Source organism: Tachyglossus aculeatus, chromosome 21, assembly GCF_015852505.1.
Source record: "Tachyglossus aculeatus isolate mTacAcu1 chromosome 21, mTacAcu1.pri, whole genome shotgun sequence".
NCBI lineage: Eukaryota > Metazoa > Chordata > Mammalia > Monotremata > Tachyglossidae > Tachyglossus > Tachyglossus aculeatus.
This window is the reverse complement of record NC_052086.1, coordinates 68,916,213-69,060,391: the sequence shown is the minus strand read 5'-3', so window position 1 is coordinate 69,060,391 and position 144,179 is coordinate 68,916,213. Positions and strand designations below refer to the sequence as shown.

The following is a 144,179-nucleotide window of genomic DNA, read 5'->3' as shown; positions in this document are numbered from 1 at the left end:
TTGTGCATTATGCTATCATGGGCATTAGCCAAAAATATTACAATTAAGTATGATTAAGATAGGTATTCAGAAGCCCCATCTGAATTACACACTATCATAAGGAATCCCTACCTCCTTAAGATGTTTATCCAGAGGAAGTAGAACCATCCTAGTGATGCCTATGATAATTGGCTTTCCTTTGCTTTTTTTCACTCTGTTTCATTCATTCAACTGTATTTATTGAGCTCTTACTGTGTTCAGAGCACTGGACTAAGCACTTAGGAAGTACAAGTTGGCAACGTATAGAGACGGTCCCTACCCAACAACGGGCTCACAGTCTAGAAGGGGGAGACAGACAACAAAACAAAACATGTAGACAGGTGTCAAAATTGTCAGAACAAATAGAATTATAGCTATATGCACATCACTAACAAAATGAATAGAATAGTATTCTATTCATCTATTCTATTCATCTCTTCTCTCAGTGCCTCATATTTATATTCTTTTGTTGTATTTATGGAACAATTCTATTTAGGGTGACAGTGACATTGATAATAATAATATTTGTTAAGCACTTTGTGTCAAATATTGTCTAAGAACTGGAGTAGATACAAGATAATCAGGTTGGACACAATCCCTGTTCCATTTGGAGTTCTCAGGCTTAGGGGGAGTGAGACAGGTATTTAATCCCCACTTTACAGATGAAAAAACTGAGGCACAGAGAAACTGAAGTGAATTGCCAAAAGTCACACAGCAAATAAAGAGCAGAGCTGGAATTAGAATTCAGGTCTTCTAACTGCCAGGCCTGTGCCCTTTTCACTTTGCTTTATGACTTTGGACGTGTCACAACTTCTTTGTTCCACAGTTTCCTCATCTGTAAAATGGAGAATCAATATCTGTTTTCCCTGCCCCTTATAATATGAGCCATATGTAGGATAAGTACTGTGTCCCACTTGATTATCTTGTATTGACCCCAGTGCTTAGTACAAGGCTTGGTACTTATTTGTGGTATTTGTTAAGCACTTACTGTGTGCCAAGCATTAAGGGGTGGAGTAGAAACAAGTTAATCAGGGTGGACACAGTCTCTGTCCCACCTGAAACTCACAGTCTAAGTAGGGGGGAGAACATAATTTGTAATATATATACATAATATATATATATATATTATTGTGCCAAGCATTGCATTAGGCTGTGGAGTAGAAATAAGTTAGTCAGGGTGGACACAGTCTCTGTCCCACCTGAAACTCACAGTCTAAGTAGGGGGGAGAACACAATTTGTAATATATTTATTTATTTATATATATAAATATATAATATTTATTACATATATATATATATATATATATATATATATTATTGCCTGTCTCCCCCTCTCAACTGAGCTCGTTGTGGGCAGGGAATGTGTCTGTTGTTGTATTGTTCTCTCCCAAGCTCTTAGTACACCGCTTTGCACACAGCAAGTGCTCAGTAAATAGGATTGAATAAATGAACGAACAAGTACTGAGTCCCCATTTTACAGATGAGGAAACTGAGGCACAGAGAAGTTAAGCGACTTGCCCAAGGTCACACATAGCAGACAAGTGGCAAAACCGGGATTAGAATCCAGGTCCTCTGACACCCAGGCCTGTGCTCTTTCTAGTAGGCCACACTGCTTCCCTATTAGTAAGCGCTTAACAATTACCATAATTATGAAGAACTGGCACTCTTGCTCCAGATACAAGAGAGGTTTTCTGTCTCTGACAATATCTGTCTCCTTAGTTGGCCACACAGCTTTTGGAGACTGGCAAATCTCAGACTGAAAGTACCACAGGAGAGCCAACTGCCCTTAAGCCAGGCTGGCATTTCATTCATTGATCCATTCAGTCGTATTTATTGAGCGCTTACTGTGTGCAGAGCACTGTACTAAGCGCTTGGGAAGTACAAGTTGGCAACATATAGAGACGGTCCCTACCCAACAGCGGGCTCACCGTCTAGAAGGGGGAGACAGACAACAAAACAAAACATAATAACAAAATAAAATAAATAGAATATGTACAAGTAAAATAGAGTAATAAATCTGTACAAACATATATACAGGTGCTGTGGGGAGGGGAAGGCGGTAAGGCAGGGGGTGGGGAGGAGGGGGAGAGGAAGGAGGGGGCTCAGTCTGGGAAGGAAGGGGCTCAGAAAGGGTGCTGAGGGAACAGGGAGGGCATCCGAAGACCCAGCAGAACCAACTCATCACCCAATGCTCCTTGAAGCAGATGATTCCATACCAGGCCAAGGACCAGAGCCCCGCACGTAGCATATTACTGTTATTAAGAATAACTCTGGTGAGCCACCACCTGCCAACATTTGATAATACTAATAGTGATGATATCTGTTAAGCGCTTACTATGTGCCAGACGAATTATGTTTGGTGAATGCTTTTTCCAGTGAACAGGCAGATTTTTTGATTTTTTACGCTTATAGCCCTCAACATATTGCAAGCCTGCCTCCTCCTTTTCCCTTCTATTCCAGCCCTGCCTTTCCCTCAGGCACCAAGAGAATAATAATAATGATGGCATTTATTAAGCTCTTACTATGTGCAAAGCACTGTTCTAAGTGCTGGGGAGGTTACAAGGTGATCAGGTTGTCCCACGGGGGGCTCACAGTCTTAACCCCCATTTTACAGATGAGGGAACTGAGGCCCAGAGAAGTTAAGTGACTTGCCCCAAATCACATAGCTGACAAGTGGCAGAGCCAGGATTTGAACCCATGACCTCCGACTCCAAAGCCCGTGCTCCTTCCACTGAGCCACGCTGTGTGGCTTAAAAGATAGATCACAGGGCTGGGACTCGGAAGAACCTGGGCTCTAATCCTGATTCTACCACTTGTCTGCTGTGTGACTTTGGGCAAGTTGCTTAGCTTCTCTGGGCCTCATTTACCTCAGCTGTAAAATTGAGATATAAGGGTGTGAGCCCCATTTAAAACAGGGACTGTGTCCAACCTGATTAACTTGTGCCTCGAACAGTGCTTGGTACCTAGTAAGTGCTTAACAAGTACCATAGTTACTATTATTATTGTTTAAGAATGACTCTGGTGAGCCACCGCTTGCCAACACTTGATAATGGTAATAGTGATGACATTTCTTATGCGGTTACTATGTGCCAGGCACTGTACCAAGTGCTAGGGTGGCTACAAGCAAATCAAGCTGGACACAGTCCCTGTCTCATGTGGGGCTCACAGTCTCAGTCCCCATTTTACAGATGAAGTACCTGAGGTAGAGAGAAGTGAAGTGACTGGCCCAAGGTCACAGGTCACACAGCAGACAAGTGGCAGATCCGGGAGTAGAATCCATGACCTTCTGACTCCTGAGCCCATGCTCTTTCCACTAGGACACTTGCCAACATTTCTTGGTCCTCCCTCTTCAGACATCATTAGGGTGGGTTGGTTTAGAATTGCTACAGCAAAGGTATTTTCTGGGCCAAGATCCCTCACCCTCATTAGTATTAATAGGCCCTAATAAAACCTTATCTGGCAGCCCCAGCCAGGGTAAAAGTGCTGAGATCATCTAGTTCCCACTGTGGGTTGAGTTTGTTATCCCAGGTCCCCTTTGGAAGCTCATTGCTCGCAGTCAGATTAATACAGAAACTATGTGATTCTCCCTTGAGTGAGCCAGAGGGATGGGAGGGAGGGAGGGAGGGGGGTGGAAACACAGCAGGGAATGTCTGAGCCTGTTCAGTCCCTGCTGGGTTCCTGGGAATGCTGGAGTAGGATTTCCTAGTCATCCTGAAGCCTTCTGGACCAGGCAGAAACAAACCTACGGGACATACATCCGATCAGAGACTGTTAGAGCTGGAAGAGATGTTGAGAGGTCATCTGGGTCAGCCCCCTGCTTCCAGACAGGTGAATGCTGACAGCTGTCTGGTGTTTTGTAGAAAGCTCCAGGGATGGAAATGCCACAAGCTGCCTCAGTGGCCCATTTCAGAGAATTAAAAGAAAAAATCAGCTTCCCCAGCCAATGGCCAGATAATTGGGGCATCAAATGTTCCAATCCAGCTATCTTGTTACTGATTAGGGATTTCTCTCAGGTGGACGTAGGCTCAAAGAATCCAGGAGTTTCCAGTACAATTGAAAATGGAACCAAGAAAGCATAGCCTAGTGCATAGATCACATACGTGGGAGTTAGAAAGACCTGGATTCTGATCCCAGCTCTGCCACTTGTCTGCTGTGTGACCTGGGCAAGTTGCTTCACTTCTCTGAGCCTTGGTTACTTCATCTGTAAACTGGGAATTAAGATTGTGAACCCCATGTGGGGCAAAATAATAATTGCAGTATTTATTAAGCACTTATGTGCCGGGCACTTTGCTCAGCGCTGGGGCAGATAAAAGCAAAATGGGTTGGACCCACTCTCTGTCCCGCATGGGGCTCAAAGTCTCAATCCCCATTTTACAGGTGAGGTAACGAGGCACAGAGAAGTGAAGTGACTTGCCCAAGATCACACAACAGACAAGTGGAGGAGGTGGGATACTGAGAGCTCAGCTTTTCCAGGAGGCCTTCCCAGACTGAGCCCCCTCCTTCCTCCCCCCCCCTCCTCCCCCTCCTCATCCCCCCTGCCTTACCTCCTTCCCCTCCCCACAGCACCTGTATATATGCATATGTTTGTACGTATTTATTACTCTATTTATTTTATTTGTACATATTTATTCTATTTATTTTATTTAGTTATATGTTTTGTTTTGTTCTCTGTCCCCCCCTTCTAGACTGTGAGCCCACTGTTGGGTAGGGACCGTCTCTAGATGTTGCCAACTTGTACTTCTCAAGTGCTTAGCACAGTGCTCCGCACACAGTAAGTGCTCAATAAATATGATTGAATGAATGAATGAACCAATGACCTTCTGTAATACTATAAATAATTTATAATATTTAAATTAGCACCCCAAACTCCCTCACCCTGAGCCTAAAGACAGTGACTGTCAATATCCATTCTTGGGTGATTCAGACCCACTGAAACAGGACTGGCTCAGACAATGGCCTCTTTCCATCAGTTATACCTGGAGGCTCCCAGCTCAATAAACCGATATCACTGCTGCACATGACCATGAAGATCTCTTTTCATGTCGAAAAGATGTTCTTTTTTTTTTTGAAGTGGAGATTAAATTATCCACTTTCAGGAACCGAAGAGCCCAGTGCTCCGTGAGCTGCAACTTTCGGCATGACGAACTCTGAGGGAACAAAAGAAATTGGGAGCACAAGGAGTAAGAGGCCAACTTCATGAGAATGAGAATGTCACTCCCATCACTGGAAATCAAGGTCAAAAGTGAAAGAGAAGAAGCCATAGCCTACCTCCCAGAAAAACACTTTGGCCATTTGTCACCCATTTTTGTAGCCAAAGCGAAACCCAGGGCCATGGTGAAAGAGAAGCAGCATGGCCTCACGGATACAGCATGGCCTTGGGAGTCAGAAGGACCTGGGTTCTAATTCCGGCTACACCACTTGTCTGTTGTGGGACCTTGAGCAAGTCACTTCACTCTGTGCCTCAGTTGCCTCATCTTTAAAATGGAGATTAAGACTGTGAGCCCTTTGTTGGACATGGAATATGTCCAACCTGATTAGCTTGTATCTATGCCAGTACTTAATATATTACCTGCTTATCATTCAAAAAAAGGCTTCCATTTCTTCTCACAGCAAGCTCTGAATTAAAAGGAATTTCTCTCTCCCCATCCCCCATTCCCTTCCCTCCACCAAGCCCTCCTCCCCCACTCAAATGATCCACACTGACCCTGGATTTTGCTTTGGATGTAAAAACTTTCCATTACAATGTAAAAGCGTGGCTAGAGAAGCAGCGTGGCTCAGTGGAAAGAGCATGGGCTTGGGAGTCAGAGGTCATGGGTTCTAATCCTGACTCCCCCATATGTCTGCTGTGTGACTTTGGGCAAGTCACTTAACTTCTCTGAGCCTGTTACCTCATCTGCAAAATGGGGATTAAGATTGTGAGCTCCACGTGGGACAATGTGATCACCTTGTATCCTCCCCCAGTGCTTAGAACAGTGCTTTGTACATAGTAAGCGCTTAACAAATGCCATCATTATTGTTATCCTTGAGGGCAGAGAACTTATGGCTCAGTGGAAAGAGCATGGGCTTTGGAGTCAGAGGTCATGGGTTCGAATCCTGGCTCCACCACATGTCTGCTGTGTGACCTTGGGCAAGTCACTTAACTACTCTGTGCCTCAGTTACCTCATCTGTAAAATGGGGATTATGACTGTGAGCCCCACGCAGGACAACCTGATCACCTTGTATCCCCCCCAGCGCTTAGAACAGTGCTTTGCAAATTGTAAGGGCTTAACAAATGCCATTATTATTATTATTATTATTATTATCTCCTGTTTCTGTCGTACTTCCGGAGTACTTAGTACAGTGCACTGTGTCCAGTAGGGGCTTGATAAAGTCCTTTAATAATAATGATGATATGTTAAGTGTTTACTATGTGTCAAACACTGTTCTAGACACAAACTAATCAGGTTCATTCATTCATTCAGTCGTATTTATTAAGAAGTGCTTACTGCATGCAAAGCACTGTACTAAGCCCTTGGGAAAGTACAATACAACAAAAACCAGTCACATTCCCTGCCCACAACGAGCTTACAGTCTAGAGTGGGGGAGACAGACATCAATACAAATAAACAGACATGAATATACATAAATAAAATTACAGATATATACATAAGTGCTGCAGGGCTGGAATTTGGGGGGAAGAGCAAAGGGAGCAAGTTAGGACGATGCCAAAGGGAGTGGGAGATGAGGAAAAGTGGGGTTTAGTCTGGAAAGGCCTCTTGGAAGAGGCGTGCCTTCAGTAAGGCTTTGAAGGAGGGGGAGAGTAATTGTCTGACGGATTTGACGAGGGAGTGGGCTAGGGGTTGGGGCGAGCAAGATCGAGGCAGAACCAGAAGGTTAGCACCAGAGGAGCAAAGTGTGCAGGCTGGATGTAGAAGGAGAGAAGCAAGGTGAGTTAGGAGGGAGCAAGGTCATGGCTTAGTGGAAACAGCATGGGCTTGGGAATCAGAAGTCGTGGGTTCTAATTCCAGCTCCACCACTTGGTAGCTGTGTAACTTGGAGCAAGTCACTTAATTTCTCTGTGCCTCAGTTACCTCATCTGTAAAATGGGGATTAAAACTGTGAGCCCCCACGTGGGACAACCTGATTACCTTGTATGTACTCCAGAGCTTAGAACAGAGCTTGGCACCTGGTGTTTAACAAATCCCATTATTGTTATTATTAAGTGCTTTAAAGCCAATGGTGAGGAGTTTGTCTAATATGGAGGTGGATAGGTAAGGAGAATGAGGAGAGTGGGGTGACATATCCTGAACGTTTCTGTAGAAAGATGATCTGGGCAGCAGAGTGAAATATGAACTAGATTGGGAAGAGGCAGGAGTTTAGGTGGTTAGCAAGGTGGCTGATGCAGTGATCTAGGTGGGATAGGATAAGTGATTGTATTAACGTGGCAGCAGTTTGGATGGAAAGAAGAGGGTGGATTTTGGCAAGGTTAGACCAAGTCCAAATCCCACATGGGGCTCTCAGTCTTAACCCCCATCTTAACGATGAGGTAACTGAGGCCCAGAGAAGTCAAGTGATTTGCCCAAGGTCACACAGCAGACAAGTGCTGGAGTTGGGATTAGAACCCAGGTCCTCTGATTCCCAAACCCTTGAGCTACCCACTAGACCATGCTGCTTCTCATCCACTAGTCCACACTACTTCTTTTTACTAGTCCTTTTACTAGGACTACTGCAAAGCTCAGGTACCAGGTGGGGACAGGCTTTATATTTCATTATCTCAGTTAAATCTTTATGGGAAAGCTCCTGATCAAACCCTGGTTTGACTCTTTTCTAAGTCCTTTATCTGACCTCCCGCTGTGAAAGTCTGAGCCAGAAATAGCTGGGAGAAAGGGTTCCCTGATAGGAGGCTCAGAGTGGGCTCTTTCTTTAATCAGAGAATGTTAAGCTCACTGACTTGATTGACTCAAGTATTTCCTCTCCCAATCACCCCCCATCCAATATCCTAATCTCCAGATGAAAGCAAATGCCAGACCCCACCCTTGGAGAGCCAAATAAAGTCCTAATGTTTCCTGAACTCTTGCAGCTCAAAGCTCTAGGAAATTACTAACACATGATGGGTCAAAGCATTCAGAATCTCCTACAGTCCAGAAACCTGACAGCTTCCTTCAAGGGAGCCTTTTGTCATTCCCGGGATTAAGAGCCACCTCTTGGGATTTTTTTTTTTTGGAATTCTCAGGACAGATTACCTCAGAGGGTGGATAAGGCAGGGGAAGAGGAGGGGCAGGGTGAAGGGACAGGGTAGGAGCAGGTGATCTCTGCCTAGTGGAAAGTTGTTTCCCTTGATGCCAGGTCGTTTAAGCAGAAAGTTGAAGGCTTCTGAGCACTAGCAAACTCCAGTGTGATGCCACCAGGAAGCGGATCTAGGTGATGATGATGGTATTTGTTAAGTGCTTACTATGTGCAAAGCACTGTTCTAAGCAATGGGGAGGTTAAAAGGTGATCAGGTTGTCCCCCGGGGGCTCACATTTTAATCCCCATTTTACAGATGAGGTAACTGAGCCCACTGTTGGGTAGGGACTGTCTCTATATGTTGCCAATTTGTACTTCCCAAGCGCTTAGTACAGTGCTCTGCACATAATAAGCGCTCAATAAATACGATTGATGATAGAGAAGTTAAGTGACTTGCCCAAAGGAACATGACAGTTGGCGGAGCTGGGATTTGAACCCATGACCACTGACTCCAAAGCCCATGCTCTTTCCGCTGAGCCACACTGCTTCTCTAGGTGCTCGACAAGTGGCAGTTGCTGGTTCCCTTGCCCAGGAAAAACATTTGTCTCACATCCACAACAAAGCCAAGATCCACCCTTCCCTCTCCATCCAAACCACTACCTTGCTGGTTCAATCTCTCATCCTATCCCAACTGGATTATGCATCACCCTCCTTTCTGATCTCCCATCCTCCTGTCTCTCCCTGCTTCAGTCTATACTTCACTCTGCTGTGCAGATTATCTTTCTACAGAAACTCTCTGGACATGTCACTCCCCTCCTCAAAAATCTCCAGTGGTTCCCTATCAACCTTCGAATTGAGCAAAAACTCCTCACTCTCAGCTTCAAAGCTCCGCATCACCTCACCCCCTTCTACCTCACCCCACTTCTCTCCTTCTACAGCCCAGCCCCCGCCCCCCTCTTCTACAGCCCTGTCACTAACTTCCTCACTGTGCCTCATTCTCACCTGTGCTGCCCTCGACCCCTGGCCCACATCCTCCCCCTGGCCTGGAATACCCTCCCTCCCTCCATCCACCAAGCTAGCTCTCTTCCTCCCTTCAAAGCCCTACTGAGAGCTCACCTCCTCCAGGAGGCCTTCCCAGACTGAGCCCCCCCCTTTTCCTCTGCTCCTCCTCCCCTCTGTCGCCCCTCTACCCTACCCTCTTCCCCTCCCCACAGCACTTGTGCATATTTGTACATATGTAGTATTCTATTTTATTAACGATGTGCATATAGCTATAATTCTATTTATTTTGATGGTATTGACACTGTACTTGATTTGTTCTGTTACCTGTCTCCCCCTTCTAGACTGTGAGCCCGTTGTTGGGTAGGGACTGTCTCTATGTTGCCAATTTGTACTTCCCAAGCACTTAGTACAGTGCTCTGCACACAGTAAGTGCTTAGTGCTTATTTATTCTATTTATTTTATCTTGTTAATATGTTTTGTTTTCTGTCTCCCCCTTCTAGACTGTGAGTCCGCTGTTGGGTAGGGACCGTCTCTTTATGTTGCCAACTTGTACTTCCCAAGCGCTTAGTATAGTGCTCTGCACACAGTAAGCGCGCAATACGATTGAATGAAGTAAATACGATTGAAAGAATGAATGAAAAGCATAGAGTAATAGTAATGATGATGGTATTTCTTAAGCACTTACTTTCTGCCAGGTAATGGGGTGGACATAAGCAAGTCGCATTGGACATGGTCCCTGTCCTACATGGGGCTCACAATCTTAATCCCCATTTTACAGATGAGGTAACAGGCCCAGAGAAGTGAAGTGGGTCAAGGTTACACAGCAGACACAAGACGGAGACAAAATTAGAACCCAGGTCTTTCTGACTCCCAGATTCATATGCTCGTCCACTAGGCTACACTCCTTAAAATGAACCTTCCCCAAGAAGCCGACACAGAAACTGGAAGAAGCAGAAGCAGTGTGGCCCATTGACTAGGGCACGGCCCTGGGGGTCAAGAGGACCTCATCTGTAAAATGGAAGCCCCACGTGGGACGCAGACTATGTACAACCTGATTAGCTTATATCTACTCCAGCGCTTAATATAGTGTGTACATAGGAAGCACTTAAATACCAATGAAAAACTAAACAAAAAAGTGTACCCCGGGCTTGGGCCTCATAGTCTCGTCTAAGGGATCCTCTGGGACCGATGCCTGAAATCCAGAAGCCTCTTCATTTAAGACAATTTCCAATCCCTCTGACCAGGCACGTTAATTTCTCTGACATATTAAAATGGTAAAGGACTAAATAAAGCCGACTGCTCTTGTTTTGACTTTCAAGTCAGCAAGCTTTCTTAGTCAGAGGCAGAGGGTCACTTCTCCAGCTAACCCAGCCGGAACACCCTTGGGTCCCTTATTTATTTAGTTAGGCAGAGTGAGTCATTCTCCTCGAAAAGAAAATGAAGGGAGGCCCTCTCAGCTGTAATCCCGGAGTTTGACGCTTGATCTTCAGGATTGTTTAGCTAATAATTGGGGTATTTGTAAAGTGCTCACAATGTGCCAAGCACTGGACTAAGAACTCAGGGAATACCAGATAATCAGGTGTCACGTGGCCTTCATCATCATCATCATCAATCGTATTTATTGAGCACTTACTATGTGCAGAGCACTGTACTAAGCGCTTGGGAAGTACAAATTGGCAACATATAGAGACAGTACCTACCCAACAGTGGGCTCACAGTCTTCACAGTCTGAGTAGGAGGGAGAACAGGTACTGAATCCCCATTTTGCAGATGACAGAACTGAGACCCAGAGAAGTGACTTGCCAAGGTCACACAGCAGGTGTGTGGTTGACCAGGGATTAGAACCCATTTTGTCTTGGCCTCTAAGTGGGCCTTGTAAAACATAGGAAGTGACGATACTGAGCCCATAGTAAGCACTTAAATACAATTATTATTATTATTACTAATAACAGAGGTGGCATCAAGGAAGCTCTGAGGACTACCCACTTCTGCCACTCTGTTTGGCCTCTGCCACATTAAGGTGGTCAGAAAGAGCTTAGGAGGTGACCAAGATGGCAGCATGGGACCTTTCAGAGACACCTCTCCAGGCAGCCAGTCAATATGCCCTGCTGGGGGTTCATGAATCACCAGGCTCCTCTCTTTCCTTTAATGCGGGTGAGAGAGGTTATATTACAGACTCCTGGGTACTCAGTAAATGTTTCTGCTGCAAGTACTACTGCTCCTACTTTACTACTACTATTCATGACAGTAATTTAAGGGCAATTTCCTTCCCTCTTTCTCCTTCACATCACCATAGCAAGTCAGGTCAGCCACAGACAGTCCCTGGATGTAAGGTCCTGAAACTTCAGGCTGCATGGTGATTTCCTCAGGTAGCCCTTCCTTCTGGAATTCCCTAATGGCTCTAAGGTTGGCGGAGACCCAGTGTTCAAACCTTCAATATATTTTAAGATTTAAAATTGCTTTTTTTATAGCCTCTCTATTTCATGGTCCGTAGCGTGCTTCCGCCACATCTTGCTGTATTTTAATCGCATTCTTCCTTTTATTCTTGCCCCTGAGGTGGTTCAAGGGAAGGGCAGAATTGAAAGAAATTCAATGAATGAGGAAATAAATAATAAGAACCTTCTCTAGGGAAGAGTCAAAACCAGAACTCGGTTCAGATTGCATCGAAGCAGCAAGATCTCTCTTCAGCTCGTCACACTCTGGGAGGCAGGAAATGGAGCTGACAAAGGAAGCCTGTGGCTTCCCCTCCCTGTATTAAGGCTAAAGGAGGAGAAGCCAAGAGCATCATCATCAATCGTATTTATTGAGCGCTCACTATGTGCAGAGCACTGTACTAAGCGCTTGGGAAGTACAAATTGGCAACATATAGAGACAGTCCCTACCCAACAGTGAGCTCACAGTCTAAAAGAGCAATTAAAAGAGCAGTGAGACAAGTATGGAGCAGAAAGCAGCGTAGCCTAGTACATAGAGCATGGGCCTGAAAATCAGAAGGACCTAGGCTCTAATCCTGGCTCTGCCACTTGCTTGCTGCATGACCTTGGGCAAGTCACTTAACTCCTCTGGGCCTCAGTTACCTCATCTGTAAAATGGAGAGTAAGACTGAGAGCCCCACAGGGGACAGGGACTGCATCCAACCTGATTAGCTTGTATCTATTCCAGGGCTTAGAACAGTCCCTGGTACATAATAAGCACTTAAATACGTAATAAAAAAAAGTGAGCCTCTGTCCTCTTGATTGAGTGGATTCAACAGAGGGGAGGGTCTATCGTAGACCCTGGAAGGAAAGCTACAGTGAGTCATCTGTGTCTGGGGTTTTTCCCCCAGCTCTAAGGGGGCACTTGTCAACAGCTTCAGAGCCTCACCATCACAGTGGGACACCAATAATAATAATAGTAATGATAATTGTGGTATTTATTAATAATAGTAAAAATCGTGGTATTTAAGTGCTTAATACGTGCCAAGCACAGTACTAAGTGCTGGAGTGGATACAAGCAAATCAGGTTGGACACAGTCCCTGTCCTACATGGGGCTCACAGTCTTAGACCCCATTTTACAGATGAGGTAACTGAGGCCCAGAGAAGCAAAGTGACTTGCCCAAGGTCACACAGCATCCCACAGTACATGTGTCTATCTGTAATTTATTTATTTATTTTTTAAAAAATCTACATTAATGTCTGTCTCTCCCTCTAGACTCTGAGCTCGTTGTGGGCAGGAATGTGTCTGTTCATTGTTATATTGTACTCTCCCAAGCACTTAGTACAGTGCTTTGCACACAGTACGTGCTCAACAAATAGGATTGAATCAATCAATGAACAGCGGATTTGAACCCACATCTTTCTGGCCGCCTGGGCCGTGCTCTATCCACTAGGCCCTACTGCTTCTCATCTTCTTGCGGGAGATCCAGCATTGGGATTTCCATAGTCTAGTGGTCTGCGCATAGTAAGTGCTTAGTCAAATACCAGTAATACCAGTAATTGATAGATCGATTGATTCCCTAGAGCAAGGGTATCAAACACTAATTTATTTTCTTGAAATTTCTGGGATCTGCCCCTTCCTCTTTGCTCCTCCCCTCACCTCCACCATACTGGTTCAAAGCACTTGTCATATTCTGCTTTATATTTTGTATTCTCCTTAGGAAGCAGGGAGACCTCCTCACTGGTCTCCCTGCTTCCACGCTCTCCCCTCTCCTAGTCCATACTGCACCCTACTGCCCGAATCATTTTTCTAAAATGTCCTTCTGCACACCTCTCCCCACTCTTCAAAAAACCCTAACTGTTTCTCCTTACTGTCCCTTCAAGCAGAAATTCCTAATCACTGGCGTTAAATGAGGCCAAAATTGCTTTAAAAGGAAGCCATTGGCTTTTAGAAGCAGCATGGCTTAGAAGATAGAACATGGGCCTGGCAGACCGAAGAACCTGAGCTCTAGTCCCGACTGTGTGACCTTGGACAAGTCACTTCACTTCTCTGTGCCTCAGTTACCCCATCTGTAAAATGGGGATTAAGACTGTGAGCCCCATGTGGGACAGGGACTGTGCCCAACCTGATTAGCTTGTATCTACCCCAGCGTTTAGTATGGTACTAAGGGCCTAACAAATACCATAAAAAAGGACTCAGTCAGCTCTCTCCTTTTTACGGTAGCCCTCTCTTCCCCTACTATTCCACAACATGCGCTCTTCTCTCCTACAATCGTCAGTATTTATTGAGTGCTTACCTTGGGCAGAACACAGTAATAAGTACTTGGGAGTTTGCAGGCACATTCCCTGCCCATGAAGAGCTTCATCTAGAGGGGGAGGCAGACATTACTATAAATAAATAATATATAATTTATTGATATTGTCATGAATTCCCAGCTCACACCATCCAAGACTTTCCTCCCCCTCCCCATCCCCCCGGCCTTACCTCCTTCCCCTCCCCACAGCACCTGTATATATGTTTGCATGTATTTATTACTCTATTTTATTTGTACATATTTGTTCTATTTATTTTATTTTGTTAATATGTTCTGTTTTGTTGTCTGTCTCCCCCCTTCTAGACTGTGAGCCCTCTGTTGGGTAGGGGCCGTCTCTATATGTTGCCAACTTGTACTTCCCAAGCACTTAGTACAGTGCTCTGCACAGAGTAAGCGCTCAATAAATACAACTGAATGAATGAATGACTTTCCTGAACTGGGTAGCCACTCCGTGACACATAACGGAGTCAAACTAAATCACCAACCATCAGATTAACAGTGGAATGTTTTTTACTCAGTTTTACCGACATGCAAAGGAGTGACACACACTCTCACTCACTCATTCCACTCCACCAAGGGTCCAATACCAGTCTGCTGGTCAAGGGAGCCTGTTCTGTCGATCCCACAGCAGAAGGATGGGAAAAGTTCCTGGTGACACAGACCGCTAATGCTGCAATTGTCTGGATGCCACTTCCCCCAAATGCTGCTTCCCTTCTGCTTCTCCTGCTTTCGAGTGCTTCTTGCTCTGCTTCTCTCCTCCTTCTCCTCCTTTTCCCTCCATGCTTCTGCTTGCTTCCTCACAATTCAAAATGACCGCCTTTTATCTGTGTATGTGTCACAGCTGTGGCTCTACATGGCAGTCATTGACTGGTCCAAGCCCGTTATTGGGCAGAGGAGGGAGAGAAGGCCTTATTTCCCTCCACCTGTCCTCAAGTAGACCACATCAATGCCTTCACAAATCTCTTCCCTGCTGTTGTTCACAGGATAACAATCAGTTGCTTGTAAAGCAACTTGTTAAGGGCTCAACCCAGATATGTACGTGAGTGCTGTGGGGTTGAAGGTGGAGTGAATATCAAATTCCCAAAGTTCACAGGTCCAAGTGCGTAGACGACACAGAAGGGAAACCGAGCTGGGAAAAAGAGGGCTTAATCTGGGAAGGCTTCTTGGAGGAGATGTGACCTGAATGAGGTTTCAAAGGTGGGGAGAGTGGTGGTCTGGCAAATAAGAAAAGGGAGGGAGTTCCAGGACAAAGAGAGGTTGGGGGAAAAGGGTAGGCAGTTAAATAGACAAGATTGGGGACTGCATGGCCTATTGGATACAGTACAGGTCTGGGCGTCAGAAGGACCTGGGTTCTAATCCCTGCTCCGCCACTTGTCTTCTGTGTGACACTTAACTTCACTGTACCTCTGTTACCTCATCTGTAAAATGGAGATTAAGACTGAGGCCAATGTGGGACAGGGTCTGTGACCAACACAATTACCTTGTATTTTCCCTAGTGGTTAGTACAGTGCCTCAAACATAGTAAGCACTTGCATACCACAATTACTGGAGTACAGTGAGTAAACTGGTGCTAGAGGAACAAGCTAAAAATGTATTGTTCTCATCTCTCCTGTCTCCAGCCTCATACTCAGGCTCTTTCTTTAGCCTGGAACCTCCCTCCCTTTACAAATCTGCCAGTCTAATACTCTCCTCATCTTCAAAGCTTTTTCTGATCAGTCTGTCATCTCCCCAGGACATATGCTCCTTTAACCACCTCAGCACTCCTGAGGTGCTGAGTAGCATACCCTACTATTTAAACCCTTACTTATCTGAAGATTCGATTTTTCTTTCAGTTCATTTTTCTGCATAATCACTTTGTGTCTATCTTCCCCAATAGATCTGCCTTCCCCAGTAGACTGTAAGCTTTTTGAGGTACTTTCCCAAGTGTTTAGTCCATTTCTCTGCACCCAGTAGGTGCTCAATAAACACTACAGCTTGACTGATAGAAAATACTGGGAGTCTGGAAAAGAAGGTGGGAAGAATTTGGGCCTAAGGCAGAGCCAGCTGTAGATGGTAACATGGTAATCAGGTTAGAGAAGCAGCATGGCTCAGTGGAAAGAGCCCGGGCTTGGGAGTAAGAGGTTTAGGGTTCTAATCCTGACTCTCCCACTTGTCTGCTGTGTGACGTTGGGCAAGTCATATAACTTCTCTGTGCCTCAGTTACCTCATCTGTAAAATGGGGATTAAGACTGTGAGCCCCCCGTGGGACAAACCTGATTACCTTGTATCCCCCTTAGTGCTTAGAAGAGTGCTTGGTGCAGAGTAAGCGCTTAACAAATGCCATCATTATTATTATTAAGAAAATCACTTCACTTCTCTGTGACTCGGTTACCTCATCTGTAAAATGGGGATGAAGACTGTGAGCCCCATGTGGGACAGGGACTGTGTCCAACTTGATTAGCTTGTATCTATCCCAGTGCTTAGTGCAGTGTCTGGCACATAATAAGGGTTTAGAATTGGCCTCATGGCAGCATGTGGCCGGTGTGGTGGTGGCGCAGACCTCCTGATCCTCCCAAGGTGATGGCCAACCCACACATGAGAAGCGGCATGGCCTAGTAGACAGAGCACAGGCTTGGAAGTCAGAGGGACCTGGGTTCTAATCCTGCCTCCTCCACATGTCTGCTTTGTGACTCGGGCAAGTCACTTCTCTTCTCTGTGCCTCAGTTACCTCATCTGTAAAATGCGGATTAAGACTGTGAGCCCTATATGGGACGGGGATCGTGCCCAACCCAATTACCTTGTATCTACCCCATGGCTTAGAATGGTGCTCGACTCATAGTAAGTGCTTAACAAATACCATCATTATTATGGTATCTACCCCAGTACTTAGATACCTTGTATCTACCCCAGTGCTTAGTATAGTGCCTGGCACAAAGTAAATGCTTAACAAATTCCACAGTTATTATTATTATTGTTCCCAAGATGGCATCCACTCATGTATAACATCATTCTCAACTCCTCTTCCAGCCTCAGTGTCTCCCTGATATGGTGGAGTAGTGGTCAGTTCTCACCAGGGAGTAACTCCAACCCGAAGTCTTTGTGACTTTAAATGAGAGTTTCAATTGCTTTGAAAGCCAAGGCAGCTCCATAAAATGGATTTGGAATAATAATAATAATAGTGGTATTTGTTGAGTGCTTACTATGTTCCAAGCACTGTACTAAGTGCTGGGATAGACACACTCCCTGTTCCACATAGGGCTCACAGTTTTAATCCCCATTTTCCAGATAAGGTAACAGGCCCAGAGAAGTGAAGTGACTTACCCAAGGTCACACAGCAGACAAGTGGCACAGCTGAGATTAAAACCCAGGTCCTTCTGTCTCCCAGGCCCTGCTCTATCCATTAAGCCACACTACTTAGAAGGGTGCTCACTAGTATTTTAGTGAGTAGTGGACATAACTTCATTAAAAAACCAGGTCTCTCCCTTTTCATGACACACAAATTCATGAAGAGTTCCATATTTTTCTTCAAAGCCCTACTGAGAGCTCACCTCCTCCAGGAGGCCTTCCCAGACTGAGCCCCCTTTTTCCTCTCCTCCTCCCCATCCTCCCAGCCCTACCTCCTTCCCCTCCACACAGCACCTGTATATATGTTTGTACAGATTTATTACTCTATTTATTTTACTTGTACATATTTACTATTCCATTTATTTTGTTAATGATGTGCATCTAGCTTTACTTCTATTTATTCTGATGACTTGACACCTCTCCACATGTTTTGCTTTGTTGTCTGTCTCCCCCTTCTAGACTGTGAGCCTGTTGTTGGGTATGTATATATATATGTTTGTACATATTTATTACTCTATTTTACTTGTACATATTTATTCTATTTATTTTATTTTGTTAATATGTTTTGTTTCGTTGTCTGTCTCCCCACTTCTAGACTGTGAGCCCGCTGTTGGGTAGGGACCGTCTCTATATGTTTCCAACTTGTACTTCTCAAGTGCTTAGTACAGTGCTCTGCACACAGTAAGTGCTCAATAAATACGATTGAATGAATGAATGAATAGGGACCATCTCTATATGTTGCCAACTTGTACTTCCCAAGTGCTTAGTACAGTGCTCTGCACACAGTAAGCGCTCAATAAATATGATTGAATGAATGAATGAATGAGCCAGGCTCATGTTATTTTATAATTCATCTTTTCCATGACTGTAATGTATGCATCCAGGGAGTACTTGCCAATTCCTTCCCACTCCGGGCATTGATCATTTCATCATGAATATTCTCCAGACTGAATCTCTGTCTGGCCAAATATCTCCTCTTGCTTGTGAGGGTCAACTGTACTGACCTGAACTTCCTGAGGGGTTCCAGGAATGTGTGGACCTTACTTTTTGAGGCTCCACACTGGCAACCTGAACCTCTGAGCTTCGTAAAATTTGGATAAAGTCCCTGTCCCCTTTTCATCTTCAAAGGGATACTATGACCAAAGTAATACCGGTGAGGATATTTCTAATCCCCTCAGAAAGGATGTGCAGCCTTGGATTGCTTCCATTGTCATCACCGTCGGTATCCTCATCTTTGAGAGCACTTACTGAGTGTGCCTACATTGTGCAGAATGCCATCCTAAACACTTGAGCAAACAAAGCAAAAGGCACAGAGGCTCTCAGCTGAATGGGGGAGATGGAAAAGAGAATCAAGTTACAACTAGAAATTGAAGCATTTGGAGAGATGAATAGGTGAATGAATAAGGGTAAAAGCAAATAATGCCAGCCACTCTATACAGAAGTGCTAGGGATTGCTTTATAAATGGAAACACTGAAGGTTGCCTTTGGACTGGCCCAGACTAGGGGGGTAGAAACAACTGGGACGAAGTCTGGGAAAGGAAGTGGGTTTTCCGAACGGCTTTGAAAATGAAGCAGTGGACTGGTGGATTTGAAGGGAGAGGGTGTCATTCATTCACTCATTCAATCATATGATAGAAGATGAGGAAAAGTGGGGCTTAGTCTGGGAAGGCCTCTTGGAGGAGGTGTGCCTTCAATAAGGCTTTGAAGGCGGGGAGAGTAATTATCTGGCAGATTTGAGGAGGGAGGGTGTTGCATGCCAGGGGCAAGATGTGGATTAGGGGTCCGTGGCGAGACAAGCGAGATGGAAGCACAGAGAGAAGATTAGCACTAGAGGAGTGAACTGTGCGGGCTGGGTTGTAGAAGGAGCGAAGCGGAGTGAGGTAAGAAGGGGCAAGGGGGTGGAGTGCTTTAAAGCCAATGGAGAGGAGTTTTTGTTTAATATGGAGGTGGATGGGCAACCACTGGAGTTTTCTGATGAGTGGGGTGACGTGTCAAGAACATTTTCATAGAAAAATGATCCAGGCAGCAGGGTGAAGTATGGACTGGGGTGGGGAGAAACAGGAGGCTGGGAGGTCAGCAAGGAGGCTGATGCAATAATCCAGGCGGGATAGGATGAATGATTGTATCAACATGGTAGCAGTTTGGATGAAGAAGAACGGGTGGATTTTAGCGATCTGAAGATGGGACCGACAGAATTTAGTGATGGATTGAATATTTGGGTTGAAGGACAGAGAGGTGTCAAGAATAATGCCAAGGTTATGGGCTTGGGAAACAGGAAGGATGGTGGTTCCATCCACAGTTATGGGAAAGGACTGAATCACCTTGCCCCCCTCCTTTCTTATGTCTCTATTCTCCTACTACAGCCCAGCCTACCCACTTGACTCCTCTAATGCCAACCTACTCACTGTACCTTAATCTCATCTATCTCACTGCCAACCTCTCACCCGCCTCCTGCGTCTGGCCTGGATTGCCCTTCCTCTTCTTACCTAACAGACAATCACTCTCCCCTCCTTCAAAACCTTATTAAAGACATGTCTCCTCCAAGAGGCCTTTCCCTGCTAATCCCTCAATTCCTCTTCTCACACTCTCTTCTGAGTCCCCCTTGCAATTGGATTTGCATCTTTTATTCCTCCCTCCCTCAGCCCCAGAGCACTTACATACATATCTGTAATTTATTTATTATATTAATGTCTGTTTCCTCCTCTAGACTGTAAGCTTGTTATGCGTAAGGAATGTATCTACCAACTATGTAGTACAGTGTGTCTGCACAGTAAGTGCTCAATAGATACGATTAATTGGTTGATTGATTGCTACTCTGCCGATAAAGGCTCTCACTAAGGAAGGAGTTCCTTGTTTGAAACGTGTGAGTGTGTACCAGGGCAGGAAGAGGAGAAGGATCAGGATGAACTAATGCAGCAGATACAGACTAATGCCAGGGAGCGAGTTTCTTCACTTAGTCACCCAAACTCTTGGTTAGGAAAAAGAGTTGGTGGGGCAGGTGGAGAGGAAGTTCATTCATCTAATGCAGCAAATAAGAGAGTGCACCAGGAATAGGACATGCAGTCTCACTCAATCCATCGATAAATCAATCAATGCATTTACTGAGTACTTGCTATGTCCAGAGAACTGTATTAAGGGTTTGGGAGAATACCATACAACAGAGTTGGTAGACACGGTACTAGCCTTCAAGGAGCTTAGATTCTAGAAGAAGCTTATAAAGTGCCTTCTTACCATTCTCTTCCTTCTCCCGTCCCTTCCTCCTCCTGTATTTCTTCCTGCTTTTTTCTACTGCTCCCCTAATTGCGAGACTTAGTTCTTACGTGACCCCACGTAACAGCCCCACCCTTGATTTGGGTTAGCAAAAATTATGCCCCAAAGTGGGGTAATTCCATAAGTAAATGCGACATTTGTTTTCCTCTTCATAAAGGGCTGTACTGTGATGGTGTTGATCTCTCTGCAACAATATCCTTTGGATTTCAGAATTAATTACAGTGTGTGGGTGATGGGAGCCAAGCAGCTCTAGGGGTTTGGACTGAACTGAAGGAGCAAGGTTTCTGGATGAGGTGTAATGAGCTGATTACTCTGATGGATGGCTGAAATGCTAATTTCCCAGACAGCACTGGGAGACGTCACTGCAAAAACCCCCACACCAAGAAAGCCAGAAAACACTGTCTTCCCTGAAGGCTTCCATGGCCATCCATCTTCTGTTTCTGTTCCTCCCTTCCCAGCTGGGAAAAGGCTGGTTTGGATGCATCCAATCATTACCAGGGAAGGACACTTCCAGCCTGCTGTGGGCTTGAAGGGCAGATGTTAGCTGGAGTGTCACTCTATTGGGAGGCAACTAGCAGAGTCACTCTAGTTAGTATTAGCAAAATTATGGGCCCTGCTGAAAAGGTGATTTACAAAATGGTTATGTTCCCCAGGTTAATATCAGTCACTTGGTTGAGAGGCAAGCCCAGACTTTTCAGGGCTAGAGGAGGCTACACATGCATTCTGCTCTGGGGATTGGGGGGAGGGAGGGATCTCCCCTGGAAACATAAGGCAGAGCATGCTGGCAGAATTTAATAATAATAATGATGATATTTCTTAGCACTTATTACGTGCCAGGCACTGTTCTAAGCACTGGGGTAGATACAAATGAATCAATTGGAATAAAGTCCATATTCCACATGGGGCTCACAGTCTTCATCCCCATTTTACAGATGAGGTAACTGAGGCCCAGAGAAGTCAAGTGACTTGCACATGGTCACCCAGCAGACATGTGCCAGAGCTGGAATTAGAACCCAGATCCTTTTGACACCCAGGTACATGTTCTATCCACTAGGCCTCATTGAGGTCTGACAAAGAAGGTAGAGGAAGTTTTTTTGAAAGACACTTTTTGCCGACTCACCTTGCAAATGAGGAGTCCGTTCACTAGTCAAGTTAACATTACCTACCTTCAGTGTTGGATTGGAATCATTCTCCCTGATTTGTCTCCCTTTGCCCTCACAGGTCACAGAAAAAGACAATATGAAGTACAGACAATAACAAAAAGTTACTAAGACAGAGTGGACTTATTTCAAAATATGTTGCTCCTGGGTTTAAGGTCTGTCAGTGAGCCCGGGTGATCCAATTCAAAAAGCCCTAGCATTAGATAGACTTTAAAGAAATCACAAAACCTTTCGAACAGCACAAGAAAGTCTGGAAATATTGACCGTGGCATATCTCAAGAGCTAACAGAGCTCAACCGGTGAGGATTTTCCAGCAAAATTGCAGGAAGCACAGCAAAAGCAGAAGGGAAGTTGTGAATGGCAGGAATGGAAGCTGAGGAGCTTCCTAAGAGCTTGGGAGAGTGCAATGCAAAAATAAACAGTAACACTCCCTGTCCACAACAAGCTTTAGAGTCTTCTCCCTGTGACCTTGGATGCCACCCCGGTAGACTGTAGACTGTAAAATGCTCCTTGAGGGCAGGGGGTATGTCAGCCAATTGTATCATACTCTCCCAAGTTCTTGAGAGAGTGCAATACAGTGCTCTTCACATAGTATGTCCTCAATAAATCCCATCGATTGATTAACTGATTGTTTCTAAGCCTATTCTTTCCCAGGCCCTTCCTAGTTATTTACGGTCTGTGAGAAAGCAAATAAGCAAGCGGCTTTCCAGGGTTTAACTCAGTATTTCTGGGTATTTTGATTTTTTTAAATACTGAGATTTATTTATTTATATTAATGTCTGTCTCTCCCTTTAGACTGTAAGCTTGCTGCGGGCAGGGAATTTGTCTTTATATTGTACTCTCCCAAGTGCTTAGTACAGTGCTCTGCGCACAGTAAGTGCTCAATAAATATGATTGCCTGACTGACTACTCAAAACCAAATACAAACTTGGGTCTGATCACCAGATTGCTGCACACCTCTTTCAAACAAATGGCAATCTTAGAATTTCAACGAATGTTATCATCATCAACAGGGCAGAGAAATCTCCCCCAGAAAGCCCTAATGTCAACCAGAGAAATTATACTGAGTTTCCCCGGCCCTTTCTAACCCTCATTTAATAAAATCACTTCCCCCAAGTGTTGGCTTTCAGTGAGTTCTCATTAATGAACTCCGGAAGAATGATCTTTAGGAAGAAAAAGCACTTTTACTTGGAAATCAAACTTAAGCATGAATTAGATGGCTGGAGATGATTAGGTGAAATATACAAAGTAATGGTTCACAGAAAGAAAACAGAGCAGTGAGCTCCAGTGTCTGAATCTATTTCATTTCTAGATGAAGAACTGGTAGCCTCAGGTTCCAGAGGAGGCCTGTCATTTGTTGCTTGTCAAGTCAGCAGGTTGCCAGCCCCCTAAAGCCTTCTGACCAATTGATCATCAAGGCACACTGAGATTCTCTCAGAGCCTTTTTTTCTTTTCTGTGAACATCTTTCTGGCACCACTTACTCTTTCCACTGGGCCGGGCAGCTCCCAAGAAGGGTTTGGAGGATCAAAGGAAGCTGTTGAGAAATGTTCCATGGCAGCAATTTAATTTTGATACGGTCATCCTGGATTGATGACAGCAAAAGTCTGATTTTGTTTAAGCAGCTTGGTAGAAGGAAATCTCTTCTTGATTTTTGGCCAGAGGCTCTAAAGTTTTTAAGCTCCTGAGGGGCCAGGGCTGTGGCATACTTTTCTTTGTATGTTCCCAAGGCCCCAGTCCAGGGTTATGTACAGGGTAGGGGGCACAATCGATGTTGAAGATGGAGTATCTGACCGACTTACTGAAGGAAAATTTCTAAAGACCCTCATATCTTTCCTCTCATGTTCCTCAAGAACCATTTCCCCTTTTCCTGGTACCTCTCTTTAAAGTTTCGAGCAATTGCACGAGCCTAGAAATCACTGTTGACAACAAATCCCAGGGAACTGGGGTATGTAGTTATGTGTAGATTTTGTCTGTGGCTAGCCTGCATCAGACCTTCATGAATTTGCCTGAAGGATAAAGCTTTTCCATCTGGAAAATGGTTCTCCCTTTATTTATGGACTTCACTCCTCCCAGACCCAGTCCTTTAGGGGTTTGCCATTTGACAATCACCTTCTCTTCAGAAGTGCTAGGGAGCAGAAAGGATTGAAATAGATGAACTCTATGAGTAGCTAAGAGAGTAGAGAAGCTGCCAGCACCTGAACAAATCCCTGCCCTTTGCCAATTCAGGCGATTGAAATGATGCATGGATCCGGGAGAGATGACTGCTAGCGGTCTATTTGCTTTAGTTGTGCCAAATAGCTTGATGGAATTCAATACACTGCACATAGTATTTGGCACCTAACTATTTGGATGACGAGCAATTTTCTACTTGCCCTGTTCAATTACCCCCTATCACTCCCATGGTGTCTATGGTTCAAGGTCTCCACTGACAACTACTGAAAAGTAAGCAATCAATGAATGGTATTTAATAAGTGTTTACTGTGTGCAGAACACTGTACTAAGTGCTTGGGAGAGTACAACACAATACAGTAGGCATGATTCCTGCCCTCAAGGGGTTTATGACCTAGTAGGGGAAACCCATTAAAGGAGGAAGCTAGAGGAAGGAACAGACTATAAGTGCTGTGGGGATTTAGGGGGAGTAAAGAAGTGATTTGAGAGTTCAGACCCAGGTGCATATGTGATGTACAAGGTAGGAGTCAAGGGGAGGAGTCAGACATTAATATAAATTCGTTCATTCATTCATTCAGTCATAGTTATTGAGCGCTTACTGTGTGCAGAGCACTGTACTAAGCGCTTGAGAAGTACAAGTTGGAGACATATAGAGATGGTCCCTACCCAATAGCGGGCTCAGAGTCATAGATAATCAGGTCAGACACTGTCCCTGTGCCATGTAGGGCTCACAATTTATGAGGGAGGGAGAACAGGGATTAAATTCCCACTTCACAGATGAGGAAACTGAGGCACAGAGATGTTAGAGACTTGCCCAAGGTCACAGAGTACCTAAATGGCAGTTTCAGGATTAGAACCCAGGTCCTCTGACCCCTCCCAAGACTGGTACCCCTCCCACCATGCCATGCTGCAATCCTGTGGGTCTTTTATGGTGAATACTGTCCTGGCCACCTGACCTCCCAATTTGTATAAACTGCGAAAAACTGTGAACTTCAGAAGCTGCACATCTCTCCGTAACTTGATTGAGGCTGCTCCCATTAAGCCTTTAAGAAACATGAGGGTTTGGAATTGTTTTTTTCCTAATGAGACTTAGTTTTGCCATTGTACTTTTCTCCTCTGGATTCAAAATGGCTGGGAACTCTTTGCCAATAGATTTCTCTGAAGTTAGATAGAGGCAAAAGTCCCTCAACTCTTCTCTCACTCCCGATGAGCCAGCACAGCTGTGTCTGGTCTGAGCAGCAGTAGTCTGAAGAAATTCAGTTCCTGTGTTAGTTATATTCTCAGTTTTACTCCCCACTTAACCATAAATGTCCTAAACATACAGGGCCTCAGCAAAACATTTTGCGGCGCTTCCAAATTCAGCAAGTTGATGGCACAGGTGTCTCATCACAGTAGGCATAGTGAAAATTCATTGCTCTACTCTTTTGTTGAGAGGATGGGGTGCAGTTTCTCAGAAAGGTTGGAAAATTTGAAACTTTTCACTTGTGCATCAAAGCTGCGTTTTTCAAGTGGCCATGTTTTGAAAATGTATGCAATATGTTCTGACAACATTTGTTTTTCCACTATATGGTTTAGAGATATTATTTTTTCTTCTCGATGCCAGGGAAAATAAAAATTAACTCACTCCTCAATTCACTCCTCAAATGCATGAGGCAATCCATTAACTAAGAGGTATTTTTTGGTTATTTTCCTCCAACCAAAATGCTTCTCAGGCAAACATGAGTAATTTCTAATCTGCATTTTTAATCTAAAGAATTTACAATCATTATTAAACAAATCACTTTCCAAAAATCAGAAAAATCTCTCATTAGAAATGCTTCAAATTCTATCACATTCAATAGTATCATGGAAGATAGTGCTAAATTAATGATTTTTAATGCTTAACATCCTCTTTGCTTAATGCATGGTGTCCTTTGGCAGAACAGGATTTATATGCCTTTTTAGTCCATTTCTAAAAATAAAAAAACATGGTCTTTATTCTAGTTCAGTCTCGGGTTGAAATACAGTGCAATTCCAAAAGTGTGATCCATATAGGGCCCTTTTGGAATAAATGTTCAAATATTTTCATCCTTTCAGCCTAGTTTCTCTAGGTCCTCCCTAATTTGTATGGCTTGGTAAAACAGTATACTGGACTGAATAAGTTTTGCTTGAGGTTCGGAGCCTGGGCAGTTCTTCAGATATGAATCCTGCCCCATTCCCCCAGTAGAAATCATGCTGCTCACCCTTGCCTTGGAAAAACGAGCCCTTCTCAAGTAAGAGAACACAAAAATTGTCAATTCCTGGGAGTGTCCCATTTGGAAGGTCAAGCAAATCCATCCATTCCCTTTGGGACTCTTGAGTAAGCTATTTGGGAAGGAGGAGGAGGAGAAAGAGAAGGAGGAGCAGAAGGGGGAGGAGGAGGAGAAAGAGGTAGATGATGGATGCCCAATGAATGTGCTCAATAAACAGTACTGGTCACAGGATGAGTCCATAGAACAGCCCCCAAGGTGACAAATAACACCAAATGTCAGAAATCAGGGCAGAATGGACACTGAAGTCTGGCTGGGAAGCAGGACTAGTAAACCCAGTAGTGAAGTTTAAATGAATCCCCCAAGCTTGAGTAACTACCAGGTACACATTGGGTCTGGGTTGCTGGTTCCCTCAATCCCATGGCTCCATACTTTCCCTAGAGATTGCTGTTTCTTTTGAACTGGGAATTTCCCAAGGTTTCTTGAGTTTTCTAGGCTTTGGGGCTTCGGAGAGTGTACAGTGACCCCACTGGGTAGACCACCTCAATTAAGCAGATTTCTTCCCCAGAAGCCCAATCTAGAGAAGCCATTTCAGGCCAATCAATAATTAGGCCAGAGCAGCAGAAAATGACAGCTAATGAATTGCATTTCTTTCCTGGGGTCTCCAAGACCTGATCTGAGCTATTGTTTCACATGAAAGGAAGCAGCTGAGAGATTTCCAAGAGGGTTTGGAAGGCACCCAGGTTAATAACACTAATACTACTACTACTAATACTACTAATAATAATTGCTATATTAGTTAAGCTCTGACTATGGGGCAGATATTGAACTAAGCACTGGGGTAGGTACAAGGTAATCGGGTTAAATAAATGGCCTGTATGGAGATCGAACCCATGCCCTAGGCATTATTAGCACCATGCTCAAACCAACTTTATTCTAGGACTGACATTCTAGGACTGTCATTTCTTCTTTTCCTTTTATTTAAAGACACCCACACTTCTTCCTTTACTACTTTGCTTTGGGTCTCCACCTTTCTGAAGAAAAGACCATGGCAGAGATTCTGCACTCTGGAGGAACCTAGGCCTCAGGTAATCCATTATATTTGGACTGATGAGTCACTAAAATGAATTATACTGAGCTACTGAAGATTGCACACATGAAATATTTGGTGCTCACAATACCTAGCAACAAAAATGGTAGGGTGTTTATCGAATTGTTTGTGGACAAATTAAAAAACTTATAAACATGCTACTAAGAAATGTACAGGGACTCTCATGGTGGGTCCGGGGAGCCAGGGGCAAGGGGTGGAAAAAAAATAACTGAACAAGGCCTTGAAGCAGGGGTGGGAAAAATCCAGTCTACTGATCTGGCCTACCAATCTGGTGGTGGGGGTTGGGGGTTGGGGGGAGATTTCATTCATTCTTTCATTCATTCATTCAATCATATTTTTGAGTGCTCACTGTGTGCAAAACACTGTACTAATCTCTTGGGAGAGTACACTACAACAACAAACAGACACATTCCCTGCCCACAACGAGGGGGGCGGGGGAATAGGAGGGTGTCTAATGTAGTGGTCCTTTCCAATCAAACAGTGGTAACTATTGAGCAACTATTGTGTGCAGAGCACTGTACTAAGAACTTGAGGAGAGTACAACAGAGTAGGCAGACAAGATCCCTGCTCTCAAGAGAAGACCGTGACTGGATGGGCTCATGCCTATCGAGAATAATTCCATGAATGAGGCCCAAACGTGGTGCTAGGAGCCGGGAGCTAGAGATCTCGACCTGTCTCATTCCCGTGAGTGGAGTGCGGGCCGGGGAGGAGGAAGAGAAGAGGGAGAGAAGAATACTCGAGGCAAGGTGTCTCAGCAAACCAAACTCTTTAACTCTTGCCCCCTTCCATGAGATGGTTATGAGTGTTTAACTGACCCCTGAAATAGATCTGCACAGAGCTCTCCCGATATTCAAACCCTTATTTAAAAACATCACCTCTTCTGGGAAGACTTTCCTGATCAAGTGGCAACCTCCAAGTCATGACAGACAATACTAACAGCCAGCTTTAGTATTTACGTATTTCAGTCAGATCCTCAGCACAGAACTAGACTATAAGTAGGGAACAACAAATTGACCACCTCGGTTGTACTATTATATTGAACTCTCCTAAGAGCGTAGTACAGTGCTCTGCACACAGTAAGTGCTCAATAAATACCATTGACTGATTTGAGCGTTAAAGAACCGATTCTTTTGCACTGTCCACAGCAGGGACTGCGGCTTCCCTTAACCATTCAACTGAATAACAGCCATCCACCCAAATGCTTCCTAAATACTCACTTTATCCTACAGTGCATCTAGTTTTCCATGTTTGAACAGAAGAAAGAGGGCCCCAAGCCAGGAGCTAAATTGTAACCACAATAGGGCCTCATCACACGGCCTGTCTGATCACCCCTCTTCTCATGGTCACAGTGAGGCCTCCAGACCCTCAGGTTCCCACATGGGTTTTCCATTAAGGGGTGTAGGTCCCAACCCCTCTCCCAGGCTGGCCACCCACCCCCTGGGCAGTGTAGGCTGCTGATCCTGCCGGCCCAGAGACTACAGCTGGAGCAGAGGGTAACCCCATCACCATTAGCTGGGGTAGGGGGAGGTGGGGGTATAACACAGCAGCATCAGCTGTTGACGTGGGACAAGAAGTGACCAGTTCCATCTGCCAAACGTCAGCTTCTCAGAGGCTATCTGGGCACCTGGGACTCTTCCCAGGGACCTACTCAATATTTAGTGGTTGATTGATTGATTGATTGGAAGGGTCCTGCTCTAGATAATGGGTTCCCTTCTTTTTCCAAAAATGAACAGGCTGGAAGAGGTTGTCTAATAGCATTTCCAGCCAGTTTAATCAATTCTTCTCAATTGAAATAAGTATTTATTCAAGGAATTTGTTCAATGACAGCAATGCTAGAAAGAAGAAGTAGCATCCACAGGCCTTTTTGAGAATATTTTATTTGTGGAAAAAATAATTGGGCAAATTTAAAAAAAACAAACAAAACCTCCCGATTGCTTTGGAAAGGCTTACCTAATTGGGCTTCCTTTGAATTTTTGCATATAAATAATTGTTCCTACCCTATCCTGCTGGGTAGGGTATTCCTATGTTGCTAGTTGATGCCATTTACTTTCTCACTCTAAAGGAAAGTTTAGCTGTGCTTTCTACACTGATACACTGAAGGCCAGAAACGTCACAGAGTACAGAAACTTCCACGGTAAACTCCATTCAGGGGTCTTAGAATCTGATCCGGTCAGCTCCCCATTGCTAGATGGATCTCCCAGATCCTGTCAGCTCTACACCTTCTCGGCTGCTGCTTTAATTGGATTAAAAGGTCAACAAGTTCTCTTCCTCCGCTTTACAAACTCCAGATGGAGACTCAGAGTTGTTTTTAGCTTGGATCCTTCTCTGCCCGTTCCTCTTCCCCCACACATAGCCTAGTGGCTTTTTCTATCAGGAAATTACTGTTGATCAGGGACATCAGTGAGAACTATAACTTGTCTTGGTAGAGCAGTAGGCCTCAGAGAGAAAGAGAGAGCTATTATTTTCACCATTGAGTGGCTTTCTTAATACGAAGAGAGTTTTATATTTACAGAGCAGCAGCAACATCCTAGGGTGTTGCTAAGCTTTGGGTCCCAGATGAATCCCAGAGAGAAGGAGGTGTCAGTTGATCGCCAAAGATGGAATCTTGCAGACAAAGGGGAATTCCCGACTGCAGGTGTTATCATTCCACGACCTCAGAGCTGCAAGGGGGCAGAAATAAGTGATTGCGTCCAAGCTTACCTACCAAAATGTACTGCAGGATAAAAAGTCTTCCCAGCATGACTCCCTCTACACTAACAACCTCCCACTCCATTGATTTTGGAAATGTGCCCAGCCCAAACAGCTCTGCTGTTTTTAAAGTGTTTCATTACAGTGTCTCAGGCAATCTCTCCTGTCAGAAACATTTAAGAAGTCCTGATGCCACCCATATAAAATGCTCGTTAGGGAGTCACGTTTTATTCGGTTGGTGTTAAGTAAAATTCACCTATAGTGACTAGTCAAATCAGAAGGACAACTGATTATGTACATAAAATTTGGCAGGGTGGACCTTACTGGTCCAGGGAAGGTTGAAATGAATTATTGTCTGAACTTATTGTATTTGAGAGTCCTGCCACCCTTTGATTTGGCTTGGGGATTTCCTGGAGGAGAGCTAAGGGTGCTTTGTTCCCCTTGCCCTTATCTGTGAGGAATCCACTGCTGGTTCTCTGCAGCTCCCCTTTTCTGGCACCAGGCTAAATTGCACGGTTTTCTCATTCTTTAAAAATTTCCCCCAGCAAGCAAGTTTTTCTCTATAATAATATCTTCAGTTTCCTTCTCCCCTTTCCAATAACAGCCAACTTTTCCCTAAAGACGTTTCCATCCCTTCATTTCTCCTTAACATCATATATGGGGAGCCCCTGAGCCTTCCTCCAGCAGAAACAGTCTCTTCTTGGGAAAACTCAGTCCTCAGAGTCTCAGTGGCCGGTACCTACCGCTGTTATATCGGTACCAGATCTGCACGCAATCTTCCTCCTCTGGTACCGAGTGGATGCCATCATCTGGCTGGTTCCCATCCCAGTAATTATAGTCGTAGGATGTGCCATCCGTCCATTCAAAGTGGCCTTCCTGTTGAACATCGCCCAGTTATCAGGATGCAAAATGAAAAAGGGAGAGAGCAAAAATGTGTGCTTGATTCCCTGGTGCATTTCTGGCCCTTGAACAATCAATGAATGGTATTTACTGAGGGCTTATTGCATGCAGAGCACTGTGCTAAGCACTTGGGAGCGTACCATACAACAGAGCTAATAGGTATGTTCCCTACCCACATCAAGCTTATAGTCTACTTAGGCAGTTGTCATAGTGAATTTGTGCCTCAGTCTACCTGAGGTAAAGGATGACTCTAAAATGGTTTCCCTTTGGGGCCAAAGTCAGATATTCCCCTATTGCTGGAGTTCAAACTGGACAAACAAAGTACAGAGAAGAGCTGGGAAACTCCAGAAAGGAAGGGATGGAGGTGAACAGAGGGTGTAAATTAGATTCCCAGGGAGAGAAAAAAAGCTGCCATTCTGCCTCATTCTCTTGTAAAATGTGAAGACAGCTGAAATCAAATGATCAAGAAAAGTGTTATTTCCACTAGCAGTAAGTAGTAGGAGAAATGTGCATTTTAATAATAAAGTTCTGTAGTTTGTGGGAAGTAAAAATCAATCAATCAATTGTACTTATTGAGCGTTTACTGTGTGTCGAGCACTGTACTAAGCACTTGGGAGAGTACAACTGTTTTGGCAGACACATTCCCTGCCTGCAATGAGCTCACACTCTAGAGGGGGAGACAGATATTACTACAAATAAATAAATCACAGATATGAACGTGTGTTGTGGGGCTAAGGGAGGGGTGAATAAAGGGAGCAAGGCAGGTGGCACAGAAGGGAGTGGGAACAGAGGAAATGAGGGCTCAGTCAGGGAAGGCCTCTTGGAGGAGATGTGCTTTGATAAGACTTTGAAGGTGGGGAGAGTAATTATCTGTCAGATATGAAGAGGGAGGCCGTGCCAAGCTAGAGCAGCACATGGGAAGAGGTCAGTAGTGAATACATCCATTACCATTCCTTAAACTTCTATGTAACCTTGTTTAATAATGTGCCTCCAGATGGAAAAAACTTTCAGTTTTGGCAGGTGTGTCTCCGTGTTTCCGGATTAAATATTTAGCCGACTCCCTGGCTATTCTGTCAGAAACACCTGTCACAGGGACCAAAGTGTCTGAGGGTGTGGCTGAGCTTCCCAGAGAAAAGGGACACAGCCTGGGAGGTAAATAGTCACCAAAGAAATGCAGGGTTTGCAAAGGGAGTGAAGTGGGAGAAGTGGGGTGACTGATCAGCTTTTCAGCCTTCAATCACAAGCTCCTGGAGGGGGGTGGGGGTAGCGCTATCTCTCCCTTCCGGAAGGACAGGAACATGGATGAATAGTCAGAATGGTGGAGATAAACAAGACCCTGCCTATGGTCTATCCTTGTCCAGAGCAGACATAGCCACTGGGCCTTCCACCAATACCCTGGTTTCCAACCTGTTTCCACCCTTGTCTGGAAAAATCCAAGGCGGGAGATTAACCCTTCCCTGTCCCACCCCTCTACCCCCAACTTTAACAGGGTGGCTCCTAGGAAACCAGTTCTGGCCATGGGACTATGACCACCTGTCCCTCCTGAACTAAGGTCAATCTCACAACTCCATTCTCCCCTCACCACTCCCTCATGTCTCCCCCAGGAAGTAGATAACAAGCCATCTTTCCCTCGTTCCTCTGTTTGATTCAGATCCAAATTTAGACCCTATAATAATAATAATAATAATGGCATTTATTAAGCACTTACTATGTGCAGAGCACTGTTCTAAGCACTGGGGAGGTTACAAGGTGATCAGGTTGTCCCACAGGGGGCTCAAAGTCTTAATCCCCATTTTAAAGATGAGGTAACTGAGGCCCAGAGAAGTTAAGTGACTTGCCCAAAGTCACACAGCTGACAGTTGGTGGAGCTGGGATTTGAACCCATGACTTCTGACTCCAAAGCCCGTGCTCTTTCCACCAAGCTGCGTGACCTCTATATCCAGAGCTTCATTTGGATCCACCTCAATCCATCAATCAATCATATTGATTATTTAATGCGTGCAGATCGCTGTCCTAAGCACTTGGGAGAGTATAATACAATCAAATTGATAGACACATTTTCTGCTCACGAATTTTCAGTCTAGAGGGGGAGACAGACATTAATATACATAAATAGATTACTGATTTGTACATAAGTGTTATACATAAGCACCTCTGCTGCTGCTGCTGCTGTAGAGTACAGACCGTAAGCTCTGGACAGGGAACATGTTTACCAACTCTTTTACATTATACTCTCCCAAGCACTTACTACAGTGCTCTGCACACAGAAAGCACTCAATAAATTTGATGGATAGATTGTTGCTGCTGTATAACTTCTCCCTCCTATCAGAGGAAGCTGTAGAGACATACATTTGTCTCTTCAGAGTGTCCTGAGACACTTTAATGGTGAAGGAGAGGAAGAATGTGGTTTCTTATAGATCTTTAAACTGAGCATCTGACCATATTATGGATTGCAAGTCAAACTTTAAAGACAAACATACTTGAGGAAAAACCAAGAACTTGATAAGGATGAACTGAGGACAAATTATCCAACATTAATCAATCAGTGGTATTTAGTGAGTGCTTACTGTGTGCCCAGGACTGTATTAAGCACTTGGGAGAGTATGTTACAATAGAACTGGAAAGGGGGCAAGGGGAAATGAGCTGGGTTGCTTGGATGAATATGTTAACCGGTAGGTTGAGTAGGTTTACCAAGAAAAATGCCAAGTATAATATTTGGCATGAAACTTACTAGTCCATGGCACTGAATTAACGGCACTATAAATTGCCACGGTGCATGGAAAATTCTCAACAAGTTGTCCATCTTACCTGTCTCCGGTCATGGAGTCCCAACCAGATATCTGTAGGAATCCCAGGAACACAACTGTTTACTAGGTCATACACAAAGACATTTTCTTCCCAGCTGTGAAGGGAAAAGTGACGGTTACACAGGTATCTGTATCATACCTGCAGGGTAAGTGAACTGAATCAATCAGTGGTATTCATTGAGCGTTTACTATGCACAGAGCACACTACAATAGAATTAGCAGATAATAATAATGATGGCATTTGATAAGCACTTACTATGTGCAAAAGCACTGTTCTAAGCGCTGGAAAGGATACAAGGTGATCAGGTTGTCTCACGTGGGGCTCACAGTCTTAATCCCCATTTTACAGATGAGGTAACCGAGGCACAGAGAAGTTAAGTGACTTGCCCAAAGCCACACAGCTGACAAGTGGCAGAGCCGGGATTAGAATCCATGACCTCTGACTCCCAAGTCTGGGCTTTTTCCACTGAGCCATCCCTTCTCCACAGCACCTGTATATATGTTTGTACAGATTTATTACTCTATTTATTTTACTTCTACATATTTACTATTCTATTTATTTTGTTAATGATGTGCATCTAGCTTTAATTCTATTTGTTCTGACGACTTGACACCTATCCACATGTTTCATTTTGTTGTCTGTCTCCCCCTTCTAGACTGTGAGCCCATTGTTGGGTAGGGACCGTCTCTATATGTTGCCAACTTGTACTTCCCAAGCGCTTCGTACAGAGCTCGGCACAAAGTAAGCGCTCAATAAATACAATTGAATGAATCCCCTGCCCATAACGAGCTTACAGTCTAGAGGCCTCCTCCTCCCAAATAGACCAGCTGCATTGTCTGTGCTCACCTTGTCTGAGCAGTAATCAACATACTCATTTACTACCGGCCTAAATTGAGGATAATTTAGGCTCTGCCATTAATAGGAGATGTACCAACCTGCCTCATTTAAACAGTAGTTTTTCCACTGGTTCAGGGGGTCGCTCAGAGCACATTCATGTGGCTTCTTTCAGGCTGGAGGGTGGTATCTAACCACTCCAGAAAGCTCCCATCTGGCTACTGAGGGCAGGCAAACCCCAAGGAGAGTAATTACTTCGTTAGAAAATCCTGAGGGAGCTTCAAAGTGAATAGACAGTGGGCTCTTCTGGAGAGAATATGGAGCTGGGACTTTGGGCCAGCCTCCACACCCAGCTGTATGACCCCAAGCAAGCCACTTCAACTCTCTGCGCTTCTGTTTTCCATCGTTAAAATGGGGCTAATAAACCCCGTTTCCTACCCAAGGGGATTTTGTGATGACAAGTGAGAACTGGTGGGAATGGGCTGGGTTTGCTATGGAAGAACAAAATGTTATGAAAATTTGAGAAATTGAGGAAAGCTTTGGGAGGTACTTTTCCAACAGTATCTCAAATTGTACCCATTGTGAGGAAAAGGAGAATGGAGAGATTTAAGAGGACAACTGGGTTTGAAGATTTCCTCCAAAGAGTGAAAGAGGAAATTTAGCGAGTGTTCAGAATATTTGGGTGCTACCTCAGAGCCACTCATTTTTTTAGTAGTAGTAATAGTACTCTCCCAAGTACTCTTCCAGACTGTGAGCCCACTGTTGGGTAGGGACCGTCTCTATATGTTACCAACTTGTACTTCCCAAGCACTTAATACAGTGCTCTGCACACAGTAAGCGCTCAATAAATACGATTGATTGAATGAATGAATGAAGTGCTTAGAACAGTGCTCTGTACATAGTAAGCACTCAGTAAGTACTATTGATTGATTAAGCACTTTACTGTGCACCAGGCAAAATACTGAGCTTCGGGGTAGATACAAGCTAATCAGTGCTCTTTCCAATAGGCCATGTTGTCTTTTAAATGCTCTATCTGCTTTAGGAATGGCTCTGCTGGCATTTCCAGTCCATCCCAGTTCACACTCATTTACCATGGGAACACAGCTTAGTATTTGAATTTTTCAAAAAGCCTTCCCTGGCCCATCACTAAAGGTGAGAAACTGAGAGAACTGTCCTTCTGAAAATTGCCCACGCACAATTCCCAAAGGTCCAGACCATTCAGGAGTGCAAGGTCAATACGGTTAGAATTGGAAAGGATTTTCAGTCCGGACTCTTCTTCCCAATCTTAGGAAGTCACTTGGAGTAAGATCTGAGAAGCTTGGAGAAAGGCAGGGTAGATATTGAATCTTCAGTTGATTAATCGGTCAATAAATCAATGGTATTTATTGAGCGCTGTTTGCAGAGAACTGTGCTAAGCACTTGGGAAAGTACAATACAACAGAGTTGATAGACTCAATCCCTGCCCACCAGGAGTTTACAGTCTTAGTCTTAACTTTGGGCCCTAGGATGAAGGAGCCCCCTTTTTTCTCTCCTCCTCCCCATTCCCCCAGCCCTACCTCCTTCCCCTCCCCACAGCACATGTATATAAGTTTGTACAGATTTATGACTATTTATTCTACTTGTACATATTTACTATTCTATTTATTTTGGTAATGATGTGCATTTGGCTTTAATTCTATTTGTTCTGACGACTTGACACCTGTCCACATGGTTTTTTTTTGTTGTCTGTCTCCCCCTTCTAGACTGTGAACCCATTGTTGGGTAGGGACCGTCTCTATATGTTGCCGACTTGTACTTCCCAAGCACTTAGTACAGTGCTCTGCACATAGTAAGTGCTCAATAAATACGATTGAATGAGTGAATGAATGAAGGGTCTGTCCCTCTCCTGGATCAGGCAGAGGAAAACTGAGTGTTCCAGGTCTCAACAGGGCCTAGTGGCTAGAACACAGGCCTGTGAGTCAGAAGGTTGTGAGTTCGAATTCCAGCTCTGCCACCTGTCTGCTGTGTGACCTTGGCAAGTCACTTCACTTCTCTATGCCTCAGTTACTTCATCTCTAAAATGAGGACTGAGACTCTGAGCCTCACACGGGCCAGGGACTGTGTCCAATCCAATTAGCTTGTATCCACCCCAGTGTTTAGTACAGTGCCTGGCACATAGTAAGCACTAATCCCGGCTCCGCCACTTGTCAGCTGTGTGACTTTGGGCAAGTCGCTTTACTTCTCTGGGCGTCAGTTCCCTCATCTGTAAAATGGGGATGAAGACTGTGAGCCCCCCGTGGGACAACCTGATGACCTTGTAACCTCCCCAGTGCTTAGAACAGTGCTTTGCACATAGTAAGTGCTTAATAAATGCCATTATTATTAATTTGTCCCTTATTGGGGGGTCCCAAGAGAAGCAGCGTGGCTCAGGGGAAAGAGCCTGGGCTTTGGAGTCAGAGGTCATGGGTTCAAATCCCAGCTCCGCCAATTGTCAGCTGTGTGACTTGGGGCAATCAATCAATCAATCATATTTATTGACCGCTTACTGTGTGCAGAGCACTGTACTAAGTGCTTGGGAAGTACAAGTTGGCAACATATAGAGACAGTCCCTACCCAACAGTGGGCTCACAGTCTAGAAGGGGGAGACAGAGAACAAAACCAAACATATTAACAAAATAAAATAAATAGAATAGATATGTATAAAGCAAGTCACTTAACTTCTCTGTGGATGAAGACTGTGAGGCCCCCATGGGACAATCTGATCACCTTGTAACCTCCCCAGTGCTTAGAACAGTGCTTTGCACATAGTAAGCGCTTAATAAATGCCATTATGATGATGATGATGATTAAATAGCACTATTATTATTATTATTATGCTCACACACACCCTTACACAGCTGAAGGCAAGTTGGTTGAGCCAGTGGCTACCACCCTGCAGGGCTCCCAGCACTGTCCTATGCTTTCCTAGATAATGATAATGATGGTATTTGTTAAGTGCTTACTATGTGCAAAGCTCTGTTCTAAGCGCTGGGGGGAATCAAGGCGATCAGGTTGTCTCGTGTGGGGCTTGCAATCTTAATCCCCATTTTACAGATGAGGTAACCGAAGCCCAGAGATGTTAAGTGACTTACCCGAAGTCACATAGCTGACAATTGGCAGAGCTGGGATTTGAACCCCTGACCTCTGACTCCAAAGCCCGTGCTCTTTCCGCTGAGCCACGCTGCTTCTCTGAGGATCTTCTAGATCCTCCCCAAACTCCAGCTACAGGGAGGTGGAGGTTGCCATGGGTACTTCCCATGTTTCTGGAATTCTCCACCTGTTCAGGCCCAGCAAGAACCTCAATTTGTTGACTTTCAGGCCTCCCCAGACTTTTCACTCGGCTCTTCCACCTCACCATCCCCCCGGCCTTGAGGAAGTTGCCACTTTAATAACGGTTGCTTCAACTGCTACTTTGCTTGAGGGGTCTGAATTGGACATGTTTGTTTTGGGGCCTTTGCTTCCCAAGGAGATTCCATCAGGAAGGACGTACTTTTATCAGTCAAAGAAATAAATAAATGAGTAGAACACCCGGTCCCTCATTGACAGTCCACTGAGAGACCAAAGTCGGCTTGGACCCGAGTGACAGATCTCTCTGCTTGTCTGCCTGAGGGGGAGGCTAAGTAAAAATGGATGACCTCTGGGCAGCTCTTGGCCAAGAAAATGTGCCACTCATCAGGTTTCTCGGGGTGACAGAGCCTCTCAGCTTCTCTTCACATTTGTCTGGCCCCGTAAAGCTGGGAGAGAGCACTCTTGGGAAGCTCATGGCAGCACAGTAATGACCAGTGACATAACAGTGAGAACTCCTTAGCTTGGATGAGTTTGGAAACTGAATTTTTTGGAGTTTTGTGAAATAATAATAATAATTATGGCATTTGTTAAGCACTTACTATGTGCCAAGCACTGTTCCAAGCACCGGGGTAGCTACAAGGTAATCAGGTTGTCACACATGGGGCTCACAGTCTTAATCCCCGCTTTACAGATGAGGTAAATGAGGCACAGAGAAGTTAAGCAGCTTGCCCAAAGTCACACAGCAGACAAGTGGTGGAGCTGAGATTGGAACCCAAATACTCTGACTCACAGGCCTGTGTTCTTTCCACTAGGCCACACTGCTTCATCATCATCATCATCAATCGTATTTATTGAGCGCTTACTGTGTGCAGAGCACTGTACTAAGCGCTTGGTAAGTACAAGTTGGCTTCTCTGATTAATCTCATCCCACTCTTCCAGAGGGGGGTCAGGACAGCAACTCACAACTCCTCCTGGCCCTACAGACCACATGTGCATATGTATAGGGAGAACACATAATAATAATCAATTAATAAATCATATTTATTGAGTGCTTACTGTGTGCAGAGCGCTGTACTAAGCACTTGGGAGAGTACAATATAACAGACGCATTCCCTGCCCACAATGAGCTTACAGTCTATTGTGGTATTTGTTAAGCTTGTTTCCTTTATGGTATTCGTTAAGCACTTCTTATGTGTCAGATGCTGTACTAAGCTACTCAGATATAATTCATGGCCCATATGGGACTCACAGTCTCAATCCCCACTTCTCAGATTAGGTAACTGAGGCATAGAGAAATGAAGTGACTTGCCCAAGGTCACATTGCAGACAAGCGGCCGAGCTGGGATTAGAACCCAGGTCCTTCTGATTCCCAGGCCCAAGCTCTATCGGCTAGGTCAAACTGCTTCTATGCCAAGCACTGTACTAAGCTCTGAGGTAGATGTAGGATAATCAGGTCACACATGAGGCTCATAGAGTAAGTAGGAGGGAGAACAGATTGCCAACTTGTACTTCCCAAGCGCTTAGTACAGTGCTCTGCACACAGTAAGCGCTCAATAAATAATAATAATGGCATTTGTTAAGCACTTACTATGTGCAAAACACTGTTCTAAGCGCTGGGGGGATATAACATGATCAGGTTGTCCCACATGGGGCTCACAGTCAATCCCCATTTACAGATGAGGTAATTGAGGCTCAGAGAAGTTAAGTGACTTGCCCAAGGTCACACAGCAGACATGTGGCGGAGCTGGGATTTGAACCCATGACCTCTGACTCCAAAGCCCGGGCTCTTTCCACTGAGCCACGAATGAATGAATATCAAATACCCATTTTGCAAATGGGGGAGTTGAGGCACAGAGAACTTAAGTTACTTGCCCAAGATCACACAGCAGGTAAATGGCAGAGGCCGGATTAGAACCCAGGACCTCTGACTCCCAGGCTGGGCTCTTTGCAGGAGAAGGTCTAAGATAATAGAAATGGGATAAGCAAGAAGGGGTTTCATGGGCCAACCCAGAAGATTCACCCAATCAATCAATTAATCACTGGTATTTACTGAGTGCTTACTGTGTGCAGAGCACTGAACTAAGTGCTTGGGAGAGTACAGGGGAGTTATCAGACAGGGTCCCAGCCTTCCAGGAGTTTAAAGTTCAGCAGGGGAATTCCTATGGCTGTCTGTCTGTTTCAGTATTTATGCCAGAGTGTACTTCTGTTTACCTTGCCCCAGGCAGGCCACCTGTTTAAAGGGGAGTCAAAACCAAATGCCATTTGGAAAAGAAAGAAGACTTCATGCCGAGGAGAAAGTCTGGAGTGATGCCCAAGACACTAAATGGCAGCTGCAGCTCTCCCTCAGGTGATTGTAATAATACTTTAGGACTACTCTTGCACTTGGATTTGCATCCTTAATTCACCCCCTCCTTCAGCCCCACATAAGTTATGTTCCTATCTGTAATTGATGTATTTACATTAGTATATTTATAGTATACTTATATCAATATCTTTCTAACCCTCTAGACCGCAAACTCACTGAGGGCAAGGAACATGTCTACCAACTCTGTTATACTGCACTCTCCCAAGCGTTAGTACAGTGCTCTACACAAAGTAAGTGCTCGATAAATATGATTGACTGATGGATAATAATAATAATAATAATGGCATTTGTTAAGTATGGGCAAAGCACTGTTCTAAGCGCTGGGGTCGATACAAGGTGATCAGGTTGTCCCACGGGGGGCTCACAGTCTTAATCCCCATTTTACAGATGAGGTAACTGAGGCACAGAGAAGTTAAGTGACTTGCCCAAAGTCACACAACTGCCAAGCAGCGGAGCCAGGATTAGAACCCATGACCTCTGGCTCTCAAGCCCAGGCTCTTTCCACTGAGCCACGCTGCTTCTCTAAAGTGAAGTGGATTAAAGTGCTTCATTTCTGAGTTGTACCAGGCAGGGATGGGAACTTCTAGTGAGCTTTGTAAGGAGAGAACAAGCTTGTCTAAGGTGCTGGATCTAAAAACCAATCTCTTTATGAGGGAAAAAGTCTGAGAAGCCTGGGAAAATACCCTGGAGAAGTGGCTTGTCCAATTTCTGTTTGGTTTTTTTTTTTCCTCTTAACAATCGATTCAGTGGGAGTTAATGGGTTAGGGGCATCATGACTGACATTTGTCTACATATATTGCATATTATTGTCATGTCTACCACTTGCAGGATGCTTTACCCCATTGCCACTCATTGTTGTCCAGGTCTTCTATGCAGGTTCTTGGTCCAGAATCATTATCATCATCACTGTACTTTGTACTGTGTAGTTGCAAAAACACAAAGTCCTAAGTGGCTGAGACAGGGTGGGGAAATATGGCAGCATCAAGCCTTGGTAGAAACTAGGCCTGTGCACACAACTGCCACTTCTAACACTACATCAACCTGTGGATCCTATTATATGAGAAAAGACTTGTGTTGTGGGAAAATTATTCCTAAATTCTTCCATCTTATTATTTTTCTATGGTACCTGCCAAGTGTTTATTGTGTGCCAGGCACTTTACTAAGTGCTTGGGTGGATACAAGCTAATCAGGTTGGACACAGTCCATGTCCCATATGGGGCTCACAGCCTTAATCCCCACACAGATAAGGTAACTGAGGCTCAGAGACTGAAGTATTGCCCAAGGTCCACAGGAGACAAAGGGAAGAGCTGTGATTAGAACCAGGGCCTCTGACTCCGAGGCTCATATACTTTCCACTAGGCATTCCTGCTTCTCTGTGGGTGTGAGACTTCTCCATGGTTTTCAAAGAGAAGCAGTTTCAAATGAGAAGCAGCTTACTTCAAGAAAGTGTTCTGAAACAGCAAGAGAGTTGGTGTTGAGAACGGGAAGAACACTGGAAGGGAAATAGAGATTGTGAGCCCCAGGTGGGACAGAGACTGTGTCTAACCTGATTAGCTTGTATCTACTCCGGTGCTTAGAACAGTGCTTGACACATAGTAAGCGCTGAACCAATACCATCATCATTATTATTACTATTATTATAGACTGGCAAAAGAATTCTCTTGAAGTTAAAAGCAGAAGAGGGCCTGGACATCCTCTCTGAACCCCTCTCACCCCCCACCCTCCATCAGACTGTAAGCTTGTTGTGGGCAGAGAATGTGTCTGTCTATTGTGGTATCATACTCTCCCAATAACACTCATAATTTTAGTATTTATTAAGCGCTTACTATGTACCAAGCACTGTTCTAAGTGCCTGGGTAGACACAAGGTAATCGGGTTGTCCCGCATGGAGCTCACAGTCTTAGTCCCCATTTTATAGATGAGGTAACTGAGGCACAGAGAAGTTCAGTGGCTTGCCCAAGGTCACACAGCAGACAAGTGGTGGAGCCAGGATTAGAAGCCATGTCCTCTGACACTCAAGCCCGTGCTCTTGTCACTAGGCCATGCTGCTTCCCAGCCCTTCCCAAGGACTTAGTACAGTGCTCTGCACACAGTAAGCGTTCAGTAAATACAATTGAATGAACCACTGCTCTGCCATACGTATAAAGGGTGAGAAGCAGTGTGGCTCAGTGAAAAGAGCCCTGGCTTTGGAGTCAGAGGTCATGGGTTCAAATCCCGGCTCCCCCACTTGTCAGCTGTGTGACTTTGGACAAGTCACTTCACTTCTCTGGGCCTCAGTTCCCTCATCTGTAAAATGAGGATTAAGACTGTGAGCCCCTGTTTGACAACCTGATCACCTTGTAACCTCCCCAGCGCTTAGAACAGTTCTTTGCACATAGTAAGCGCTTAATAAATGCCATCATCATCATCATCATCTCAGTGAGTTGGAGATAACCCATTTTCATGACAAAAAAAGAAATTCCAGCAGAAATTCCATACCTGGGTTCAGGTAGAAGTTAGTCGGTACTGCGCTCACAAACCTGGAAGCCTTACCTGTGAATGGAGGCCAGTTTGGCAGATTTAATGCCTATGGAGAACTCCGCACAGTAAAGATCAGCTTCGGCCCAGGTTTTATTGAGAGGAAAGAATCTATAGCAGTAGCTGTCATACTCCATCCAGAACAGGGGGCACATGGAAGGCAGAATTGGCCCTGGCAAAGTTGGTGCACAAAGAAGGGGAGGGAGAGAAAACCAGAAGCAATTTAGAAGCACTTCAGCTGCTTAATAATGATCACTGTTGTGTCTATTAAGGGCTTTCTTCATGCTGAGTATCCTCCCAAGCGCTTCGTACAGTGCTGTGCACACAGTAAGCGCTCCATAAATATGACTGAATAATGAATGAATGAATAAAGGTAATCAGGTCAGACTCAGTCGTTGTTCCACATGGAGCTCACAATCTAAGTTAGGAGGGAGAACAGGGATTGAATCCCCATTTTGCAAATGAGGGAACTAAGGTCCAGAGAATCAGCCTTCTCCCTTCTCTCTGATCTCCCATCCTCGTGTCTCTCCCCACTTCAATCCATACTTCATGCTGCTGCCCGGATTTTCTTTGTCCAGAAACGCTCTGGGCATATTACTCCCCTTCTCAAAAATCTCCAGTGGCTACCAATCAATCTGCGCAACAGGCAGAAACTCCTCACCCTGGGCTTCAAGGCTGTCCATCACCTCACCCCCTCCTACCTCACCTCCCTTCTCTCCTTCTACAGCCCACCCCGCACCCTCCGCTCTTCCGCCGCTAATCTGCTCACCGTACCTCGCTCTCGCCTGTCCCGCCATCGACCCCCGGCCCACGTCATCCCCCGGGCCTGGAATGCCCTCCCTCTGCCCATCCGCCAAGCTAGCTCTCTTCCTCCCTTCAAGGCCCTGCTGAGAGCTCACCTCCTCCAGGAGGCCTTCCCAGGCTGAGCCCCTTCCTTCCTCTCCCCCTCGTCCCCCTCTCCATCCCCCCCATCTTACCTCCTTCCCTTCCCCACAGCACCTGTATATATGTATATATGTTTGTACAGATTTATTACTCTATTTATTTATTTATTTATTTTATTTGTACATATCTATGCTATTTATTTTATTTTTTTAGTATGTTTGGTTTTGTTCTCTGTCTCCCCCTTTTAGACTGTGAGCCCACTGTTGGGTAGGGACTGTCTCTATATGTTACCAATTTGTACTTCCCAAGCGCTTAGTACAGTGCTCTGCACATAGTAAGCGCTCAATAAATACGATTGATGATGATGATGTGACTTGGCCAAGGTCACAGAACAGACTATCGGCGGAGCTGGGATTAGAATCCAGATCCTCTGACTCTCAGGACCATTCTCCTTCCACTAGGCCATGCTGATTCTCTGCTTCTTTCCCTGCCAACCGCTTCACACGCTATACCCCAGCTTAAAGCTGGTAAGCGCAGCACCCCTGTGCCCAGGGGGAATCATTGACAGTGATAAAGCCCATGCTAAGTGTGGTGATGGTGGTGATTAACATTGGTTTGGAGGGCATCTACCATGCCAGATCTGTATTTTCCAATTCACAGTGACACATGGGAGCTGTTTATTCCCCAGAAAAGATAGTGGGCACTGCTGATTCTCTCCCCCAACTTTCTCCTATTCTGGCTTTTTCTAGCTTTTTCTAAACATTTCTAGCCTGTAGAATCTCGGTGGGATTAGGAAAAAGTGAGAGGAACAGGAAAGATGAAAATCAAGAAATGACAACCATGAGGGTAGGGGTCAGATCATTTAAATTTGAAAACCATAAAATGAGCAGGATTGTGTCTACCAACTCTGCTGCATCGTACTCTCCCAAGTGCTTAGTACAATGCTCTGCATACAGTAAGCACTCAGTACCTACCATTGATTGATTGATTCATGGATTAGCAGGCACATACTGGGGGCCAGCAAAGTGTACACAAAACTGAAGCAAATTGTATACATTGCCTTCCTATTTCAGACTTCTGGATGTGACTCTAAGAGAAAGAGCACTAAAGCAAAGTTCACACAGCAGGCAAACAGAGGATCCGGAATTAAAACCAGGTCTCCTGACTCCTATACTCCCAGATCCGTGCTCTTGCTATGCGACAACTGCCAACCCCTTTCTCACATCATTCCCCTAGTCTGGAACTTCCTCCCCCTTCATATATGCTAGATCACCACTTTTCCCACTTTCAAAGATTTATTAAGTTCACATCTCCTCCAAGAGGTCTCCCCAAATTTAGCTCTGTTTTCCCCAGTTCCCTCTCCCTTCAGTGATGTCTGTGTACCTGGATCCGTAACCTCTGTAAATTATATGTTATTTATATTAACACCTGTCTCCCCCTCTAGACTGTAACTTCTTGTGGGCGGGGATCACATCTGCCAACTCTGTTGCATTGTACCTTCCCAAGCGCTTAGTACAGTGCTCTGCATATATAGTAAGAGCTCAGTAAATACCACTGTTGATTGATAGGAGCTATAGTAGTAGTACTAGCATTTATTAGTTCTAGACTGTGAGCCCACCGTTGAATAGGGACTGTCTCTATATGTTGCCAACTTGTACTTCCCAAGCGCTTAGTACAGTGCTCTGCACACAGTAAGCACTCAATAAATACGATTGATTTATTAAGCGCTTACTCTGTGCAAAGCCCTGTACTTAGCACTGGGAAAGAAATAAATGGATGAGATAGAGACATGGTTCCTAACCCCCAAGAAGATTGCAATCTTAAAATGAGGGGTTGGGGGGATATGTGACAGACAGGCATGTAAGAAAAGGCAAATAAAAAACATGAAAGACATAGACAAAGACAACATGACAGGAGTCACAGGATTTCAGACTCCACACCGTTCAGACCGATAGTCACAGAAGTCACAGAGGCGGTGATGGCAGTCACCTTCTCAACAATCTAGAGGTGTAGAAGGACTCCCACCCCTATAGGACAAGCTATTCTTGTCATGGTGCGGGGGGATGGGATTCCCGCTGGCTGGCATGAAGGTGGGGCAGCATCCTTTCCACCTGGCATCCAGGTGTGCCAACCCAGGGGTTAAGGGATAGGATGCTTTGGCATTTTTACTGGCTTCTAAGACACTGTGGAAACAGTGAGAGCAGGGGAGGGGCTAGCTTTCCCAGATACCAGTCATATCCAGAGAAACAGACTCTGGGCCTCTAAGGATCAATATTAACAGTCAAAATAAGGTTCTAATAGCAGCACCCCATGACTTCAAGGGTCAGCCCCAGCGGGCAGGGGCTGGGTGACTCCTTCTCTGTCAAACAGTGGTGTGTGAAGATTGAGCAGGCGGTGGGAGTGGGGATGGCATTGTGGGTCTTCTCCTGTTTGGCCTGAGGATTGATTGATGCCTGCTGACTGGAACAGGGCCCCTGCCAACAGCAAGCGGAGGGCTTGCGAGCTGTTTAGAAGATCAATAAAGGGGAAGGAAATGATTTTCTCTTGGCTCCTGAGAAGTTTGGAAATGTGCAGCTGTTCCCAAATTTGTGGTCACAGAGTTGTTCCTATGCTCGTAGCTTCCGGAACCGGTCAGTCCCTGCCCCCCAACTCCCCTCCTCCTCGTCCTCATCCTCCTCTTCCTCGGCAGATGGTGTGACTAAGCACCTGGCCACTGATCCTGGGTCACTAAGAAGTCCCCCTGTCCAGAAGAGATTGTAGAACCGATCTGTGCTCTGTGCTTTCCCTGCTGGCCGGACTCATGCCTTGGGCTGAGCTCGTAGAGACTCCATCCTCCCTTGCCAGTCCCTACCCATGGCTGGTTTGGAGTTGGATCTTCTTCCAGTACATCGCCCGGCTCCCCTGCAGGTTGGCCAGAAGTGCTCAGTTCATTCATTCAATCGTATTTATTGAGCGCTTACTGTGTGCAGAGCACTGTACTAAGAGCTTGGGAAGTACAAGTTGGAAAATTCAACCAAGTTCCATTCCCCTCCCCTAGTCTCTGGGACAATAGACTCACAGGCCTGAAATCAATCAATCAATCATATGTATTGAGTGCTCACTGTGTGTGGAGCACTGTTCTAGAGAAGGAGCGTGGCTCAGTGGAAAGAGCACGGGCTTTGGAGTCAGAGGTCATGGGTTCAAATCCCGGCTCCACCAGTTGTCAGCTGTGTGACTTTGGGCAAGTCATTTAACTTCTCTGTGCCTCAGTTACCTCATCTGTAAAATGGGGTTAAGACTGTGAGCGCCCCCATGGGACAACCTGATCACCTTGCAACTTCCCCAGTGCTTAGAACAGTGCTTTGCACATAGTAAGTGCTTAATAAATGTCATTATCATTATTATTATTATTATTACTAAGCACTTGGGAAAGTACAATACAAATATGACAGAGCTGGTAGACAGATTCCCTGCCCTCAACAAGTTTACAGTCTAGAGGTAGAACATTCCCATAGCTCCTCTGGCCTGACTTCAGCCCATTGGGCCTGGGAGTCAGAAGGTCATGGGTTTTAATCCCAGATCTGCCACTTGTCTGCTGCGTGACCTTGGGCTAGTCATTTCACTTCCCTGCACCTCAGTTTCCTCATCTACAACATGGGGATTGAGGCTGTGATCTCCAAATGGGGCAGGGATTGTGTCCAACCTGAGTTACTTGTATCCACCCCAGTGCTTAGTACAATGCCTGGCAGATAGTAAGTGCCTAACAAATACCATAATTATTATTAATCATTATTATTTAAAAATCAACAGCGGAGAGGATTACTGACCTGCCTTCTTTGGGAGTCCTTCCCAGTGTGCCACATCCCTGACAGGAAGTTCTTCCTTGCATTTAATTTAAGACTCTCCTGCTACCTCATCAGCCCACTTCCCCTTGTTCCAAGACCAGTGAGAAGAGACTGTAGGTTTTTAGGCAAAGCACCTAATAATAGTAATAATTATGGTACTTGTTCAGTGCTTATTACATGCCCAGCACTGTTCTAAGCAGTGGAGTAGATACAAGTTAATCAGGTTGGACCCAATCCCTGCCCCACGTGGGATTTACACCCTTAATCCCCATTTTACAGATGATGAAACTGAGGCACAGAGAAGTTAAGGGAATTGCCCAAGGACACCTCAAAGCTGGGGTTAGAACCAAGGTCCTTCTGACTCCCAAGCTCATGCTCTATCCACTAAGCCATGCTGTTTTCACTCTCTAGATTCAGCAGCCAATCCTCCCTTCTCTCCAGGCCCCAGCCCAGAACCAGCTTTTCCCCCTCCTTCATCTGCGCCATCTGATCATCCCTTTCCTGCTGCCATGGAAGCAGCGGGCCAAAACCAAGCCAGGCTCATGCCAAGGGAGCTGCGAAGGGATGCCAGCCCAGTTTTTGGCGCGCTCAAGGCTTGAGTGGGCTGAAGTTGGTACAGAAACAGGCACAGGAGAGAAAGAGCAAAGTATGAAAGAAAACTGTCACCCGCCCACTCAATCCATCAGCTTGCTGCAGAGGAGCTAATTCAGACTTGGTCATGGGACTCCCATCCCACTGAGTGGCTGGAGGGAACAGAGACTGGAGGAAAAGGTAAACGAACCCCTGACATGATGATAATAATAATAGTAATGGTATTTGTTAAGCACTTACTATGTGCAAAGCACTATTCTAAGCGCTGGGGGGATACAAGGTGATCAGGTTGTCCCACGTGGGGCTCACAGTCTTAATCCCCATTTTACAGATGAGGGAACTGAGGCACAGAGAAGTTAAGTGACTTGCCCAAAGTCACATGGCTGACAATTGGCAGAGCCGGAATTTGAACCCATGACCCCTGACTCCAAAGCCCGGGTTCCTTCCACTGAGTCATGCTGCTTCTCTAATGCTTCTCTAGACATTGACCTGAACTAGCCAGCTCAGGAGTCAATCGATCAATCAATCATATTTATTGAGTGCTTACTTTGTTCAGAGCACTGTACTAAGCACTTGGGAAAGTGCAATACGACAGAGTTGGTAGAGCCAATCCAGTTGGCCCTGGGTGTTGGTCAACTTTAGCTTTAGCTTTAATTCTATTTGTTCTGATGATTTTGACACCTGTCTACGTGTTTTATTTTGTTGTCTGTCTCCCCCTTCTAGACTGTGAGCCCGTTGTTGGGTAGGGACCGTCTCTAGCTGTTGCCGACTTGTACTTCCCAAGCGCTTAGTACAGTGCTCTGCACACAGTAAGCGCTCAATAAATACGATTGAATGAATGAACCCATAAGGGAACCAATTAAGCATACGATCTTCAACTGCCATGCCATTTAGACTTCTGATCCGATGCCTCAGGGCTGGAAGGAAAGTTCAGGGGTCATTGAGCCCGTCCTGCTGCCTCCAGCCAGGACCCCACCTGTCCCTGATTCTGGAGACCGCCCCCACCCTCCCCCGCTGTCCATTTCAGGATATTTTTTAATGGTATCTGTTAAGTGCTTATTATGTGTCAAGCACCGTTCTAAGTGTGGGGGTAGATATAAGTTTATCAGGGTGGGTATAGTTCCTGTCCCACACGAGGTTCACAGTCTAAGTAGTAAGGAGTAGGATTTAACCCCCATTTTGCAGTTGAGGAGACTGAGGCACAGAGAAGTGAAGTGAGTTGCCCAAGGTCATTCAGCAAGCAATGGCACAGCTGGAATTAGAAACAAGTCCTCTGATTCCCAGGCCTATGCTCTTTCTACTTGGTCATGCTGCTTCTCATTCTTCTAACCCAGATCCTTCATGTTGCAGCTAAAATAATAATAGTAATGATGGCATTTATTAAGCACTTATTATGTGCAAAGCACTGTTCTAAGTGCTGGGGGGGTTATAAGATGATCAGGTTGTCTCATGGGGGCTCACGGTTTTAATCCCCATTTTACAGTTGAGGGAACTGAGGCACAGAGAAGTTAAGTGACTTGCCCAAAGTCACACAGCTGACAATTGGCGGAGCTGGGATTTGAACCCACGACCTCTGACTCCAAAGCCCGTGCTCTTTCCACTTAGCCATGCTGCTTAAACTCATTTCCCCCTCTAGACTGCAAGCTCATTGTGAGCAGGGACCTTGTCTACCAACCCTGTTGTACTGTGGTCTCCCAGGAGCTTAGTACAGTGCTCTGCGTACAGTAAGCACTCAATAAACATGATTGATCAATTGACAATTGATTTCCTCACATTCTAAGGCAATGGGCAATGGGCACGAGAGAGTCAGGGATGAGGCTATCAATGGCTTGGTTCCCCTGGCTTTCACAGGCCCTGGTCCCCCCCACAGAATTACAAGGAAGTTTAAGACCTTCCTCCGTCAACCTGAAAGCTCATCTGTAGACTGTATGTTCGCTGTGGGCAGGGAACATGCCCACCAACTCTTGTATTGTATTTTCCCAAGCATTAGTACAGTGCTCTGCACACAGAAAGCACTCAGTAAATACCATTGATTGATGCATGGACTGAAGGGACACCCAGAGGTGACCAGAGATCCTGTTTTGGATGGGACTGGCCCAAATTTCAGGGTCCTTTTCTACCTCCTGTAGCCCCCATGGCTGCCATTACCTCTGCCCATAGCTGCTGCAATGATGCAGACCCTGGGGGCCCTGAAGAGCAGCTGTTGGTGCATTTCTGTCTGGGGAGAGTGGCAAGTGGAGATAGGAAGTGGTGGCCAGAAGCAGCAGGAACACCATTTGACCCTGGCAAGGGCCAAGGAGGAGGTAGAGGCAAGCAGCAGTAGTCCAGTCCCCTTTCCCTCTCCCTCTTCCCCCCACTTCCCTCTCTCCCTTTTCCCTCTCACTTCTCGTCTCTCCCTTTCCATCCTTTCCTTCTTGCCCACCTTGTTTAAGTCCTGTCCATTCATTCATTCATTCAATCGTATTTATTGAGCGCTTACTGTGTGCAGAGCACTGTACTAAGCGCTTGGGAAGTACAAGTTGGCAACATATAGAGACGGTCCCTACCCAACAATGGGCTCACAGTCTAGAAGATACTAATGATGGCATTTGTTAAGCGCTTACTATGTGCAGATCACTGTTCTAAGCGCTGGGGGCGGGGGGAATACAAGGTGATCAAGTTGTCCCATGTGGGGCTCACAGTCTTAACCCCCATTTTACAGATGAGGTAACTGAGGCTCAGAGAAGTGAAGTGACTTGCCCAAGGTCACACAGCAGACATGTGGGGGAGTCGGAATTCGAACCCATGATCTCTGACTCCAAAGCCAGTGCTCTTTCCATTAAGCCACACTGCTTCCCTAATGCTTCCCTGAATGCTTCCCATTCAGACTTCTGCCCCATCCTACTTTGAGTCTCCCCAAGCCTGACCCCTTTAAGGCACCCCAAGAGGGACAAGAAAGCTTTTGGTGCCCCTTAACTTCAGGGTGCCCTAGATCAGGGACTGGAGCAAGGCCAGGGCCAGAAGGATGCCAATTGCTGTGCCCAGAGGGCCGCTCTATTACCTGGCTTATTAACTCCTAGAAGAAAGGTGCTCTTGGCATCATAGGCTTCTCAAGTAGCAGTGTGGACTAGTGGAAAGAGCACAGGCCTGGGACTCAGAGGAACTAGTTTCTAATCCTGGCTCCATTACTTGTCTCCTGGGTGATCTCAGTCAAGTCACATAACTTCAGTTTCCTCACCTGTAAAATGGGGATTAAGGGTGTGAGCCCAATGTGGGACAGGGACTGTGTCCAATCCGGTTTACTTGAATCTACCCCAGTGCTTTGTACAGTGCCTGGGACATAGTAAGTGCTTAACAAATACGATTAAAAAAATTAGGAGCCGAAACAATGTACACTCTAAGGACGCTGGGGTCAGGGTGCTGTGGGAGAGCCTGCTCTCCTGTGCCCTCCCATCTGTGACCCTACTGGCATCGTATTCCTCTCCTCACTTTCATCCAGTGGCAGAAACAGGACTTAGGGTCTGTGGGTCGTTGGGGTTTGTTGCCATCTACTCCTCCCAGGACTGGGATTCCCCAACCCCCGAGATGGGGCCTCTGCCACAGACGTGGAATTTTCCCCAACCCTGATTTCCCTCCCTAGGGAACCTTGTCAGCCTCTTCCCAGAGAGTAAAAAAAGGCCAGTGTGCCTCTCGGGGGCGGGGTGGCGGAGAGAGAAATGAGCTAGACAGGTTGAGTCATTAGACACCAAACATTGCCCACGGAGGCCCTGAGCATGTCAGCCATGGGGAAGCATGTCATCTGTCTGTGTTCAGATCTGCTCTCTGCCAGGGCGAGAGAGAAGGAGGGAGAGAAACCTGTCCATTGTGGTTGAACCACTATGACCAAATCCTTCCCGAAGGAAGGTTTTCTGTGTTGTTGGCCCCTGGGTGCGCCCCCACAAACCCCTTTGACAAAACTAGCAGGAACTTTTTCACCCGATTACTGGGTTGCTGGTTTGCTGACATTCGCATATGACTTTCAGGTACTGATTCCAAGGGGATAAATCAAACCATCAATCAATCGATTGCATTTATCAATCGCTTACTGTGTGCAGAGCACAGCACTAAGCGCTTGGGAGAGTACAATATAACAGAGTTGGTAGACACATTGTGGTCAGGGAATGTGTCTGTTATATCATTATATTGTACTCTCCCATGCTCTGAGTACAATGCTTTGCACGCAGTAAGCGCTCTGTAAATATGATTGACTGACTAGAGGAAGAGATGATTAGATGGAGATTCATTCATTCATTCATTCAATTGTATTTATTAAATGCTTACTGTGTGTAGAGCACTCTACTAAGCACTTGGTAAAGTACAATACAACAATAAGCAGTGGTATTCCCTGTCCACAACGAGCTCACAGTCTAGAGTGGGGGAGGCAGTCATCACTACAGAGAAATAAAATGACAGATGTATACATAAATACCTTGGGGTTGGGGGGAGGGCAAAGGGAGTAAGTCAGGGCAACGCAGAAGCGGGTGGGAGATGAGGAAAAGTGGGGCTTATTCTGGGAAGTCCTCTTGGAGGAGAAGTGCCTTCAATAAGGCTTTGAAGTAGGGGGAGAGTAATTGTCGGATTTGCCTCCTGACCCCAACTTCACACCTGTTTTGGGAGGTGGGGGGGGCGGTGGGCGCCTTCTTCCTCCTTCTCCCCCTGATCCTGGGAGGGTCCCAGAGGCCTGCCCGAACCTGGCTCCCACTTTGCAGCATGAAGCAGGGGTTTGTCCAGGGACCACCCTCACCCAGAATCAGGAGGAGAAAATTGCCAAGAGCCTCAGGAATCAAGGATTCAGGGGGCTTCATTCTTGGTGGGCAGCTCCCAGCCTGAGTGTCCCCAACAATGCACTGAGCAATGGAGGGAGGAGACCAGGTGGAGAGGAAGCACGGTCCACTGAGCATCAGAGGACCTGGGTTCTAATCCCAGCTCCCCCTCTGGCCTGCTGTGTGCCTTTGGGCAAGTCACTTCACTTCTCTGGTCTCAGTCTTCTCATCTGTAAAGTGGAGATTCGATACCTAGTCTCCCTCTTATTTAGACTGAGAGCCTCATGAAGGACGGGGACTAAGTCTGGCCTAGTTACCTTGTATTTATTCCAGTGCTTTGGACAGCATTTGGCACATAGTAAGCACTTAACACACATCACAGTTATTATTACAAGGAGATTGCCAAGCAAGAAGAATGGCTCACAACTTTAAGGGGAAACAAAGCAACAGCTAGGCTCCTTTTCGCTTGCCCAGGAAACTTTTCTGCTCTCTCTCAGGGTAACCTCTGTAACCTGAACCTCCATCTTCCTGCCTATACTAAAGCTGGTCTTGTTTGTCTGTTTCTCCTCACCCTTCCTGAGACCAGATGGCAGGGATACTGAGCTGCAGTGTTTATCTGGACTGAAAAGCCTCTAGGAGTCAGCTCTTCTTACTTGTTTCTGCTAGCACTGGCTTGGAACTCCCTCCCCCGACTCCAAGAGGCCACAGCTCTCCCCACATTCAAGGCCCTCCTACGATCCCCCCTTCCTCCAACAGGCCTTCCCTGATTCATTCCCACCCCCAAAGTTACATGAACCATCAGCCAATTCTAGCATTTAGGAACTGCTTTATTTTAACCCTCAGTGCTCCTGGATATATGTTAATTCAGTTATTTAGTTTGGCCACTCTGGTTGTAAGTATTTTTAAGCCTGTCTGCCCTGTTAGGGTAGGAGCTGCTTATGGGCAGGAAATATGTCACTTCTTTATTCTGTATTTCCCAAACACCTAGTATAGTGCATTGCACCAAGAGGGTGCTTAATACATGCTAATACTACCTCTACTACTATCACTGTGAGCCCACTGTTGGGTAGGGACCATCTCTATATCTTGACAACTTGTACTTCCCAAGCACTTAGTACAGTGCTCTGCACACAGTAAGTGCTCAGTAAATACAACTGAATGAATGAATTGAATGAATCACTATTACTACTAGTAGTAGTATGACTAGTACTACTATTACTAGTATTAGTGTTATAACTGGCACTATTACTACTACTACAAGCCTTCCTCATGTTGCTCAGCTGAAAGTAATAACAGACACAGCTAGAATGAGGAAAACTCCCACAATTCACACATTTAGATGGTTTCATTGTTTTTTCTTTTCTCTGCACACAGTAAGCACTCAATAAATACCATTGGTTGATCGAGAGATTCCTTCTAGACTGTGAGTCCACTGTTGGGTAGGGACCGTCTCTATATGTTCATTCATTCATTCATTCATTCAATCGTATTTATTGAGCGCTTACTGTGTGCACAGCACTGTACTAAGTGCTTGGGAAGTACAAGTTGGCAACATATAGAGGCGGTCCTCTGCACACAGTAAGCGCTCAATAAATATGATTGAATGAATGAATGAATGAATGAATGAATGAATGAATGAATGAAAAGGTGGCTCTGGTCAGAGGAGCAGTAAACCCCAGAAGCGTGGGAAGGCATTTAAGATTCATGCTCACCGTTCAGTCCAAACTGTAGAAAGCAAGACCAACTCCAGTGCCTCACTAGAGTCCAGTACCCACAGGGTCCTCCTTGCTGCTGCTCAGAGCAATATTGTCATAACCTAAACACAAAAACTATGCTCCTGGGCTCATGGCTGGCTTCAGACAGCCTTGAGCAAACAGCTGTCACTTTGTGTTCGAATATTTGATGGCAGGATTTGACCAAGTGGTCTCCAGAGCGGCACTGAGGAACTGTCTGGGGCCCGAAGAGAGCAAAAAGAGACCAAACATAGAGAGTTTGCCCAGCTCTACACAGACGTCTGGTCCCAGCCCAATGCAGGCACTTAACCAAGTAGCAGTATTAACATTAGTAGTAGTAATAGTAGTAGAAGTAGTAATAATAGTAGTATTCTGATGATGAGGCTGGGAGTCCCAAGTCCCCAGGGGAATTTGCTTGAATCTCATCTGGGGTCACGTGACCTCTGCAGGAACATCCAGAATCTCTGATTCACTAAGCCCTCACCCCCACACAAATACCAGCAGCTCCTCACTCACCTTGACTGATTTTAATGTTGGTGTGCGGGAACGCCTCGGCGGAGAGCGGAGTCAACGAGAGTAGGCCCCACAGAGCCCACCAGGGCATCTCGGCCAACTGCGGGCGACGGCTGACTTCCGGGGTCTGGGGCCGGCGGGCTGGGAGGAGGGACTCTGGGCAGGGTCCCCTCCCGGTGTGCACGGCGGAGATGGCCACGGCAGCTCTTAACGGATTGGTTGGACACGAGCTCTCTCCTCCTCCTCCTCCCCATGTATAACAAACTCTCAGCCTGGAGGTTGGCCTGGGCCCCAATCCTGCGACACCACTCAGCTTGACAACCCCCGACAGGGGAATAGCCCGGCCAGAGCAGCCCTGCAGAGGAGGCAACAGTGGGAGATACTTCTGGGGTCACTGCCTGGGACATACAGGACACGTGGAGATAATAATAATAATAATAATAATAATGATTATTACGGTACTTCTTAAGTGCTTACTATATGCCAAACACTGTTTTAAGTGTTGGGTTAATCAGGTTGGACACAGACGCTGTCCAGCGTGGGTACTCACAGTCTCAATCCCTACTTTTCAGATGAGGTAACTGAGGCCCACAGAGAAGTGAAGTGACTTGCTCAGCAGACAAGTGGCAGAGCCGGGATTAGAACTCATGACCTTTTGGCTCCCAGGCCTGTGCTCTTTCCACTAGGCCAGTGTTAGATGGGGAAGGGATTCTGAGGCCTTTCTTCAAACACTGAAAATCCTACTAAGCCCGGACACAGCTTCAAGATCCTGGCATCGTGGCTTCTGTCTCTCACCTTTTCCACCCAGCAGTCCTTCGTGTTCTCAGACCTCAGCAACCACCATGAACTAACCCCACTCCGCTATCCCCTCACAAGCAGACCAGGCCATGTTCCCATTTTACAATCAATCAATCATATTTGAGCGCTTACTGTGTGCAGAGCACTGTACTAAGCGCTTGGGAAGTACAAGTTGGCAACATATAGAGACAGTCCCTACCCAACAGTGGGCTCACGGTCTAGAAGGGGGAGACAGGGGCTGGAAGCCCTAGGCCAAGGCTTCTGAAACCACCAATGGTTTGTATTTATCTTTTTCATGCCCTTCTTGTCTTTCACAAGACCTAAACCCTCTCCCACACAGGAAGGGGCAGAAGGGTGGCACAGAGGATGACAACATTTGTGCCTTCCTCCCTGCCCTCTACAGACAGCCAATCCTTTTCTGCCACTGAAAACAGCACTCAGGCACATTTTTCTTTCTTTCTCTTTTTTAAATGATATTTATTAAGTGCTTATTATGTGCAAGGCAGTGTTCTAAGGGCTGGGGTAGTTACAAAGTAATCAGGTTGCCCTCAATCCATGTCCCAGAAGGGACTCACAGTCTTAATCTCCATTTAACAGATGAGGTATCCGAGGCACTGAGAAGTGAAGTGACTTGCCCGAGGTCACACAGCAGACAAGTGGTGGATCCAGGCTAGAACAAGGTCTTTCTGATTCGCCGACTTGTACTTCCCAAGCGCTTAGTACAGTGCTCTGCACACAGTTAAGTGTTCAATAAATACAATTGAATGAATGAATGAACCCCATGCTCTATCCACTAGGCTACTCTGCATTTCCTTCACCCTATTCTCTCCTCCCACCTCCCTGAGTACCCAAACAAGCCTGCTTCTTGCTGAGAGCCAACCTCCTGGCCTTCCATTGTGCAACTTTAAAACAGGTGATTGCAATGTGGGTAAATGTCACATACCTATTTCATCATCAATCGTATTTATTGAGCACTTACTGTGTGCAGAGCACTGTACTAAGCGCTTGGGAAGTACAAGGTGGCAACATATAGAGACGGTCCCTACCCAACAGTGGGCTCACAGTCTAAAAGGCTCACCTATTTCCAAGTGTAATACATTTTGAGAAGCATTGTGGCCTACCCAAAGGAGCACAGGCCAGTTTTTTCATCCTTTCTCTGTCACTTGCCAGCAGTATGATCTTGGGCAAGTGTCTTCACTTCTCTGGTCCTCAGTTTCTTCATCTGTAAAGGTGGCTTAAACTGGAGTCCTGTATGGGACAGAGGCTGTGTCTGACCTGATTATCTTGTATCTACCCCAGCACTTAGACTATAACAAATACCATAATTATTATTCCTGATGCCTCGGTTTCTTCATCAGTAAAATGGGGATTAAATACCCATTCTCCCTCCCCCCGAAGCATGAGCTGCATATTCATTCCTACAATCGTATTTATTGAGCGCTTACTGTGTGCAGAGCACTGTACTAAGCGCTTGGGAAGTACAAGTCGGCAACATCTAGAGACGGTCCCTACCGAACAACGGGCTCATAGTCTAGATGTGGGGAGACAGACAACAAACCAAAACATGTGCATGGGTGTCAAGTCGTCAGAACAAATAGAATTAAAGCTAAATCCACATCATTAACAAAATAAATAGACTAGTAAATATGTACAAATAGAGCAATAAATATGTACAAACATATATACAGGTGCCGTGGGGAGGGGAAGGAGGTAGACAGAGGCTGTGTCTGACCTGATTATCCTGTATCTAACCCAGCACTTAACTATAACAAATACCATAATTATTATTCCTGATGCCTTGGTTTCTCCATCAGTAAAATGGGGATTAAATACCCATTCTCCCTCCCCCTTGAACCGTGAGCTTCATAGAGGACAGGGACTGTTTCCAGTCTGTTTCCTCCTCTAAACTGTAAGTTTGTTGTGGGCAGGGAACATATCTACTAGCTCTGTTATATTGTTATATTACACTTTCCCAATGACTTAGTACGGTACTCTGCACTCAGTAAGCGCTCAATAAATACGATCGATTGATTTATATGGTTGTGTCTATCCCATCAATTAGCACAATGCTGGCACGGAGTATGGCACTCAAATACCACAATGATTATCATTGTTATTTAACGCAGCTGTATCCAGAGTCACTTAGGTCGATGTAACGTGTTTGAAAGGAAAACTCACTATGTTTAGCCTTCTTTTGCTGCTCCTCTTCCTCCGCTTCCTCACTGATCTGTTGTACCTCAGATCTACAGCAAGATAAGACTTACATGTTGCCTGGCGGGTTCTAAAAAAAAAAAGCTTACAGCACAGATGTGAAGAACCATAGATGGTAGTCAAAGTTTGCTTGCTTTGAAGGTGTTTAGCTTTTAGAGGGTATTAAATATTTACCTATCTCATTTGGTTGTAGGAATATTCAGGTCTTTCATACAATAGAAATGTCTCTTCACAGGAAATTACTTTTTTTTTCCTATTCATTCCCCTCATCCCTTTTCTCCCCTCACCCCACCTCCATCCGATGTTGAAACTCATCCTGGCAGACAAGTGGGTGTGTAGTTTCTGAGCAGCAATTTTAAAAAAACCAAACCCTGTTGCGATCACACTGCTTTTCCATTGCTTCTGGGGTGCTTGCCCAGTTCTAAAAAATCTATCTTCACCCTTGTGAGTCACCATGAGCAGCAACAGCAACTTCGAAAACAGATAGCCATTATACATGCAACGTGTGATACACATCTGTGTAGATCGAAGATCAGAGAGGACGTGAACAGTGAGGCGATTTTCAGAACTACTTGACTCAATCAGCAGGGGGAGCTAACACCAAAGGCCAAGCACACCCGACCTTCCAGTTCCCTCTTTTTCTTTCTTTTTCTTTCTTTCTTTCTTTCTTTCTTTCTTTCTTTCTTTTTCTTCCTTCCTTCCTTTCCTTTCCTTTCTTTCCTTCCTTCCTTTCCTTTCTTTCCTTCCTTCTTTTTCTCTCTTTCCTTCCTTCCTTCCTTTTCTCTCTTTCTCTCTCTTTCTCTCTCTTTTTCTATCTTTCTTTCTCTCTGTTTCTCTCTTTCTTTCTCTCTCTTTTTCTCTCTTTCTCTCTCTATCTCTTTCTTTCTCTCTCTCTTTCTCTCTTTCTTTCCTTCCTTCCTTCATTCCTTCCTTCTTTCTTTGTTTTCTCTCTTTCTCTCTTTCTCTTTCCTTCCTTCCTTCCTTTTCTTTCTTTTCTCTCTCTCTCTTTCTTTCTCTCTCTCTTTTTCTCTCTTTCTCTTTCTTTCTCTTTCTTTCGCTCTCTTTTTCTTTCTTTCTTTTTCTTTCTTTCTCTTTCTTTCTTCTTTCTTTTTCTTTCTCTCTTTTTCTCTTTCTTTTTCTTTCTTTCTCTCTCTCTCTCCCTCTTTCTTTCTCTTTTTTTCTTTCTTTCTCTCTTTCTTTTTCTTTCTTTCTCTCTCTCTTTCTTACTTTCTTTTCTTCCTCCCTTCCTTCCCTCCCTCCCTTCCCTCCCTTCCCTCCCTTCCCTCCCTCCCTTCCCTCCCTCCCTTCCTTCCTTCCCTCCTTCCCTCCCTTCCCTCCCTCCCTTCCCTCCCTTCCTTCCTTCCCTCCCTCCCTCTCTCTTCCCTCCCTCCCTCCCTTCCTTCCTTCTTTCCCTTCCTTTCCTTCTTTCTACAGTTTCTATGTGCAGGGCACTGTACTCTGCACTGGGGTACATATAGGTAGTCAGGATGGACGCAGGCCATGTCCCACATTGGGCTCACAGTCTTAATTCCATTTTACAGATGAGATCACTGAGGCACAGAGAAGTTGGGAAGCAGCATGGCATAGTGGATAGAGCACGGGCCTGGGAGTTGGGAGGTCATGGGTTCTAATTCTGGATTTGCAACGTATCAGCTGTGTGACTTTGGGGAAGTCACTTCATTTCTCTGTGCCTGTTACCTCATCTGCAAAATGGAGATTAAGACTATGAGCCCCACGTGGGACAACTTGATTACCTTGTACCTACCCCAGTGCTTAGAACAGTGCTTGGCACATAATAAGGGCTTAACAAATACCATCATTATAGAGAAGCAGTGTGGCTTAGTGGAAAGAGTATGGACTTGGGAGTCAGAGGTCATGGGTTCTAAACCCGGCCCTGCTGCTTATCAGCTGTGTGACTTTGGGCAAGTCACTTCACTTCTCTGTGCCTCCTCTGTAAAATGGTGATTGACTGTGAGCCCCATGTGGGATAACCTGATTACCTTGTATCTACCCAAGCACTTAGAACAGTGCTTGGCATAATAGTAAGCACTTAACAAATACCATCATTATTATAAATTGATCTGCCCAAGGTCACACAGCAGAGAAGTGGCAGAGATGGGATTAGAACCCAGGTCCTTCTGGCTCCCAGGCTAGTGCTCTATCCAGGAGGCCAGGTTGCTTCCTCTTTCCTAACCACAGATATAATCTCTTCCAGGTTGAACCCCTCAGCACCAGCTGGGAACAGGGGATGCTTTTTATGGCCCTCACCTTGAGCCCCCCATGAAACCTCAAGAGTTTGAAGGGGCCAATTTCACCTAGGGTGGCTATTTGTATGGTTTTCTGTCAGTCAGCCTGGGGTTCAGCAGGTCTGCCCCCAGGACCATAGCTACGGTCTTTATGTCCCCCATTTTGATTCCACTCCCATCCTCCCTCTGCCTGGAATCCCAGATATCTGGGTGGCTTTGAAGCGAGAACAGGGGGCTGCAGGTTCCCCAAGGGAATGCTTGAGGTCTGTGGATTTCCTCCAAATAGCCCATTATGATGTCAGCTACTTTCGGTCAGTAAAGTATGATGTCAGTAAAGGAATGTCCAGTATCCTTGAGTGTCATCAGTAGCACCAATGGCCAGTGGCCATTCTAGATCTAGGTTCAACTCCTGGCCGTATGCTAGATTAGTACAAATGCCACCAGGCCTGATTGAATTAATCAATACTATTTATTGAGCACTTCCTCTGTGCAGAGCACTTGGGGCCCAGATAACTGGCCCAGAGAATGTTCCCGAAGCCAGGGATGTCATACCAGGACAAGCTCCCCTTCCCTCAGCTAAGGGAAATGGGGAGATGAGAATTCAGCTAACTCTCTGAATCCAGGAAGGTTTCCACAACCTCCATCTTAATCTCCTGAGGGTTCTGCCATCAGTGAAACTGAACCCTCCCCCCACACAACTCAGGAGAACCCAGTTAGGGCTCTGCCTTGCTTCCCCACGTCTGTCTAGGTCACCACACTTACCTTACTTGAGAAGGCACTGAGCCTGGATTTCTAAAAATCTTCATGAAAGGAAGGTGGGCAGGGGAATGGCAGTGGGGGTAAGAGCCCCAGTCTCCATGTGTAGGTTGGGGAAAGAGGCTTGGAGGAGAGAGGGGAGCATAGGCAGCGGCAGCGGACCTCTTCTGACTTCCACCAGGATGCCAACAAGGATGTAGGGGGATAGAAGCCCCCTGAGCCCTTTTACTAAAAGCTGTGCTAAGGGCACAGCTTGTTTAAGGATCCCATCAAACCACAAATCACCCCCACTTAAATGGTGCACAAAAGAAAAAACATCCAGCCTGCCAGCCTACAGTAACTCACTGGGTGGGCTTAACCCTTTATATGCCTCATCACCCCAGCTTATATATTCTACTCCTCCTATCCTCCAGGAGTGATGTCAGGAATTCTGGGTTACCACACATCTTACAGTGAGCAGTCAAGTTTGAAACAGTGCTCTTTTCATTTTATGGCAACCTGGGGATGAATACCTGTTCTTCCTCCTTTAGTCCCCAATCATCTTGTATCTTCCCTTAGTACAGTTCCAGGCATATAGTAGGTGTTTAACAAAAAGAAGAATTTCTACTATTATTATTATTATCATCATCATCATCATCAATCATATTTATTGAGCGCTTACTATGTGCAGAGCACTGTACTAAGCGCTTGGGAAGTACAAATTGGCAACATCTAGAGACAGTCCCTACCCAACAGTGGGCTCACAGTCTAAAAGGGGGAGACAGAGAACAAAACCAAACATACTAACAAAATAAAATAAATAGAATAGATATATTATAGATTATTATCAATCTGCATGTCCGGCTAAAAAGCATAGTATACATTCTGGTTGTGTGGGTCCTCCCCTGGAAGAAAGAGTCGACTTCATGTGCGTGGCACAAATAAATAGATTTTTAATTTCAATAAATAGACACTCTCCATTGTACCACACCGAATGCCATGAAGATGCGCAGAAGCAGAAATCCAACAGAATAGACAGTTCTACTCTATCTACAATTTACTCTCTGTTGAAGGAGTCGGGGCGGGGGCGGTGGGGAGAGGGAGAACTAACTCGGTTCACACAAAGACACACGGAGACCCACAATGGCCTGCCTAGGAACTGGGGAAACCTGGGTGGGAGTTGGTGGGGAGGGAAAGGGGTTTGTTATCAATGGCGTCTCTCCCACAGGCTCCTTAGTGACTCTGAATGCTTATTTGCACGGCTTCTCTCGTTTACACTGGGACTCTACTGAAGATGGGTTATTTTGCTATATCCTACTCTAGATATTCACGCACAGACACATTAATATTAAGTGGCAGGGGTCTCTCAACCGGCGGGACATCGGATCTATTTTCAGGGTGAACTCATGTCCGGGTCTTTCTATGTCCCTGGCCGTTCACCCACGGGCCCGGCTCTCTCCATGTGCGCCCACACACACATTCGCATACACACGCAAACACAGGTACAAGGACACAGGCCCGCGCCCACATGGGGAGCTAATTTCAGAAGCTAGCACGAGGACAGAGCAGTTAAGTCCAAAGGGATTTTACCACAGGATTACACGTTGGTTTTTAAAAATAGTCTAGTCTAATTCGTCACATTCACCCGAGAGAACACACACAGACACTCATACCCCTTGGGGAAGAGGAAGAAGAGAATCGGGGTCAGAGGTTGCTGGGCTCTGGCCAGTTCCAAAGGTTTCCGGCAGGTCTGGTATCCCCTGAGCAGACCCAGACAAATCACGGTTACGGCAAACGGGTTGGCTGCTTCCTCGGGCCGCTCCTGAGGTCCAGTGGGCCCTGGCAGAGGTGACGCGGGACCGTGGGATTAGGGGAATGTTCTCTGAGGCACCGAGGCGAAGACTGAAATGGGTCCATTGCTCTTCGTACCACGGTGATGGGGTGTGTGTGTGTGTGTGTGTTGTGTGTGAGAGAATGTGCATGTGTGAGTGCGCCTTTTGCTTTCTCTTCCTTTTTCCACTTCTCCTTCCAAGCCAAGGCTCTCTCACGTCACCTCGAGCGAGGCGGGGGAGACGCGGTCGCACTCGTCCCGGGATCGCAGGCTGTGCCACTGCTCCACCGCCGTCCGGTGGGCGTTCAGCATCCGTCGCCAGTGGTTGGACTCGGAGGAGCCGGAGGAGTACTGGCCGATGACGATCCGCCCCACAAAGTCGTTGCTGCTCTTCACATTGTGGCCGTACACTGCAGAGACACAGCAAGGGCCGGAGGGGCCGCGCGTCAAGCCCCGAGATCTCCAGGAGGGGAGAGAGCGGGGGTGGCGTCGAGAGGCAAGGGACCGGTGGACCCCCCTCCCTAAAACCTCTCTGGCCTTGCTCTGAGAGGGGCAGCCAGTGATGGGGCTTTGGGGCTGGATGGCAAAAGCTGGAAAAGAGAGGCCCTAGAAAGGGAATTTAGGGAAGGCACCCTAGAGTCAGAGCCTGCCTCCAAACAGCCACAGAGCACTTAGCCAAAGAGAGAGAGAGAGTGAGGAGGAAAGAAATTGACTCAAAGGAGAGTGCAACAGAGATGAGCCTGAGGAGGGAGGTCTACAGTGAGACCTATGAAGCAGTGTGTTACAGTGGATAGAGCACGGGCCTGAGAGACAGAGGACCTGGCTTTTAAACCCGGCTCCACCACTTGTCTGCTGTGTGACCTTGGGTAAGTCACTTTCCATCTCTGGGCCTCAGTTACCTCGTCTGTAAAATGCAGATTACGACTGTATTCACCCCTACGCTTAGTACCGTGCCTGGAATTTAGTAAGTGTTTAACAAATACCATTATAAAAAAGGAAGAGAGATGGTTAGAGAATATGCTCCAATCCTCAACTTTCCCAAGTCCTCAGGACCAACAGCCCCCTTCGGCTCCTTCCCTCCCACCCGCTCTCCTGGTTTTCTTTTTCAGACTCACCAGGTTGGTGTTGGAGGAAGGGGCTAAGCGGGTGCCTGATTTTCAGCAGATTCCCACTAGCCGATTCAGGGAGGGATTAGCAGATTCAGGGACTAGCAGATTCAGGGACTAGCAGATTCAGGGAGGGAGGAAGGAAGGGGAAAGGCCAGTCGTTTGGAAGAATTAAAATCATGGCATAGTGGAAAGAGCACACGCCTGAGAGTCATAGGACCTGGATTCTAATCCCAGCCCCATCATGTACCTGCAGTGTGAACTCCAGTGAGTCTCTTATCTTCTCTGTGCCTCAATTCCCTCACCTGCAAAATGGGAATTCAATACCTCTTCTTCCTCCTACTTAGACTGTAAGCCCCATGTGGGACCTGATTATCTTGTATCTACCTTAATGCTTAGTATAATAAATCAATCATAATTATTGAGCATTCTCAGTGTGTAGAGCACTGTACTAAGTGCTTACCAGTATAGTGCTTGGCACGTAATAAGCACTTAACAAATACCACAATTATTATTAATTCCATGGAGGAGAAAGCAAACCCGCCATCCCCTGACATTTTCCCATGGGGCCATCATCCCCAAGAGCTCCAGGGGGTTGGTCTAGGGGGTGGCCCGATGCTCCTCTGCCAATGATGCCAGGACCATTTATGGCAGAAGTGTGATGCCAGCAAACTTTCACTAAGAAGCAATGCCAACCCATGGGCTCCCAGACAGTAGGTGGTGAAGCCTGCACCCAGTAACTAGGAAGCAATGCCAACCAATGGGCTCCCAGACAGTAGACAGAAACAAGGGGCTGGTAGTGAAGCCCAGCACCTAGTAAGGTGGTCCAACGTGGTGGCCACCAGACAGTCCAGTTTTTGGTCGTAAGTTTCCGATAATAATAATAATGCTATCTATTAAGTGCTTACTATATGCAAGGCACTGTACTAAGCACTGGGGTGAAAACAAGCAAATTGTGTTTGACACAGTCCCTGTCCCATGTGGGGCTCACGGTTTCAAGCCCCATTTTATAGATAAGGTAACTATCTATAAAGCAGTGAAGAGCAGTGAAGTGATTTGCCCAAAGTCACAGCAGACAAATGGCAGGCCCAGGGTTAGAACCCAGGAATTTTTGATTCCCAGGCCCATGCTCTATCCACTAGGAAGCATACTTTTCCACCTGGTCCGTTTCCCAGCTATATTGCAGGGAGACTCAAATACACAAGGCATTATCATCTTTCCCAGTGGAACTAAAAATCTTTAGCCAGAAGAAATAATTTTGCTGAGGCAATTTCACTTTTAAATGACACATTTTAATTTGTGTCTTTTAAATAATGTTGGTATTTGTTAAGTGCTTACTATGTGCCAAGCACTGTTCTAAGTGCTGGGATAGATACAAGGTGATTAGGTTGTCCCACTCTAAGCGCTGGGATAGATACAAGGTGATTAGGTCGTCCCACTTGGGGCTCACAGTCTTGATCCCCCTTTTCCAGATGAGGGAACTGAGACACAGAGAGGTGAAGTGATTTGCCCAAAGTCCCGGCCGGGGCCGGGATTAGAACCCATGACCTCTGACTCTCAAGCCCGGGCTCTTTCCACTTAGGCTGACTTATGCTTCAGTCAAGTTAGTCAGAAATAGCAGGTTCCCTCTAAGCACTGTGGCATTTCAGCTGAGCCATCTCTTTAAGTGGCATTCCAGCCCTGTCTGAAGAGCAATGTATCATACATTTATCTGGTGAGAATTTATCAGATGCAGAGTTTTTCCCAGGAGGCCTTCTTATGGTCAAATAGCATCAGCAAATACCACCGGCAAAATATCCAACAACAGACCTGGCTTGAATGGTAATGAGGCGCTCTTATTCCCCAGAAACCTCACACCTAATCCACCAAACAGTACAAACTGGAAAAATGAAAAGAGAAAACTAGAAATCAATAACAAAACAAAATCAAGCCAGACCTAAAAAAGCAAGCGGTGCAAGTATGAACTGTTTCTAAGTGTGACGTCTGGGAGGGAGGGAGGAAGAGAGAGAGAGAGAGAGAGTGTATATATGTAGGGGTAATGTGGGGGTAGGGAGGTGGCCAGACCCTGCTGCTCTCAACAGACAGGGTAGTGATGAGAAATAATAGTAATAATAATAATAATTGTGGTATTTGGCAAGCACTTGCTATACACGAAGCAGTTTTTTAAGTGCTGGGGTAAGAGATAGTCAGATCAAACACCAACCATATTCCCCATAGGACTCACAGTCTAAAGGGGAGGGAGAACAGATATTTCATCTCCATTTTACAGAGGAAAAGGTGAGGCCCAGACATGCCAAGTGAATGCCCAAGGTCAGCAGACAGATAGCAGGGCTGGAATTAAAACCCAAGTCTCCTGACTGCCAAGCTTGCGCTCTTTCCACTAGGCCAGGGTTTAGATTGTATAACAAGAAAGGGGAGTTGGGGTAGAATGTCCAAGCAGGGAGGGAGACGAGAGATTGTTGTCTGTCTCCCCCTTCTAGACTGTGAGCCCGTTGTTGGGTAGGGACCATCTCTATATGTTGCCAACTTGTACTTCCCAAGCACTTCGTACAGTGCTCTGCACACAGTAAGCGCTCAAATACGACTGAATGAATGAATGAATGGAGGTCTCCACGTAGAGAGCGAATAGTTTTGCAAGGGGAGGGTTTGTGGGAGAGAATGCTAGTCTGGAGGGTGAGGCCAAAAGAGTAATTTAGAGTTGATGGGGTTAGAAATGGTTCAGTGATGATGAGATGCAATGGTCGCCCAAGTTCGTGTGTAGCTGAGTTTGGGGACAGGAGGAAGAGGGCTGCAAAGTTGAGAAGTGGTTGGTTGTGAGGGGTCACCGGAATCATTGATGTGGACATTGATGTCCCCAAAGATCAGTGTATAGGAGGAGGAGAGGAGGAAGGTGAGAAAGGCATCGAAACTGCTTTGAAAATACAGAAGCAGCGTGGCTCGGTGGAAAGAGCACGGGCTTGGGAGTCAGAGGTCATGGGTTCTAATTCCGGGTCCCACACATGTCAGCTGGGTGATCTCGGGCAAGTTGCTTAACTTCTCTGGGCCTCAATTACCTTATCTGTAAAATGGGGATTAAGACTCTGAGCCTTACGTGGGACAGCCTTATCACCTCGTATCCCCCCAGCACTTAGAACAGTGCTTTACACATAGTGAGCACTTAACAAATGCCATGATTATTATTATTATTAAGTGAGGCCAGGAGGTCGGTCAAGGGTGCACACAGTGGGTGGTAGAGGACGGTGATGATATTCTGGTTTTCAAAGGAGCAAAAGGTGAGGAATGGAGGGGGGTGGGATGGTGGGAAGGAAGCATCGGGTAGTGAGGAACAAGCTGACTTCCCCTGTTCCCACCCCTGAGTCAGGAGGAGTGGGAGAAGGTGAGCTCAGTCCCTGTTCCACATGGGGCTCATAGTCTGCCCTCACAGTCTCTTCCTTCTAGACTGTAATCTCCCCCTTCTAGACTGTAAGCCCGCTTTTGGGTAGGGACCGTCTCTATATGTTTCCAACTTGTACTTCCTAAGTGCTTAGTACAGTGCTCTGCACACAGTAAGCACTCAATAAATACAATTGAATGAATGAATGAATGAATGGTGGGGGACAAGTATTTCAGGTAGGTCACCTCCATTTTACAGATGAAGAAACTGAGGTGCAGAAAAGTCAAGTGACTTTCTCAAAGTCACACAGCAAGCAAGTGGCAGAGTCGGGATTAGAACCCAGTTCTCCTGAGCCCCAGGCCCATGCTCTTTTCACTGGGCCGTCTCAAGGAATGGACAAGGAACCAAAAATAGAAAAAAGAAGGCTACCAAATCTGAATTCTGTAAATGCTATCCCATCACATCAACCAGTAGTATTTATTAAGTGCTTAACAAATACCATAATTATTATTAAGCACTTACTCTGCGGGGGAAGAAGGGCATGCAAATTAATGACTTCACGCAAATTGGCACCAATTCCGTGCGTGGGGGCGGGGGGGGGGGGGGGGCATCGTGAGAAGCGGCGTGGCTTAGTGGAAAGAACATGGGTTTGGGAGTCAGAGGACATGGGTTCTAATCCCAGCTCTGCCACTTGTCTAAAGTGTGACCTTAGTCCAGTCACTTCACTTCCCAGTGCCTCAGTTACCTCATCTATAATATGGGGATTAAGACTGTGGGCCCCACGTGGGACAACCTGATTACACTGTATCTACCTCAGCGCTTAGAACATTGCTTGGCACATAGTAAGCACTTAACAAATACCATAACAATTATTGTTATTGTTATTATGCAATAATTATTACTATTACTATTATCGCCCCCCTCATTCCTAGGGCAACTACAATCTCAAACCCTTTATGCAATTAGTCTTAATAATTTGATCTCTTCCCAAAGGCTCCAAGAAGTCCTCCCTTAACTGTACGGGCATAATTTCCCTCTGCTATCCATCATCACCTGCGTGTTTACTATACAGACTCCATATACTTCCCATCACCATTGAGGATGCTGTTTCCAAGGGAAAACACCTGTGTGTGAATATTTGGATGGGGGCCAAAAACCTAGTTTCTCTCCTCATCCCCTGAGCTGAAAGCCCGTTAAACAGATCAATCCTCTGGGCTGGAGGAAATGATTTGATATAGGTTTGCTACACAAATCCTGGGCAATTTTTTTAATGGTATTTGTTAAGTGTTTACTGCACACCAGGCACTGTACTAACTGCTCGGATAGATACAACCTGATCAGGTTGTTGACAGTCCCTGTCTCACACGGGGCTCACCATCTTAATCCTCGTTTTACAGATGAAGTAACTAAGGCACTGAGAAATGAAGTGACTTGTCCAAGGTCACACAACAGACAAGTGGCAGAGGTAGGATTAAAACTCAGGTCCTTCTGACTCCCATGCCCATGCTCTAACCACTAGGCCTTGCTGTTTCTCTTTGACATACAGTCCCAGGAAAAGAAAAAAAATCTAATCTGGGGCTCTTGCCCAATTGTCTCTGAAGAATTCTCTATCGACCCATCTATCTCTTTCTATTGCGCTCATGGCCTTTGGCATTTCAGAGCTCGGGGGAGCCCAGAAGGCATAACTAAGGACCCGAGAAAAATAAATGTCTCTCCAGAATCTTGATCTCTAAGGAGTCTCTTTTTGGATTGGACTCCCTAGAATCCCTGGGTAGAAACCAGGGAAAAGCTGAGACTTTCTCTGATTGTTATCTGCGAAGGAAACAAGCTCGGTTATCTTCAGTTCAAAAGCACATAGTAAACGATTAACCAATACCTCAATTATTAATATTTTCCCGTACCCTTCGGTTCTCGGAGAGCTCTTCCCACTCTCCATGTTAGCCATAGTTAGGAACTCGGCTGTACACTGCCCAAATTCAGGCTTAGGGGCCCCCTCAAAAGCCACTAAAGCCCACTACCCTGCTCCCTGTTTCCAGGATGACTTGCACCAAAAATACTGCCATTTTCCCAAGACCTCACCCAACCGTAGCACTGTGCGTCAGTCAATCATTTGTGTTTATTGAGTGCTTACTGTTCATTCAATTGCATTTTCTGAGCACTTACTCCGTGCAGAGTACTGTACTAAGCAATTGGAGACTGAAATATAACAATAATAACAGGCAGGCACGTTTCCTGCCCACAACGAACTTACAGTCTTGAGAGTGGAAGTTATTATTTTTTCCCGAAAACCTGGAGGTTCTAAAACTCTTATAATACAAAGTATTTTGGCTTGGCTGGTGGCATGTCTCTTTCTTTCCTCCAGAGGATGGTTTACCTCACCCTCATAAGGGGCTGACGGGAGCCCACTGAGGTTTGGAAAGCAGCTGAGGATGTTTCTCCATCTCTGTTCCATGCCTCCTTCACAAACATGGAATGGAGACTCTGGGAGCCCTGCCAGAGTCCTCCCTTTTCTACTTAGAACATCACTCTTCTAACTTGGGTCTCGAAGCGGGGAAAAATTCACACCACACATCTATCAACTCCGGGGCTACCTGGAGCCGAGGCAACCTATGTAAGGCAGCAGGTCCTCCAGTAGCTGGCCGGCCCATGGCTAGCCACAGAGGGCCCTGAGGTGAGACTGACCACCGAAGTGGGCATGGTGGATAAAGCATGGGCCTGGGAGTTGGAAGGAGTTGGGTTCTAGTCCTCCACTCACCAGGTATGTGACCTTGAGCAGGTCACTTCACTTCTCTGGGCCTGAGTTACCTCCACTGTGACACGGGGATTGGGACTGTGAGCCCCATGTGGGCCGTGGGCTGTGTCCAACACTACTTTGTATCTACCCCAGCACTGAGAACAGTGCCTGGCACATAGTAAGTGCTTAACAAAAATCATTAAAACAAAAAAAGTGGTCCTTCTCCAAGCTATTAGAATGTTCAGTCCCAGTTGGGAAATACAGGGAGAAGACGGGTTCTCTCCAAATGAGAAGCAGCGTGGCACAGTGGAAAGAGCATGGGCCTGCATTCTAATATTGGCTCTGACAAATGCTTGTTGTGTGATCTTGGCCAAATCACTTAACTTCTCTGTGCCCAATTCTCATTCACTCATTCATTCCTTCAATCATATTTACTGAGCAATTACTGTTCATTCATTCATTCATTCAATCATATTTACTGAGAACTTACTGCATGCAGAACACTGTATTAAGCGCTTGGGAAGTACAAGTTGGCAACACATAGAGACGGTCCCTACCCAACAACGGGCTCGCAGTCTAGAAGGGGGAGACAGACAACAAAACAAAACATGTGGACAGGTGTCAAGTCATCAGAATAAATAGAAATAAAGCTGGAGGCACACCATTAACAAAATAAATAGAATAGTAAATATGTACAAGTAAAATAAATAGAGTAATAAATCTGTACAAACATATATACAGGTGCTGTGGGGTGGGGAAGGAGGTAGGGCGGGGGGATGGGGAGGAGGAGAGGAAAAAGGGGGCTCAGTCTGGGAAGGCCTCCTGGAGGAGGTGAGCTCTCAGTAGGGCTTTGAAGGGAGGAAGAGAGCTAGCTTGGCAGATGTGCAGAGGGAGGGCATTCCAGGCCAGGGGGAGGACGTGGGATGGGGGTCAACAGCAGGACAGGTGAGAACAAGGTACAGTGAGGAGATTAGCGGCAGAGGAGCCGAGGGTGCAGGTTGGGCTGTAGAAGGAGAGAAAGGAGGTGAGGTAGGAGGGGGTGAGGTGATGGACAGCCTTGAAGCCAAGAGTGAGGAGTTTTTGCTTGAGTTCTCCTGTTCTCCGTCTTACTTGGACTGTGAGCCCCATGTGGAACAGGGACTGCATCCAACCTAAATATCCTGTATCTAACCCAGAGCTTAGAACAATGTTTGACACATAGTAAGGGTGTAACAAATACTATTAAAAAATGGAGGTGATGGTGGTGATGACCAGGGTAGATCCCCTTTGCCACCTCAGAATTCCCAGCGGTCACGGCGGTAGCCCAAACCTTCCTGAAAGACGGGCATCATTTGGCCATCCGCCGCAGAGACGAAGTCATCAACCACGAAGATTTTCTGGCCTGCTATGCGGTGGCCCTTGGCAAGCTAGGCTGCTTGGCATCACGCAGCCCCTCGAGGAAAACCTAAAGGCCTGCCATGGGCAGAGTCGCTTTCTCAGCGACCAGGCAGGCAAGTCCCGCTGGCCCTGCTCGGGTGGAAGTGACTCACTGCCCAATTGGCCTCCGGCCGCTCCAGGAGGAATTTGCCAGCTGCCACTTCCCAGCGAGGAGACTGAGGAAATCTGGACCCCATCAGAGACTGATGTGATCTAGGGACACTGTCCATACTTCCCCCGCTCCGTCTAAACTGAAAGCTCATTGTAGGCATGTGTCTGTTATATTGTCATACTGTACTCTCCCAACCACTTAGTACAGTGCTCTGCACGCAGTAAGCGCTCAATAAATATAATTGAGTGACTGACTCCCTAGGTCTGCCAGGCATCAGGCCCTGTGGACTGCAGAGGGTACTAAGAACTACAAAGTCCATCAATTAAGCCTGGGGAGAAAGCCCATTAGGGAAGCTTTGCAAGCAAGAAACCAAAAAACCAACCAAGCCACTGTTGTTTCCCTAGTTGCCCTCCCAAGAGGCACCCAAATAGTAAAAATTGATTGACCCTTTCTGTCTGGCTACCTAAATGGTTTCTTTGGCCATGGAGAGAAAACAAGTAGCTCTTTCTGAGGGAAGCCCTAGAGGCATTTACTCCCTAGGATGAGAAAACTTCCTTGGCCTTAACCTGCCTTCTGGGGGTCAGAAATAAAAACTTAAGAAGCAGTGTGGTCTACTGAATAGAGCAAAGGCCTAGGAGTCAAAAGAACCTGGGTTCGAATACTGGCTCTGCCATTTGGGCAAATCTAACTTTTCTGGGCCTCAGTTACCTCAAATTCCCATCAAAGTCCTACTGAGAGTTCACCTCCTCCAGAAGGCCTTCCCAGACTGAGCCCCCTTATTCCTCTCCCCCTCCCCATCCCCCCCACCCTACCTCCTTCCCCACCCCACAGCACCTGTATATATGCTTGTACAGATTTATTACTCTATTTATTTGACTTGTACATATTTACTATTCTATTTATTTTATTTTGTTAATATATTTTGTTTTGTTGTCTGTCTCCCCCTTCTAGACTGTGAGCCCGTTGTTGGGTAGGGACCGTCTCTATATGTTGCCAACTTGTACTTCCCAAGTGCTTAGTACAGGGCTCTGCACGCAGTAAGCGCTCAATAAATATGATTGAATGAATGAATTAAATGAATGAATATGTTTGAACAGATTTATTACTCTATTTTACTCGAACATATTGACTATTCTATTCATTTTGTTAATGACGTGCATCTAGCTTTATTTCTATTTATTCTGATGACTTGACACCTGTCCACATGTTTTGTTTTGTTGTCTGTCTTCCCCTTCTAGACTGTGAGCCCGTTGTTGGGTAGGGACCGTCTCTATAGGTTGCCGACTTGTACTTCCCAAGCGCTCAGTACAGGGCTCTGCACACAGTAAGTGCTCAATAAATACGATTGACTGAATGAATGAATCTTTAAAATGGGGGTTAAGTCTATGAGCCCCATGCAAGACATGGATTATGTCCAGCCTGATTAGCTTCTATTTACTCCAGTGCTTAGTATAGTGCCATTAAAAAAAAAAAAAAAAAAAAAACCACACCCTGATCAACGGATGCAGAGATCTGCTAGAGGACCTTTGCCTTCACCTGCTTTTACATTTTTAAGGAAAGCCCTAGTCACCAATCAATTAATCCATCAATCAGTAATAGTTACTGAATGCCTACTGTGAGCAAAGCAGTGTATCAGACACTTGGGAGCATGCAACAGAGTTAGTAGACACAGTGTCTCCTCTTAAGGAGCTTGCAATTTGATGGAGGAGCGAGAGAGCTACTAAATAAATTACAGGTTGGGGGAAGCAACAGAGTGCAAACATGTGGACAGAAGTGCTATGGGGTGGGGGGGTGAGGGAATGACTAGCCAAGGTGACAAGCTGTATTAAGTGCTTAATACAGTGCTCTGCACACAGTAAGTGCTCAATAAATACGATTGATAAATATGATTGATGACAAGGGAAGACAGATGTGGACAGAAGCAGCATGGCTCAGTGGAAAGAGCACAGGCTTTGGAGTCAGAGGTCACGGGTTCTAATCCCAGCTCCGCCACTTGTCAGCTGTGTGACTTTGGGCAAGTCACTTCACTTCTCTGCACCTCAGTTCCCTCATCTGTAAAATGGGGATTAAGACTGTGAGCCCCCAGTGGGACAACCTGATCACCCTGTAACCTCCCCAGCGCTTAGAACAGTGCTTTGCACATTGTAAGCGCTTAACAAATACCATCATTATTATTATGTGGCAGGAGGGAGGGGAATATAGGATCAGGAAATGAGAGATTAATCACCTCTGCAATCTGCCACCCTCGAAGTTACCTCAAGTCCTATTCCCAAATTGCTTCTGGTTTTTCGGTCGGGAGGAGGAGGTGTTGTTATTCTTATGCTACTTGTTAAGCACTTACTTTGTGCCAAGCACTGTGCTAGCGCTGGGGCAGATACAAGATAATCAGGTTGGACAGTCCCTATTTCACAATGGGCTCACAGTCTTAGTAGGAGGGAGAACTGGCATTGAACCCCCATTTTACAGATGAGGAAACGGAGGGAAGAGAAGTAAAGTCATTTGCCCCAGGTCACACAGCAGACAAGTGGCAGAGCCAGGATTGGAGCCCAGATCTTCTTACTCCTAGCCTGTGCTCTTTCCACAAAGCTATGCTGTGTCCGTTCCCTCCCAAACCCCACCAAGCATCAGATCAAGTTGCTGGGTGACCTGGGCCTCCTGAGTCCCTGGACTTCATTTAGAAAGCAAGCCATGTTTATGTTTGCCCCCGGTTGTATAAGAGACGAAAGATGGGAAAATGGAAAAGTTCTCCCCAGGCTGCCGGGGCAGGGATGGGATCGTGGGGGGGAAATGATGATGACTGCTCAGCCAGCCTTGGATTTCCAAGATGAACTGGGTTTGGCTTCTGAAATATCAACCCTCAAACAGCAGGTCCAGGTGCCGAAATGACAGGAACGATCGACTAAAGAGAGTTAGAGAGTGGTTATGGGCTCATGGTGTGGGCCCAAATGTAAACAAGCGGCAACTCTGCTGCCCGGGCACACTCAGGGGGTGCTTAGGGTGACTGAGGGGCGCTACGCAGAGAGCTGGCATTGGAAATGTCATTACAGGCACCGAGCCCTAAAGACCAAATTCAATCCAGGACAAAATGCCAATTAGAGGGAGGGATGTTGGGGTTGCATCCTCCCTCTCTCTACTGTCCTGAGGGTTCCTTCTCCTCATTCAAATCCAAAGCCCATCCCTGACACACCCAGGTCAGGGGGCGGACCACCCTGCGGCTTCTGGTGACTTTCCAGAACAATCCAGAGGAATGGTTGGAGGAGGGATGCACTGGAGGAGGGAGGGCCCCATGCCAAGAAAAGCTCTGGGATCAGGGAAGGGAAGAAGCACGAGCAGAATGATGCCCATGGAAGAGTGAGTAGGAGAGGTAACAACTGACTTAAAAGATGTGAAAACCAAGTGGCATTTGCTTCTTCCCTCACTGCACCTGGGAGACAAGTCTTGGGGCAAATTGATCTCTGGGCAGGGACAGATTGGCCCCGACTGCAGGATGAGCATCCTTTCTGGACAGTGCAGGATTTCTCTACAAGAGATGGAGGACCGTCCTCTGAACAGCTTTCTATCTGGCCCCCTTTTCACACCCTCTATCTGATCTTCTGTTGGTAAAAAGAAGTTAACCCAGAGGAATCACATCTCCTCCAAGAGGCCTTCCCTGATAAATCTTTCATCCTCCCGCCCCCGCACCCTATTTCCCTGATTACTGCCACTTCTCCCCTCTAGACTGTAGGCTCACTGTGGGCAGGGAACATGTCTGCCAACTCTGTTGTATTGTACTCTCCCAAGTGATTAGTACAGTGCTCTGCACACAATGAGCACTCAATAAATACCATCAATTGATTGGTTCAGCATTTCCTGTCCCTTAAGCCTTTGAGTACTCATGTGCCCACTTACCATCATATTCTACTGCTTCCTCCTGTCTGTCATTTATGTCAGTGTACATCTCTCCCAATAGATTTTAAACTTCTTAAAGACAGGAATCATGTCTACCAACTCTAGAGTACTCTCCCAAGCACTTAGTTCAGTAAGCCGCACAGAGTAAGTGCTTAATAATAATTATGGTATTTGTTAAGCGCTTAATAAATACTACTGGTTGATGTGATGGGGTAGCATTTACAGAATTCAGATCTGGTAGCCTTCTTTTTTCTGTTTTTGGTTCCTTGTCTATTCCTTGAAAAGGCCCAGTGAAAAGAGCACGGGCCTGGGGCTCAGGAGAACGGGTTCTAATCCTGACTCTGCCACTTGCTTGCTGTGTGACTTTGAGAAAGTCACTTAATGTCTCTGTACCTCAGTTTCTTCATCTGTAAGATGGGGGTGACCTACCTGAAATACTTGTCCCCCACCAGCATAGATTATGAGCCCCATGAGGAATAGGGATTGTGTCCAATCTAATGATTTTACATCTGATCCAGCACTTAGTACAGTACTTGACATATTGCCAGTGCTTAACAAATACCACCGCTGTTATAATTATTATTATCATTATTATTTTTAATGGTATTTGTTAATAATAATAATAATGATGATGGTATTTGTTAAGCACTTACTATGTGCAAAGCACTGTTCTAAGTGCTAGGGAGGTTACAAGATGATCAGGTTGTCCCATGGGGGGCTCACAGTTTTAATCCCCATTTTACAGATGAGGTAACTGAGGCACAGAGAAGTGAAGTGACTTGCCCAAAGTCACACAGCTGACAGTTGGTGGAGCCGGGATTTGAACCCATGACCTCTGACTCCAAAGCCCATGCTTTTTCTACTGAGCCACGCTAAACACTTACTATATGCCAGGCCCTGTACTGTACTCTCCCGAGTGCTTAGTACAGTGTTCTACACATAGTAAGTGCCCAATAAGTACAACTGAATGAATGGATGAATTTTACAGATGAGGTAACAGGCACAGAGAAGTGAAGTTTATTTGCTTTGTGGTACTTGTTATGCACTTACTGTCCCTCAAACATTGTTCTAAGGACTGGTAAAAGTACAAGTCAGTTAGGTCAGACTCAGTCCCTGTCCCACATGGGGTTTAGAGTCTGAAGTAGGAGGGAGAACAGGCAGTAATTCCCCATTTTACCACTGAGGAAACTGAGGCACATAGGTGCCCAGGGTCATCCAGCAAGCAATTGGCTGAGCAATTGGCAGAGCCAGGGCTAGAACAGTCCTCTGACTGCCAGGCTCATGCTCTTCATTCATTCATTCAATCGTATTTATTGAGCACTTACTGTGTGCAGACCACTGTACTAAGTGCTTGGGAAGTACAAATTGGCAACATATAGAGACAGTCCCTACCCAACAGTGGGCTCACAGTCTAGAAGGGGGAGAGAGACAACAAAACACATAAACCAAATAAAATAACATATAGAGACAGTCCCTACCCAACAGCGGGCTCACAGTCTAGAAGGAGGAGAAAGACAACAAAACATATAAACCAAATAAAATAACATATAGAGACAGTCCCTACCCAACAGCAAGCTCACAGTCTAGAAGAGGCTCATGCTCTTCCCACTAGGCCATGCAATATTATTATCGCCCTCAGAATACAGCCCCAAAAGGGACCCAACCCAGGGGCCAGAGTCAAGAGAAGCAGCGTGGCTCAGTGGAAAGAGCCCGGGCTTGGGAGCCAGAGGTCATGGGTTCTAATCCCGAATCTGCCACTTGTCAGCTGTGTGACTTTGGGCAAGTCACTTCATTTCTCTGGGCCTCATTTACCTCCTCTGTAAAATGGGAATTAAGACTGTGAGCCCCGCGTGGGACAACCTGATCACCTTGTAACCCCCCCAGCGCTTAGAACAGTGCTTTGCACACAGTAAGTGCTTAACAAATGCCATCATCATCATGTAATGTGGACCTACCTCACTGTGGTTCAGGCACTGAGGGTTCACCTCCCCCTTCTAGACTGTGAGCCCATTGTTGGGTAGGGACCGTCTCTATATGTTGCCAATTTGTACTCCTCAAGCGCTTAGTACAGTGCTCTGCACACAGTAAGTGCTCAATAAATACGATTGAATGAATGAATGAGGGAGCTCTTGCCCCAGAAGCTGCTTGGGCAGTTTCTGTTAATGAATATCAGTGGGGACGAGGGGCAGAAGGAGCAGGGAGGGGGAGGAGATTCCATAGAGATATAGCCCACTACCAACCCAACCATTTTGGGGACAGTATTTCTCTGGTATCTCTCAGCCATAAAAATGTCACCTCGAAATGCTAATTAGTGAGCAAACCCGCCAAGTTTTGTCCTGGGAGAAAAGGGGGAAAAGCTCCTGGGTCCCTGCCATCCACATGGAGCGGGTGAACTGACTCCAAAGCAGCCTCCGCCACCACCAACCAGCCAAGCATTTCTTTGGCAGCCAGCTTCAAAGTCCCCAGCATGTCGGGGGTTAAGCGGGGGAGGTGGAAAGGGAGGGGGGGGATTCTCCCAGATGCCTGATTTCTGTATAAAATCAGGTCTGGCTCTGACAGGGAGAAAGTAGGAAAAGATGCTCCCAGGGCTACAATTTTTCTCCCAGCTGATGAGGTACCCTCTATCTCACGCTAATGGTGTGTCAAGCGGTGATGTTGGCAACTGGATACAGGTGGGGATCCAAGACTCTTTTCCCTGTCCGCCAAAAGAAAAATGGAACCATCAATGTCTCCTGGTGATCTTTACCTCTTAAACAAAGGTTGGAGGGCATACCCTCCGGGAAGCAGCATAGCTTAGTGGCAGGAGCACAGGCTTGGGAGTCAGGTGATGTGGGTTCTAATCCCGCCTCTGCCACTTGTCTGCTGTGGGACCTTGGGCAAGTCACTTCACTTCTCCATGCCTCAGTTACCTCATCTGTAAAATGGGGATTAAGACTGTGAGCCCCACATGGGACAACATGATTACCTTGTATCTAGCCCAGCGCTTAGAACAGAGCTTGGCACATAGTAAGAGCTTAACAAATACTATTATTATTATTACCCTGCTTTAATCGTCCCATCAATCAATCATTTTTACTGTGAGCGGAACATTCATTCATTCAATCGTAGTTATTGAGCGCTTACTGTGTGCAGAGCACTGTACTAAGCGCTTGGGAAGCACAAGTTGGCAACATATAGAGACGGTCCCTACCCAACAGCGGGAACACTGTGCTACCTGCTTGGGAGATTATGGTAGAATTGGTAGACATGATGCTGTATTTATTTATTTATTTTATTTGTACATATTTATTCTATTTATTTTATTTTGTTAATATGTTTTGTTTTGTTGTCTGTCTCCCCCTTCTAGACTGTGAGCCTGCTGTTGGGTAGGGACCGTCTCTATATGTTGCCAACTTGTACTTCCCAAGCGCTTAGTACAGTGCTCTGCACACAGTAAGCGCTCAATAAATATGACTGAATGAATGAATGAATGAATGGAGCACTCAATAAATACGACTGAATGAATGATGCCTGCCCTCAGGGGGTTTACAGCTGGCCTGCTCCTTTGGGGGGGTCAAGGGAGAAAGGAAGAATGCTTCATCTTGTTGTTCCAAACTATTGAAACCATCAACCGGTGATTGACACAGACTAAAGCTTCTGGAGAGGTGGCGGCTGAAATGGAGCATGGCAATGACGATCTGAGTGCCACACAGCAGTATTTAACGTAGTTTGTACCAAACACCTGCTGAACTTTCGAGCCGCCACAGTCAGGATCAGGTCCAGGTCAGGATTCAAAGTCTTTACAGTCGCCCCGAGAGGAAGGTTCCAACTTGGACACCTTGCCTCGCCTCTGAGCATTCTGAGAATTTAACGTTCCCATTCCCCTCCTACCCCCTTCTTACTCCACCCAAGGCAGATGTAAGTACCAGTTTAAGATACAGCTCACTAGATGCCCGAGTTTCAACCCAGCAACAAAAGCAGTGTGCGCTAGAGGAAAGAGTATTAGGCTGTGAGCCAGGAAACCTGGGTTCTAATTCTGACTCTGCCCCTTGCCCGTAAGCTTGTCGTGGGCAGGGAATGTATCTGTTTATTGTTACATTGTACTCTCCAAAGAGTTTGGTAAAGTGCTCGGCACACAGTAAGTGCTCAATAAATACGATCGACTGACTTATCAGTTTCATCATCTGTAAAATCTAAATTTTCCCTCCCCATTAGACTGCAATCCCCATGTAGGACAGGGACCACTTCAGCGTGGCACAGTGGATAATCCCGGCTCCGCCACCTGGCTGCTCTGTGACCTTGGACAAGTCACTTCGCTTCTTTGGGCCTCAGTTACCTCATCTGTAAAAAAAATTGGGGACTGAGACTATGAGTCCCACACAGGACAGGGACTGTATCCAACCCGATTTGCTTGTATCCACTCCAGCATTTAGTACACTGCCTGGCACATAAAAGCGCTCAACACATACCACAATTATTATTATTACCCCAGTCCCTGCCACACACTAAGTGCTTAACAAATAACACTATTTTCGTTGATAGTACTATCAATGTACTAGTACTGACAGTACTAGTGACTGGTTCAAGGGTGCTATTATCTACTGCCAGACAGGTTACAATACGCTTCAAAGCCAAGATGGACTGTGAACTGCATGTTGGGGGAGCCTTATTAGATTGGATAGATTAGATTAGATTGGATCAGAAAAGCAGCGTGTCTCAGTGGAAAGAGCCCGGGTTGGGAGTCAGAGGTCATGGGTTCTAATCCCAGCTCCGCCACTTACCGGCTGTGTGACTTTGGGCAAGTCACTTCACTTCTCTGTGCCTCAGTGACCTCATCTGTAAAATGGGAATGAAGAGTGGGAGCCCCACGTGGGACAGTCTGATCACCTTGTATCCCCCCAGCGCTTAGAACAGTGCTTTGCACATAGTAAGCGCTTAACAAAAGCCATTATTATTATATTATTTTTGGATCAATCAATTGTATTTATTGGGCGCTTACTGTGTGCAGAGCACTGTACTAAGTGCTTGGGAAGTACAAGTTGGCAACATATAGAGACAGTCCCTACCCAACAGTGGGCTCACAGTCTAAAAGGGGGAGACAGAGAACAAAACCAAACATACTAACAAAATAAAATAAATAGAATAGATATGTACAAGTAAAATAAATAGAGTAATAAATATGCACAAACATATATACATATATACAGGTTTGTGGGGAAGGGAAGGAGGTAAGATGAGGGGGATGGAGAGGGGGACAAGGGGGAGAGAAAGGAAGGGGCTCAGTCTGGGAAGGCCTCCTGGAGGAGGTGAGCTCTCAGTAGGGCCTTGAAGGGAGGAAGAGAGCTAGCTTGGCGGATGGGCAGAGGGAGGGCATTCCAAGCCAAGGGGAGGACGTGGGCCGGGGGTCGACGGTGGGACAGGCGAGAACGAGGCACGGTGAGGAGATTAGCAGCAGAGGAGCAGAGGGTGTGGGCTGGGCTGGAGAAGGAGAGAAGAGAGGTGAGGTAGGAGGGGGCGAGGTGATGGACAGCCTTGAAGCCAAGGGTGAGGAGTTTCTGCCTGATGTGCAGGTTGATTGGTAGCCACTGGAGATTTTTGAGGAGGGGAGTAACATGCCCAGAGCATTTCTGGACAAAGACAAACCGGGAGGCCGCATGAAGTATGGAGACCCACCAATTGTGTTTTCTAGAAGTGGACTTCTGCCCATGGAGTCTGTGGGTGGCACCTCTGACCAGGTTCTGACTACGGAAGCCCCTTTTGCATTCTACATGCATCTTCTTGCCATGTTTCACCAGTCATGGGTGACGGAACCAGGGTACCAGACAAGACTGACCAGCTCAAAGCTGGCTGCTGAGGGCAATTCCAGAGGTTGGTCCGGCCTGTGGTCCTGAGGCTGGGATCCAGGGATCTTAGAGCTAGTTTCCCCCCGACCCACTCCCGCCTCATCCTAGCAAAGCAACCCCACAGGCCTTCTAGGAAATTGTTGAGCCACAGAGTCGGGCTGACTTGGCCCCAGGCCAGTCTTTTGTTTGCTGGAAGCCTGGGCCAATAAACATTACTGTTCCCTGTGGCTCTCCACAGCACAAGGAATGGTTGGCCACGCTGTCCTGCTCCTAAATGAACCTGGGCCTGGCATATGCTTAGAGTCAGGGTCCCATGCTGCCACTGAGGACAACTGCCAGGGACGGTGGGAGGAAAAGGAAGGGGCGTGTTTGGCAAGGGGGAAGCCCGGGAGACAACCTCCGCTAAGTGCTTGGCTTTTAAACCCGAGGTGCCTAGTGCAGCCGCCCTCTTCAACAGCCCTCTGGGGAGCTCAGCAACGGGCTCTGTCAACAGCGAGCGGCCCGAGTGGCGCACCCTGAAATCAAGACCAGCTGGCACCCCACACAGGCCACCAGCGTTGCTGGGGCAGCAAGAAGTGGCATCGGTTCTCTGCGGGGAGAAGCGTGGCTCTCCGGTAGTCTGGGAGAGAGAGCACGCTGGGCACTTCCAGGCTGGGTGAGGAGAACTGAAACTCAGGCTGCACCCAAGGCCAGGCAGGGGGTCGACCCGGGCACCAAAGCCACGGGCTCTCAATCCCATTTGGTCTCCCGCATCGCCCGGGAATGATGAATCCAGGTTCTGTCCGTTCGGCTTCCTGTTTATTTCTAGCTCTAAGGAAGTCGTAACCCTCCCCTAAAAGGATTCTGCTAAGTGCCTCGTTCTCCCAATGCTAAGCAGCTGCCTTTCTCTTCCCGGTTACCTTGCTCCTTTTTTTTTTGTTGTTTTGTTTTTGTATCTTGTCTCACCAGCAAATTTAATTAAACAATTTAGTGCTGCAGCTGCCGAAGGCCAAGTAATAACAGAAAACAAGCCAGGTGGCCTCCCTTGCTCCCAGCACCTCCCCCGGCTGCTCCCGGAGGCGGTGGCTTCAGACCCGTGTGAACAGATGACGTTATGGAGCAAAACCATTTTGGAGATGTTGCAAGCTGGGCTCTCGGTGCCCCAGTGGCTGATGAGCTACTGGGAGCAGGGAAGCCACACTGAAAAAAAAAACAAAAACTCCTGGGCTCATTGGCTTTGGTGGGGGCTCGCTACTAAACTGGAGCCTTCTGGGACACTGAGATGGCAAAGCTGGCTTAGGATGCTTTTGCGATCTTCTCCATTTGGGATATTTCAGGGAATGGAAGGCAGCCAAGGGATCTTCTGAAAAAAAAGATGGCTTAGTGGGAGTAGAGGGCTTGCAGCCCTCACCTGTTCCTTCTAGTACATGGAAACAAGGCCCAGGGCCTGGTTGCGAATATGTCCATCTTCTGACACCCCAGGGTGTATGTGTGGGTGTGTGTGGAGGGGGGAGGGGGGTATCCATCTCAGAAGAAGATGAGGCAGGTTAAGTAATGGCTCCTGCTCCATCTTGCCCATTCTAGTGCCATCAAAAGTGAAATGGTTGGTGGGAGAGGAGAAAGGAAGAGAGAAAGAGGGGGCAGGGGAGAAAGGGAGCACAAGAGGACAGACTGGACACTGGATAATATTCAATCTCACTTTCTTCTGAAAGGGAGTCGGGGAAGAGTGGGAGGAGGGTGACCATCGGTTGGGCCCTTGTCTAGCCTGGTCTTCCTGGTCTGACAAGTTTAATTAATTGAAAACCTAGTGCTCACCAAGCTAGAAGGGGCCCAAATGTTCCTCATTTTAGCAGGAGAAACCCCTAGGAGCCTCAGGCTTGAACAGAGTTTTTATTTTTCCTGGTTCAGGTCAGCCTGAGCAATCCAGTTGCATTCTGGAGCTACAGCTAAGGGAGGGAGCTACAGCCCTGAACCCAGACCCCAAGGAACATGTGATTTCGCCCACCCTACACAATGACCACACATGACCACCTTTTTGTGGAAGCCTGCTCACTTTGGTCTGAATTAGCCCAACCTAGAGTGCTTTTCAGGGGTGCACTGCCCCTCCCAGTTGTCCCAGGGCTTTGGCATTATTCTCCCCAACTTCAAAGCCTTATTGAAGGCACATCTCCTCCAAGAGGCCTTCCCTGACTATGCCCTCGTTTCCTCTTCTCCCACTCCCTTCTGCATCACCCTGACTGGCTCCATTCACTCACCCCCCCGCATCCCAGTCCCACAGCCCTTATGTACAGATCTGTCATTTATTTATATTAACTTCTGTCTTCCCCTCTAGATTGTAAGCTCATTGTGGGCACGGAATTTTCTGTTTATTGTTATATTGTACTCTCCCAACTGCTTAGTACAGTGCTCTGCACACAGTAAGTGCTCAATAAATACGATTGACTGACTGGGCATTGTCCTCCCAGGTCTGCATGAAATCTGAAATAGAGTCCATGTCATGGACTGTGGCTTCAGAAACCTCCCTTCAGAGGGAAGCTCAGCAACGAAATTAAAAGACATGAAAGCATCCGGAACTGTGTCAGAACTGGACAGGGGATGGGCCAACTGAAAAACAGTCTATCCACGACACTACCAGTCCACTGGCCACCCTAGCATCTGGGTAGGTTATAATAATCACCACTTGGGCTCCAATTAACTTTAGCTTCACTTCTTTTTTCAGCTTCACTTTTTTTCCTACCTGCCCACAATAGCACAGCAAACGGGTTCTCTGTAACTTCTTCAAAAACAGTAAGTCTCACTTCATTTCCCTCTCAGGGTCTATGCTGAGATTTTGAGAATTTTGAGTTGCAAAGGAGTTTCTTTTTTTTCTCCCCAACCTCAGAAATCACCTGATTGAAAATTGCAGGTGCTGAACCACCAGAACAACATGAAAGGAAACAAATGTTCAGGAAGCCAGGCCTGCCAAACGAAGCTTAATTATACCCTTTTATAGGGGAAAACTCTGTGTGAAGATATAAATTGCTGATCAACCCTCACTTTGGTTATGAAATGTTTGAAAACAAGTTAATGGATTGGATTTCGGTGTCTCTGACTGGTGGTGACAGCTGTTTCTGCTGTTTAAGAAGTAAAAAGCTTCAGGAAGCTGTGGGACTGGGGGTCTCAGAGCACTGTCCCTCTCCCACAAACTCACTCCAATTATTTCTTCAATGAGAGAGAAATCATGGCATAAGATTCTCAGGTGGGAAGTCATGTGTAAACACTGCCAAATCACAAAGTGTATTAAGGGAGGCAGCATAGGAGAACACTGGCCTGGAAGCCAGAAGACCTGGGTTTGAATCCAAGCACTGCCACCTGCCTACTGTGTGACAGTGGCCAAGTCACTTAACCTCTCAGTACTTCGGTTCCCTCATCTGCAAAATGAGGAAAACACTTACCTACATTGATATGAGGGCAAAAATTAGATAAGTAATGTGAGAGGGCTTTGGGAATAAAAGCACTATACAAAACCAAGGTATTATTAGCGGAACAGAAAGGTTGCAATTACGAACACATGGAGTCTCAGCATTATCAGCATGGTCAAGTAGAAAGACCCAGGGCCTGGGAGTAGGAAGATTTGGATTCTAATCTCAGCTCTGCCGTTTGCTTGCTGTGTGACCTTGGGCAAGTCACTTCACTTCTCTGGGCCTCAGTTTCCTCATCTGTAAAACAGGAATTCCATACCTGTTCTCCCTTCGACTTAGCGTGTGAGTCCCTTGTGGGACAGAGACTGTGTCTGACCTGATTACCTGATATCTACCCCAGCGCTTAGTACACTGTTTGGCCAGAGTAAGTGCCTAATAAATACCATAATAACAATCATAATAGTATTCACTGATATGATAGTGATGATTTTTCTTATAAGGCCTATGACTTCTTCCACTTTTAGGAACTTTTCTTCCACTCTCAGTCTTTCCCTACCTCCTTCCTCCAATCCTGTGCCTAAACATAAATGGGAGAATTAATCTGGGCTCTGGTAAGACTTTCCTGAAGGGCTTGATCCTGGAGTTTCAGCGGTTGCACCGACACTCTTGCTGGTGGATAGAGAGGAGGCATTAGTCAGCAGATCGGGGATGGCTTGCCAAGGACCAAAATGGACCCCTTGGGCTGTGGTGGGGATCCCAAGACTAAATAGCAAGGCTGCATCTGGAGGGCAACTTACCTGTGAATACTAAACTGGCATTTTCTAGTTCTTCCTGGGGAACCTTGAAGCTGAAGGACTCGTTGTAGAAGGGGTCTATCGTGCCTCTCATGAAAGATGTCTTCTTGGTCTTGGCTAGCTTGAGTCCATGGACCAGCTGCACCTTCACAAAGGGATCTGTGAAGGGAGATAACCAAAAAAATCCCTCTTAACGACACATGCCCAGACCTTGCCTTCACCTCAGAGGGTACGTGGGGCAGAGGAGCTACATTAAGTCTCCGCCCAAACACAGTGTCCAGGTGGAACTGGTTAGGAAGGCTGGAGCTAACCGTGTACTTATCCGGAAATGGGAACCCACAGGAACAGGACTTGACTTCTCTGATGGAAAGTCACACAGAGCTTTGGCCAAGTAGAGCTCTCAGTACCTGAACCTTGACTCATATCTGTCTGAAGAAGCTGCTTGGCTCTAATCACATCAACGTTCAGTCTTCCGGCGCTTGGGAGATAGTTTAGTGAGAGCAATAGTTCACCCAGCTCCACTTCATTCTGTGGAGAAAAGAGACAGCAAAGACTGGAGATGATAAGGCCAGGCTTGCAGCCCAGTTGCCGACAGCATTTGAGAAAGTCCCCTTTGTAGTACCAAACCCTAACAGAGACTTTAGTTCACATCAAAAACCAAAATTTCCCAGGAACAAGAGAGCTAAAATCAAGGATCTATTGACCCCTTCATTTTGCTTGTATAACCTATTTCATCTTCCATTTCTCACCCTCCAACATCTGCTAACCCTGGATGAGGTGTCAGACTAGGAAAGGAGAATGGTATTTGTTAAGCACTTATTCTTATTTAGTGCCAATCACTGCACTAAGCACTGGGGTGGATATGAACAAGATCATCAGATCGGACAGAGTCCCTATCCTACAGTTGCAGGGAGTATGTTACTAACTTGCTCCTGCTGCTCACCTAAAATGTCCCTTCCCTGTCTCATCTCCAGCCTCCCCTCCCTCACAACTCTACTCAAGGTTCACCTTCTCCATGATACTCTTCCACACTGACTCCACCTGGTTTCAGTCATTCCAATAATAATAATAATTACAATGGTATTTGTTAAGCGCTTACTGTGTGTCAAGCACTGTTCTAAGCACTGGGATAGATACGTGCTAATCAAGTTGTACACAGTCCCTGTCCCACATGGGACTCACAGGTTGAATCCCCATTTTACAGATGAGATAACGAGGTACAGAGAATTGAAGTGACTTGCCAAAGATCACAAAGATCACATAGCACACATTCTTCTAGACTGTGAGCCCGCTGTTGGGTAGGGACCGTCTCTATGTGTTGCCGACTTGTACTTCCCAAGCGCTTAGTACAGTGCTCTGCACACAGTAAGCGCTCATTAAATGTGATTGAATGAATGAATGAACATAGCAGATAAGTGGCAGAGCCAGGATTAAAACCCAGGTCTTTCTGTCTCCCAGGCCCATGCTTTACCCCTAGGCCATGTGGCTTCCAATCACTCCTTAGTGTTTGTGCACATTTTTGAACTGGTTATGTACTACATATATGTAGTTACTAATATGTTTGCTCTCCTAGTCATTTGCTGGTGATTCCCACCTCCAACCTATGGTTCACAAACTCCTCCCTGCGTGGAACTCCCTCTCCTCCTGTCAAATCTGCCAAAACACCTCCCTCCTCTCCTTCAGATCCCTCCTAAAAAGTCACCTCCACCAAGAGGCATTCCTTAATTAATCCTCCACCTCTCTAGTCATGCCACCCCATCAATCACTACAGTACTCATGTGTGAATCTTGTAAGGTCCAGTCCGCATCTCCCTTCTCCTCAAAAATATCCAGTCATTGCCCATTCATCTCCGCATCCAACAGAAATTCCTTGCCATCAAATTTAAAGCGCTCAATCAGCTCTCCCCATCCTACCTTATCTTGCTGGTCTTCTACAACCCAACCCACACACTTCACTCCTCTAATGCCAAATTTACTCTCTGTACTTTGATTTCATCTATCCCACCACAGACCTCTTGTCCACATCATCCCTCTGGCCTGAAACTCCCTCCTCCTTCATATCGAACAGGCCACCACTCTCCCCACCTTCAAACCCTGGCTAAAATCACATCTCCTCCAATACACCTTCCCTTCGATTAAGCCCTCATCTCCCCTATTTGCCCTCCCTTCTGTCTTGCCTATGCACTTGGGTCTGAACTCTTTAAGCACTTGATATTCACCCCACCCTCAGTTTCAAAGCCCTTATGTACATAGCCTTACATTCACCCATTTCCCCTATCTTTAATTTATTTTACTGATCTGTTTCACCCTCTACACTGTAAGCTCCTTGAGGGCAGGCATCATGTCTACCAACTTTAATATAGCCTAGGGAAAAGAGCCCGGGGCCTGGGCATCAGAGGTACCTGGGTTCTAATCCCAGCTCTGCCACTTGTCTGCTGTGTGACCTTCGGCAAGTCACTTCTCTTCTCTGTGCCTCAGTAACATCATCTGAAAAATGCCTGGCAATAGTAAATGCTTAACAAATACCATTATTCTAATTATTATAAGTAATAATAATAATCTCTTCCAAGCCCTTAGTACAGTGCTCTGGCCAAAGTTAGTGCTCAATAAATACCATTCATTGATTGAGGTCAGGGATTATATCTACTAACTCCATTGCATTCTTCCAATAGTACAGTACTCTGCACACAGTATGTGCTCAACAGATCCTGCTGATTATTTACTTTAGGTTTTCTCACATGTTTCTGGACATTTATTCTTCTTTTCTATTGTAAATTTGGCAATTTGTAATGATTTAACTCCCTCACTACTTTGTAAGCTCCTTGAGGGCAGGAACTGTGACTTTTACTTCTAGCATATGTCCCCAAGTTCTTAGTATAGGGTCCTACACATACTAGGTACTCAGTAAATGTTGCTGCTGATGATGATTATGATGACAGTCTCCCATTAGACTGAAGGTTTCCTCAGACATACCTTAACTTTCTAGAGTGCTGTACTCATTGTGGGGGTTAAGAATGTGGTTTTGTAGGTTGAGCTTGAAAGATCTGCCATTTACTAAGTGTTTAGCCACAACTACTAGGCTAACATTCAGTCATGCGCTTGTGCCTCAGAGCGCTACTGGCAGACACCAATCTGACCTCGTCCACCTCAAGTTCATCCTTACCTACTGTAATAATAATGATGGCATTTATTAAGTGCTTACTATGTGCAAAGCACTGTTCTAAGCGCTGGGGAGGTTACAAGGTGATCAGGTTGTCCCTTGGGGGGCTCACAGTCTTAATCCCCATTTTACAGATGAGGTAACAGGCACAGAGAAGTTAAGTGATTTGCCCAAAGTCACACAGCTGACAATTGGCGGAGCCTGGATTTGAACCCATGACCTTTGACTCCAAAGCCCATGCTCTTTCCACTGAACCACACTGCTTACCTATAATTCTGTAATTCTGCCTTCTCTTCTGCTCAGAAACACTACTCCTCCTCCCTACCGATACCCGTGTTTACTGCCCACACCAACTATTCCAGACCTTTCACATCTTCCTTAAGCCCCCAGTGCCCTCACCTCCCCTCTCTCTTGCCAACTACTTTGCTGACAAAACTCAAACCATTAGGTGAGAATTTCCCCACGTCTCCCCCTCGCCACCCACCCTCTCATCCTTCCCAGTCATCTCTCAAGAGATCTCCTGCCTGTTTTCAAAATCTATCCACTCCACCTACCCCTCCGATTCCCATCCCTTCTTACTTTATTAAAATATTTATACCCACCCTTAATCCCTCCCTGACCATCACCTTCAACTGCCTACTCTCTGATGGCTTCTCCTCCACTGCTTTCAAACATGCCCTAATATCTCCTATCTTAAAAAACCTCTCCCTCAACCCCACTGCATCATTCAGTCTTTGCCCCTTCTTCCTCTTACCACTCCTTCCCACATTCCTCTAACGCTACCTCCACTTCCTCTCCTCTGACTCCCTCTACAACCCAGCTTCTGCCCTGTCCATGCCATTGAAAACTACCCTCTCCCTGGTCAGCAATAACCTCTTTCTTATCAAATTTAATACTCTACTCCATCCTGCTCCTCCTTGATCTCTTGGCAGTTTTTGACACTGTGGGCCATCCCCTCCTCCTGGTTTTTCTGACATTATCACAACACAGGCCAAGAAGCTTTCTATGAAGAGTGGCTTCATTGGTCACCTGTTGTGAGATCACAGGCTCCATAACCCTCTTTCCCATCACACTTTTTTTGGCCAATCATCATCATCATCATCATCATCATCATCATCGATCGTATTTATTGAGCGCTTACTATGTGCAGAGCACTGTACTAAGCGCTTGGGAAGTACAAATTGTCAACATATAGAGACAGTCCCTACCCAAGAGTGGGCTCACAGTCTAAAAGGGGAAATGGTATTTGTTAAGCATTTACTATGTTCCAGGCACTGTATTAAGCAAGGGTGTAGATACAAGTTAATCTGGTTGGACACATGTCCCACATAGAGCTAACAGTCTTAACCCCCATTTTACAGAGGAGGTATGAGGCCCAGAGAAGTGAAGTGACTGGTCCAAGGTCACACAGCTGACAATAATAATAATAATAATGGCATTTATTAAGTGCTTACTATGCACTGAGTAATCAGGTTGTCCTACATGGGGCTCACAGTCTTAATCCCCATTTTCCAGATGAGGGAACTGAGGCACAGAGAAGTTAAGTGACTTGCCCAAAGTCACACGGCTGACAAGTGGCAGAGCTAGGATTAAGACCCAGGTCCTTGTGATTCTCAGGCTCATGCTCTGTCTATTAGTTCACTCTGCTTCTCTACACTGATGCCCTGAGACCTCGGGCTAGGTTTGGACCCTCGGGAACATTCCACTTTTTCAGGCTGGGGTTTCAGTGAGCCCGAGAAAGATCACGTGGCTCTGCAATCTGAAGGAAAACAGTGTTTGCAGATTTCCTCTGGAAGATCAATTATCTTCAGGAAAGCAATGCGAGTGAACACTGCCAGAGTCCAGACTGGAGACAGGCAAGGCATGCCATATGAAATTTAGCTCCTTTGAGATTTATAAATTGGACCAATGATATCGGCTCCTTTTAAAATTGACCAAGCTTCAGCCTGAGAGGCTGTTTCAGGAAAAGGGGGGTGGTGGGGTGTAATTAAATCAGCTTAGCTGGTTTAGCAGGAGAAATGGAATTCTACAACTCTAATGTGGTTTTGGTGTCATTTCATTCAGAGGCTGGGCTTTTGGAAGGACAATTCAGTTTGGCAAGAAATTAGTCTAAATTTTAGCCTAACCGCTTTAGGACTTAACGAGGAAAGGAAAGGGGGAATAAACATAAGCAGGGTATCTCCCTGAAAAGAGATGGTTGGAAGAACAATTGCCGGATTTTAACGAAGACAGGTGGCAGCGGACATCTTATTTCCTACATCTGCCTGTATGTTGCTTATCATGCTTCACAAAGCAACCTGAGCTGTTGTCAATAGATGTTCAAACCCCCCTGGAAAAAGGATTAGGCTAAAAGGACCTACCCTAATTTTCTCTTCCCTCCCAGAAGAGCCTCCAATGCCCAGAAAACCCCATTTGAACTTCCACAGAAAGAACAGGGGAGGCATTGGGAAGGGAGAGAGGAGTAACACTTGTTTAGAGTAGAAAGACAGGACAGGGAGGTGAGAAGGGGAATGTTTATTCTCAGGAAGGAAGCCTGTTTCCCTTGATCCTGTGACAGTTCCCACCTAGAAAACCATTGTTTCTTTCTCTCTTAGCTATTGATCTCTGATATCTCAGCCCGTGTGATGTTTCAAAGCTCGCCATTTGCCCCTCATTCTCCTTCCCAGAGCGGGGCCTGTTTTCTCCATCCAAAGCTGTTTCTGTTCATCTGTCCATGATGAAGTGATCCTGAACCAATCGCCAGCAGGTCCAGCCTCCCTCATCAAGGACTGGGTCTCTCCCTGGGGGTTAGAGGGCAGGGGGCTCTGCAGCCAGCGGCGCTCTGCCCCTGGTGATAGGCCAGCAGGGCCTTGGGAGTTTTCTCCAAACCTAGGAGAATCACCCAGCTCTTGGAAAGGACAGGAAAATGTCTCTGACCATCTCACACCAGAAATCTCTCTGGAGTGCAGGTAAGAGCCTGGAGGCAAGCCTACACTGCAAAAATGCAAATAGAGAACCAGGGACTAACCAGGAAGATGGACAGGACAAGTGGCTTCAGGATTCATTCATTCATTCATTTAATCGTATTTATTGAGCACTTACTGTGTGCAGAGCACTGTACTAAGCGCTTGGGAAGTACAAGTTGGCAACATATAGAGACGGTCCCTACCAAACAATGGGCTCACAGTCTAGAAAGGGGAGACAGACAACAAAACAAAACATGTGGACAGGTGTCAAGTCATCAGAATAAATAGAAATAAAGCTAGATGCACATCATTAACAAAATAAGTAGAATACTAAATATGTACAAGATTCAGGGAGAGGGAGGGGTGGAATCCTGAGGACCTGGAATCCTGACTTCTAGTCCAGTACAGCCCAAGTCCTACCTCTGACCTGGAATGCCTTTCATCTTCATATTCGACAGACGATCACTCTCCTTAACTTCAAAGCCTCAATGAAGGCATATCTCTTCCAAGAGTCCTTCCCTAAGCCCTCATTTCCTCTTCTCCCAATTTTTCTGCGCCACCCTTTCTTCACCCCTCCCTCAGCCCCACAGCACTTCAGTACCTATCAGTAATGTATTTTATTTATATTAATGTCGGTCTCCCGCTCTAGACTTTAAGCTCAATATGGGCAGGAAACATGTCTACCAACTATGTTATAGTGTACTCACCCAAGCACTTGGTACAGTGCTCTCCACTCTTTAGGTGCTGAATAAATACTATTGACTGATTGATTCAGCCAGGACGAATGGCCCTGAGCCATGGTGCAGAGGTCTGGCTTTGGTTCTCCTGCTAGCCCGAAAGAGCACAGGCTTTGGAGTCAGAGGTCATGGGTTCAAATCCCGGCTCCGCCAATTGTCAGTTGTGTGACTTTGGGCAAGTCACTTAACTTCTCTGCGCCTCAGTTACCTCATCTGTAAAATGGGGATGAAGACTGTGAGCCCCCCGTGGGACAACCTGATCAACTTGAAACCTCCCCAGTGCTTAGAACAGTGCTTTGCACATAGTAAGCGCTTAATAAATGCCATCATTATTATTATTATTATTATTATCATTATTACACGGCACGCTGTGGTGGGCAGGGAACCTACAGACACCTCCAAAGTCACTCCTCACCCACTCACATCTGGGACACAGGACGTGGGACATGGATGGTGTCCAACCTAATTACCTTGTATCTATGTCAGCGCTTAGTACTATGAGTGACACACAGTAGGCGCTTAACAAATCCCATTTAAAAAAAAAATCTGGAACCATCTGACCAACCAAACCAATGACTGGACATGCTCCTACCTGGAGAAGCCCTGTTTGGAGGGACCTCTTGCCTGGAAAGACCTCTGGACAGACTCCACCCAGGGAGACCTGTGGAAATTCCTGGAGTATTATGCTTCCAGCCCCTCCCATAGGAGTCAAAAGTTAACTCATTATCCCAGGTTTTTTGACTAAATAATTTACTTAGGTATTTACTAAGCACTCCCTCAAGCCCAAGTACTGTGCTAAAGCTCTGGAAAAGATAAAAACAAACTCAGAGCAAAGTCCCAGTCCCCACTACCATGTTTCTGTTATATTATTAATAATAATAATTGTGACATTTGTTAAGCACTTATTACGGGCCAGGCATTGTACTAAATATTGGGGTGGGTACAAGAAAATCAGGCTGGACACAGTCGCTGCCCAACATGGGGGTCGCAGTCTCAATCGCCATTTGACAGATGAGGGAACTGAGGTCCAGAGAAGTGAAGTGACTTGCCCAAGGTCACACAGCAGACATGCTGCAGAGCCGAGATTCGAACCCATGTCCTCTGACTTCCAAGCGCGGGATCTTTCCACTGAGCCATGCTGCTTCTCCTATTTTATATCATATGTTATTTATGTTATATTGTTATACTGTACTCTTCCAAATGCTTAGTTGCGTGTTTTGCCCACAGTAAGTGCTCAGTAAATTTAACTGACTGTCTGAAGAGAGCAGCTATCTTATTCTCATAAGGATGAGGAAACTGAGGCACAGAGAAGTTAAGTGAGTTGTTGAAGGCCAAACAGGAAGCAAGGGGAGGGCTGAGATGAATCTCCACTGGGACTCCTGAAGGAAGGAAAATGGGCCCCTTTCTTCCTTTTGTAGTGGCCAACGGTCAGAGGTTTCTGCTTGATGTGGAGAGCAATGGACAATCTTGGAGATATTTGACAAGTAGGAAGATGCACAAGAATGAATTAGTGGAAAGAGCACAGGCCTGCCTGGGAGTCAGAAGACCTGGGTTCTAATCCTGGTTCCGTCACTTGTCTGTTGTGTGATCTTGAACAAGTCACTTCACTTCTCTGCACCTCAGTTACCTCATCTCTAAAATGGGGATTTTTTATGGTATTTGTTAAGTGCTTAACTATGTTCCAGGCACTGTACTAAGTGCTGGGGTGGATACAGGCAGATAGGATTGGAAGCAGTCCCTGTCCCACATCAGGCCCACAGTCTCAATTCCCATTTATCAAGACAAGTAGATTAAGACTGTGAGTCCAATAAGGGACAGGAACGGTGTCCAACCTGATTAGTTTGTAAATACCCCAATGCTTTGTGCAGTGCCTGGCTTGTAGTAAGTGCTTGACAGATACCACATTTTGAAAAAACTAGCAGAGTGAAAAATGCACTGGAAAAGAGGGAGGCAGAGGCAGGGAGGTCACCGAGGGGGCTGATGCAGTAGTCAAGGTGGGATAGGACAATGCCTGGACTAGTATGCTGACCATTTGGATAATAATAATGATGGTATTTATTGAGCGCTTACTATGTGCAAAGCACTGTTCTAAGCGCTGGGGAGGTTACAAAGTGATCCTGTTGTCCCACAGGGGGCTCACAGTCTTAATCCCCATTTCACAGATGAGGGAACTGAGGCCCAGAGAAGTGAAGTGGATAGAGAGGCTAGGGCTAATCCTGGAAATGTTGAGGAGAAAAAGCAACAGTATTTGGCTACAGATTGAATATGAGAGCTGAAAGGGAGAGAGAGGAGGGGTTTTTTAATGGTATTTGTTAAGCGCATACTACGTGGTAGATTCAAGATAATCAGGTTGGACCCGGTCCCTGTCCCAAATAGGACTCACAGTATTAATCCCTATTGTACAGCATAGTTAACTGAGGCACAAAGAAATTAAGTGACTTGCCCAAGGTCACACAGCAAAGTGGAGGAACCAAAATTAGAACCCAGGTTTTCTAACTCCCCAACCTGGGTTTCTTTCCTCTGGGACAAGCTGCATCTCAAGGAGTCAAGGATAATGTTGTGGGCTTGAGATATGGGAAGGATGGCGGTGTCCACCCTGATGGGAAAGTTAGGTGGAGGAGAAGATTTGGAAGGGAAAATGAGAAGTTCCATTTTGGATAGGCCGAACTGGAGGTGCTCAGGGGGACATCCATGTAGCGATCTCCCAGCAGCTGGAAGAATTGCTAGACCACAAAGGAGGTGAGAGGTCAGGACTAGCAAGTTGGTGGTCGAAACTATGGGAGCAGATAAGCTCAAAAAGGGAGTGGAAGTAAATGGAGAAGAGAAGGAGACCCAGAACTGAGTCTATACCTGTAATTCTGAACAAGCTACAACCCAAGGGCACCGCACAAATAAAGACCAAAGGTTTAGCAGTCTCCAAAAAAGAATCTCCAGGCTGTTTTCCCCAAGGGTGGACCCAGGAAGTGGATGAGGGGGATATGTTCCCCCCCCCTTACCCCCCACCCCCGCTCTGGGACAGGATAGCCAGTCATTGGCCCAGTAGCAGCCTTGGAAAACTATACTGGTAAGGATGGGGATAGGGGCCCAGAGGTGGCGAAGTGCATCTTGAGTGGACATGTTTAACGTCAGAGGTTAGGTTTTTTATGGCATTTATTAAGTGCTTACTATGTGCACAGCACTGTTCTAAGCACTGCGGAGGTTACAAGGTGATCAGGTTGTCCCATGGGGGGCTCACGGTCTTAAACCCCATTTTACAGATGAGGTAACTGAGGCGCAGAAAAGTTAAGTGACTTGCCCGAAGTCACACAGCTGACAATTGGCGGAGCCGGGATTTGAACCCATGAACTCTGACTCCAAAGCCTGGGCTTTTTCCACTGAACCACAGGTTTCTATAAGAAAGATAAACACCGTGGCTCACATTTACAATCCTATTCCAATTCTCAAACATCTGTGAGGTGAGAGTCCTATTGATTTTCCTTCCCAGGAGCCGCCGCAATGATTGGGCGACTGACAGCTCAACTGGAGCTTGGCCAGAGCGGAGTGGTCAGCTAACATCTCCCGTGTCCTGGCCACCCCCCACCCCTAAAAATGTCAACCTTTTGTCCTGCAGGGCAGCTGACTTGTAGAGAGATCAATGGCCTCTTCAAGAGCCACCCTGAAACTCTGGCTGCTTCCCTCTTGTCTCATATCCTCTCACCCACCCTTTGATCATACTCTCCCTCCCACTAGTTATCCCACAGCCTACTGCTCTCCCCACCTCCAAAGCCCTTCTGAAATCATTCCTCCTCCAATCAATCAATCAATCAATCGTATTTATTGAGCGCTTACTGTGTGCAGAGCACTGTACTAAGCGCTTGGGAAGTACAAGTTGGCAACATATACAGTCCCTACCCAACAGTGGGCTCACAGTCTAGAAGGGAAGAAGAGGCCTTCCCTGATTGATCTCTCATCTCCTCCACCCTATTTTTCCCCCTTACTACTACTACTAATAATAGTTTTGGTATCTGTTAAGTGCTTACTATGTGCCAAGCACTGTTCTAAGCGCTGGGGTAGATACAAGTTCATCAGGTTGTCCCCGGTGGGGCTCACAGTCTTCATCCCCATTTTACAGATGAGGGAACTGAGGCCCAGAGAGGTTAAGTGACTTGCCCAAGGTCACACAGCTGACAAGCGGCAGAGTCGGGATTAGAACCCACAACCTCTGACTCCCAAGCCCATGCTCTTTTCACTAAGCCACCCTGCTTCTCCATGCTACCGCTTGAGTACCTCCAAATCACCTATACTTACCCTCTAAGCACTTGACTGTAAGCTCATTGTGGACAGGGAATTAGGTCTGTAATATTGTACTCTCTCAAATGCTTAGTACAGTGCTCTGTAAACAGTAAGTGCTCAATAAATATGATTAACCAGCTGGCTCAGCTAGCCCCCTCACCTCCCTGACAGCACTCACTTCTGGTGCTTCCTGCTAACTGTAATTTATTTTAGTGTCTGTTTCCCTGACTAGCTTGTAAGCTCCTCAAAGGCAGGAATCGTATCTACTAAGAAGCAGCGTGACTCAGTGGAATGAGCCCGGGCTTTGGAGTCAGAGGTCATGGGTTCAAACCCCGGCTCCTCCAGTTGTCAGCTGTGTGACTTTGGGCAAGTCACTTAACTTCTCTGGGCCTCGGTTACCTTATCTGTAAAACAGGGATGAAGACTGTGAGCCCCCAGTGGGACAACCTCATCACCTTGTAACCTTCCCAAAGCTTAGAACAGTACTTTGCACAAAGGAAGCACTTAATAAATGCCATTATTATTATTATTATTATTGTTATTAAGACTATTGAATTCATCCAAGAGTTCAGTACAGTGCTCTTGATGCAGGAAGCACTCAATAACTACCACTGATTGGACAGTCTGGAAGTACCCTCCCAACGGGGAAGGTATAACATTTTTTTCATACCTTTAGAGCCAAAAGTTAGAAATGTCAGGTACACATCCCCCTTCCTGAGCCTGACTGTGGGCAAGCATTCATTCGTTCATTCATTCACTCAATCGTATTTATTGAGTGCTTTCTGTGTGCAGAGCACTGTACTAAGCACTTGGGAGAGTACAACAGCAACAGGAGGGTGGAGGCATGGGGGTGCCGTCTGAGCCAGGCTCACACCTAACTGGCTTGATTCATTCATTCAGTTGCATTTATTGAGCGCTTACTGTGTGCACAGCACTGTATTAGGCGCTTGGGAAGTCCAAGTTGGCAACATATAGAGATGGTCCCTACCCAACAGTGGGCTTACAGTCTTGATACATGCCACCCTGCAGACCTGAGTTCCATAGAACCATGATCAAGGCTGAGTCCACACACGACTCTTAGACTGTGAGCCCACTGTTGGGTAGGGACTGTCTCTCTATGTTGCCAAAAGCGCTTAGTACAGTGCTCTGCACATAGTAAGCGCTCAATAAATACGATTGATGATGATGATGATGAAGCAGTGTGGCCTAGTGAGAAGCAGCGTGGCTTAGTGGATAGAGCACAGGCCTGGGAATCAGAAGGACCTGAGTTCTAATCCTGCCCCTGCCACTTTTCTGTTCTGCCACCTCGGGCAAGTCACTTCACTTCTCTGGGCCTCAGTTACCTCATCTGTAAAATGGAGATTAAGACTGTGAGCCCCATGTGGGACATGGATCGTGTCCAATCTAATTAGTTTATATAATAATAATGATGGTATTTGTTAAGTGCTTACTATGTGCAAAGCACTGTTCTAAGGGCTGGGGAGGTTACAAGGTGATCAGGTTGTCCCGGGGGGCTCACAGTTTTAATCCCCACTTTACAGATGAGGTCACTGAGGCACAGAGATGTTAAGTGACTTGCCCACAGTCACACAGCTGACAGTTGGCAGAGCTGGAATTTGAACCCGTGACCTCTGACTCCAAATCCCATGCTCTTTCCACTGAGCCATGCTGGTGCTTCGTACAGTGCCTGGCACATAGTAAGCACTTAGCAAATACCATTAAAAAAAGAGTGAACTCCTTTTCCAAGGGGACCAAAGAAAAACATTTGCCCCAATCATCTCTTTGAACTAACACTGGGCAGAGGACCAGCACAGTGTGACCTAGCGGAAAGAGCATGGGACTGGAAGTCCGGAGACTTGGGTTCGAATCCCAGCTCTGCCATGTGCCTGCTGTGTGAACTTTTTTTATGGTATTTGTTAAGTGCTTACTATGTGCCAGGCACTATATTCATTCACTGTACTAAGTGCTTGGGACAGTAAAGTGCAACGGGGTTGGTAGACATGTTCCCTGCCCATGATGAGTTTAAAGTCTAGAGGGGGAGGCCAGGAGGCCTTTCCAGATTGAGCCCCTGCCTTTTCCTCTGCTCGCCCTCCCTATTGCCCCAACTCCCTCCCTCTGCTCCCCGCCCCACAGCACTTGTGTATATTTGTACATATTTATTCTATTTATTAATAATGGGTATATATCTATAATTCTATTTATCTATTTTGATGATGATGGCATTTATTAAGCACTTACTGTGTGCAAAGCACTGTTCTAAGCACCGGGGAGGTTACAAGGTGATCAGGTTGTCCCACGGGGGGCTCACAGTCTTAATCCCCTTTTACAGATGAGGAACTGAAGCCCAGAGAAGTTAAGTGACTTGCCCAAGGTCACACAGCTGACAATTGGGAGAGCTGGGATTTGAACCCATGACCCCTGACTCCAGAGCCCGTACTCTTTCCACTGAGCCACGCTGCTTCTCATGATATTGATGCCTGTCTACTTGTTTTGTTTTGTTGTCTGTCTCCCCCTTCTAGACTGTAAGCCCGTTGTTGGGTAGGGATTGTCACTTTCTGTTGCCAAATCATACTTTCCAAGCACTTAGTACAGTGCTCTGCACACAGTAAGCGCTCAATAAATACGACTGAATGAATGAATGAATTGTAGTAAGCACTGGGGTAGACACAAGCTAATCAGGTTGGACACAGTCCCTGTCCCATATTGGGCTCACAATCTTAATCCCCATTTTACAGAGGAGGTAACTGAGGCCCAGAGAAGTGAAGTGATTTGTCCGAGGTTAAGTGGCAGAACCAGGATTAGATCCCAGGACCTTCTTCCTCCCAGGCTCATGCTGCTTCTTAATGTCGCTGTGCCTCTGTTTCCTCACCTGTAAAATGGGGGTTAAATAGCTCCTCCTCAGACCGTGAGTCCCAAGTGGGATAGTGGCTGTGTCTGATTTGATTACATTGCATCTACCCGGTGCTTAGTTCAGTGCTATGGCATATAGTAAGTACATAACAAATACCATAATAATAATAGAAGAAGAAAAAAGAATCATCTGCAGCGTGATAGAGACAGAGAAGCAGCGTGGCTCAGTGGAAATAGCACGGGCTTTGGAGTCAGAGGTCATGGGTTCAAATCCCAGCTATGCCACTTGTCAGCTGTGTGACTTTGGGCACGTCACTTAACTTCTCTGTGCCTCAGTTACCTCATCTGTAAATTGGGGATGAAGACTGTGAGCCCCACGTGGGACAACCTGATCACCTTGTATCCTCCCCAGCGCTTAAGCGCTTAATAAATGCCATTATTATTAGTAGTAGTATCTGCGAGATTTATCTGAGCAAGGGGGGGAGTGGAAGACACAGATTAATTTCTGCCCTGCCTCTACTTATCATTTTGCTTGTCAGAAAGCTGCCATTGAGAAGCAAGTGGACGTTTATTCACAGATGGTGTATTTTCCACTGTCGCCTCTACTGATCCAACATCAGCTGCTCGAGGAGCCCCGTCCAATAGAATCTCTTATCCTCTGGCCTTCTCAGAACATGGTTTAAGTTCTAATCAATGGAAAGAAAATCAAAGAACAACACCAGTGTAAAGGGCTCTTTCTGGGAAATTCAGCACATCAACAGCAACTCCTCCAGGCCCCGTTGCTTAGCTTTGAGTATCACCTGGCTTTCCTCTCTCCCTCATCCCTGTCTCCCCTCTTCACCCAAGGTGGGGATTGTCAGTATATATCTGACACTGAAGGAATAGAGTGGCATAAAGCCAACTCTGTGGTTGTCTGGGGCTTTATTTCATGCAGATTTGGAGAGTGGGCAGTAATAGCGAAACTTACATGGAAAACGTAGTAGGAAAAAGGCAAAGGGTCCCAGTAGGTGAGAGCAAGTGGAGTTCCACGGTGGCAGAAGTCATTTTTCTTTTGTTGTCTGAAGAGTTTGAGTGAGAAGCTCAATGGCTATTCAGTTTAAATCTACTCTAAAATCTACTGAACCAAAGCTGTCTTTCTCACCGCACCTTAAGTTAACTTTCGGCAATTTCAAGACAACCAGCTCAATATTTTGCCTGGCTTTGTTTTCCCAGGGGGGTAGCCCAACCTGAAGGCCTGATCTGGGAACCTGATGGGAAAAGCGGGCAGTAAGCCCAGCTGCTATTGGGATCTAACCTCATCAGGGTTCTCCTGTCAGTTAGATTCAATCCCAGAAAACAATAACCTGGGGTGGTTACATGTCTGGTGAAAGGCTGCCTTGGGTATTCTAGAGAAGCAGCATGGCCTAGTGGAAACAGCATAGAACTGGGAATCATAATGTCTGTCTCTCCATCTAGACTGTGAGCTCTCTGTGGGCAGGGAACGTACCTATCAACTTGATTATACTGTACTCTCCCAAGAGCTCAGTATAGTGCTTTGCACACAGTAAGCGCTCGAATACCATTGATTGATTGATCTGGGTTCGAATGCCAGCTCTGCCACTTCCCGGCTGTGTGACCTTGGGTAAATCACTTAATTTCTTCCTGCCTCAGTTTGCTCATCTATCCATTGGGGATTAAATACCTGTTCTCCCTCCTACTGTGAGCTTCATGTGGGGCAGGGACTGTGTCTGACCTAACGATCTTGTATCCACCCCAATGCTGGTACAGTACTTGGCACATCTTAAGTGCTTAACATATACCGTGATGATGGTGGTGATGATTAGTATTATTAAGAGACGTTGCTCTGTTCCCATTCTTCCTCTTGGACCCTTGTTTTCAACAGTGAAGATCCTCCTGAATCAGAAGACCATAGTCAGGTCACATACAAGGGTATAAAGTGGACCAAAAGGCCCTCCAGATTCCCAAAAGCCAACTAACCAGCATTTTTCCATCCAAGGTTACCGGTAAGTATTAGCTCAGTAAGTGGTAATGAACAGCCAATCGCAGACACTCATAATTCAGACAACAGAAGTGAACTCAGCCACCAGGAACACAGCCAGAACACGTCAGAGTCTTCCAAAACTACCCTCAGTCTTAAGCCGAGCTGCTTTCTTACTTGCCTAGAAGAGGGCTCCATTTCAGTCTGGCCCCGTCCTCTAATAGACTGTTATTTTCAATAATATTCCTACCCTGACCTTATGACGAACCTTCCTCTGACGAGCTCCGGGTGTTTTCCAACGGATTATCTCTTCACCTCTTCCCTGGGAAGTAGGTGGGGCAACGGTTATCCTCCCTATGTTACAGATGGATGAATTGAAGTGAAGAGAAGTGACTCATCCATGGTCACGGATGGTGGAAGAGCGGGTCTCCTGACATCCAGCTGAGTGGATGGGACACTGTGTCTACATGGCTATTCGGTTTTAGGGATTGGAACTACCTGGCAAAGCTCAGAGCCTCCCTCATTTCTGGTTCTGGGTTGATCACCTGTGGGACAGCACCCTTCCCTTCACCTGCACAGGAGAGCCAATCGCCTGGCTGTTCCCACTGAGGTCTCTCTTTTCTCTTTGCTTCTAAATTGGGTCTCCACCTGGTCTTTCTCTCCCTCCCCTAAACAACCAGCCTTTATGCCAATTGTCATTTTACCCCTCCCTCTCTTCCTCAGAGACTCCTGGGACAGCAAGATCACAGGCCTGGGAGTAGGAGGACCTGAGTTTTATTTTGGCTTGGCCACTTGCCTGCTCTGTGTGACATTGGACAAGTCACATCACTACTCTGGGCCTCAGTTACCTCGTTTAAAATGGGGATTAAGATTGTGAGCCCGATTTGGGACATGGACTGTGTCCAATCTGATTTGTTTGTATTTACCCCAGCGTTTAGTACAGTGCCTGGCACATAGTAAGAGCTTAAATACCATTAAAAAATCAGCTCAATCGCTCTCTCTCTCTTCACTCTCTTCTCCCACCACACCCCAGCTCACACTTCCATTCGTTCAGTATAGTGCCTGGCACATAGTAAGAGCTTAAATACCATTAAAAAATCAGCTCTCTCTCTCTCATGACTCTCTTCTCCCACCACACCTCAGCTCACACTTCCATTCCTCCTAAACTTACCTCGTCACTGTGCCTGTTTCTCGATTCTCCAACCTGTTGCTGTAGTCCTTTTTTCCGTCTGAATCTCCCTCCCACTTCAGACTTCAGCTCTCTCCATCTTCAAAGCCCTCCTGAAATCACATCCTCCCCAGAAGACTTTCCTTGTTGCCTTTTTCTTCTCACCTTCTCATTTACCACCCCACCACTCTTGCACACCTCAGCACTTAGACACCCACAGCTACCCACAGCACTTTTGTTCATATCAATTTATATTCTGTACTATTTAAGGACTTCCTCCTACTATATATATATAATCCCAGTGCTTAGTACAGTGCTTAGCACAGAGTAAGTGCTTAATAAATACCGCAATTATTATAATATGATTAGTACTCAAAAGAAGTGTCAGGGCAACCTGGGATGCCAAGAGGGAACAGTAAAAATCCTGAGATTGGTAAAAGAGCCCCGACAATTAAAATAGGCTACAATAAGGTTTTTGATGGGGCTTTCCCTCCAACAGACTGTCCAACCTTCTGAGCTAGCTCCTCTACAAACGTTTGTGAGGTGTTTTCTTAGTTGTTGACGTTCATCAGGCTGCCCCTGCTTAAACTGCAGCCAGGGATTTAGAGAGACCCCTTTTCATTAGTTCCTTTAGCGTGTCTGCCTTCCGCTACTGAAAGGAAAATAGAAGACAACAGGCAGCCGAAAAGGAAAAGTGTGAGCGTCCAATCCTTTGGTTCTTCAACTGCGTTGCCAACGGTCAGATGGCATAGACTTTACAATTTGTTTTGGAAAGTGGTTGGCAACCCTCACAAATGGGCAGTTTACATTTCCCATTTAAATGAAATAAATGTGGATCTTTAAGCGTATTGGGTTATGCTGAAACAGCATGTCACACTGCAAAGATGTTTGGTTTGATAAAGCTGCCCAGGAGGCTTCGAGAGCACGAGAAGTGGAAGCAAAGGAGTTTGGGAACTAAACCTTAGCATCTAACTCATCTCCGCTAGCTCACACAACACACTGGTGGCCTCAACCACCTAAGGGCCTCTTCCTATCTATGGCCTATTAGCCAATGGGACATTCTTTCTTCCAGTTCAATCACTCATCATTTATGAGTACCTTCTGTGGGCAGAGCACTGTACTGAATTCTACTTTGCCCAAACCAAAGTTAAAGAAGTGGGAGAAGAAAACATTTTCTCTTGAGCTGGATTCTCAGTTTATCGCCCCTAAGACAAGGAGCCCAAGACCTCCACCCCTGCAGAACTACAGCCCACACCATGGCTCAAAACGACCAATCCATTCTTGCTTGAAAAATCTATATTAAAAGAAATGTCCCTCTGATGAGAGCTTTTAAATGGCTTTTGATTTCTCTCTTGTATCCTAATACACAACCATTACAGAAGCCCATTTACTTTTCAGATACTGGTATGATTGACCACCACAAGGAACGGGCAGATTGCCTCTCACCAGCTGTAGGCAATTCCCAGAAAGTGAAAAATCAGGAAATTGGGCTGGGAAAAGTGAATTCAGCAGGTGTGAAATTGAAGCTAGCTTGCAGGGCTAGACATATAGAGTGGTTTCAAATTAAGGAAAAGGGAAAAAAAAAACGAAACCTGATAACTACCTGGATGAGAGACTCATATTCTGGTCATCGGGTGGTATAATCAGAGGAAAATACAAAGTGTTGTTATTGGTTTACATTTTTTAGATAGTCCATTTATGCTTTGCTGGAAGCTTGGCCTAGTCTAGGGTTTCTGTAGCTCAAGCCTCATCGTTGTCAGTCCAGGTAAAGGTAAGGCTGCTTCTGAACCTACAGGACTTGGGAGCGGATTCAATCTGCTTCATCAGTCAGGCTCCCCTTCTATCATCATCATCATCATCAATCGTATTTATTGAGTGCTTACTGTGTGCAGAGCACTGTACTAAGAGCTTGGGAAGTACAAGTTGGTAACATATAGAGACAGTCCCTACCCAGCAGTGGGCTCACAGTCTAAAAAGGGGAGACAGAGAACAAAACCAAACAATCCACAAGGCCACTAACAGCTCCCTGCAAATTTAAAGTATTCACCAGAGGAAGTATTGATCTCCCCCAGGGCCAGCCTCAGCTGACAAGTGCCTCAGAACAACATGTCAGATAGCGGGGTGGGGCTCAGTGGAGCAGCCATGAGAAGGGAAGAATGGGAATATCACCCCCCTCCAAACACCAGTTCGAATCGGAAGCTGTACCTGGCAGGGCAGGAGTCTGGCTGGGCTCTGGAGCAAGGATGGGAGTGGACATCGGGATTCCCCAGCCGGAAAAGCACTCCAGATTTGGGGGTGTAAAGGGACGTCCAGAAGGCATCATCAGGCGAGGCTGCTTGCGCACACAGGTGAACTTCGTGACGACGTAAGGAACAGAAAGGGCGGAAAATGTTTCCCCGCCTCAGGGCGGCCAAATGTCTGAAGCCGACCCTGACCGAACCACCTGCTTTCTGGGGCCCTGTGCTATTTAATCTGGTTTCGGGGATGAGAGTAAGTGCAGCTCTTGCAACAAGCTAACAGCATCCTGCCAAAATGGGAGATTTTGGGTTTAGGACACCTACAATTCATTTGAAGGGCAGAACAGGTGCAGGTATGATTTTCATTAAACTCACAGAGACTGGAGTGAACATTTATTCCATTGTCCTTGAGCGAAGCTGCCCGTAATCAAGCAATCAATGGCACTTAATTGAGCTCTTACTGTGTAGTGAGTGAACTGTACAAAGCGTTTGGGAAAGTACAATTACAAAATAGTTGGTAGACAAGATCCATGTCCAGAAAGAGCTTAAAGTCTATAGGGGGTGAAAGACATTAAAATAAATAACAGGAAGAGGAAATAGTAGAATATATGGACAGATACATAAGTGGTGTGGGGCCCGGGTGAGTAACAAAGCCAAGTACATAGGCGATACAGAGGGAAGGGGTATAGGGAAAATGAGGGCTTAGTTGGGGAAGGCTCTTGGAGGGGATGTGATTTTAGTAGGGCTTTGAAGGTGGGGAGAGTGGTGGTCTGTCTGATATGAAGAGTTCCCAGACAAAGGAAAACTTGATTAGTGCATCAAGGAGACTGCTCCTTGATGACATTCCTGCCTCCTGTTTCTCCCATCTCCAGTCCATACTTCCTTCTGCTGCCTGGATCATTATTCTAAGAAGACTTCAGACCATGTCTCCCCTTCCTCAAAAACTTTCAGTAGTTGCCCATCCACCTCTGCATCAAACAGAAACTCCTTACCATCTGCTTTAAGGCACTCAATCAGCTCTCTCCCTTCTACCTAGACTCACTGATTACCTACTACTATCACTACTACTAATAATAATGATAGCATTTATTAAGCACTTACTATGTGCAAAGCACTGGTCTAAGCGCTAGGGAGGTTACAAGGTGATCAGGTTGTCCCATGGGGGGGGCTACAAACTCCATCCCTATTTTACAGATGAGGTAACTGAGGCCCAGAGAAGTGAAGTGACTTGCCCAAAGTCACACAGCTGACAAGTGGTGGAGCGGGGATTTGAACCCATGACCTCTGACTCCAAAGCCCGGCTCTTTCCACTGAGCCACGCTACTATGACTCAATCAATCAATTAATCATATTTATTGAGCGCTTACTGTGTGCAGAGCACTGTACTAAATGCTTGGGAAGCACAAGTTGGCAACACATAGAGACGGTCCCTACCCAACAGTGAGCTCACCGTCTAGAAGGGGGAGACAGAGAACAAAACAAAACATATTAACAAAATGAAATAAATAGAATAGATATGTACAAGTAAAATAAATGGAGTAATAAATATGTACAAACATATATACATATATACAGGTGCTGTGGGGAAGGGAAGGAGGTAAGGCAGGGGGGATGGAGAGGGGGAGGAGGGGGAGAGGAAGGAGGGGGCTCAGTCTGGGAAGGTTTCCTGGAGGAGGTGAGCTCTCACTAGGACCATTCTGCTCCTCTAACACCAGTTTACTCTCTCTCTGTACCTCGAGATCATCTATCTCACCACAGCCCCATGCTCATATTCTTCCTCTGGCCTTGAATTCCCTCCCTCTTCATAGCCAACAGTCCAGCACTCTTCCCACCTTCACTTCTCCCCATTCCTCATGAACCTCCAATGGTTTCCCACCATTGCTGCATCACAGACTCCTCACCATCAGCTTTAAGGCATTCAATCAGCTCTGCCCCTACTGCCTAACCTCTCTCATTTCCCAATACAACTCAGCTTACATACTTCACTCTTCCAACACCAACGTATTCACTCACTCACATCCTCCCTCCTACCTGGAACTCTGCCCTTCAGCACCAACAGATGCACTCTCCCCATCCTTAGAGTTCTAGTAAAATGTCTCCTCCAAGAAGCCTTCTCTGATTAACCTCTTAAATTTCCCCATGCTATTCAACTTCCCTTCTGCATCATCTTTGTCTTTGGGCCTGTATTCTTTAAGCACTTTGTTACTCAATCTACCCCAAACCCCACAGCGCTTACGCACATATCCTTATACTTTGCAGTTTCCCCTAAATGTAATTTATTTTAATGTTTATCTCCCCTAACATTCATTCATTCATTCATTCAATCATATTTATTGAGTGCTTACTGTGTGCAGAGCACTGTACTAAGCACTTGGGAAGTACAAATCAGCAACATATAGAGATTGTCAGCTCCTTGCAGGCAGAGATCGTGTCTACGAACTCTTCTGTATTGTACTCTCCCAAACACTACAGTGCTCTGCACACAGAAAGCATGCAATAAATACTCAACTGATTAAAAATCCTCCTAAGATCACATCTCTTCCAGAGGGCTTTACCAGATGACACCCTTTACTTCTCCTATTTGCCTTCCCCTTTGCGTCGACTATGAACTCAGTTGTGTACCCTTTAAGCACTTTGATAGTCACCCCAGCCCCAAAATACCTATAAAAGCGTCCTTATACTCTACTATTCTCCCTAACCTATTTTAATGTCTGTCTTTCCCCAAAAACCGTAAGCTCCTTGTGGACAGGGAATGTGTCTACCAACTCTGTTGTGTTGTCCTTTCGCAAGCGCTTAGTACAGTGCTCTGCACACAATAAGTGCTCGATGTTGGGTAGGGACCGTCTCTATATGTTGCCAACTTGTACTTCCCAAGCGCTTAGTACAGTGCTCCTCACACAGTAAGCGCTCAATAAATATGATTGAATGAATGAATGAAATAAACACCATTGATTGTTTGATTGACTGATGGATGGATTTGGAAGCACCCCTTCTGGAGGATTGGTGAGATGGAGCTCAGGGGGAGAGTGCATCTGCAGACCACTAACCCTGTCTTGGGAAAACTCCTAACCAAGATTGGAAGCTCTGCACTACAATAAACTATGGAAAGATATTACATCGGATCCAAGGACAGCCAATATTTCCTTGATCAAAAAAACACGATCTGAGGAGCCACATGCAGAGACACAAAAATACACATGACACCATCTCGGATTGGGGGAGTGGTAACAGTAGTGAAGGCTTTCATGGGATCAAGACTGTGGAGGCCCGTTTACTTGAGACCCTCAAGCTCTGAGAAATAAAAAGAAGCAGCATGGCCTAGTGGATAGAGCATGGGCCTGGAAATCAGAAGGACCTGGGTTCTAACCCTGACTCCATCACTTGTCTTCCGTGTGATCTTGGGCAAGTCACTTCACTTCTCTGTGCCTCAGTTACCTCATCTGTGAAATGGTGATTAAGACTAAAGAAGCACTGTGGCCTGGTGGAAAAAGTACAGACTTGGGAGTTATAAGGACCAGGATACTAATCCCAGATCCGCCACTTTCATTCATTCATTCAATCATATTTATTGAGCACTTACTGTGTGCACAGCACTGTACTAAGCGCTTGGGAAGTACAAATTGGCAATATATAGAGACAGTCCCTACCCAACAATGGGCACACTTGTCTGCTGTGTGACCTTGGGCAAGTCACTTCTCTGGGCCTCAGTTCCCTCAACTGTAAAATGGGGATTAAGGCTTTGCACCCGATGTGGGACAAGAACTTTGTCCAATCTGATTAGTTTGGATCGAGTACTGTGCTTAGGATAGTGTCTGGCATATAGTAAAGCCTTTATAAATACCATTTTTTAAAAAAAAAGGTGTTGGAGCTGGGCAGAGGCAGCCATAGCTAGCCTGGCCCAGCTTTTTCTACTAGCTAAAACTCGACTTAGATTAGCATATTTTGGATACATAATCAAGTGATTAATTCTCTGGAGAAGACACTAATGCTAGGCAAAGGCCAGGGAAAACTTGGAAGAGGCGGACCAGCAACTAGATGGATGGAAACCATAACAATTATAACAAAAGAACCACTATCAAGGTTATGGATTATGGCCGAAGACAGGAAGACAGGACGTTCTGGAGAAAATATATCCACTGAGTCGCCATGAATCGGAAACGACTCGACGGCACTTGATAATAATTCTATTTATTCTGATGGTATTGATACCTACTTGTTTTGCTTTGTTGTCTGTCTCCCACTTCTAGACTGTGAGCCCGTTGTTGGGTAGGGACCGTCTCTATATGTTGCCGACTTGTACTTCCCAAACCCATTGTACAGTGCTCTGCACACAGTAAGCACTCAATAAATATGATTGAATGAATAATAAAACTCGGGACATATTCCCTGCCTCAGCTGACTCAGAATCCGGTCTCCCTGTGGCTTTTCAACTCTAATCCCTCCAAGTGTAATAGCCCACTCCCTCTCCACTTTGGACAACAGTGAGTGAAACAGAAGTAATAATAATGACGGCATTTATTAAGTGCTCACTATGTGCAAAGCACTGTTCTAAGCACTAGGGAGGTTACAAGGCGATCAGGTTGTCCCACAGGGGGGCTCACAGTCGTCATCCCCATTTTATAGATGAGGGAACTGAGGCCCAGAGAAGTTAAGTGGCTTGCCCAAAGTCACCCAGCTGACAAGTGGTGGAACCTGGATTTGAACCCAAGACCAAAGGACTCCAAAGCCCAGGCTCTTTCCACTGAGCCACACTGCTTCCCGGTGCAGCAAGTAGCAGCAGAAATGCACCCACCCACTATGTTGGCCTCACACTCAACAGCTCTTGCCAGTGATAAAAAGACCCCCCCACAACACTGAACACCACAATATCAATGGGTGCTTAAGAATCTGTTATCAAAACCAACACTGCTTTCTGAAGTTCGACGGAATTGTGTTTCCAAAGAAGGCCACTTCATAGGTCAGCCTTACAATGGCAGTATAAACCTAGGACTCAGTGGTGACATTACAATCTAGATATTTCTCCCCTTCACCCTGGCTGTCTTGGAAGCTGACCCTAGTCATGAAAAGGAATGAAAGGTTTTTCTTGGGTAAGTGCACTGTGCAGTCTTATGGAACATATATCCAGAAGAGCTGTGTGCAAATATCAATTTTAATAAAACATATCTTCAAAATATTCGTGTAAAAATTGAAAATTCTTCTTAATCTTCGAAGAGCCAAGTATGCAAAGAACATGTTAGTGTCATAACCAGATCCAGGATGCACCAATCCACTGCTCTGGATTCTCCTGGAGGAAGTGAAAAAGCCTTTTAGCCTTGTTCTTCAGTTTCCAATGGTGTTGCTTCTATTTTAGAAAATCCAAGACCCTCCCTTCAGGACCCCTAGAGCAGAAATTCAACGCTGAATGACTGAGTATGTTATTAGCATCCAATGAGGACCAAGATGAACGACCCACATTTTCTCACCAAATCTCTGCAGTGCTTCAAAAATTGTCTAGGAGAATGTCACTGTGGTGGCTGTTTGGGTTTTTGCCCTCCTTGGAGAAATCTAATATCCCATTCCTTTTTAATATATCTGAGGCTCAGCAAAAACAGAGAAGCTCAGAGCCTGCTGTAGTTAATCTTGGTTTACCCAAAGACTAGACTCTCTCAATGATCCATTTCATTTGATGCTGATTTCAATAAGCTTTATTATAGGAAGTGGGTCCAGTGGACAGGACGGGCACTGGTTTGCGGAGTCAGGACACCTGGGACCTAGTCAAGCTCCATCCCTCATGGTATCACCTTGGGCCAGTCACTTAGCCATTGATGCTCACATTCCCCATCTGTAAAATGAGGATAATAATTCCTAGCCTCCCTCTCTCATTGGGCTCTTGTCAGGTAAAAATATGAGAGCTGGAAAAGAGTTTTGAGCTCTTAAGAGTGAAAGTGCTCGTTCAGAGATCGGAAACCCACGGCTCTCAAGTTACTTCTGGCTCTTCTTGAGTTGTGGCTCTCAAGGTTAGAACCCCCAAGGACCTGCTTGGTGAGGGGAATGGCATTAGCTTTGCCCTCACAGCTGTTTGGCAGGATGTAGAAGGCTTGCCCCAATCCTCTGAGCCAGAGAGGGGTGGGGATGGGGGGCCAAGATGGCAGCTCCACTTCTTGCCCTACCCATTTCAGAATGACTGGGGTTTCCCTCATCCTCACCAGATGGCAGGGCTGGCTGGAGCTGTTCCCGCCCACCCAACCTCTACAGTGCCTACGGAGACAGCAGTGCAGGCAAGCCAGGCAGGGAAGGGGACTGCTCACCCTTCATGCGCACAGTGGGCAAGGTCAACTCCGAGGTCAGACAGAGTACGCACCAATTGTGGCCATGATGGGCTGCCTGCCAGACAGGGAAGGTCCGGGGCAGGGGGAGGTCCTTGGGGGAGTTGGAGAAAAAGATTCCCATCCTAGCCCCCACATACCCAATCTATAGCAGTGAGGTAGCAGTGGCGAAGCAGGAGGAAGAGAGGAAGGAGTGGTGCTCGGTGATTCGGCAGGCACAGCACTACACAACTCTGACACACACCCTCCATCTTCCCAATGAACCAGAAATGTGTTTGTTCATTCTCATTCTTTCTCTCTCTCCCCTCCCACCCCATTCCTTTCCTCCTCTGTACCCCCTCCTCCTCTTCTGTTTAATTTATATAAATGGCTCTTTGCATACCAACTAGTCAAACGTTTTATTATTCTGGCTCTTCTACACAAAAAGATTGTCGATTCCTATGGCGGATAAATCCAAGTTATTGTGATTTTTTTTTTAAATCCGAGTTTGAAATTCCTCCTGATCCAACGGGTGCTCATAAATCTTCTGACCCAAAAGATGATCTAAGTCTGAGAGAGTGTCTTCTAAAACAGGTATTAAGATGAATACAATGTTTTCATCTCAGCCACAATCTCTGTGCCTTTAGGAGATCCACCTGTGGTCTTTTACATCAGTTTTCCACAACTTGAAATTCAGGAACACTGCCTTAATCCCTACAAGCTTTGTAGAACTAAATCAGATTGAGATTTGTGGTCATAACTTGTATCATGGTAACAGGGAGAATTTTCTGCCTCCAGCAAGGCAGAATGAGCCTGAAGCAGGTGCTTGTTTCACCCAGTATGGTTTGGAAATGAATTCGGTGAGAAGAAAGTCCAAGAACAAAAGCATTAAAGCATTAAAGAATTAATGTTTGGTCCTTCACAGCCCACAATGCTATACTGAAAACTATTTTAAGCAACAGTTTTTCAAAGCAGAGGAAAAAATGGCATTCGGTGCTGCTAGACTGGAGTTGAGTCAAATCCCAAGTGGGGTGAATTCACCTCACCAAAAAAGAAACCACTTGGCAGTGAAAACAGAAGTTAGGGAGCTTAAAATAGTATTTGTTGAGTGCTAACTGTGCACAGAGCACTTTACTAAACGCTTGGGATTGTACAATATAACAGACATATATTCTGACCATAAAGAGATGAACCTGTTGAAGTCTTCATGCTGGCTAAATTTACAGATCTATAAATAATGATCTACTATATTAACCTCACCAGGCTGTTTCCTGCTCCCCTGAAGGAGTGAGAGAAGGGCCAGGGAGTGGGTTGCCCTGGGGAGTTTCAGAGGTAAAAGGCAAGGTGCCTCGGAGAGACCTAGCTGTAATCCATAAAATGGGGATACTATAATAATAATAATGGCACTTATTAAGCGCTTACTACGTGCAAAGCACTGTTCTAAGGGCTGGGGAGGTTACAAAGTGATCAGGTTGTCCCACGGGGGGCTCGCAGTCTTCATCCCCATTTTACAGATGAGGTAACTGAGGCCCAGAGAAGTTAAGTGACTTGCCCAAAGTCACACAGCTGACAATTGGCAGAGCCGGGATTTTAACCCATGATCTCTGACTCCAAAGCCCATGCTCTTTCCATTGAGCCACGCGGGACGGCTTTGGGGTGTCTCCATGACTGAGTCTCTTCCCAACTTGACAAGAGGGCCAAGCAGGGCTGAGCTCCCCATTTCTGGGTCCCTCACTAGCCCTCCCACCTCTCCTCTCCCACGCTATTCTGGGCTGGCTCTCTGATTGTCTTTCCCAACACCCTTGCCACTCAGCATCGCCTCTGCTCCAATTTTTTTTAATGGTATGTGTTAAGCGCTTGCTATGAGCCAGGCACTGTATTAGGTGCTGGGGTAGATCAAGCTAATCAGGTTGGACCCAGTCCATGTCCCACATGGGGTTCCCAAGTCCAGGCTCTTTCCACACTGCTTCCAAATTTTGCACCTACTCCTTCCCTCATTACCCATCATAGGACCCTGAAGAGATGACCTCAGCACCTTCTGAGATAAGTAAGACAGCTCAGGCACCCATCTTTCAGCTGAAGGAAAAGCCCGTACAAGTGTCAGTTGAACAATTGGTGCCCATTGCTTGGAGCAAAAAATAAAAAAAAAACAGTCACCACTTTCTACTGGCCTCAGAAAAAAGAAAAAAAAAACCAGTCACCACTTTCTACTGGCCTCAGATCAGCAGAAATTTTCAGACACAAGCAAGGAGTTTAGAATTGGCGGAAATTCACTCTACACTTACTCTGTCAGTTGCCACTTAGGTATCTCACCCAAGCAGAACTCCAAAATGGTAATTTGACATATAATAAAAGAGCAGTTTTAATTCACCCTAACATAGAACATTCTCTCCAAAACCAGATCTCCACACTTGAATGGCCATGCTTGAATGAATGAATGAATGCGAATGTTAAAGACAGCTGCCTCCATCATCATCACTACCATTTTCATTATGGTCACCACCTTCATGGCCACCAGACTCTGAGGAGATCTTGGTAATACAGTCTCCCTCACTTCCAGCAGCTCTGATTAGGCAGCCCAGCACTGTATTTGATTCTCCACTGCCCTTCATCCCCCTCCACACCCAAGAAAAGGCCCATTGTCATTACTTCTATATCACCTGCCTTCCTCCTCCATTTCCTTACAGTCTCAGTCCTGATCCTGGCCCCAGTTGGCCCTCCGCTGGGCTACTGTAGCCTTTGCTTAGTCAATTCCAGCTTGTGCTCAAGACTATCAGTGAGAAATGCCAAATCTTCTTGAGGTCAATACCACTCTGCTCCTCAAAGCCCACCCAAGTCCAGCTGGGCTGAAGGCAAAACCAGTGCTGCGTATTTCAAAGCATTCCACCCCTGACTCTTCCAAACTAGAGGGGCTGCTTTTGAGCCCAATTCCCTCTCCCAGCTTCCACCCACCAACCAACTTCCTCCCATCTGCCTTCTGGTGCTCTTCCCTCTGACACATCCAGTGGCCAAGGAGCCTCTCTGAATCTAAAATCCATCCTGGCTGTCAAGAACCTGAGCAATCCAAACTGCTCTGGGCCACACATTTCCTTGGGTTACATTATAGCCCCAAAACTGCCCAGGAACTCTAGAAAGGCAGCGTTCTGGCCCAGTAATCTCTACTCAACTTCAGAAGGCCTCGAGGGTGAAGGGACCTGCTCTCTTTTAGTACCACCAGCCTGCCAAGTTTTATCCCTCACCATGGGAACAGCACGGAGAAGCCTGGAGAACAGAGGCAGTGGGGTGCCCCATTGCTACCCTAGGATGATTGCGTTTCGGGGGAACATGTCGATTCAACTGAGGTTCCAGAAAGCCTCACTGCATCACGCTCTCCTCTCTTCCCAATCCAAAATGACCGATTCGCCACCGAGACAATAACAACCCACGTGTCCCCGACAACCAGTCACTCACGAGTCAAGTCGTAGGTGAAGAAGCAGGCCGCCTCTCTTACCTGGGAACTGGGAACGAGGGCTTTCCACCAATGGCCGCCCTTGACCAGGTCCACTTCGCTCAAAGGCATGGAAACTTTTCCAATGACACAGTGCCGCGAGAATTTATCAAAATCTACCATGGTTAAGAGCAGAGTCCTCCGCTGGGCTTCTAGAAAGGGGATCTCAAAGGTATACCTCTCCTCAAACACCGGGTTCTGGGTCTTGCGCTTGACCCCTGTCTGCTTGGAGTTTTTCTGGTCCGGCAGGAGACAGATCTTCACGTAGGGATTGGAATGGGCCATGTCTTGCCTGGATCCATCGTAGGAGATGGGGGCTGGCAGGTCCCGGGCCTCGATCACTCTCACGATGAGATAATTGTGCAGCAGGTCATACTGGGTGCTGAAATGCAGCATGCCCAACTGGTACTTGGACAGGATTTCCTCATCTGTCAAGGAGTCCACGTCCTCACTGTTAGAATCAAGTGAGTACAGTCTGGGCTCAAACTTTCGAAAATAGTCATCCGGAGTGTAGGTTTTTCTCAGCACCGAGGGTTGGATGATTTCTTTCTTGGCTCCAATAATACCAAACTCAATGGGCTTAATGTCGATCAGAGGAGAGCTGGGCCTTCTGGTCTCTAAACCTAAATGGAGGCCACAGAGAACACCAGTGTTAAGCAGTCCTAGGGCCTAACTAGCAACATCAGGGTTTCCCAGCTCCTGTGAGAGGGGACCCACATTGATCCCTAGGCAACAGGATCTGGACCGGCTCCCCACCGGGAGAGGGGGGTTTCACCCAAGCCCTGAAACATGCAGGAAGGGGAAAGCTGGCGATCCCAATGTCGGTCCACTGACCCAACTGGTGAGTCAAACCGAGGCCGGTCCGGATCGTCAAAGTAAGATCAGAGACCAGACCAGAATTGAGGTTGCCCCTCTCCCAAAGGACCAAACCCCCTCCAAGTTCTATTTGGTTAGCAGAACTTTCAACCATGCGTCTTGACTTCAGCCCCACATCTTCACGCAAATGGCTTTCTACTAAAATGGAAAAACAAACGGGCCTCCTAACAAGTAGCAATGAATGGTAAAAGAAAATTGCACTGGTTTTGAGGGGGTGAAAATACGAATGAGTCCAGTTATTAGGAGGAGAGCACGGAGAAAAGAACAGCTCTTGGTAGTTTTAAAAGGGCTTGTGGTCCAGTGGTCATCCAAACCCCATTCATGGGCCTGGTGTGGATTCCCTAAGGCCAGCTGGTCAGCTCCACCATCCCCAAGGCGGAACCCCACTCTCCCTTCTTCCTCCCTCCACCCTCAGCCCTTCACCTCCCTCCTTGGACTCAACATGCCTGAGAACCTGCCCTCTTCTTTTCTCCAGGATATGGGATTTTATTGTTAATAATAATAACGGTAACTGTGGCATTTATTTTGCACTTACTATGCATCGAGCTCGGTGCTAAGTGCTGGGAAATCGATCAATCGATCAAATTTATTGAACAGAGCACTGTACTAGCTCTTGGGAGAGTACTATACGTGCTTGGGAGAGTACAATATAACAGAGGTGGTAGACACGTTCCCTGCCCACAACGAGCTTACAGTCTAGAAGGGGAGATAGACATTAATATAAAGAAGATACAGATATGTACCTCTGTAAGTGCTGCTGGGCTGAGGGAGGGAGTGAGAGAAAGGGAATAAATCCAAGTGCAAGTGTGACGTAGAAGGGAGTGGGAGAAGCGGAAATGAAAGCTTAGTCAGGGAAGGCCACTTGGAGAAGATGTGCCTTCAGTAAGGCTTTGAAGGTGGGGAGAGTAATTGTCTGTTGGAAATGAAGAGGGAGGGCACTAAAGGACAGTGGCATGACATGGGTGAGAGGTTGGCGGCGAGGAAGCAACAGAAGGATCAGGTCGGACACAGTCCCTGTCCCATCACTTAGAACGGTGCTCTGCATGTAGTAAGTGCTTAATAAATGCTATCATTATTATTATATGAGGCTCATGATCTAAGAGGAAAGGAGAACAGGTACCTAATTCCCATTTTTACATTTAAATTCTCATACTGGGATTTGTTTCCATGAGGTGAGTTCCCAGGCCCGCCCTTCCGAGATGGTGATTTACCCAGGAAATCCCGGCCGAGGGTCTTACTTGAAATCCTTCTGGTGAAGCTGTACGTGGACTTGGACGTGTCCGAAGATGATCGCCTCCGGTCGGGGGACGGGTCTTGGGGGGTCGGGGGGGCTTCGCTGGCCACGTTGTCAGGGTCCCCATTCTTGTCTCCATTTCGGTTGCTCAGCCTAGTGGGGAGGTAAAGAGACGGTGTCCAGGGTAGGCGGAGCCTAGAAGGGATCTGTCTGTGGCCTCATTCGACTGGGAGCTGACAGACATAGCGAACCTGAGGATTGGCTGGATGGGTGGGTCGGGGAAGGGGAGGAGCAGCCCCCATTCATTCATTCATTCATTCAATCGTATTTATTGAGCGCTTACTGTGTGCAGAGCACTGTACTAAGCGCTTGGGAAGTACAAGTTGGCAACATATAGAGACAGTCCCTACCCAACAGCGGGTTCACAGTCTAGAAGGGGCCCAGTAGGTGCAAACAGGTGTAAGGCAGGTCCTGGGCTCGGATGGGAAAGGGGGAAGATGGAAAAGCCCTGCTGGACTGCCTTTCTCCTTTCCCGATGGGGGCCGGGGACGGCGAGGGCCAGAAAGCCAGAGGTGGCACGTAGGGGGTGAGGCCAGTGGCCGTAAATAAATAATAAACAATTCTGGAACTTGTTTAGCGCTTACTATGTGCCAAACACCGTTCAAAGTGCTAGAGGTAGATACAAGTTAATCGGGATGGACACAGTCCCTGTCTCACATGGGGCTCATACTCTTAATGCCCATTTTACAGATGAGGTAACTGAGGCCCAGAGAAGTGAATAATAATAATAATAATGATGGCATTTATTAAGCGCTTACTATGTGCAAAGCACTGTTCTAAGCGCTGGGGAGGTGTCAAGGTGATCAGGTTGTCCCACAGGGGCCTCACAGTCTTCATCCCCATTTTTCAGATGAGGGAACTGAGGCCCAGAGAAGTGAAGTGACTTGCCCAAAGTCACACAGCTGACAATTGGCGGAGCCAGGATTTGATCCCATGACCTCTGACTCCAAAGCCCGGGCTCTTTTCCACTGAGCCACGCTGCTTCTCTGTGAAGTGAAGTGTCTTGCCCAAGGGCCCACAGTAGACAAGTGGAAGAGCCGGGATAATAATAATAATAATGGCATTTATTAAGCACTTGCTATGTGCAAAACACTGCTCTAAGCCCTGGGGAGGTTACAAGGTGATCAGGTTGTCCCATGGGGGGCTCACAGTATTAATCCCCATTTTACAGATGAGGTAACTGAGGCCCAGAGAAGTTAAGCCCAAAGTCACACAGCTGACAAGTGGCGAAGCCAGGATTTGAACCCATGACTTCTGACTCCAAAGCCCGGGCTCTTTCCACTGAGCCACGCTGAACCCAGGTCCTTCTGACACCCAGGTCGATGCTCTAACCACTAAGCCATATTGCTTCTCGTGCTCCCCCAGGGAAGTGGGCAGGCACCCCTGTTAGCTACGCTGAGCAGCTGGAAGAGCCGGTCCCCGTTCCAATCCACACAACTGCTCTGCCTGGCCCTCTGCCTCCCGAATCTATAAAATATGCAGGATCACAAACCCCGGTTCAGGAGCGCCATATGTCGCGGGCCCACGTGGTCTATGCCAAGATCTACACATGTGGATGAGTCATCCCCGCTTACACACATACAAAATGGCTAGCACTCGGAACGTCACACCACCCCGGGTTCTGCTGAAGGAATGGACCCCCCACCCTCGCCCCCTCTCCAGCTCCGATATCACATCCCTGAACAGGACTTGAAGGCCTGTAAACTCGGTATTTCCACATTTAGCCTGTTCCATAACATGGAACTGCCCGCTCGGTAAATAAATCTGGGCTACCTACAAACTGTAAAATCATCTGAAGCACTTATCCCTCTGCTGGAGCATTATGTTACCATTAGAACAGTGAGCTGAGCACCCAAAATATGCTGAGTGACACATTCTGATCTTTCTCTTTACACATTCCAACCAACCAGCGAGCTCCCATTCTTCTGCCCGGGGAGGGGTCCTAAGGGAACAGCGAAGCCTGGTGGAGTTTGGACCATTGAAGGCAGGATTCCTGGGGAAGGAACCCAGGATCCCACAGGGAGACACCCCAGGTTAAATTTGGGAGTCAGAACGACCAGGATTTTAATCCTGGCTCTGCCATTTGTCTACTGTGTGGTCTTGGGCAAGTCACTTCACTTCTCTGGGCCTCAGTTCCCTCAACCGTAAAATGGGGATTAAGACTATGAGTCCCTTATGGCACAGGGACTGTGTTCAACCCAATTTGCTTGTATCAAACCCAGTGCTTAGAACAGTGCCTGGCACATAGTAAGTGTTTAATAAATACCATTATTATTATTATTATTATTTAATAGCCTACATGGAGAACATCCAGCAACTGCACATCACGCTGACCCGGGTTTGCTTTATCCAGAATGTCCTGGGCTAGTAATAGTAGTAATTGTATTTATTAAGCACTTACTGTATGCAGAACACTATACTGAGCTATGGGAAACAAAACACAGATGGGAAGCAGACATGGTCATCAGGGGGCTCACAATCCAAGAGCTGGAGCCAAGGACAATTGTTCTAAGGATAATCCCTAGGAAGATCCTCCCCCCCAACCCCAGCCCCCAAGTCTTGTACAGCTCCTGCATTCTCCCAATCCACCAATCAATCAACCAATGGTGTTAATGGAGTGCTTACTATGTGCAGAGCACTGTACTAAGTGCCAGAGAGTACAATAGGATGGATAGGCACAATCCCTACCTTCAAGGAGCTTACAGTCTAGAGAGGAGCTTTGTACTTGCTAGATGTTCAATAATTTCAACTTATTGATTGATTGAAAGGGTAAGTGAGGCCAAGCTCCTCTCGAGAGACTTGGGTTTCCTCCGACAGGGTCTCGTGAATCCATCCCCTTTACCTCCTTCCTCCAGAATGTAAATTTTTTAGTTTCTGTCTCCCTCACTAGATTGTAAGCTCCTTGAGGGCAGGGATCTTATCTATTGCACTGTACTTTCCCGAGGGTCCTCAGTATAGTGGCTCTGCACTTAATAGGGGCTCAATAAATACCTCTGACTAATTGGTCTACTGCTGCCCACAGGAGAATGGTCAAGACACCTCCAGCAGGCTGCCTGTCACAAGAAAACATGCAGGGAAATGAGAGATGATGATTTCCCTCCTGGACCACTGGACATGCCAGTGGATGAAGAGAGAGAGCGAGAGCGAGAGCGAGAGAGAGAGAGAGAGAGAGAGAGACAGAGTCAGGAGAATCCAACCATGCCCCAGTCTGGAGGGTGAGACCCCCAAGATTGTATCTCAGACCTCCCGAGTTGAGCGGCTAGCGATGTCAGGGTTTCCTCTGGCCACGTTCCTGGAACAGCCACGGGGAGGTGGACCAGACACGTGGACCAGAAAATTAAAAACCACTTTCCAAAAATATCTGAGCTACTGACAGATGGAGATGTTATATGCAGACGCAGAAGGGGAAAGAACTGGAAATAAAATGAAAGATGTTGGAGAGAACATAAACTGCGTTGGAGGAGAGATTGGAGGCTGGGGTCTCACTAGTGCTGCGTTGCCCAGTCACGGCTAGGCTCCTGCAAAGTGGAACCTGGAGACAGCCCGTTTCCTTGATTGAAGCAGCTGGTTATGCACCGCCACCTCCCCTTGGTGTGTAGACCTCACTTCCTCCAGAATCTCGATTTAACTGGAAGTCCCCACAAGTCCTAACACACGCCCCCCTGCCACCTCGCTGAATCGAAAACAAAATCAACTGCCTTCTGTGTGGTTGGCAAGTCCAGGATTTCAACTCTGGCAATCAACGGTGTTTCCTGGTTACCCTTTTAGACCTGGTTCAGAAGCTTCCCCTCGGAGGGGGCCTGTTACTGGACCCCACCCGGTGGGGATGAGAGTTGCTAGGATATTTCCAATCCAACGCGGACCATTCCCCCGTGGCCAGCCCAACGCACCCCCATGCTGAGCATCGTGGGAGAGAAATCAAGGGTGGCTCAACTTACAGCCAGGGTGGTGTCTGGGCAGGAAAAGGTCCCAAGATTTCAACTTCATCTTCATTGGACTGGCAGCAGCTACACTCGTAACATTTTTGACAGCAATGTCGACAGGTCCACCTGCACAGCAGCAAATCGGAGAGCCTAGAAAGGAAACCCTGGGGCCAGGGGAGTGAGGGATGGCAGAGGGAGGCCAGGGGGAGGGGACGGGGCGGGAGGACAAGAAGAAAACGAATAAGCCAAAAATAACGACTAGTTGATTGTTTGGTTCTGCCACCAAACTCTCAGAACAGAATATTTTGATTTGTTTCCCAACTGTGAGCCGCTCAACAGCAAACAATCTCACTGAAGCCACTAATAGCAAAACATTGCAGGTAATTTTCTTTTGTAGTTTATCAATGCCTTTCTTGGTGAGCAGGTGCTTTTTGCAAAACACGTACAATATGCTCCAAAGAGAAATGAACATTATTCCACCTGTGTGTGTGTATGTGTGTGTGTGCGTGTGTACACACACGCACACACACACGCAGAAAGAAAGGGAGAAAGGAATGATGATGACTATGGTGTTTGTGAAGCGCTTACTGTGTGTCAAGAGGGAGAGAGAGCATGGTGCCAAAGAAGTAAATGAAAAAGACAATACGCAAAAAGCTTTCATGTTAATACTGAGCTTTACACTGGCCTTTCTACAAGCAGCTTTTCACTAAAACGCAGCTAATGGCACAGTTATGAATGTCCAGCGATTGTTCAAAAGGGCACTCCGTATACCTATAGCCTAGATAAGACTTCAAAACGAAACACAACCTCTTCTTGATTAGACACCAGACAGAATGAATCATCAGATTAACTCACCTCATTTATTGGTTCCAGCTGTCCTTTTAGATATCCATTATGAAGCAAAGGGAAAGAAAACGAAACAGACAAAACCAGTTTAGCAACACTCAGATAGCTCAAAATCATCACACCTTTCTACTTACCATCACAGGGAGGAGAGGTGCTTCCTAAAAAGGTGTTTGTTACTCGCAGGGCTGCTACCCGTCCCGTCGCGTGGCCAACCACAGCCTAATAAACGGGAAGCTTTCGCATGACGACTTGATTCGCACCGTATGTTGTATGAATCAGAGCGGGCGGATAGATAGTTGTGCTATCCAATACAGCCACACTTTGGAAAAATAGCAAACCTTCCTATGCTGAAATATCAAAGGAACCAACCAAAATGTGCCACCGGCTCCTGTCACAGGCAAACACAACCGAAAACCCACTTTCTTCTCCGTCCTTCCTGCGGCTTAGTAGCCCGGTCTTACGATGGAGTGTGACCTTTTAATCATTTAACAGAACGGAAATGCACCTTCCACCAGCCTCACACCTTTTCTTCACGCTCTGTTCCTCCTGCTGCCTCTTCCCCACAGCACCGCACCGCCCCCCACCCAAGACACACACACACACATACTCCTCCCCCTGGGTCACAGCTGACCAGAGGCTGTCTCTCATTTCAACAAGCTAGGGACAGAACCCAAGATACTGACCTCAGGAGAGAAATGAGAGCAAAGTGGCTCAGAACAAGCGTAATAACAACATTAATAATAATAATAATGGTATTATTATTACTTAGTACTTATTACTAAGTAATAGTACTTAGTACTATTATTATTAGTACTTACCATGTGCCAAGTTTCATGAGTGCTGGGGTAGATGCTGGATAATCAGGTTGGACACAGTCCCTGTCCCACGTGGGGCTCAGAGTCTCAGTAGGAGGGAGAACAGGTATTGAATTCCCATTTTACAGAGGAGAAAACTGAGACTCAGAGAAGTTAAGTGACTTGCCCAAGGCCCCACAGCAGGTAATTGGTGGAGGCGGGTTTAGGTCTTCTGATTCCCAGACCCGTGCTTTTTCTACAAGGTCATGCTGCTTCTCTATGTTTGAGAGGGGCAAAATGGGGAGAAGGGTTGTAGGGATTATTCCAAGTGAACCTCGGCTCCAATCAGCCGGGCCAGCCTCGTTCATGCCCCAAGTTTCTAATTCATCCAAACTCACCATAGAGAAAAAAATATCACAAACAGGACCTGGATCTGGTTTTTGCAACTAACTCCTTCTGCTGTTTTAAGGAATCTGGGATGAAATGCTGGGAGAGAACGGAGAAGGAAGGGAAAAGGAAAGAGTGGGGTGAGAGAAATAACTGGAGAGAGTGGGGAACTCCTGCATGATGATTTTCATTAATGATCATCATTCTCTCCCCTCAGGAGAAGTTGCTTGATTGATGCCGGGAGCTGTAATTTTCAGAAGGGGCCGGGGAAAGATAACCGCTGTTCTAAACCAAGGGGGCTGACCATGGTGAGAAGAATTTTAGACGTCTAAATCTTTCACTCTTGAGCCATCTCTCAAAAATGGGATCCAAGCTTAAAAATTGGACCCAGGCCAATAGGTCTCAAAGGAAACCCAGAAATCCTCATTGCTCACATAGTCCACCTGAAAGCTCTCTAGACCAGAAGATGAAGAAGACGAGGGAAGGAGGGAAGTGGGAGGAAGGCGAGATCGGAGAAGGAAGAAGGCAGGGGCTGGAAGCATTCGGTAACACAAGAGGGAGGGGAATCCTGGAGATTGTAGTCTCCCAGGTGCTTGGTACAGTGCTACGCCCAGAGTAAATGCTCAGTAAATTCTTTTGATGGATTGAATGCAGGAGAAAACTCTAAAAGACAAGCTTGAAAATCAGATATTTAGGGCCACTGGTAGGAGAAGTTTGGGGATGGCTGCTGCATGGTAATCCCTGGATGGTCCACTTGAGGGGATTTGGGAGGGTGGTAGAGAGGAGGGCACATGGATAAAATATAGTCTTGGCACTGTCAGGCAAAGCCAACTTCATTGTGTGTGTGCGTACTCATATACACGGGTGCACACCAGTGGGCTTTAAGGCTCCCCTGTGACCTTGGACTTAATCCGGCACTTAGAACAGTGCTTGGCACATAGTAAGCGCTTAACAAATACCTTCATCATCATCAACCTGCAACCCCGCTGCTCCGGTATATGAAGCAGCTTGGCCCAGGGGACGGAGCCCAGGCCCGAGAGTCAGAGGACCTGGGTTCTAATCCCAGCTCCCTCACTTGTCCGCTGTGTGACCGTGGCTAAATCACTTCACTTCTCTGTGCCTCAGTTATCTCATCTGTAAAAACGGGGGTTAAGACCGTGAGCCCCACGTGGGACACGGACTGCGTCCGACCTGCTTATCTGGTATCTACGCCAGCACTTTGAGCGCATAGTAAGCATTTAACAGAACCATCAAAAAAATAAAAAATAAAAAAGAGGTCAATCTGGCTCCCGGGAGCAAGCATGTTGGAAATGAGGGAGCCAAGGGTCTGCTCTTACACCCCTCCCCTTCCTGCGGAATAACTTCTGCACTTGGCTACTCCCTTGCCGGGCCATTTCACTGTCCCTCCGGCCCCCCCAACTCTCCCCCTCCCTCCGCATGGCGGGTCTCCTGGCCACGACTCGGGCTCCGGTGGCTGGGCCGGCCGTCTGTGGATGGACGGCCTATGTCCTTGAGCCGCTCGGCCGCCGGATCCAGGGCTGCAGCAGCCAATTAGCCGGCGCGGTCACCACGGCAACGGCCAAGGGGCGGGTGGACCATCTCGCCCAGGGCTCTCCCTGCCCGCCCGGGTCCCCTCCACCCTCCCTCCCTCCCTCCCTCCCTTCCCCGGCAGGGCAGGAGGTGCGGGACAAGGCAAGGCACAGCAGGACAGGAAGGGCCCGGCAGGGCAGGATGGGGCAGGGCAGGAGAGGGCAAGGCAGGGCAGGACAGGGCAGGACACCACAGGGCAAGAGAGGGCAGGGCAGCAGGACGATACAGGGCAGGGCAGGAGAGGGCAAGGCAGGGCAGGGCAGGGCAGGGCAGGGCAGGACAGGAGAGAGCAGGGCAGGAGAGGGCAAGGCAGGGCAGGGCAGGACAGGGCAGGACAGGGCAGGGCAGGAGAGGGCAAGGCAAGGCAGGACAAGACAGGGCAGGGCAGGGCAGGGCAGGACAAGGCAGGGCAGGACAGGGCAGGGCAGGACAGGGCAAGGCAAGGCAGGACAAGACAGGGCAGGGCAGGGCAGGGCAGGGCAGGAGAGGGCAGGGCAGGGTAGGGCAGAACAGAGCAGGACAAAGCAGGAGAGGGCAGGGCAGGATAGGGCAGGGCAGGGCAGAACAGAGCAGGACAAAGCAGGAGAGGGCAGGGCAGGATAGGGCAGGGCAGGAGAGGGCAGGACAGGGCAGGAGAGGGCAGAACAGGGCAGGACAGGACAGGGCATGGCAGGAGAGGGCAGGACAGGGCAGGGCAGGAGAGGGCAGGACAGGGCAGGGCAGGAGAGAGCAGGACAGGACAGGGCAGGGCAGGAGAGAGCAGGACAGGGCAGGGCAGGAGAGGGCAGGACAGGGCAGGGCAGGGGAGGGCAGGAGAGAGCAGGACAGGGCAGGGCAGGAGAGGGCAGGGCAGGAGAGGGCAGGACAGGGCAGGAGAGGGCAGGACAGGGCAGGACAGGGCAGGACAGGACAGGGCATGGCAGGAGAGGGCAGGAGAGGGCAGGGCAGGAGAGGGCAGGGCAGGAGAGAGCAGGACAGGGCAGGGCAGGAGAGGGCAGGACAGAACAGGACAGGGCAGAGCAGGACAGGGCAGGGCAGAGCAGAACAGGGCAGGACAGGGCAGGGCAGGAGAGGGCAGAACAGGACAGGGCAGGACAGGGCAGGGCAGCAGAGGGCAGGACAGAACAGGACAGGGCAGAGCAGGACAGGGCAGAGCAGGACAGGGCAGGACAGGGCAGGGCAGGAGAGGAGAGGGCAGAACAGGACAGGGCAGAGCAGGACAGGGCAGGACAGGGCAGGGCAGGGCAGAGCAGGACAGGGCAGAGCAGGACAGGGCAGGACAGGGCAGGGCAGGAGAGGAGAGGGCAGAACAGGACAGGGCAGAGCAGGACAGGGCAGGACAGGGCAGGGCAGGAGAGGGCAGAACAGGACAGGGCAGAGCAGGAGAGGGCAGAGCAGGAGAGGGCAGAGCAGGAGAGGGCAGAGCAGGAGAGGGCAGGACAGGGCAGGGCAGGAGACGGCAGGACAGAACAGGACAGGGCAGAGCAGGAGAGGGTAGGACAGGGCAGGGCAGGAGACGGCAGGACAGAACAGGACAGGGCAGAGCAGGAGAGGGCAGGACAGGGCAGGGCAGGAGACGGCAGGACAGAACAGGACAGGGCAGAGCAGGAGAGGGCAGGACAGGGCAGGGCAGGAGAGGGCAGGACAGGGCAGGGCAGGAGAGAGCAGGACAGGACAAGGCAGGACAGGGCAGAGCAGGGCAGGGCAGGAGAGGGCAGGGCAGGAGAGGGCAGGGCAGGAGAGGGCAGGGCAGGAGAGGGCAGGACAGGGCAGGGCAGGGCAGGAGAAGGCAGGAGAGGGCAGGGCAGGAGAGGGCAGAGCAGGAGAGGGCAGAGCAGGAGAGGGCAGGACAGGGCAGGGCAGGAGACGGCAGGACAGAACAGGACAGGGCAGGGCAGGAGAGGGCAGGACAGGGCAGGACAGGGCAGGAGAGGGCAGGGCAGGAGAGGGCAGGGCAGGAGAGAGCAGGGCAGGACAGAACAGGACAGGGCAGGACAGGGCAGGGCAGAGCAGGACAGGGCAGGACAGGGCAGGGCAGGAGAGGGCAGAACAGGACAGGGCAGGACAGGGCAGGGCAGCAGAGGGCAGGACAGAACAGGACAGGGCAGAGCAGGACAGGGCAGAGCAGGACAGGGCAGGGCAGGAGAGGAGAGGGCAGAACAGGACAGGGCAGAGCAGGACAGGGCAGGACAGGGCAGGGCAGGAGAGGGCAGAACAGGACAGGGCAGAGCAGGAGAGGGCAGAACAGGACAGGGCAGAGCAGGAGAGGGCAGGACAGGGCAGGGCAGGAGACGGCAGGACAGAACAGGACAGGGCAGAGCAGGAGAGGGCAGGACAGGGCAGGGCAGGAGACGGCAGGACAGAACAAGCCAGGGCAGAGCAGGAGAGGGCAGGACAGGGCAGGGCAGGAGAGGGCAGGACAGGGCAGGGCAGGAGAGAGCAGGACAGGACAAGGCAGGACAGGGCAGAGCAGGGCAGGGCAGGAGAGGGCAGGGCAGGAGAGGGCAGGGCAGGAGAGGGCAGGAGAGGGCAGGGCAGGGCAGGAGAAGGCAGGAGAGGGCAGGGCAGGAGAGGGCAGGGCAGGAGAGGGCAGGGCAGGAGAGGGCAGGGCAGGGCAGGAGAAGGCAGGAGAGGGCAGGGCAGGAGAGGGCAGGACAGGGCAGGGCAGGAGAGAGCAGGACAGGACAAGGCAGGACAGGGCAGAGCAGGGCAGGGCAGGAGAGGGCAGGGCAGGAGAGGGCAGGGCAGGAGAGGGCAGGAGAGGGCAGGGCAGGGCAGGAGAAGGCAGGAGAGGGCAGGGCAGGAGAGGGCAGGGCAGGAGAGGGCAGGGCAGGAGAGGGCAGGAGAGGGCAGGGCAGGGCAGGAGAAGGCAGGAGAGGGCAGGGCAGGAGAGGGCAGGGCAGGAGAAGGCAGGAGAGGGCAGGGCAGGGCAGGAGAAGGCAGGAGAGGGCAGGGCAGGGCAGGAGAAGGCAGGAGAGGGCAGGACAGGGCAGGGCAAGGCAGGACAGGGGAGGAGAGGGCAGGACAGAACAGGAGAGGAGAGGGCAGGGCAGGACGGGACAGGGCAGGAGAGGGCAGGGCAGGACGGGACAGGGCAGGAGAGGGCAGGGCAGGAGAGGCCACCTCCTGTGCCCAGGGGAGCGGGCAGCCCCGCCGTCCAGGCGAGAGTCGGGGGGATGGGGAGGACCCCCGCCCCCGGACCCTCCCGTCTCCCCGCAACGCAGGGGCAAAGGCGGAGGAAGCTTCGTCCCGCGACAGGTTGCTGCTTCGAAACCTCCCCCTCCCCACCCCACCTCCCCCCAGGACTTTGCCCCCTCTGCCAGTTTCTGGCGGGCGGGCGCGGCCGGCAGGCCGGGGGACGGGGAGCGGGTTTGGGGAGGTGGGGTCCCCGTTGTCCCCGTTGTCCCCGGCCCCACCCCCCGGGTCCTACCTGTATGTAGGCCATTTCCCGCGGCCCTCGGTGGGGGCCGGGCCGGGCCCTGCCGCCCTCGGTGCCCGCGCTCCGGCCGGCCGGCTGGCAGGCAGGCAGGCAGGCAGGCAGGCAGGCAGGCAGGCAGGCACTCCTCGGAAAGGCGGGCAAGGACGGAGGACAGAGGAGCTGCCGAGACAACCCGGACGGACGTGACTTGGGGGACAGATGAGGGAAGGGAGCGCTCAGCGAGGAGAGGGGGAGCGCTCAGCGGGGAGAGGGGGAGCGCTCAGCGGGGAGAGCGGGAGCGCTCAGCGAGGAGAGCGGGAGCGCTCAGCGAGGAGAGGGGGAGCGCTCAGCGAGGAGAGGGGGAGCGCTCAGCGGGCAGGGGGAGCGCTCAGCGAAGAGGGGGAGCGCTCAGCGAGGAGGGGGAGCGCTCAGCGAGGCAGAGGCGCCCCCCGCCCCGCCCCGCCCCGCCCCCCTGGGCCCCCTGTCCCCCTGTCCCCTCTCCTCCTGGTCCTCCTGTCCCCGTCCGGATTCCCCCAACCCCGGGGCCGGCAGGGGATGGAGGGGGGGAGGAGGAGGAGGAGGAGGGGCTGCTCAGGAGTGGGGGGGGAGGGTCTGCCCAAGGATGGGGGGCTGCTCAGGGGTGGGGAGGGTCTGCCCAGCGGTGGGGGAGGGGCTGCTCAGGGGTGGGAGGCTGCTCAGGGGGGTGGGAGGGTCTGCCCAAGGGTGGGGGGCTGCTCAGGGGTGGGGAGGGGCTGCCCAAGGGTGGTGGGGGCTGCTCAGGGGTGTGGGAGGGTCTGCCCAAGGGTCGGGGCTGCTCAGGGGTGGGGAGGGTGTGCCCAAGGGTGGGGGGGCTGCTCAGGGGTGGGGCGGGTCTGATCAGGGGTGAGGGGTCTGCTCAGGGGTGGGGAAGGGTCTGCCCAAGGGTGGGGGGAGTGCTCGGGGTGGGGGAGGGTCTGCCCAAGGGTGGGAGGGTTTGCCCAAAGGTGGGGGGCTGCTCAGGGGTGGGGGAGGGTCTGCCCAAGGGTGGGGGGAGTGCTCGGGGTGGGGGAGATCTGCTCAAGGGTGGGAGGGTTTGCCCAAAGGTGGGGGGCTGCTCAGGGGTGGGGGAGGGTCTGCCCAAGGGTGGGGGGTGCTCAGGGTTGGGGGAGGGTCTGCCCAAGGGTGAGGGAGGGCCCGCTCTGGGAAGGGGGAGAGGCTGCCCAGAAGTGGGGGGTGGGGGGGTTCTGCTCTGGGGTAGGGGGTCTGCTCAGGGGTGGGAGAGGGGCTGCTTCGGGGGGGAGGGCCTGCTGCTGGGGGGGGGGAGATCTGCTCAGGGGTGGGGGGTCCCGCTCCGAGGGTCGGACAGGAGAGCGGAGGCCCGGGGGAGGGGGAGGGGGCGTCTGCTGGGGGGGGGCGGGCAGAGGGCTCAGCCCGCGGGCAGGGGGCACCTGCTGGGCGGAGGGCTGCCAGGGGCCCACGGGGCAGCTGCCCCTGCCCCCCAACCCACAGTCGGCCGGGGCAGGGCGGAGCTGGGCAGGGCACAGCTGGGCAGGGCAGGGCAGGGCAGAGCCGAGCAGGGCAGAGTTAGGCAGGGCAGGGCAGGGCAGAGCCGAGCAGGGCTGGGCTGGGCAGGGCAGGGCAGGGCAGGGCAGGGCAGAGCTGGGCAGGGCAGAGCTGGACAGGGCAGGGCAGAGTTAGGCTAGGCAGGGCAGAGCTGGGCAGGGCAGGGCAGAGTTAGGCTGGGCAATGCTGGACAGGGCAGAGCTGGGCAAAGCAGAGCTGGACAGGGCAGAGCTGGGCAGGGCAGGGCAGAGCTGAGCAGGGCTGGGCAGGGCAGAGCTGGGTAGAGCCGAGCAGGGCAGAGTTAGGCTGGGCAGGGCAGAGCCGAGCAGGGCTGGGCAGGGCTGGGCAGGGCAGAGTTGGACAGGGCAGAGCTGGGAAGGGCAAGGCAGGGCAGAGCTGGACAGGGCAGGGCTGGGCAGGGCAGGGCAGACCTGGACAGGGCAGGGCTGGGCAGGGCAGGGCAGAGTTAGGCTAGGCAGGGCAGAGTTAGGCTGGGCAGTGCTGGACAGGGCAGAGCTGGACAAAGCAGAGCTGGACAGGGCAGAGCTGGGCAGGGCAGGGCAGAGCTGGGCAGGGCAGGGCAGAGCTGAGCAGGGCTGGGCAGAGCTGAGCAGGGCTGGGCAGAGCAGAGCTGGGAAGGGCAGGGCAGAGCAGAGCAGGGCAGGGCAGGGCAGAGCAGAGCTGGGCAGGGCAGGGCAGAGCAGAGCTGGGCAGGGCAGAGCAGAGCTGGGCAGGGCAGAGCTGGGCAGGGCAGAGCAGAGCTGGGCAGGGCAGGGCAGAGCAGAGCTGGGCAGGGCAGGGCAGAGCTGGGCAGGGCAGGGCAGAGCAGAGCTGGGCAGGGCAGGGCAGAGCAGAGCTGGGCAGGGCAGGGCAGAGCAGAGCTGGGCAGGGCAGGGCAGAGCTGGGCAGGGCAGGGCAGAGCAGAGCTGGGCAGGGCAGAGCAGAGCTGGGCAGGGCAGAGCAGAGCTGGGCAGGGCAGAGCTGGGCAGAGCTGGGCAGGGCAGAGCTGGGCTGGGCAGGGCAGGGCAGGGTAGAGCTGGGCAGGGCAGAGCTGGGCAGGGCAGGGCAGGGCAGGGTAGAGCTGAGCAGTGCAGAGTTGGACAGGGGAGAGCTGGGCAGAGCTGGGCAGGGCAGAGCCAGGCAGGGCAGAACAGGGCAGAGCTTGGCAAGGGGTCTCTGGGGCAGGGGGGTCTATGGGCAGAAAAGCAGCGTGGATTAGTGGAAAGAGCACGGGGTTGGGAGTCAGAGGTCCTGCCCCGCCGCTTGTCAGCTGTGTGACTTTGGGCAAATCACTTCACTTCTCTGGGCCTCAGTTCCCTCATCTGCATAATGGGGATGAAGACTGTGAGCCCCACGTGGGACAACCTGATCACCTTGTATCTGCCCCAGCGCTTAGAACAGTGCTCGACACACAGTAAGCACCTAAATGTCATCATCTTCATTATTATTTATTATTCTCTGTGCCTCAGTTCCCTCATCTGTAAAATGGGGATGAAGACTGTGAGCTCCACGTGGGACAACCTGCTGACCTTGTATCTGCCCCAGCGCTTAGAACAGTACTCAACACATAGTAAGCACTTAACGAATGTCATCATCATCATCATCATCATTATTATTATTATTATTATTCTCTGTGCCTCAGTTCCCTCATCTGAAAAATGGGGATGAAGACTGTGAGCTCCACGTGGGACAACCTGCTGACCTTGTGTCTCCCCCAGCACTTAGAACAGTTGACAGCAGCATGGCTCAGTGGAAAGAGCACGGGCTTTGGGGTCAGAGGTCATGGGTTCTAATCCCACCTCCACCACTTTTCAGCTGTGTGACTTTGGTTAGAGAAGCAGCGTGGCTCAGCAGAAAGAGCCCGGACTTTGGAGTCAGAGGTCACAGGTTCAAATCCTGGCTCCACCAATTGTCAGCTGTGTGACTTTGGGCAAGTCACTTCACTTCTCTGGGCCTCAGTGACCTAATCTGTAAAATGGGGATTAAGATTGTGAGCCCCAGGTGGGACAACCTGATCACCTTGTATCCCCCTGGGGCTTAGAACAGTGCTTTGCACATAGTAAGGGACCGTACCTATATGTTGCCAACTTGTACTTCCCAAGCGCTCAGTACAGTGCTCTGCACACAGTAGGCACTCAATAAATACGATTGAATGAATGAATAGTAAGCACTTAACAAATACCATCATTTTAAAGTCACTTCTCTGGGCCTCAGTTCCCTCATCTGTAACTGAAGACTGTGAGCGCCCCGGAAGACAACCTGATCCCTTTGTAACCTCCCCAGCGCTTAGAACAGTGCTTTGCATATTGTAAGTGCTTAATAAATGCCATCATGATTAACCAATACCATTATTATTATTGATTATTATTCCTTCTACTCTGGCTTCGCCTAGAGGGCGCAGGCTGAGCGCTGTGCCATGGCCGAGCCTAGGCCCGGAGCCAGGACCCCCGCCACACCCCAGGGCTGGGGGGACCCTTCAGGGGGACCTCCTCCAGGAGGCCTTCCCAGACTGAGCCCCCTCCTTCCTCTCCCCCTCCTCCCCCTCCCCATCCCCCTGCCTTACCTCCTTTCCCTCCCCACAGCACCTGTATATATGTATATATATGTTTGTATGGATTTATTACTCTTTATTTATTTTACTTGTACATATTTACTATTCTATTTATTTTATTTTGTTAATGTGTTTGGTTTTGCTGTCTGTCTCCCCCTTCTAGACTGCGAGCCCGCTGTTGGGTAGGGACCATCTCTTTGTGATGCTGGCTTGTACTTCCCAAGCGCTTAGTTCAGTGCTCCACACACAGTAAGCGCTCAATAAATACGACTGAATAAATGAATGAATATTTATTACTCTGTTTTACTTGTACATATTTACTATTCTATTTATTTTATTTTGTTAATATGTTTGGTTTTGCTGTCTGTCTCCCCCTTCTAGACTGTGAGCCCGCTGTTGGGTAGGGACCATCTCTATGTGTTGCCGACTTATCCTTCCCAAGCGCTTAGTACAGTGCTCCACACACAGTAAGCGCTCAATAAATTCGACAATAAATGAATGAATGAATATTTATTACTCTGTTTTACTTGTACATATTCACTATTCTATTTATTTTATTTTGTTAATATGTTTGGTTTTGCTGTCCGTCTCCCCCTTCTAGACTGTGAGCCTGCTGTTGGGTAGGGACCGTCTCTAGATGTTGCCAACTTGGACTTCCCAAGCGCTTCGTACAGTGCTCTGCACACAGTAAGCGCTCAATAAATACGCTTAAATGAATGAATGAATGAATGAATGAATGACAAGAGCCGCTTCGGGAACGCAACGTTAAGGCCACAGTGGAAGCACAACGGGTCGCGCAGAGCGGCCCGGAGGCGCCACCTAGCGGACGCAGGCGCTCACTGCGGCCGAATTCATCCATTCATTCATTCAATCGTGTTTATTGAGCGCTTACTGTGGGCAGAGCACTGTACTAAGCGCTTGGGAAGTCCAAGTTGGCAACATATAGAGACGGTCCCTACCCAACAGCTGGCCCACAGTCTAGAAGGGGGAGACAGACGACAAAACAAAACATAAACCAAATAAAATAAATAGAATAAATATGTACAAGTAAAATCAATAGAGTAATAAATCTGTACAAACATATATACATATATACAGGTGCTTTGGGGAGGGGAAGGAGGTAAGGCGGGGGAGATGGGGAGGGGAGTAGGGGGAGAGGAAGGAGGGGGCTCAGTCTGGGAAGGCCTCCTGGAGGAGGTGAGCTCTCAGTAGGGCTTTGAAGGGCCGAACGGGACACCGCGCTTAGCGGAGGGCAGCACGCAGGGTGGAGAGGAGTGGGGGACCTTCACCTTGGCCACTGTCTCCCCCTTCTAAACTGTGAGCCCGTTGTTGGGTAGGGACCGTCTCTATATGTTGCCGACTTGTACTGCCCAAGCGCTTAGTCCAGTGCACTGCACACAGTAAGCGCTCAATATATCCAAGACTAAACTCCTTATCTTCCCTCCCAAACCCTGCCCTCTCCCAGACTTTCCCGTCACTGTTCCCGTCTCACAAGCCCGCAACCTTGGTGTCATCCTTGACTCCGCTCTCTCATTCACCCCTCACATCCAAGCCGTCACCAAAACCTGCCGGTCTCAGCTCCGCAACATTGCCAATTTCCGCCCTTTCCTCTCCATCCAAACCGCTACCCTGCTCGTTCAATCTCTCACCCTATCCCGACTGGATTACTGCATCAGCCTCCTCTCTGATCTCCCATCCTCCTGTCTCTCCCCACTTCAATCTGTACTTCATGCTGCTGCCCAGATCATCTCTGTGCAGAAACTCTCTGGGCATATTACTCCCCTCCTCAAAAATCTCCAGTGGCTACCAGTCAGCCAACGCATCAGGCAAAAACTCCTCACTCTCAGCTTCAAGGCTGTTCATCACCTCGCCCCCTCCTACCTCACCTCCCTTCTTTCCTTCTACAGCCCAGCCCAAACCCTCTGCTCCTCTGCTGTTCACCTCCTCACTCGGCCTCAATCAATCAGTCGTATTTATTGAGCGCTTACTGTGTGCAGAGCACTGTACTAAGCACTTGGGAAGTACAAGTTGGCAACATATAGAGACAGTCCCTACCCAACAGTGGGCCTCGTTCTCGCCTGTCCCGCCATCGACCCCCAGCCCATGTCATCCCCCTGTCCTGGAATGCCCTCCCTCTGCACATATCCACCAAGCTAGCTCTCTTCCTCCCTTCAAAGCCCTACTGAGAGCTCACCTCCTCCAGGAGGCCTTCCCAGACTGAGCCCCCTTTTTTTCTCTCCTCCTCCCCATCCCCCCCGCCCTACCTCCTTTCCCTCCCAACAGCACCTATATATATGTTTGTACAGATTTATTACTCTATTTTACTAGTACGTATTTACTATTCTGTTTATTTTGTTAATGATGTGCATCTAGCTTTATTTCTATTTATTCTGACGACCTGACACCTGTCCACATGTTTTGTTTTGTTGTCTGTCTCCCCTTTCTAGACTGTGAGCCCGTTGTTGAGTAGGGACTGTCTCTATATGTTGCCAACTTGTACTTCCCAAGCGCTTAGTACAGTGCTATGCACACAGTAAGCACTCAATAAATACGACTGAATGAATGAATGAATGAATGAATGAATGAACTGCCTGATCACCTTGTATCTCCCCCAGTGTTTAGAAGAGTGCTTGGCACATAGTAAAGCACTTAACAAATACTATCATTATTATTATCATTATGGGAGGGGACACTATAGCAGGGAACGGGCACATTCCTGCCTACAAGGAGCTGATGGTCTGTTGTTGGGTAGGGACTGTCTGTATATGTTGCGGACTTGTACTTCCCAAGCGCTTAGTACAGTGCTCTGCACACAGTAATCGCTCAATAAATACGATTGAATGAATGAATGAATATGCCCTCGAATTGTACTTTCCAAGCACTTAGTACAGTGTTCTGCACACAGTAAGTGCTCAGTGCTTAGAACAGTGCTTTGCACATAATAAGCACTTAATAAATGCCATTATTATTATTATTATTATTAAATACGATTGATTGAATGAATGAATGATATGATATCAAAAGCCCTGCCCTCCTAGACAGTGCTTAGAACAATGCTTGGCACCTAGTAAGCGCTTAACTAAGCACCGGGGTAGATACAAGGTCATCAGGTTGTCCCACGTGGGGCTCACAGTCTTCATCCCCATTTTCCAGATGAGGTAACTGAGGCACAGAGAAGTGAAGTGACTTGCCCAAGGCCACACAGCAGACAGGTGATGGAGCCAGGATTAGAACCCAAGACCTCTGACTCCCAAGCCCGGGCTCTTTCCACTAAGCCACGCTGCTTCTCTATAATAATAAATAAGCTCCCCTTTTCCTCTGCTCCCCCTCCCCATCACCCCACAGCACTTGTGTGTACACATGTACATAGTTATAATTATAATTCTATTTATTTTTATTAATGATGTGTATATATTCTATTTATTTATAAAGATGCTACTGATGCCTGTTTACTTGTTTTGATGTCTGTCTCCTCCCTTCTAGACTGTGAGCCTGTTGTGGGCGGGGACTGTCTCTGTTGCTGAATTGTACTTCCCAAGCACTTAGTACAGTACACTGCACACAGTAAGTGCTCAATAAATACGATTGAATAAATTAACGAATGGAGGGGTCTCAAGCCCTTAGCTTTGCTCTTATGGTCATGACACTCATCATCGTGGTATTATTTAAGTACTTACTATTTATTCATTCATTCATATAGGCCAAACATCGTCCTAAGTACTGGGGTAGATGGAAGAGAATCAGGCCGAGCATCATTCCTGTCCCACTCATGGCAATTAGCCTCCAAAGGCAAACTACCTTCCCTGGAAGATTAATTCATCACCCTCAACACCACCCTCTCTACCGAACTCAACTCTCACCCTCCCTTATCCCTTCGTCCATCTCGTCCCAAGAGATAGTAAGAGAAGAGAGAAGAGAAGCAGCGTGGCTCAGTGGAAAGAGCACGGGCTTTGGAGTCAGAGGTCATGGGTTCAAATCCGGCTCCACCAACTGTCAGCTATGTGACTTTGGGCAAGTCACTTCACTTCTCTGTGCCTCAGTTCCCTCATCTGTAAAATGGGGATTAAAACTGTGAGCCCCCGGGGGACAACCTGATCACCTTGTCACCTCCCCAGCGCTTAGAACAGTGCTTTGCACATAGTAAGCGCTTAATAAATGCCATTATTATTATTATTACCACTGATCCACAGCCCTGGATCCCCTCCACAGCCTGCATCCTTCCCTCCTGTGCGGTGGAAATCCAGATAACGGGCCAACCTTGCCCACTTCAATTTCATCCTTGCCTGCTTTAGCTCTGCCCTCTTCTCTGCCCGGCAATGTTATTTCTCCATCCTATTGACTCCCGTGCCCATTGCCCTCAACAGTTGTTTCAGATGCTTAACTCCCTCCTCAAAGCCCCTGCCCCCAACTTTCCCCATATCTGGCCACGTACTCTATTGAGAAAATTGAAACCATTAGACTTGATCTCCCTAAAAATCTCCCCTGCTTCTCTCCAATCCCTCCCTCCTCCTGTCCCTTCTTCAACTCTCCCATCTCTCCCAACAGTATCACAAGAGATCTTATGCCTCATCTCAAAATTCACTCCCTCCTCCAATGCTTCTGACCCCTTCCCTTCATGCCATATCAAAGCCCTTGCCCCCTCCCTTCAGCCTCCCTAACCCCCATCTTCAACTGTTCACTCTCCAATGGCTTCTTCCCTACTTCTTTCAAATATGCTCATGTATCCCCTATCTCTTGACCCCATTGCTCTCTCCAGTTGTCACCCCATCTCCCTCCTCCCATTTCCCTCCAAACCCCTCAAACAAGTGGTCTACATCTGCTGTCTCCACTTCCTCTCTTTCAGTTCTCTCCTTGACGCCCTCCAATCTGGCTTCTGTCCCCTTCACATCCCACAGAAACTTCTCTCTCAAAGGTCACCACAAAGCAAACGTTTAACTCCTGGTTCGACCTCATTCCTTGGTGTTCCCAGAAAAGCAAACGTTTAACTCCTGGTTCAGCCTCACTCTTTGGTGTTCCCCAAAATTCAGACATTTGATTCCTGGTTCAGCCTCACTCCTTGGTGACCCCCGAAAAGCAGGTGATCTCCTTGCTAAATCCAACAGCCTCTACTCCATCCTAATCCTCCTCAACCTCTCCGTTGCCTTCAATATTGTCAACCACCTCCTTCTACTGAAAACATTATCCAACCTTGGCTTCACTGACACGGTCCTCTCCTGGTTTTCCTCCTATCTCTTTGGCTTCTCCTTCTCACCTGCTCCTCCTCTGCCTCCCAGCCCCTAAGTGTGGGAGTCCTTCGAGTCTCAGTTTTGGGTCCCCTTCTATTCTCCATCTACACCCAATCTCTTGGAGAACTCACTTTTGCCTAGAGCAATTCAAATGGCCAACCCAGGGCTTAACGTCAAGAGCATTTATTAGCTTTTTTTTACACTTTACAGGTCTGGGGTATCAGCATCACTGAGTAGAACAAACCCATTAACTAAGGGAAGCTCACTCTTTGTGGAGAAGACTGATCTTCCAGGGATCATTAAAGCACCCTTAAGCCTTCCCTTGTCCCCTGGTAGTCTGCATCCCTAGTAGAGCAGAGATTGCAAATTTGGTCCAACAATCTTTACCCCAGATTAGCTCCAACCCAGACTCGGAACCAAATCATTCCTAAAAAAAAAAGAGAACTGGAGTGAAGTGTCATTTTGTTAAATGGTTAAATGGGTCCGAGCCTGAGTAGTTGGCAAGGCGGGAAAACAGAGTGAACCTGAGATTAAAAGTCTGCATCCCTGGGGTCACCAAGGAGTAAGGCTGAACCAGGAGTTAAATGCCTGCTTTTCAGGGGTCACCAAGGAGTGTGGCTGAACCAGGAATCAAACGTCTGAATTTTGGGGAACACCAAAGAGTGAGGCTGAACCAGGAGTTAAATGCCTGCTTTTCTTGGGTCGCCAAGGTGTGAGGTTGAACCAGGAGTTAAACGTCTGCTTTTCTGGGGTCAGCAAGGACAGAGGTTGTTGGGTCCCATGAGGTCTCTCCTGCCCACGCAGCCAAGGGGATGTTGTCCAGGCCACAGACTAGAAAGCCCCCCAAGATGCATAGTGTGAAATCTCTTCCTGCCCCTGCCCCACCTAAGGGTGGTCTGCAACTATAATGATGGCTTTCTCATCATTAAGAAATAATTTTCAGATGGATCGGAAGCCAGAGTCCCTGAAAGACTGGTTTCAATAAAGAAGAATTTGAATTTAATTTCCGCCTTCTGTGTGGTTGGCCACTGGCTCCTTGCTGAATGAATTACTATTTTGACATTAAGCCATCTGATTGCACCTGTCTCCTGAAACCCTTTGAATCCCACAGCTGAACCACTAGCCACGGGGCTCCGGTCTTAGACCTACCTTCAATCCTGGACAAAGATACAGAATAACATGGAACGGCTCTGGGCTAAGTCCTGGTTTGAGTCCCGGAAAGGCAACTCTCTATTGAGGAATGAGTCAGTCAGTCAGTCAAACGTATTTACTGAGCACTTACCGTGTGCAGAGCACTGTACTAAACACTTGGGAGAGTGAGATAGAATAATAAAACAGACACATTCCCCGCCCACTACAAGCACAAAGAATTAGGCATGATGAGCCACACTGCACCTCACAGCTCACATCCTGTTCACTTCCCTGTGTTTACAACAGCGGGTTCCTTTCCCCCCACTCCCATCCCCCCAAGTGCAACTATGTAAGTGCTTAATAAATGTCATCATCATCAACTATGGTCCGGGGGCATTTAGGAGAGACATAAAGAGAGCTTTTTGCTGGGAATTAAACCAAGCTACCCCAGGAAGTCACAGCATCCCCTTCCCCAGAGGCCACTGGAGACCAAATAGACACTCATCCACCTGCTCTGAAGAGAAGCAGCATGGTGTAGTGGATAGAGCACAGAACTGGGCCTCAGAAGGTCATGGGTTCTAATCCCAGCTCCGCCACTTGTCCGCTGTGTGACCTTGGGCAAGTCACTTCACTTCTCTGGGCCTCAGTTACCTCATCTGTAAAATGGGGATTGAGACCGTGAGATCCATATGGGACAGGGACTGTGTCCAACCCAATTTGCTTATATCCACCCCAGCACTTAGTACAGTGCCTGGCACATAGTAAGTGCCTAACAAATATAATTATTATTATTAGATCCTGCCTGGACTGCCCTTTCCTCATTCAGAGATTAGATTCTGAAAATAGGTTCGACTCACCTTTGGAGTATCTCCCTTGGCACCATCTTCATCCCTCACGCTGAGAGACGGGGTGGCCACCCCGGGCCTGGTTGAAGGCAACAAATCCAACGTCCCAACCTGGGAAACCTTCTCCATCGGCCAAACTCTTCTCAATTCACCCCAACCCCTCGACTCACAGATATCAGGAGAGAATTGCTCTGTACCAAAGCCGATATAGCTCCGTGAGGTGCTCGCCACCCAATGAATCAGTGCAGCGTGGCAGAGAAGAGTAACTAATTATGTAGTCTGGAAAACAAAGAAAGCTGAGGATGATATAATAATGGCCTTCAGATCCATGAAGGGTTATTATAAGGAGGTTGGTGACCAGCTGTTCTCCAACTCTTCTGAGGCCTGAGCAAGGAGAAATGAGATTAAATTACTCAAAGAGCCAAGGAAGACCTGGAGTCAGAGGACCTGAGTTCTAATCATTCATTCATTCATTCATTCATTCAATCATATTTATTGAGCACTTACTGTGTGCAGAGCACTGTACTAAGAGCTTGGGAAGTACAAGTTGGCAACATCTAGAGACGGTCCCAACCCAACGGCGGGCTCACAATCTAGAAGGGGGAGACAGACAACAAAACAAAACATATTAACAAAATAAAATAAATAGAATAAATATATAAAAATAAAATGAATGAATAAATAGAGTAATAAATACATACAAACATATATACATATATACAGGTGCTGTGGGGAGGGGAAGGAGGTAAGGCGGGGGGGATGGGGAGAGGGAGGAGGGGGAGAGGAAGGAGGGGGCTCAGTCTGGGAAGGCCCCTTGCCAGTGACTCCGCCACTTGCCTGCTGAGTGATCTTAGGCAAGTCTCTTAACTTCTTGGGGCTTCAGTTTCCTTGTCTGTAAAATGGGGATTTCATACCTGTTCTCCCTCCTTAGACTGTGAGCTCCACTTGAGACAGGGGCTGTGTCCGACCAGATTATCTTGGTATCTACCTCAGTCCTCATGGTGCACGGCATATAGTAAGCACTTAATACAAATCATCATTCTTCTCCTTCTTCTTTTCCTTCTCCTCCTCTTCCTCTGCTTCTCCTTCTTCTTCTCCTTCTTCTCTCAAAGATTGGTCAGGCACCAGAATCTGTTTCCATGGAAGCTTTCATGATGCTGTTTTGGGGAAGCCATGATAACCAGAAGGAAGGAACCTGAGGTGCCAGGTGAGTACTGTGGGGACAGAACTGGGTGGGAAACAGTAAATATGCCACATTTTTCAATCTTTCATTCGGGGGTGACTTCATGCCTGGAGTGTAAACTCGTTATGGGAAAGGAGCAGGTCTACCAGCTCTGTTGTACTCTTCCAAGTGCTTAGAACAGTCCTCTGCACACTGTAAACACTCAATAGAAATCACCGATTGATTGAATGATTGATTGAGTGGAATTTGAGGTGGGAGAAACTGTAACTCAATAAAGCCTCCCCGGATGGTACCACACCCAACTACAGATCTGTTCATTACAGATCTGCCAACTACCGGCGGCAGACAAAAATAAACCTTGTACCGGGGTTGCCCCCGAGCAGGAAGTCCACGGACGGCCTGGCTGGCCTTTGACGCTGGGAAAGACAAACACTACTGCGGAATGGAGACAAGCAAAGGAATCACCTAACATTCCTGAGGCCCCTTGAAGGCCTGAGATTTAACAGTTGGATCCCACCCAGAGCCACCCGTTGCTGGTTGAGAAGTGAACTGAGCCTTGTGGCTCAGAGCCAGGCTGTGGTTTTACTGTTTGGAAAGCAGGTGGTTCCTGGGTACTTAGTCTTAACCATTGCAGGGGTGCTACAGAAGCTCCTCTTCGCCTTTTCTCTTTAGTCGCACCTGGGGACTAAAGCCCCAGCACCGGAGCAAACGCTGAGGGCTGATCGTGAAAGTTTAGGGCGTGCATCGTCCATACCAAAGGATTTTGGGGGGTTTTTTATGGTATTTGTTAAGCACTTACTGTGTACCAGGTGCTGTACTAAGTGCTGGGCTAGATACAAGTTAATCAGGTTGGTCACAACGCCTGTCCCATATGGGGCTTGCAGTCCTAATCCCCATTTTATAGATGAGGTAACTGAGGCCCAGAGAAGTGAAGTGGCTTGCTCTAGGTCGCAAAGCAGGCAAGTGTCAGAGCCGGAATCAGAACCCAGGTCCTTTTGACTCCCAGGACGGTGCTGCTTCTCTCTAAACCATCTCTACAACAGGCCAATACCTTCCTCCGCAGTGTAATGCTTCAGCTGCATCCCGCAGTCCTATAAAGAGGGCCTCCTTTATAGCCGAGTGGTCCTATGCCCTTTCTAATTAAATATCCCACATTTAACATTCTCCCTGTGAACCTGTGAGTTAACGTGGGGTTTATGAGCGGTGTCAAGGGGAGATGATGAGCGTATTGGCCTCTGTCCTTGTCCCTCCCAACCAGCGCATTACAGAATAAGAAAGCTTGGAGGGGACTCAGTAGATGATCTGGCCCAGCCTCCCGCCTCTGAGCAAGTGACTAACCAACCCTCCAGAGCAGGTGGCTTTCCGTCCTTTCCTTAAATAATAATAACAACAATAATAATAATAATTGTGGTATTTGTTAAGGGCTCACTATGTGCCAAGAGGATGGGGACTCCTCTACCATCTCAGTTGACTGCTCCAGTGGTTTTATATCCCTCGGGACTGCAGCCTCTCCCTTCTCCAGTCCATAGTCCGCACTGCAGCCTGGATCGCCTCCCTAAAATGTCACGCAGGGTCCAAAGGCTGTTTAGCATTGCTTTCAGTCTTGTCCATCAGCTCTCTCCACCTCATAAGAAGTGGCGAGAAGCAGCATGCTCTAGGGGAGCCCGGGCCTGGAAATCAGAAAGTTCTGGGTTCTAATGCCGGCTCTGCCACGTATCTGCTGAATGACCGTGGGCAGGTCACTTTACTTCTCAGTGCCTCAGTTACCTTGTCTGTAAAGTGGGTATTGAGAGAGTGAGCCCCACGTGGGACTGGGACTTTGTCCAACCTGATTTGCTTGTATCCACCCCAGGGCTTAGAACAGTGCCTGGCACATAGTAACCACCTAACAAATACCATTATTATTATTGTTATTATAATCATTATGATTACTGATCAGCTCCTCTCACCCACTTCTCGCCTGCTTGTACTCTTTTCTCCTTCCCTTCCCTTCTCCTGTTCTCATCTCGCAGGCCCTCTGACTGCTTTTTCATGTTGTGCCCGGGGCCCAGAGCAGCCCTGCTTCCCCCACAGATCTGCAAGACCTCAGCTCTCTCCACCTTCAAAATCTTTCAAAAACCCCATCTCCTCCAAATCTCTCCCGACTATCAGCACCCCGAATCTAATCAACCCTCCAGCTGTGTTTTGCCCCTCTATGTTTATCTATTTGTGCCCCTCCTCATCACTTGCGTAGGTCTGCATAATCGATTGAAATGATCACTCAATCAATCAATCAATCATATTTATCGAGTGCTTACTATGTTCAGAGCACTGAACTAAGCGGTTAGGAGAGTACAACAGAACAGAGTTGATAGATATATTCCCTGCCCACCAGAAGCTTACAGTCTAGAGGGGGAGACAGGCATTAAAATAAATGAGGGATATGTACATAAATCCAGAGGGGCTGAATATTCAGTTGTCTTGGTTATACTGCTTTTGAATATTTTTATGTCTGCCTCCTCCCAGTAGAATGACAGCTCCTTGCAGTCAGGGAATATGTCTTGGACTTCTGTTGTACTTTACCAAGGACTTAGTACAGCATGGCTCAGTGGAAAGAGCCCGGGCTTTGGAGTCAGAGGTTATGGGTTCAAATCCCAGCTCCGCCACTTGTCAGTTGTGTGACTGTGGGCAAGTCACTTCACTTCTCTGGGCCTCAGTTCCCTCATCTGTAAAATGGGGATTAAGACTGTGAGCCCCCCGTAGGACAACCTGATCACCTTTTAACCTCCCCAGCACTTAGAACAGTGCTTTGCACCCAGTAAGCGCTTAAGAAATACCATCATTACAGCACATTGCATGTAGTAGGTGCTCAATAAATATCATTACTCTAACCACTGCTACTTTAACACTTTTTCCTTGGGGCCACCAAAAATCTTCCTTTAACTTAAGCCCGTTTAATTTTGTTTGGGGAATTCATTCATTCAATCGTATTTACTGAGCACTTACTATGCACTGAGGACTGTACTATAACTATGCTCTTGACCCCAGCTCGGCCACTTGCTTGCTGTGTGACCTTGGGCAAGTCACTTTGCTTCTCTGTGTGTCAGTTTCCTCATCTGTCAAACGGGGATTCAATCCCTGTGCTCCCATCTACTTAGACTGTGAGCCCCACATGGGATCTGACAGCTGACTAGACTGGCGATCTAATTGCATCCTATCTACTCTATTGCTTAGACCACTGCTTGGCCACGTAGTAAGGTCTTTAAAAATACCACAATTACTATTCTAGCATGCATGGCCATAGAAGTAATGAGGAAAGAGTTGAACATCAGGCATTTCTGATACCTCCCAACCCCTTTGGAAGGGCCGGTGCGGGGAGAGTGTTTTGGAGGTTGGGGCTCCCCTTAACTCTGCTTACAGCAAGTGAGCCAGCAAGCTTTTCTCATGTTGCTATGCACTGAGGCCTTAATTTTGGAAAATACCTCTTTCAAGCCATTAAACTAATCTGTAAATCACGCTCCTGTATTATGTGTGCCAGTATCAATCAATCGCTCAGTTAATCAATGGTTTTTATTGAGCATCTACTGGGCGCAGAGCACTGTACTTGGCACTCGAGAGAGTACAGTATAACAGAGTTGGTATCGTTCAGTTTGAGGGGACCGTATTTAAGAGGCAATAAATGCGGTTGAAGACATTGCAACAAAATGGCTTAAAAAAATCATTATGCACACTATGTCAGTCCCCTTAGGAGAACTTTAAGACCTGAAAAGTATTCCAGGGAATTGTATGCTTAGATTTGACTATTCCCTGAGTAAGCAGTTGTTGAACTCTGTACATGAGTTCAAAATTGAGTATGGGGGAAATGAAAAGTTTCTGAAAAAATCTGGCCAGAGAGTTGTTCATGTACTGCCTATCCAGTATCGACCCCAGCACTTAGCTCAGTGCTTGGCACACAAGCAGCATTGCCTACTGGTTAGAGCACGGGTGTCAGAAGCACCTGGGTTTTAATCCTGGCTCCACCACTTGTCTGCTGTGTGACCCTGGGCAAGTCACTTCACTTCTCTGTGTCTC

The 144,179-nt window shown here is 47.5% G+C and overlaps 2 protein-coding genes across 6 annotated transcripts; both read right to left on the bottom strand.

The window, feature by feature from the left end:
- Nucleotides 1-29,121: 29,121 nt before the first annotated feature.
- Nucleotides 29,122-55,082, bottom strand: CLEC19A (C-type lectin domain containing 19A). The gene is made up of 5 exons (XM_038763565.1): nucleotides 54,965-55,082; nucleotides 42,650-42,806; nucleotides 33,613-33,706; nucleotides 30,648-30,780; nucleotides 29,122-29,876 (listed from the first exon to the last, which is right to left on the bottom strand). The coding sequence occupies exons 1-5, from the start codon at nucleotides 55,050-55,052 to the stop codon at nucleotides 29,797-29,799; spliced, it is 552 nt and encodes a 183-aa protein (XP_038619493.1). The 5' UTR covers nucleotides 55,053-55,082; the 3' UTR covers nucleotides 29,122-29,796.
- Nucleotides 55,083-61,880: 6,798 nt separating this feature from the next.
- SYT17 (synaptotagmin 17) lies at nucleotides 61,881-127,855 on the bottom strand. Of its 5 annotated transcripts, none has more exons than XM_038763039.1 (8): nucleotides 127,665-127,855; nucleotides 121,473-121,490; nucleotides 120,633-120,781; nucleotides 116,639-116,787; nucleotides 114,528-115,147; nucleotides 85,815-85,935; nucleotides 85,411-85,566; nucleotides 61,881-63,192 (listed from the first exon to the last, which is right to left on the bottom strand). In XM_038763039.1, exons 1-8 carry the CDS (start codon nucleotides 127,677-127,679, stop codon nucleotides 62,996-62,998), a joined length of 1,425 nt encoding a protein of 474 aa, XP_038618967.1. In that variant the 5' UTR covers nucleotides 127,680-127,855; the 3' UTR covers nucleotides 61,881-62,995. The 5 variants fall into 5 exon arrangements, with proteins under 5 accessions (XP_038618967.1, XP_038618968.1, XP_038618970.1 ...); XM_038763040.1 differs by lacking the exon at nucleotides 127,665-127,855 and adding an exon at nucleotides 121,598-121,760; XM_038763042.1 differs by lacking the exon at nucleotides 127,665-127,855 and adding an exon at nucleotides 121,598-121,760 and having other exon boundaries at nucleotides 120,633-120,767.
- Between the last annotated feature and the right edge of the window lie 16,324 nt (nucleotides 127,856-144,179).

Bases quoted from the DNA above. Each gene is read 5' to 3' on its own strand.
- SYT17 (XM_038763038.1), bottom strand. From the start codon at position 121,580: ATGATTTTGAGCTATCTGAGTGTTGCTAAACTGGTTTTGTCTGTTTCG. The intron at 120,782-121,472 runs GTGAGTTAATCT...CCCTGGCCCCAG, and splicing joins AGCTGGAACCAATAAATGAG to GGTTTCCTTTCTAGGCTCTC. The intron at 85,936-114,527 runs GTAAGAGAGGCG...TTTTCTCCACAG, and splicing joins CCCTCGTTCCCAGTTCCCAG to AATGAAGTGGAGCTGGGTGA.
- CLEC19A (XM_038763565.1), bottom strand. From the start codon at position 55,052: ATGCCCTGGTGGGCTCTGTGGGGCCTACTCTCGTTGACTCCGCTCTCC. The intron at 42,807-54,964 runs GTGAGTGAGGAG...CAACTTTGCCAG, and splicing joins CAACATTAAAATCAGTCAAG to GGCCAATTCTGCCTTCCATG. The intron at 33,707-42,649 runs GTAAGGCTTCCA...TTCCCTTCACAG, and splicing joins AAACTGGCCTCCATTCACAG to CTGGGAAGAAAATGTCTTTG.